Consider the following 144,179-nt stretch of genomic DNA (forward strand, 5'->3'; position numbering starts at 1 on the left):
CTAAAGAGGTAGCAAAAGGGGCAGTTTTCCGCTACCAAAAGCCACTGCATTTGCCCTTGGTTTGCGTTATAGGAAGAGAAATGACATTGCAGCAATTCTAGTTGTGAAGACAGCTAACTCTAGAAGTCTGTTAGCAAGAACTTCACACTCCTTTCCCCCATAAATGGCACTTTCCTTTAAGGGAAAACACATGCCTTCAAGGTCAGAATGGTAAGTGCTACTTTTTAAGTACAGCCGTTAGTCAAAAACAGTTCAGACCTCGAATACTTGTATTTTTCAAATAGACATTATTACTCTTATTTTACAGGTGAGGAAACTGGAGCTTAGAGAGTTATCTATTTTGCTTGAGACCTCAAACCTGTTAACTGTGCAGTAAGTTACCAATAAAACCCTAAACTAACAATAAAACCCTGGGCTTTTGATTCTAAGTTTAGTGGTTTTCCCATCTTTCCAAAACCCCCATTTTTAAGATAAGACTACACAGCACATTGCTCTCGGTGGCGACCAGCCTTAGGAACAGAAGCAGCTAAAGAATGTATTGAAAAGCTCTAGGCAAAATCCCCTTTTCCAAAACATTTCCCCCACTACCTAACCTATTTCCTCGTCCTTGTACTCAGGTGGGAGGGATTTAACTGAGGTGAAAGGAATCACAAATTCTGCCCTCATCAGTTAGCAGGGGATAACATAGTAATATTGGAAGTTTTTCACTGTACTTATGCCTGGATCACTCCATCCCCCTTCTCCCAAATCCAGACTTGGTGTTGAGAGGAACTAGCACATGTACATATTAGAAAAGTTCCCCAGGGGATTCTGGGGTACTGCTCTAATTCAGGAACAACTGCCTTGTGAAGATTTGATGATTGATGGCTAAGAGCAAATTGTATTTTTCCCCAAAATACATTTATTGTCAATTATGTATCAGGCACTCTATCAGCCGCTGCCTTCACGGAGCTTACACCTTATTTTACAAAAGCAGAACAATTCTGTTCTATCCATGGGAGAGTAAAGAATTAAAAGGTAATAGGGAGATAACAGATAGAACAACAAAAATAAATTGCCACCCATGCCTTCTCACGATCCTGAGATCAGTACCTTTACCAACTGAGCCACCCAGGCGTTCCAAATTCCACATATTATTAAAACATAAACCCTGGAGGGGCGCCTGGGTGGCTCAGTGGGTTAAAGCCTCTGCCTTCGACTCAGGTCATGATCTCAGGGTCCTAAGATCGAGCCCCACGTCGGGCTCTCTGCTCAGCGGGGAGCCTGCTTCCCTTCCTCTCTCTCTGCCTGCCTCTCTTCCTACTTGTGATCTCTGTCAAATAAATAAATAAAATCTTTAAACAAACAAAGAAACATAAACCCTGGAGAGAATAAGTCATTGAATCTTGGCATGAAGGGGTAGAGGGAAGAATATTGATATAAAATTCAGTTAAGTATTTAGGTTGTTTGGGGGGGATAAAAATCTTGCGAGAGAAAAGGATCAATGTAGTTCTTAAAATATTTCTCTATCCAGTGGACCTCATTAAATAATAGTTATTAACATGGAAAACTGGATTAGACAGAGCCCTAAGAGTTGTACACCAATGATTAACTTTGATTTGGGGGAGGTAACTACAATATAAGGTCTCTTTTAATACTACTTCCCTTAATTCCATAATGTCTTCATCCCAATTTCCACTATTTAATTTGGCACACAAGCTCTTCTCATAAACTGGCCTCTTCCTGTCTTTCTAACCTTACTCCTCAAAATTCCCCATGTCTCTTCCCCACAGCATGACCAGTAATCTGGTCCTACTGAACTACTTACAGTTTCCCAACTAAGCTATGATCTTTCATTATTAGTTTTTCTGCACATTTTCTTCCCTCTACTTAGAAAGGTCTTAGCTTTATCCTGAAAAAGAAATCAGAATACATGTTTGCTAGGGCTGCCGTAATGACATAATACAGATTGGGTAGATTAGACACCAATTTGTGGCCTTACAGTTCTGGAGGCTGGAAATCCATGATCCAGGTACCAACAGGGTTGATGGCTTGTGGAGTGCTGTCTTCTCCCCATGTCTTCACATCATCTTCCCTCTGTGTCCATCTGTATCCAAATTTCCTCTTCTTACAAGGACACCAGTCATGTTGGATAAGGGCTGACTCAAATGACCATATCTTAATTAGGTTTTTAAAGACCATCTCCAAATACAGTCACATTCTGAAGTACTAGTTGGATTTCAACTTATGCATTTTGGTGGGACACAATTCAGCTCATAACACAGACAAATTCTTAGTGTTTATAATGCATAGCTTGATAGGAATTTCTTCTATAAATCCTTCATCTTGAATCTTTCCCACTCAGGCTGGGTTAAATCTCCTTCTCAAAACTCCCAAAACAGAATATACATTTCTCTCACATTAAAGGGTCTATTTTGGGGCACCTGGGTGGTTCAGTCTGTTAAGTGTCTGCCTTAGGCTCAGGGACCTGGGAAGGAGCCCCACGTGGAGACCGGCAGATGGAGCCTTGCACGTGGAACCTTGCACATGGATCAGAGCAGTTGGGCTTCCTGCTCTGCAGGGAGTCTGCTTCTCCCTCTCCCTCTGCTCCTCCCCCCACTCATGCTCTTTCTCTCTCAAATAAATAAATAAAATTTAAAAAAAATAAAGGATCTATTTACTCACTCTACTCGAAGATGTGTTTTTATTTTCCTTGTGCCAGCCCTAGCCCTGTTCTGGGTACATGCTAAGTGTGCAAGACTCTTTGTACCTTTATACTTTATTGAAGTATACGTCCTTTGGCTTGGCTGTATTGTGACAGCACTTCCTAAGATAAAAAATACCGGATTAACAGATTTTGAAAATAATTCCTTCCACATGTTGAGTTTAAGAGCAATCTCAATGCAAATGGCTAGCAGGGAGTTAGAAATATGAGCATGGACTCCATAGAAAAAAACATGTTAAATGTGTGATTTGATGAATGGATGGGGTCATTTAAGGAGAACATGTAAGTGAAAAGATAGCATGGAAAATCCTTTAAAGAATGACAATGTTTTTAAAGACCAGGAAAAAGAAAAATTAAGTAGAAAGGTCAGAGAAATAAAGGGGACTCAGAGAGGATGGCTTTAGTTTCTTTTTGGTTGTTGTTGCTAAGTTATCATTCCAGTTAGTTTACATACAGTGCTGTATTAGTTTCAGGTGTATGACATCATGATTCAGCACAAGTGCCCTCCTTAATCCCTATCACTTGTTTAACTCATTTCCCCCTTCCCCCACCACCACCTCCTCTCTGGTAACCATCAGTTTGTTCTCTATAATTAAGAGTCTGTTTCTTGATTTCTCTCTCCCCTGCCACTCTCTCTCTGTCGTTTTTTTTCCCTTAGTTTCGTTTCTTAAATTCCACATATGAGTGTAATCATATGGTATTTGTCTCTAACTTATTTAGTTTAGCATTATACTCTCTAGCTCCATCTGCGCTGTTGTAAATGGCAAGATTTCATTCTTTTTTATGGCTGTTTCCATTTACTCTGTTTTACATACTAGGAAGACTGGGAATTTGCAGTGAGCTGTTTTTCATTTATGTTGCCACCAGGGGTCTCAAATATCTTCTGCAATGTCTATCAGGCAGTGCCTTCAACGAGTATCTTGCAGCGGCCATTTTAAGAGTTTTTCCAGCAGATAGAGATATCCAAGGAGCAAGAAGACCAGGTGCTCATGACAGCAGTGGTTTATTGGATGCCTGACACTCTTGACTGTGCTGAAGTTCAGACTGGTCCTTCAAACAATTCCTGGTCTGTGACTTATTGACCTCTGTGTAGTCTCTTGTATTGGCAATACTGTCACAAGAAATGTGAATGACACATATTCCCTATTTCAAGAACTGGGACTGGGTATCTGCCTAGGACACACTAGACCCCAATATACAGATAGTATAAAGTTCAGTGGCCCTCAGGCAGACTGGAAAGAGCTGGATATTCTTTCCATTTTTGAAGATTTTATTTATTTACTAGAGGGAGAGACCCAGAGCAAGAGTGAGAAGGGGAGAGAGAAAGAACGAATAGAGGGGAGCATCACAGGAGAAGGAGAAGCAGGGTCCCGACTGATTAGGGAGCCGGATACGGGGCTGGATCCCAGGACCCCAGGATCATGACCTAAGCCAAAGGCAGATGCTTAACAGACTGAGCCACCCCTGTTGCCCCAAGAACTAAATATTCTTTTTTAAAAATTCCATTATGTTGTTCTAACTCTAGAAACTATCTTTCTTCTAAAAAAAAAGAGAGAGAGAGAGAGAGAGAGAGAGAGAGAGAGAAAATAGCCTGTTCCCTAGAATGAGAAAAGATGAAACTACATAAAGCTGGGGGAAAAAGGTCTGTTTCTTAATTTTCTAATTATTTCTGCAGATTTTCTTTCTGTAACGACTCCATTATCTCCAACAGGTTCTATTGCAATTAAGTTATGTGTATATATAATTTTATATTGGATTTTTAAACTTTTACTACCATGAAAATGTTCATAATACAGAGAAGTAGAGATAGCACAATATCACCCATAGACCCTTCATAATTAATATTTTGCCATATTTGTTTCCTCAACATGTTTTTCCTGACCCATTATAAAATAATAAACATTATTTGCTTCAACCCAGCTACTTTAGCTTGCATTATCAGAAAATAAGAGCATATCCCACCTGTTGACAGTACTGTCAACACGTCCAACAACTTTAGGAAACTTTTTAATGTTTTCTATTTCCCAATCTATATTTAAATATTGTTAATTGTCTCCAAAACATATTTTATAGCTGTTTATATATATACACATATAAAAGATTTTATTTACTTATTTGTGAGAGAGAGCAACACCAACAGGAATAGCGGCAGGAAGAGAAGCGGGTTCCCCACAGAGCAAGGAGCCCAATACAGGACTTGATCCCAAGACCTAAGATCATGATTTGAGCAGAAGGCAGACGTTTAACTGACTGAGCCACCCTGGTATCCCTGTTTTTACACTTTCAAACCAAAGTCTAGTCAAGGGCCATGCACTGTTTTTGGCTGTCATGTCTCCCTTAATCTGAAGCAATTCCCATTCCTTCTTCCTTTTTCCTCTATGACAGAGATGTTGTCAAAGAGACAACTTCGATGGAATGTATTTAGAAAATAACAAAAACAGAAGGAAAGTTGGGAAATTTATAAATAGGTAGAAATTAAAGAACACCCTCCTAAGTAATCAAAAATATGCCTGGCTGGGCAGCTGGAATGAGCAGTGTTGGTCCTGCAGATGATTGTTAATGAGGCATCTCAAGGCTAGAGCCAATGTTTGGCAGGGCCAAAAAAATGCTACTATGTTCAGCTGTCAACTATTTCTTGGATCTGTCTTTGCAAGCAAACACACGTTTGATGGCTTCTAAGATAAACTCCCAATCCCATTATAATCAAACTTTATGAACCTGTTGATCTATTGCTCATTAAGGCCCAATCCCACTCCCCAACTATGTTGATCGCTCAAGGTTTTGTAACACAAAATGTGCCCACTCTGCCTTGGCTATGCTATTTTCCTAATTTTGGATGCCTGCTCTCATCCCTCTCTGCCTATCCAGATTCAGTATGACATTATGTATATACAACATTTTGTAAGCTATAAAACAATACATCAATGTGAACTACATTTACTGGAATCCACACCCTCAAGAATCAATTTAAGTCTCCCTCCTTCCCAGGAAGGCTTACCGAATTCCTTTAGCTTTCACTGATTTCTTTTTTTTCTTTATTTTATTTCTGCCTGCTTGCCTCCCTCCCTCCCAACCTTCCACCCCCTCCCTTCCTTCCTTCTAAAGTTGCACCTACCTTGCTCTATACCTTCATTCCCCACTCCCAATACTGGTAATAACTATTCTGGATTTTGTATTAATCATTTCCTGGTTTGTTTTACAGTATTTATCATCCATGTATATAACCTAAAATAATAAACTAATATATTTTGTCTCTTTCTAAACTTCACATAAAAGCAATCACACTGTACTTGTTCTTCTGTACTTTGTTCCTTCTTATTTTCATGCGTTTGTTAGTTAATTTGAGTAGGTATTATGTACAAGTTCCAAAATCAAAACAATACAAGAGTATAATACAATATACTGAAAAATCTTACTTTTTCCCCTGTTGTAACTATCCTATGTCCCCCTCTACCTTCTTCCCATGGGAAATCATTCAGTATTTTCTTTTGGATCCTTCCAATATAAGCAAACACAACTGTATTATGTGTTCTTATTATTCCCTTCCCACCTTTTCATTTAAAAAAATACCTAATATCGCATATAGATCTTCCTGTATCTGTACAAGACAGCACATTCTCATTCTTTTTGAAAACTGCATAACATTCCATGGTGTGCATCTACCATAGTTTCTATAACCAGTACTCAATTAATGGACAATGAGTTATTCTCTTATCTTTTACAAATACGATGATGCAGATAGTAAGACTCCATTTTTCTGCATGCACATATTCCTGCAGGATAAATTCCTGTGAGTGGCACTTCTGGGTTAAAGGGAAAATATGATTGTAATTTTGATGGGCATTACCAAATTGTCCTTCAGAAAGGACACTTTCTGTCCCTAGAAAAGCACTATTTTATATTCATACCAATGACATATAAATTCTTGTTTCCCCATCTCATTAAACTTAGATTCTTGCTAATCTAATTGGTGAAAAGTGTACATCATGTAGTTTCATCTGAAACTGTCTCACTGAGTGAAGTTGTATGTTTTTCTTATGTTTAAGCTCTCTGTGACCTAGTTTTTTATGCCACAGCATATTTTTTTCATTTAGATTATTGACATTTAAAAAAATCAATTCCTAGCATATTAATACTTATCATTACATGAGTAATAATTTTTCTCTCTTAGTTGTCATTTATCTTTTTGGCTTTGAGTATGGTAGTTTGGCCACAAAGTGTTTATATATATATAAAATTAGTTTTGTCTTTTTAAAAGTAGCTCCAGATTTTTAATCAAAGCTATAAAAGTACTTTCTTAATCTATTTTTTGAAGATTTTATTTATTTATTTGACAGAGAGAGATCACAAATAGGCAGACAGGCAGGTAGAGAGAGGGGGGAAGCAGGCTCCCTCTGGGCAGAGAGCCCAATGAGGGGCTTGATCCCAGGACCCTGAGACTATGACCCAAGCCAAAGGCAGAGGCTCAACCCACTGAGCCACCCAGGCGCCCCTCCTAATCTAATTTTATAAAGAAATTCTTCTATGTTTTCTTCCAGTACTCAAATGATTTCACTTAAATCGTTGAGTTTATAAAAGTATATAGTATGACTAGACCAAACTGTATCTTTTTTTAAATGCAGCTACCTAAGTGTTTCAACCCAACATTATATATAAGATCCATCAGTGTTGATGCATCTAGCTATAGTCCATTCCTCTTAAAAATTGCATTCCATTGTATGAATATAAACAATTTACTTTTCTTCTTCAATGAAAATGAACATTTTTGTTATTTCTAGTTTTTTGCAATTATGAAGAGAACTATTATAAACATGTTTATACACATCTTGCTTTTAAAGTCTATAGCACTTACTGTCTATCATTTATAACTCCCATTAATTGAATAAATAAATAGTTATTTAACTATTTCCTACTACTTACTCTTTTCACACTAGGACCTGAGAGAAAGAAAATAATTTTACATCTTTGGGTATATACAATATTGACTAGGACAGACATGAGCTCTCAGTATGAAATAAATTAAATTGAGTTGAGTTAAATTGAATGGAGTTAGTAGTATGCTGTGGGCAGTGAAATGTAACATGAAATACATAGTTTATTTCCTGTTAATTTACCATAGGAGAAGGAACAGGATAAAATAAAATTAACTGTACACATATTTTGGATATGTTTGGGTCTTTACTTTTTAAGGTTACACAGAAATGACATCTTAAGAAGTATACAAGTCAATTAATTCATTCACCTTTGATATTCTTGGAATTTCTCATATGCATATGAATGCTGTTCCAACTTCTGTGACCTAGCGGAAACAGATGAAATATGATGGAAATTTTATTGCACAATTTACTTTTCACATATCCAAAAGAGCCTGTTGGCCTTATTTGGAGAATCTCTCACATCATTATTTTGACTAATCCATTTGTTTAAATGATAGGTGCCTAGAGTTACTACACCCTCTTATGGTAGAAGCAAATGTCTTTCAGACGAATTCCAGGCTAGGTTTTTATCCACGGATTAAAAGCCTGAGTTTTAAGTGAACAAAATCTGCATCTCTTTCAAAACTATAATTGATTTTCCTCTTTACCCAGCTATTATAGTAAGCATGACACTAAAATAGTTACCAAAAGGCTGGTGCCATCCCTTTTTAGGACTGATTCAACTTATGAAAAATAAATTAGTAACTTTTGACCACACTGAAACTTACCAGAGACTCATATTTATATTACAGTTAAGAGGCAATCTTAAAAGTACAACATTCCCTTTAGCAGTAACATATTGGACTCTCAGGAAATGGTATACCCAAGAAAAAGCAGTTTAAAAAAATGAGGTCTTGTTTAAATTGTTAAAGTAAGAAAGTTTATTAAATGACAACATGATGGATAGAGGAATGTTGTACTATAAAGTAAAATTACAGTTTCACTATTAAGTCGTAATTAAAGCAAGGTGTTCTGTTATAATTAATGTAGAATTAAAATATCTATGAGCTTTGAGTTTGTAGGAATTACACATAACACTGTCTCACATACAAGTCAACTTCTCTTTTTCTGTACTATAGCACTGTACCAACTGTTTACTGGAAAACCATAATTACATTGTTTAGAAAACAAATTGCTACACTAGCTAAAAGAATATAAGACTGTGATATCTGCTTAAACTTTGCAAGATGCTTATCTTGGTCCTTTCTAGCTGCCGTAACAAAAACAGCATAGACTAGGTGACTTAAACAATTTATTTCTCACAGTTCTGGATACTGGGAAGTCTAAGATCAAGGTATTGGCAGATTAGGTGTCTGGTGAGAAGCTGCTTTCATGTTTATAGTTGACAGTTTTTTCCTGTGTCCTCCTCACACCAAGGGAACTCTCTGAGATCGCTTTTGTAAGGACACTAATCCCATTCATGAGGGCTCTGCCCTCAGGACTTCACCTCCCAAAGGCCCTACCCCCCAGTACTATCACACTGGGGTTTAGGTTTCAACATCGGAATTTTAGAGGGACACAAACATTCAGTCCATGACAGTGCCCATGGTTCTTTATCCACAGAATGTTTCCACAGCTGTCTTGATTACTGAGCAAAACCAAAAAAGCCCTAATTGCTTATTCCTAAAAGGTATCGTTCTACCCAGGGAACAACTGCACAGACAATAATTCCAGAAATATCATTCAGCACTCCCTCCATTTGCCCACAGGAAATATTTGTTTTAGAAATGATGTGAAATTCTCCTATTCCAAGACACACAGGGATTCCTAGCCAATTACCTCAATAAACTGCAATGCTATAATGTCTCGTACTTTTATATTACAATCCTATCTTTTACATCACATTTTCCTTGTTTGCCTAGGAAAGTAGTGAGCATTTATCATTATTGTTAACATTTCACAGTGACTTGTGCGGGAAACAGACGATATCTTTCCTTTCTACTGTTTACATCATTTCTAAATTCATTCAGCAATTCAAAAGGGATTATTCAGTACTCTAGGTTTAGGTTAAAAATAAATCTAACTACATTTTGGTGCAATATTATGGAGTTTTCTCAATCAAAATAACAACAAAAAGTTTTGTTCCTAGAATATAAAAATGGGTATTTTGTGACAGCATTTTCCTTAAGATTATAAGGGACAGATATAAATAAGGCTACCTTATATCGCCTCATTTTAGTAAAAAGAGAAAATTAGATTGATCATAGATCACTCCCAGGGTTTTTCAAATTTGAACTTGAAAAGACGAACCTTCATTTATTTGGTTATGAAAGATGTGACCTGGAACTGTCTGTAGGCACATCCTCCGTGATATGGAGAAACTGAGAGAATGAATCTGAAGTTACCAGAAAGAGAGAGAGAGATGAAAGAAGAGGGGAAGAGAAAGAGAAAAGAGAATTTTAATAGCGCCAATAAACCCAACAGGTTTGAACTAATTCAGACTGTGTTTCTGTCATATGCAACTAGATAATGACAAGACACTGAGAAGTTACTATCTTAAAGCATGTATTGCAAAGGAAACACCTTAAAATGTGATTCTGTTCGATGAGGGAGGCTGTGAGGAGATAACAATCCTTTAAAAATGATCTCAGGTGGGGCGCCTGGGTGGCTCAGTGGGTTAAAGCCTCTGCCTTCAGCTCAGGTCATGACCTCAGGGTCCTGGGATCAAGCCCTGCATCGGGCTCTCTGCTCAGCGGGGAGCCTGCTTCCCCCTCTCTCTCTCTCTATGACTGCCTCTCTGCCTACTTGTGATCTCTGTCTGTCAAATAAATAAATAAAATCTTTAAAAAAATTAAAAATTAAAAAAAAAATGATCTTAGGAGACTTGGTGAAATTTCTTTCCAGTTTTCTTTTAGGACACAGCCCATGTACACCAAAATTGTAACTTAGGAAAATTCCACAGCAAATGTCAGGGTACTGGAGGTGTTGATAACTTCTTACAGCCTCCAATAAACTATAAGACAGAAACAAGTTAGGATCCAAGCTGGCTCATCTGAGAGGAAAAGGGTCCATTGGGATCAATCAACAATTTTGTTAAGAGAAGCCCTTTCCATTGGTAGCCAGAAATACAAAGTAGAAAGTCTGCTGATTACCAAGACTGAACACTTTGTCTTTTACTAAATGTAGATGTTGGCTTGGACTGGTGCTTTCAGAAGGAGTCAGAGAAATGGGGAAGGTATAATCTCCCGTGATTCACCAAATTATCTGTTGTGTACTCCCTGCCTGGCTGCCTCTTCAACCCCTCATTACAAAATACAGTAACCTGGGATCAGCCCAATGGCAGGGTGAAGGTTTTACCATCTCTGGCTATTTTAAGACAGTGGCCCACGGCAGACAATTAAATTGAGGATGGATGAGGTAAAGACCCAACTGGTTGCTATGGATTAAAATCTATGCCTATGGGGGTGCCTGGGTGGCTCAGTGGGTTAAAGCCTCTGCCTTCGGCTCAGGTCATGATCCCAGGGGTCCTGGGATCGAGCCCCACATCTGTCTCTCTGCTCAGTGGGGAGCCTGCTTCCTCCTCTCTCTCTGCCTGCCTCTCTGCCTACTTGTGATCTCTGTCAAATAAATACATAAAATCTCAAAAAAAAAAAAATCTATGCCTATGGTAGGTTGTATTTTCCAAAGATGACCACAAAATTATCTTCCATACCACATTCTTACTATGTGATATTGATGTTTTTCCTATTGCATAGTGAGGTCTATGTCCCCTTGGACCTCTGTGACTACCTTAACTGACAGAATTTAGTGATGCCATAAGACTTAGGAGGCTAGTTCAGAAAATGCCTTCAGTTGCACCTTGCTTTCTTGGGATACTTATTCTTGAAACCCAGCTACCGAATGTGAAGCAGTTCAAGCTAACCCATGATGAAAGAACACATGGAGAAACCATTTGTAGATGTTCTTGTTGGTAGTCCTGGTTAACAGTCAGCAACGATACACATGAAGGTAACTTCAGATGATTTTAGCTCCTAAACATTGAGCCACCCCTAGGTTTCTGGTCTTCCAGCAAAAGCTCCAGACATAATTGAGTAGAAGATTTATGAAGCATAATAATCTTAAGACATTGGGGGCCTTCTGTCTGTAAAAGGTTATATATGAGTCACTCCTCTAGATCTTTTTGAACTCTTAAAAAAGGCTCCTATATACCACTCTAGATTTGATCTTTTTCTAGAAGTCCACTCTTAATTTTTTTTATTAACATATACTATAGTATTTGTTTCAAGGATAGAGGTCTGTGATTCATCAGTTTTAACACAATTCACACCACTCACCATAGCACATACCCTACTCAATGTCCATCCCCCAGCCATCCCATCCCTTCCACCCCACTTGCCCTCCAGCAATGCTCAGTTTGTTTCCTGAGATTAAGAGTCGTCTCTTATCGTTTGTGTTCCTCTCTGGTTTCATCTGTTTCATTTTTCCCTCCCTTCCCCTATGATCCTCTGTCTTATTTCTCAAATTCCTCATATCAGTGAGATCATATGATATTTGTCTTTCTCTGATTGACTTACTTTGCTTAGCATAATACCTTCTAGTTCTATCCACGTTGTTGCAGTTGACAAGATTTCATTTTTGATGGCTGCATAGTATTCCATTGTGTATATATACCACATCTTAATTGTTAATTTAAAAGTCATTTGCTTTATGGAAATGCTGAGTATAAGAAACAGTTTTACTTTTCAACCCAGAAAGTACCAGTTCTTTCTAATGTAACAGTGCCAGAATTCTTCAGTTCATCTCTTCTCACATTTTATCATAAGCAGTAAAAAGAAGCCAGGTGGCATTTTTATATTCTGCAGTCATCAAGTTCTAGGGATTTAGTATTTCTGCCTCACTTTAGACAATAGTCTTGGCAAACTATCTGCTACTAATTAGCAATTGCTTCTTCTTCTCTCACTTCTAGTAACATGTGCATATTTTTCTTTGAACCCTTATTGATGTCCTCCTCAAAGTCCTTCAATTTCAGCTGTCTCCTAAAAGTCCCTTAGATTTTCAGCTAGCATCCTCAAGTGCCTTTGAGTTTCTTCTCACTCCTGCCCAAAGCCAATGCCACATTTTAGATTTTTGTTGTTGTTTTTGTTTTGGCAAAACTCAAAATGTGTTGTAGTATTTATTGTTTTATAACAAACCACCCTGAAGTTAGTTGCATAGAACAGTCATCTTAGTAGGCTTAGAAATTGTGTGGACCAGGGATTTGGACAGATTATAGTGGGAGAGTTTCTGGGTTGAAAAGAACTCAGGAAAGTTTTCTTGAATTACAGTTTTTGGTATTTGTTCCTCTGATTTGATTTTCTTCATCAGGGATACTCCCATTCATATGTCCATCATTTTACCTTATTTTCAATATTTGTTACTGTTTCTAGAATATTTTCTCTTTTTCCCTTCATTTCTTTTTGATTTTTTAGAAAAAAAAAACTTTCTTTTTACCTATTTTTCTGAGGCATCATCAGTTTTGCCCTTGTATTCTCTTTCACTTAGTCTTCATTTTTGTAATTTTTTTTTCATTTCTAATTTCATTTCTGAATTCTATCACCTCTCTTCTGAGTTTTTCTAATTCTGCTTTGTGTGGTTTTTTTCCTGACGTGTTAACTTTTTAATGTCTTTTAGCTTGTTTTGAAATAATTGTTTACAGTTTTGTTTTGTTTTGTTTTGTGGACACATCTTTCTGATGTTCTTTCATTATCTGTAGGGAAGTTATTCTGCTCTATTTTCTCTTTTTTTTTTTTAAGATTTTATTTATTCATTTGACAGACAGAGATCACAAGTAGGCAGAGAGGCAGGCAGAGAGAGAGAGAGAGAGAGAGAGAGGAGGAAGCAGGCTCCCTGCTGAGCAGAGAGCCCAATGCGGGGCTCGATCCCAGGACACTGAGATCATGACCTGAGCTGAAGGCAGAGGCTTTAAACCACTGAGCCACCCAGGTGCCCCTCTATTTTCTCTTTTTATGACATTTTTCTTATGATAACTTTGTATTTAGTTTGAGCTTGATAATTTACTGTTGCTCATTTTTGTGATATTAATTTTCCTAAACTTTTATCAACAGGCAGTTTTCAGAAGATTGTGCCCCAATTCAGAGAGCTCCATCTTTCCCTGTTTTTATGACATATTAAAAAATACTGCAGTGCCTTTGGGATTCCCTGATCCTGTTTCCCTCTCTAGCTGTTGAGCACTTAAAATATGGCTAGTGTGATTGAGAAGCTGAATTTTAAATTTTCATTTATGTTAATTAAATTAATTAACATTAAATAACTGCATGTGGTTCCTGGTTAGCATGTTAAAGAGTGCTCCTGTAGCCTTTCACTTTTCAATATCTGTTCTGCCCCATCTTACTCAATTTTTATTTTCTTCAGTGCAGTTTCTTATTGTGGGTCCTTCTACAAGGGAATCCTTGAGGCCCAGTTTTGAAGTATCATGAGGGTGAGATTGCTTCACCCCCTTTAATCATTCTTACTGTGTCAATTGCTGTTATAAAATGCCTGCCACATTTTAAAATGAACTGGAAAAAATAAGATGAATAAGTGGAGAACATCTTGAGTTCTTTTTTCCATCAGACACCACCCTATTCCTTCCTTCCCTCCCACTACAAAATTGTTTATACATACATGTCTTGAGGCTCTTAGTGGTTTGTCTTCACTGCTTGTATTTTGGGGTTTATGCAGATACCTTATCACCTAGTTTCATTACAAAGGTTGCCCATGGGCTTTTGGTTTTGCTAACTAGTTAATTTGTTTTTTCATAGGGGTTTACGGAGAGATTGAAAATTACGCGGTCACTGTCCCGTCTTCCTAAAATGCTCTGAATAACATTTTAAAGAAGGTTTTTCCATTAAGAAATATGTCATGCTCATCGTGCAATATTTTTTAAAGGAAGGAAGGAATCCCCACGGACCCACCAATCAAAGACAAACCACTACTGATATTTTAGTGTATTTTCCTCATGTTCCTTTTCTGTGCAAGGTATTTCTGCATAGTTGTGAGCATAGTCTATATATAATTCTATATTTTATTTTGTTCCCATAACGTAATTGTTCACTATTACAAAAATTCTTAAGCTACTATAATTTGGAATCTCTAATAAATCTATCATATGAATCATCCATTACTAACTTAGCCAATACCTAATGTTTGGTCTACTTAAAAAAAAATCTTAAGGTAATGGTTTGCTCTGAGATATGTTGGTATATCCCTACAGAACAATATGTAATCCTATACAGGCTGCTAATGAGCAATAATAGCTCTACCAGTAGCACAGGAGTTCCTCTAACATGTGTTAATAAACATTTCTAAAGAGGACTTCTGGGACCACATTAACAATTGAGGAGAGAGGTATAATCATCTCTGTCTTGAAATTTTACCTCACTTGTGTAGAAAACTTTCCTTTTCCTAGTGATTATGGTATGTTTACTATGTGTGCTTGTTTATATGTGTATATGTATATGTGTATACGTATGTGTGCATGCTTTGTATTTATAATCAGCCATCTGAATCTCTAACCCACATCTTTCTTTGGATCACCAGACTCAATCCAACTGCCCTAAAAAAAAAACCCATATACAAAATACCAATTATGTTTCTCAATATTCCTTCTCTTCTGTTTCTTACCTTATTGAGTTAGATCTATCAAACCATTCTCCCAAACAGATGCCCAAGAGTCATTCTAGATTCCTTATCTTCCCTCCTTTTCAAATCAATCAATTCCAATATTCTCCACCTCCTTAATAACATTGATTACCCTTTCTAACTCTCCATATCCTTTGCAACTGCCCTACTTTGGCCCTCAACCTGTTTCAAGTGAGATATAGCTAACATTTCCCAAGTGATTTTCTTTTTTTTTAAATCAAATGGGGATTCAACCCTCTTCTACAATTGAACTTGTGGACTAATTCCTTCTTGAATTTCCTCTTTTGGTTGCTGGAACTCTACTTGAATTTTTTCCCTTATATTCTAATTGGCTCTCATGTCCTTTCTGTGCTTCTCTTGTTCAGCTTTGCTCAATTGTAATACTCTCTTATTTTGCCATCTCCCATGCTGATCTTACTCTGTCCATGGCTTTCAATGATTTAACTATGTAGGCTGTTGACTCCTAAATCACCACTTCAGTCCAGCTCTCATCTCTAAGACTTGTATTTAGATACTTTTTCTCATATCCCAACCTCAAACCCAATATATTCAGAACTGAACCTTTTCTTCACCATCCCCCAGAGAAAGCACAATGAAACAAAATTGTGCCCTTCATCATATATTCTATCTTTTCCTGAACCATCTACATAGGTGATCAAACCAGAAACATGTGTGCTGTCTTCTATTTATTTTTCTGTCAATTATGTTTAGTCAAGAGTACAAGTTCTAACTCTTTAATATCTCTTTAGCTTAACCCCTGAATTACTAAATGAAGACTCACAATCTAATCCTCCTAACTTAATGTTTATCCACCTCTATTTTATCTTCTATAATATTAGCACAGTAGATTCCAGATAGAAATCAACTTCCATCCTTGCTAATGATACCAACACAAAATGAGGCTGGGAGAGCTGGGAAGAAAGAGAGGGAGAAGGCAGAATTTCATGGTTTAAAAAAAAAAAAAGTCTCCATTTTCTTAGTGTCATCTCTGAAACCCCACCAAATAAGCCCAAAATTTATGTCATGACATTTTTCTGATGCCTTATTTAGACTGTTTTATTGGACATTATCCATCTCTTAAGCTCCCTGAAAGAGACCAAATTCCCTAGTCATAACTAAGCCTCCCGTTCAGGGAGCTTATACCCGGTAAATGTTGTAGGGGCCCAAATATTTCAAGATGGTTTGGGAAAATGGGAAGGGAAAGTTTTACTTCAACTGAGTTAGAATGAAAAATTCACAATCCATTTTGATCATTCCATTCTTAGTTTATTAATAGGATGAGGAAAACATGCACATTATAAATCAATGCTCTGTTGAACGATGCTAGCAAACAGCCAAGTGAGCAAAAGGCTGAAAGTGTTGACTAATAGGAGTTTTGGCTGCTTTCAGTTACTAAATTTTCAGAGTTAAAGGAAGAGACATCTGTCCCCAGATATCTACATTTGTGGGGGGATTTCTTTTTAAAAATAGATGCCAGATTAGGTCACCCCTGGTCTGTGCATTGTAATTATTTGTCATTATCACAAACTGAAAAAGAATGGGCTCTTCTCTGTCTTCTCTTAGTCAATACACTGTGTCTATGTTCCCAAACATGCTGGAGGCACTGCCTAGACTCATGAGCTTTAGCTCTGCCCCCAACTAAGAAACTGGACAGATCCCTACATGTCTGTGGTTCTCAGTTCCCAGAAATATGAGAAAGTTAGACTCAGTAATCCGTAGGATCCCTTCCAGACCCACCAATCTGATGGTATTCGCTGTAATGACTGTAATGAATGAGGCCATAAATGGATCCTAGCTCTGGTGCACTAGTGCTGCTTGTTATGTCTCTGAAATTTCATCAAGGCAAGAGAACATGAGCAGGAGCCTCACACCATTTCATGTATAAGGGACAAAGGACAAGCCCCTACTTCCAAAGGAATGACACAACCTATCCGAAGTGATTCACATCATCACCCTTTTTGAACAACTGAATGCTCAGAAAACATGTATAATCTTGTTTATAGACATTAAGTCTGTGAATGAGGTTCTTTGCCAGTGTTTGAGATTATGGAGAAAAGCATTTGGGAAATGGCCACCTCTACAACTCAGTGGTGAAACTGGGGTGCAATGACCATCATAGAAATCCCAAACAGTCTCCACAATCTCAAGTCTCTCTTTGCTCTGAAAATAAACCAAGAAGCTAAGCAGTGAGATAAGTACTCCCCAGGACACATATCTAAAGTCCCAGGCAAACACAGGTACGAGCTGCCAGAATGGAAAGGGGTCTTCCTCATCTTCAGCTGGAGGCTGGGTGGGCCTCAATTTTTTCCTTAGAGGATCTGCAGACGCTCAGGGCATCGAAAGAGACCAGGTCAGGGCTACCGGAATGCGACTCCGCCCCTCACCTTGCCCGCGCCCAGCTCGGGCCGCGAAGGTGCGTGCGGCGCTCGGTGATTGGCGGCTGGCCGGCGCTGCCCCGCTGCCATTGGCTGCCTGGGCCTCTTTGTTCCCGGGTCCCCGCGGCAGGCCGGGGGCGGCGGACTGGGCGGCGGAAGTTTGACGGCGCCGGCTAGTGGCTCCGGCAGCGGCGCTGGAGTCCCCGCAGGTCCTCCCCCAGTACCCGCAGCGAAGCCGGAGGCCAGGCGATCCTGGGCTTGAGATCCTGGACGGGAGGAGGAACTCCTCTGACACACAAACATGGATCTGGAGGCCAAAGTGAAAAAGGTAGGAGGGCGCGGGCGGCGGGGAGCAGCCGCCTCACCTGCGCGGGACGCCGCCCCCTGGCTGCGGGCGGCGGGTGGGGCGCACGGGGACAGCCGCGCGAGCCCGCCCCGGGTCTCCGGTACCCCCGGGCCAGGTACCCGCCTCTCCCGGTAGCCGGGATGCCTGGCAGCCCGCCTAACTCCTGAAATCCGGGAGCGACGGAGAGTCGGGCGCGAGAGCGAGAACGGGCGCGGGACATTTCTCCCCGTCTAACCACGTCCAACGGTTGGAGGTGTCTGAAACTTTCCTCAGTATGTTTCAGCGGCGCCTGTGCCTCCCCAGAAGAAAAGGATGAGGGCAGGGCGAGTTCGGGCGAGATCGTGACACCACTTCTTCCTGTCTCAGGAAGTTCAACTTTATTAAGCGTTTGTGGTTTAGGAGCAGTGATGTGACTTTGACAGCTCAGACCTCCCCTCCCACCCTGGCTGCTCTGCCTCTCAAAAGTGAGCGCTGATTTAATGCACTTCCTTCACATTCGCGGCTGGTGACAACGTGAAAATAGTCCCCCCACCCTTTTTTTTTTTTTTTTTTTTTTTTTTTGGCCATTCATTATTGACGTCCCACGCACTGTCTCCCTCTTAGTGCTTTATCTCTCAGAGAAAACGTTCTTCCTCTTCGGCAGCTAGCCCCAAAGGGGCAACAGTCACTAGTGGTTTAACGCCAGGGACGTTTCCCGCCTGGCTGTGCCCCCAGCCCCCGTACTCCCAGCCCCCGTGCTCCCTCTGCCTCCCTTTGGGGCTTCAGGACCCACAGCCCTACCTGAGCTGCTCCCTGACTATGGGAGCCTCAAGTCTCCTGGGAGAAAGCGGTGGGCACAAGACTGTGACTCAGAAAGAATGCTGATGTCACATTCCAGTGTAACATTCTTTGTGAAAGGTCTCATTCCGGGGAATTGCTCCTGTTTACTTTGCGGTAAATTTAAGCTAGCTGTCCCTTATCAAATAGAGAAGGGAGTTTTACAGAGAGAGAGAAAGGAGAAAAAAATAGGACCTAATTTTCTTCTCTTGTCCACTGTGGTTGCCAATGTTGCTATTATTTCATCTGCTAAAGACATAGTTCTTGACTTGAGCATTAATTCTGTTTCATGCCCAGAATTGGATTTTTGAAAATGTAGGCAAATGTAAAATATTAGGTTAGGAAGCTGCTGAAATATAAAAACTTGCAGTAGAAAAGCAGTTTATCACTTATGAGTAGAACTGGCATTCAAAAGGGAATCTAAGGACAGGAAAACATATGTAAATTATAAGAGTAAAGTATTCTTTTCTATTCCCTTTTGGTTTCATATTCTTGACCTTTTAAATGACACAACATTTGTTAATCTTGCTTGCCACTAGGAAAGCATTTTGTTTGCTGCCTAGTTATCCTTCTGTTGCTGAAAACTGCTAATTTTTTTCAAGTGGGTAAGAGCCATTTAATACCTGTCTAAAATTTGGGAGGTCTTGACTGTGCTTATAAATATTGATGCAAAAACTACTTTTTGAGAGTCAGCATCCTTTGGGGGAGGAAAGGATGAATAGGTGAAGCACAGATGATTTTTTAGGGCAGTAAAAATATTCTGTATGCTACCTACGATGGCAGCTACATGTCAGTATATATTTGTAAAAAATGCATAGAATGGACAATACCAAGAATGAGCCCTAAAATAAACTCTGGACTTTGATGTGTCAGTGTGGTCTCATCAGTTGTAACAAAGGTACCACTTTGGTGTGGGATATTGATACTGTGGGAGGATATGTGGGAGATAGGGGGGCAGGGAGTTATATGGGAACTCCATACCTTGTGCTTAATTTTGCTGTGAACATAAAACTGCTCTGAAAAAGGAAATGCACTTAAGGGGAAGGGGTCAACATTTAAAAGTGATTTTGAAATTATTTGAGACAAAAAAGGTAATTCTGAGGGAGGTAGTCCAAAGTTAAGAATTAATGTCCTTACAAGGGAAAAATTGAGACATTATATATAAACAATTTCCTTAGTTTTATAATGTGGATTATGATTTTTAAAATGCCCTTGATATATGGTATAATTTTTCTCTTTCATCTCCTCTTTAGTTTAAAAGGCTATCTTTTCATCCAAGAATCTTACCCTTTTCTCTAATCCCCCTTCTGTCCTTCCTCTACCCCAGAGAAAAAGGATTCTATAAATTTAAAGCTCTTACAATCCCATGACAGTAACAAATGCTTGTTTCACTACCTTGTCATCATTGCTGAGTCTCAGGGCAGAGTCCTCAACCAATAATTTGGAAACTACTAAAGGATCCCAAGAAAATGTCCAATTTGACTGCCAACCATAACCCTTTCTGTGCCTTTGTAGTATCCTCGACAGGCTTGATGTTCTACGGGTTTGACAAAAAGTTTCCCTGTAAAAAAAGTTTGGAGATTCCAAAAGTAGATTTTACAGTTTTAGCCGTGATCTGAAAAAGAAACTTGCATTCCTTTTGGAAAATGTTTTCCAACACATTGGAAGAAGGAAACATTATAAGATTTTTATCGCTGATCTATTAGCAGAGCCTTCTCACCTTATTTTGGTAGACTAATTTTCAAGTCTCCCTTCTTTTTGGCTTGGGTATACAAGTAAAGTAATAGTTTGAATGTACCTTTAAAAAAGCCATGTTGGAAGTTGGAACAGAGACACAACCATTTAAATAAAACTGTTTTGACGTCAGTTTTAAGATATGTGGCATTTTTTTCTTCTAAAACCCTTGTACTCTTGATTTCATGATGAATTTTCCCCCCAGCAAATGAAAAATGTTACTTTTTTTCCCATTAATATTTTGTGTAAAAAGAATTAAAGGTTGTCCTTATTCCATAACAACTTAAGCAGATGATACTATTATAAGATTCTTGGTTTATAAAAGGAGAACTTGGGTGTCTACATCATTTGCACAAATTTGGAGTAATTACCAGTTAAAACCCACCATCATAAAAACAAGGGATTTTTATAATTAAATTTTGTTATATTTTGTTTTGTTTGAAGCAAGCGAGCTGTTGCTAGGATGTGAAGCTAGTTTGGTTATACAGAGTTTTTGTTTTAATATTTTAGAGTGGAATGTGACTTTTATGTCTGTGCCCTGTCTTCTGAGTTATTTGTCTAGATCTCTTCCTTATGTTTTATGTCTCTTCATTACAATTGACTTTGTATAATAGAGGCCATGTCTGCTTGGAAAAAACAATGGCCTTTCAGAAGCAGAAACAGAGTCTCATTTTGTGGTGAATGGTAAATCATGGCCCACAGCCAGCTGTTTTCCTCTTTCCTTTCTGTGTTACTCTCCCATGAGAATCACTTTTTTCCCTTTAAAAACATACCAGAGAGAAGGAGAAGTCCCATAATTTCCCTTAGGCTGCCTGGAATTGCTGCAGAGCTTTTAAGTTTACTTCTTATTCATTTCTTGCCTCCTTTCTAACCTTTGTCTTTTGATCCTTCCTAACGCCTTACATATTTTTCCCAGGACTCTCTTCCTTGTTTCTTTAATTTTATTTTAAAAAGATGAGATGCACTTTTACAATTACAGGTCACAAAAAATCCCCTTTCTCACATCCAAACTTGTTTTAAAAGCTTCTGTCATTAGCCAGGGAAACATAGTGAAACCACGTGACTGCAGTTGGCAAGAGTACTGAACCACAAAGATTATTTCCATTAGGAATTAGAACGAGACTTTTCTCTTAGGTGGCCCTTGATTGAAGCAGAAAAGGCAAGTAAATGGTGACCTGAATGTTCAAATCTACAGTTGGATTCTCGGCTTGAAGCCATTCTTGCTGCGAGAATCATTGGCAAAGCTGGGGGTAATGGGAGGGCAAGGTACTGCCAGGGCTCTGCCTTAGAGGCAGTTACTCTGTCTCTCAGAACAAGTACAGAAGAAAGTGAAGTGGTCCTCAGCTGGGCTTTTATCTCTGCTAACCCATGGGGTGAGTCATTACATTAATTGGATATGAAAAGTCACTTTCTCTAACTTGCCCTGAATATTGGTTTGAATAGAACTGTAGTAGGTTTTCTATTGATTTTGTTCCTTTATGCTCTCCTATGAAGTAGAATTGGGGATTTATCTCTCTGCTGGCTATTAGCGCGTACCATCACCTCACTCCTTGACTTCGCTTTCTCATCTACAATACTAAATATTACTCATCCTTCAAGACACTCCCCTCCTCCCCACCATGCCCTGTCCTCCAGGAAATCTTTCTTCTCCTTCCTAGCTAGAAGCAATATCTCTTTCTTCTGAATTCGCAAAGTGTGTAATCTGTAACTCTTCAGACATTGATTCCTTTCTCCCTCTAGATTATGATTTCTTCTTACCTAGATTTCAAGCTTCTTGAACAGTGAATTCCTTTCCTATTTATACTTGCATAGTTTTGTTTGTTGTCCAAAGCAATCCTATGAAGTAGACCTTAGCCTCATTTTAAGACAAAAGAAGCAGGCTTTAGATAGGTTCTGGCAGTTTCAGATTAACCTAACTTGAGCCATAGTCTTCAGAACCATTCTTCTCCATCCTGTCATCTAGTCCCTGAGTCCTCTTATATCTTTGCCTTGTTTGCTAAATATATGTTAAATGAATTACCCTAGTAAAAAAAAGAAATAAGCAAAAGAGCATTTCAGATTTTTTGTTTTAAGGAATTATTTGGAAGAAGTGGTTTCTATTCCAATAAAATTACCACCCTACTGGTTTTCTGTATTTTATTTATATTTTATCCATGTTGTATATTTACCCTTTAGTGTAAGTTGCCATAGATGTTCTTTGGACAGTCACAAAATCTAAATAAAATAAACATATTGTGAAAAAGTCCTTCTCAGAGACTTTTACAGGCAAAGAAATTTTATAAGCTCCAATAATATTCTGGACCATAGCCTTTAGGATTCTTCCAATGTTCCAGCTTTTGTTGGGAGCAACGGTAATGCTGCCTCCTGGCTACTAAATATGGTCCTTGAACAATAGCGACCCAGCATTTGGCTCTGTGCTTGGGGGTATCAGTGACAACTGGAACTGTATCAAGGCACTTATGGGTTGGGCTGTAGAAGAGTCCATCTACCTGCTGAAGCTGAGTTGATAGAAAGCTTTATCCATACATTGCTTGATAGGCTAAACCTTTCTTTCCCCCAGTAGCAAAGTGCTGAGTACCACTGGACCAGCAGACCAGATAGCAAAGAATAGGGGAGTTAAAAAAAAAAAAAATTAATCAGTGCTGGGAGGAGAACTGTTTTGTTGTTGTTGTTGTTGTTGTTATCATTATTGTTTTAAATTTCCCATTCTTGATACAAGAACATCTATTAAGCAATGGCAAACACCAAAATGATCAACTATTTCACGAGGCTCTCCCTGAGCTCTGGAATTATGCCAGCATTGTGAACATGGCATTAACCTCAAGGGCCATCAGAGAGCAACAAGGGTTACTCTGAAAGGCCTATTTAGTAGGAAGAAAATGATAAATTGACAAAAGAGGACTACTTCCAATGTTCTTTGTTCTGAGAACTATAAGTAGGAATACAGTTTGGCCCCATGCTAATTTGAATATAAGGTTTTTTTTACAAACCATATTATCACAGTGTGCTCCAAAAACAGAAAATGTCAGTAAGCACCCAGTATATGTAAAGACCTGTCATGAATGGAGAGATCTGTAGTATATCAGCTTTCTCACTTCCATTTATCAGTATGATGTCAGTGACATCATTCTGAGCTGAGTTAGTGGATCCTTGTCTACTCTAGTGTCTGTGATGTTGGCCACTTTGGTTCTCAGTTTCCATATCTATAAAAATCAATAGGGGAATCAAGTGATTTCTAAGATTTCTTCAGATCCTGTGACTCTTTTTGACTTTGATAAATTACCAAGTATAATAATGTTCCACAGTGCTTAGAAATCACATAAGGCAAGAATATAGAAATATGTGTAATTTTAATAAAATAGTATAGTGTATAATGATATGCAGTTCTGTGAATTTCATGAGGAAACCTATAAATTAAATAATTTTTAATAAATTTTAACTCTTTGCAACTTGTTTTTATTTAATTCACCTTTATAAGATTTGTAAAGTATTTGAAGACATTAAGTTTAATTATTTTATTTTAAATGTATAGTATGAAGTTTCAAATGCATAAAAAACTGCTCCATTAGGTCAGATAATCCTAGGTGTGATATATCACTTTCCTCGGTATTTAATTACAAGAAAATGAAAAAATAATGGATTTTTTATTGTCTTTAAAAGTTCTTTCCCAAATTAAGATAATTTATTTAAAAATTATGAGTACTTCATGTGTCAAGCACTGTTCTAGACTTTGCGAGTGTAGTATGAGCAGAAAAGGTAAGGTACCTTGTGCCATAGAATTTATACTCTTGATAGACCAAAAAAGTAAATATCAAAATAAATGATCAAAAGCATAACTGGGATTATACCCATTAATATAATATAATATAATATAATATAATACTACTTACTGGTCAGCAATACACTAGAATTCTAACACAGAGAAGGGGCATTTTTGGTAGTAATTCATAGTATTGGTTCCTGGTTTGGAAAACTTTGTAATTAGGAATTCTTATTTATCTTATTGGCAAATGTAAAAAGAATGAGAAAGCAGCTTTTACATATTTGGATGTGAAAAAGCTCATAAATTGATAAGGCTATAATTAGTTACATTATACCTATAAAGTTACAAAAACTAAGTCTTCTTCCTAGTTAGAAATGCCCTACAAGAGTCATTACTGGATTGTGGTTTTGGGTTTGGTTTTGTTTTTTTTTTTTTAGGATTTTATTTATTTATTTGTCAGAGAGAGAGAGCACAAGCAGGGGAAGCAGCAGGCAGAGGGAGAAGCAGGCTCCCAGCTGAGCAAGGAGCCTGATGTGGAACTCCATCCCAGGATTCTGGGATCATGACCTAAACTGAAGGCAGCTGCTTCACCAACTGAGCCACCCAGGCATCTCTGGATTATGTTTTCTGTTTACAGTCATTACAGTCTTTATTTGGTAACTACTGCCATGAAACTATGATTTTTCAAAATCTGCTCATTACATCATTAATATATAGTACCTACAGGAAATTATTTTGCTCTTTACAAGGTGGTGAGATTCAGGGAACATTATATAAATTATGAATTATGAAATCAACTTTTTCAAGGAGAGAAAAACAGACTAACCAAATTGAAAACAGGTATCAAAACTTCATAGATTTTTCAGGATTTTTAAGGAAAAATAACTTGGTAACTGGTAAGTTCACACGTGCTCTTTGGGTAAATGTCCATGTATTAAAATTTGTCTTAAGCATTGTTATTAGAGGATTAAATGTAGAGGTTATGCTTTTCAGTTATCCAGCTCCAGTCTTTGACTTTCCTATAAAAGAGCTCTAGTCATATTTAGAATTGTTTTACCTGCTTTTTTTTTTCCCCTAAGTATCCAATTTACTTAACTCCCTACATAAATAATAGGGAATTAGAGAGATAAGAATATGCATGACTATAATTTTCTAATGTAAATTCATGCTGTGCCCCTAAAATGACTTCTTAATTGCTTCTCTCTTCTTTCCTTCTCAATCAACTACTATAATCACTACCCATTGCCTATGACAAAAATATTAGGAAAGAACAGAAGGTGATAGAAAAAAGAACCACAAGAAATTCATGAGGTATATTTTGAGAACATGCTATGGAAGTACTTTGTTTCTGCCACACTAAGAAGTACATAGCTATAAAAATTAGTTGATTCCAGGTATTGCTGCTTTTATTTTGGTTATATTCTAAAAAGGAGAAGAGCATAGTTTAAGATTCCCAGTTTGTCTGGTCCTTGGGTAGTCTACTAAGAATGCAGGGCTTCTTGGGTTTGAGCAAGGCATGAAGGGAAGCTGTATTTGAGAAGCCAGACACTGAGGACTGCTGACATCTCACCTGCCACATGACAACAAGTCTGCTGCTAACAAATATATTTAATCTCTGAAATGGTGGATCATTCTCAAATCACAAATGATTCAGCCTGTGTTTATTATTTGGACATTCTGACCACTGTGCAAAACTGTAAAAGAGGTTTCAGGTGGTCTGTTGGATAGCTTCTTACCTAAGCAGCAAGCCTAGCAAAAAAAAGGCTGAGAGCCCTCACAGATGCCTTGGTGCTGAGTCCATTAATAAGTCTGCAGCCACAGTGAACTTGCCCTTGCTTTGTTTGAAGATAAAGTAATAGCATGTTTCAGTGAAAAACGATCTTGCATAAGTCAGGTGGATTTTTGTTTTTTTGAGTATAACCTCTGAAAGTCTTCATAGAGTGAGTCACAAAGTAAAGGTAAAGATATTTCTTCCTTCATGAGGTATAAGCCTACAATAAAAGTAATTGGGGGTTAAACAAAACAAAGTTACCCTCTGTTCTTCATAGAGAATATTAAAGGGCAGTTTAAAATGTAAGATTACAAAAGCTCCATTTCTATCAATGTCACTTGTTGAGTGTGTATCTCCAAAACGCTGTGATGTCAGCTTTGGTCGGTAAAAGAAGGCAGACAGACAAACTGAACAGATATGTAGGGCAGATATGTAAGTTAATTGTAGTGTTGGATAGAATGAAGTAAGTGCTGTAACATAGGATTGCTCAAAATAGCTGTGGTGAAGAACCATTTTTTTTTTTAAACTTTGAATCTTTCATGGGCCAGTATTTAAAAAAAACAAAACTAAACTAAAAATGAATTGCTAAAAGAAAAAAGAAAGATGAGGCCAATGAAAAATTATTAACCGCATCGCCATAAAATTACTGTCAAATTGCTAATAATCCCTCATAGCTTACTCTCAGTTTCTTTATATGTCTCACCACAGACTAATAACCAGTAGTTCACAGACTGCCACATTTTTGAGTAGCACTGCAATCACAGGAATACCAACAACTATTATGAAGTCTCCAAAGCAGCAGTAATTAACTTGGATGGATTTGGGAGTGTTCTATAGAGGAAACAACATTTAAACTAACTCCTATTGGGCACCTGGGTGGCTCAGTGGGTTAAGCCACTGCCTTCGGCTCAGGTCATGATCCTGGGGTCCTGGAATCGAGTCCCACATTGGGCTTCCCTTGCTCTGCAGGGAGCCTGCTTTTCCCCTTCCTCTGCCTCTCCCCCTGCTTGTGCTCGCTCTCTCTCTCTCTCTCTCTCAGTGTCAAATAAAATCCTTAAAAACAACAACAACAACAATTAACTCCTATTGGGTAAAGAGGGTTTCATTAGGCAAAGAAGGCACTGCAGGAAGAATAAATAGCATGAACCAAGAGAAAAGTCAGTGAAAAGGGAAAAAGTCAGTAAACCTTTGTTATTTACCCCATCAACATATTCAGTTTGACTCTTCTAAAATAAAGCCAAGGTAGGTGATCTGCAGTAATTTCTGATTTTCCTCAGTTACAGGCTCAAATTGTGGAAGTGTGTCACTGAACTTGCTGTTAAGGATCTGTTTCTCCATCCTAACCCTGATTCTTATTTATTACACTACATCATCTCTTGAAGTAGAGGTGGAAATTTCACACTGGGGTCTAGTTTGTGTAGGCTGGGTTTGGTTCCAGGTTGTGGGTTGGGACCACTTTGACTCCATATATCTTTTATCCTCTTTAGATCATGGGATCCCTGAAGTAAAGGCTGGAGTGGTAGAGGGCATGCCCAACTGTAGGAACACACTTTAAGCCTCTGCTATTCCCCCCCAATAGCCATGTATCCAAACTCAAGTCAAAGAGAGGAGCAGTCCATTCTAGTGACTGTGAGGCTATGGCAAGGGTGTGAATTATTTTTATAATTTTTTATTTTTTTATTAACATATAATGTATTATTAGCCCTAGGGGTATGGGTCTGTGAATCGCCAGGTTTACACACTTCATAGCACGTACCCTCCCCAATGTCCATAACCCCACCACCCTCTCTCTACCCCTCACCCCCCGCAACCCTCAGTTAAACTGTTTTGTGAGATTGAGTCTCTTATGGTTTGTCTCCCTCCTGATCCCATCTTGTTTCATTTATTCTTTTCCTACCCCCAAACCCCCCATGTTGCCTCTCAACTTCCTCATATCAGGGAGATCACATGATAATTGTCTTTCTCTGATTGACTTATTTCACTAAGCATAATAAGGGGTGAGAATGTTTAATACTGCTACCTGACAATGAAGAATTGGGATCATTACTTCAATCCAGCACACATGCCAAAGTGGGACTGTTGAATTTTGTGGGCTGAAGTGTAATTTCCTGAAGATCTCTCATGTATCAGAGTCTATTCTGAGAAGATATTCTACACAACATCACAGACTACTGATATTTCAAAAGCTCTTGAAAAATTATAAACGAAAATTAAACTTGCAGTATCCCTTGGTTGATTTTTAGAGGATCCTTTTCTCATTCTAGGCATTCTTCTGTTAGCCTTTAGACTCAGACCTCTTCAAACTCACTCCACCTAAGTCATGTGATCTCCATGTAAATAAATGTAGGGCTCATTTTTCTGGGGAATGGCAAGTTGCCAAAGATTTCTAAGAGGAGTTACAAATTCTGTTACTGCAACAAATTGAAAGTAGGTTTCACAAATATTCAAATGTTGCTATGTGTTAGATTGTGCCATTGGTAGCAGAACAGAAAATTAACCCAAGAGAAATTGGGAGAAATTAAAGGTAAAGTCAGGCAAGACAGATTTTGATGGCTTAATATCCATATTGCTTTTAAGATGTCACAGGTGAAAACAATAGAGATGTTATTTGTTGGTACTTTCTCATGGACCAGATGAAGTCAACCCAGAGGATAGGATCCTCCTGTGGTCCACTGTTGCCCACTCTGGTGGAGCACAATTAGGGACTTTAGAGGCTGCAGAATAGACTTTGATGGCTCCAGACAGAGGTTTGAATTTCGGTTTGATACACCCCTAGAAATTTGGGCAAGTTTTTTAGCTTTATTAGCTTCAGGGAGCTTATCTATAAAACATGGAAAATACTTCCTTATTGGGTAATTTTGTCATTAAACAAAGCAATGCATGTAAACAGCACAGTTAGCAAGTGCTTAATCAGTGTTAATTATTAATGCTGTTAATGTTCCCTGATCAGTTTTGTTTAGGTAACTAGACTTTGACATCAATAAGTAAATGTTTGGAGAAGCTGAATTGCAGCAGTTATCAGCTTTAGAATTCCAGGTTCATTTCTTTGCCCTGACACTTACAAGCTGGGTGAATTTGGCAAAGTTACTTAACACTCTAAACCTTGGGATCTTGATCAGAAAATGGGTTACAATTATCGATCTCTCAGGGGTATAAGGATAATTGAAATGGACATTTTAAAGCATGAAGTATGGTGCTTGCACATAGACAATAAATAGATGAATCGTGATCACTATCAAGAAATTCAACCTAGAAGGAAGAAAATTCTGCATATAACTTCAAACCCTTTAACAGGCACCTGAATATATCATCAAGAATTTTGTGACAACATGCAGTTTCCAAGACCCCTGTCTATGCTATTGGACTTTTTTTTTTTCTAAATGTCCCTGAATGCCAATTCTGGGCTAAAGTAGAAAATGAGAAGACTGTCTTTTTGTGCTTTTTATCCTCCCCAACCCCTCTTTTTCTATGCCTTCTCTCCATTGGGCTTGACTCTCCAGGCTCCTTTGGACCCTCTTGTTCCCATGGGCAGCCTCCTCGATGGCTCAGCCAGTGCCTCAAGCCTTTCCCTTCATTTTCTGCAAAAGCACACCTGTTCTGCTCTCTTCCTGTATGTGTTCTGATTAGATAAGCAGTTAAGGGCAATAAGTAAAACAAGTATATAGTTACCTTCCCCATACCCTCATTCATCTGTTATAACAAGTTACTCCTAAGAAATAATATTATAGCCCTTAGGCCTGGCAAAAATGATGGCAACACTCAAGTTTTAGGACATACAGAGTATTAATAAGAGCCTCTGAAGATACAGCCATGTGTGGGATACACTTTTTAGAGTCAGCTGTTGAGGTAGTGACACAAGACCAAATTAGGATTGCTTGTTATGATCTAAATTCTTTTAAGGGACTACTAGAGATGCCTTTTGGAATCAGGTTTTAAAAAATCCCTCTTATAGCTAATAATTGGGAGGTTTTGAGGGCTGTGTATAAAAGCACATGCCACTGCAGTGTCCTTCCATGGAGCCAGAGCTCAGCTGATCCTAATTAAGAAATCATTTCAGTAGCAATCATAACCTGTTATTGTGACTTTGTTATAGCCTGGATTGTCCTTCTCAAAGTAACAGATCGAGGATAATGCCTTCTATGAATAGAGTCTGTGAGGAGGTATTCTATTGGTGAACATTTCAAGCAACTTCTTTTAAGCAATAGTATAAAAACAATTTGATAGTAGTCAGTTTGAAAAATGTTTATAAGGAACTAGTATAAACTGAACAAACAATACATTTTTAATCATTTGCTTACCTAAAATAAGTGTAGATTTTTCTAAGTTATTTTTTTCCCTCATAATACTGTAAGGCTACATTAGGCTTTGAATAGGTAAGTGGTACAGTTAGGAACTCCTGACTATAACTACTGCCTTGGAATCAAGTAATTTGCATCCTGACATCACAAAGAAGTGCTATAATTTTTTTTTCCTTAACTCTATCATCAAGTAAATTTATGTAATAGAATAAAGTTTATATAAATCTTTTTTCTATTTTTAATGTATTTATTAAGGAGGACTATGGCATAGTATAAAAATAGTAAAATTTTTCTCTTGAATAGTTTTCTGAAAATTTCTTGCTATTCAAACTTAACATTTTATATTCCAATTTATGATTGTGTTCTAAAACACAAGCAGTATGTATATGTATATATGTATTACCAAAAGTATGTATATGTGCTGAGATCAATGGAAAATAAGACTTAGAGACTAAAAATCATATTCTACCCTATCTTCTGGAAGATTGTTCCCTGCTCCTGACTGAGTGAACCGCTAACAAATTGAGAGGAATAAAAATATTTATAAGGAAGGGGCAAAGTTCTGTTCACTATGCCTGTTTGGATGAAGAGACACTTAAACATTTGAAATGGAAAAAAAATAAAGATGAGTGGTAGATAAGCACACCCTATATCCCCTCCCTTTGTAATATGTCTGTCTCATCACAAATCACTTGTCTTTGGATTTAAAATCAAAACAGAAAAGCGGTTGTAGAAGACAGCTTTTTATTTTCAAGATTTGTTTAGTTGAGAGAGAGCAGGGGGAGGGGTAGAGGAAGCAGGGGGAGGGGGAGAGAGAGAACCTCAAGTAGACTCCACACTGAGCACAGAGCCCATTGTAGGGCTTAATCTCAGGACCCCGAGATCATGACCTGAGCCAAAACCAAGGGTCTGATGCTTAACTGACTCAACTGAGCCATCCAGGTGCCCCAAGGCAGCTTCTAAGATGACCCCCATTTGATTCACAACCACATGAATTCATACCCTGTGCATTTCCCTCCCCTTGAGTGTCAGCTGAACCTGGTCAATTGCTACCAAAAAGTATAACGTGGCAGAAATGATTATATGTCCCTTCCAAGATTAAAGGCCACAGCTTCTGTCTTGGGTGCTCTCATTCTTGGGAGCTTGAAAGTGGGTCTTGGCCCCATTTGGGCCTTGTGATGTGACTGCATCCCTAACTGACCCCTGATTGCAATGTGGCAAGAGGCCCTGAGCCAGTTCACCTCATTAAGCCGCTCCCAGATGGCCTGACCCACAGAAACTGTGAGATCATAATGTTTATTATGGGCCCTGAGTTTTGGGGGTCATTTGTAACCAGTACAGACATTTAACATTATAAATCTAGAAATTTAGTGATCTGAAAAAAATGAAAAGTATTATTTCAATTTTTACCTCATTATATTACCCTTGGCCACTATATGGCATCTTCTATGTAATGTGTATATAGGTTATGTATATATATATACACACATGTATATATGTATATATATATATATTCTATATAATGTATATATAGATTATATATATATAGATAATAGATATATAACATAGCAAATAATTTTCAGTATTAATGTTGAGTCTACTAGTTTGAATAAGCATCTTCCAACTTTGAAATTTAATTTGTTCATCTTTATTTCATTGTTTTATTTATTTTTTCCAGGGGATGACATAAATATATTTTGGATTCATTGTTTCTCTTAAAACATTTTTTCTCTTGATATAACATTGGAAGAGACCGATTTTGTGTCAGGACCCTGGAGATTTTCCTTGACTTGCACCCCATTCTTCTGCAGGCCTTCCTGCATGTGTGAATAATCACCTCAGGGCCTTCAGTGTTAGTGCAGCTGGTGTGCAGACATTCAGGTTCCTTCTAACCAGTTTCACATTTATCCAGGAAGGAGGAGCTCCTGGCTAGTGAGGAATAGACAGTTTTTCAGATCAAAACCTAATGTTCCAGAGAAGGTACAGATGAGAAATATTACTTATTTAAATTATTATTTATCTTCAAACTCTCATTTTGGAGAAGAAAAAATGATGGCTTTGGAGTAAAGAGCTCAGGACTTGGAGTTATAATTGCTAAGATTCAAGTCTCAGTTCTACCACTTGCTAGTTGGGCAGCCTTGGACAAATTACTCAATCTGTCCAAATCCTACTTCCCTTCTTTGTGAAACAGAGAAGAAAACACTTTGCTATAGCTTGTCTGGAGAACTGAATGGGATGGTATATGTGCTGTGCCGGCAGTGCTAACACCTTAACAAATGGTGGTAGAGGTACTTTTAGCTCCACCATCACAATCACCACTGCTCATGAAGAAAAAGCATAGTTAGAAATGTTTCAAGGTATCCTATCAGAACTAGAAAAAAGCAGCAGGATCTACTTCTGATCTTTGTCAAAAAGTTATCATATTTATTGAAATTGTATAGATGTCTTAGGAGATCTGCTGTCACCTGATTACATCTCAGACTGAAGTAGACAAGTTGCCTTGGTGACAGTTGTATTTGCTTACCTGATTCTGGTACTGCCTTAAAAAAAAGTAGGGACAGATTGAGTGGGAGTTATCTACTTAATTTGTTAAAGTTCCAGGAAGAGTGACACAGTACCTCCAGAATATAATTTAGTATAAACTATTTAGGTTGAAAGATCACTTGTTTCCTTTTCTTTCCTAACACAATAATCTATGTGATGGTATACTACTGTGTGTGAATAAAAATGTCGGTCCATTTGACTCACAGTGAATTTTATGATACAGATTCATGTAGGGCTCTGGCTTTGCACTTACAGCACTGAAAAACTGAAGGAATATGGAAATGAATCCTAGAATCTACAGTGAAGAGTTTTATTCCCATATGCTTCTGTATAAGTCGTATCTTATAACTAAAGACCCTTAGTTGATTATTCTATTCTTGAGCTATAATCCGTGGTCTCAAGTTAAATATTCTATTTCTTTCTATTTTTAAAAAATTAACTTACTAAGTAGTTAAAAAACTAACTTGCTAAGTAGTACTAAGTTACTAAGTAGTTATCTCCAGGATCTTTCCATGTTCATGACCTACATTTAGGCACTAATGGTTAAGAATAGGCATTCTGCAATGCAACTTAAGAATTAAGTTAAGTTAATTAACCTGGGGCAAATTAAAAATTCTCTGCTTTGGTTTCTTCATCTGGATGAAAATGCAGATGATAATTAATAGTATCTCAGAGACTTTCATAGAGTTGTTGCAAGGATAAAATGAGATGATCCATCTTAGAACCATGCTGGGCAATAACTAGCCCTACCAGGGCTGCTTTTCTTTTTTTCTCTTTTTTGAAATCCAATGGGATTTCCTGGGGTAAAAGTACTATGTGAACTTGTGAGATAAAAGTACTGTGTTAAAGGTCATTAGATAATTAAGGCAAATATTAAATAAAACTTTCTGGCATTTCTGTCAAGTTTGGGCCCTGTGGCAAGCATGAGGATTCAAATATGAACAAGAAACTTATAATCTAATGGGGTAAACTGAGATTAAACAGTCATAGCACAGTAAAAAAGGACTAAGTAATAGACTGATGGGGATATAGTATTTGGCTAAGAATAGTCCAAGAAGGCCATCGCATAGTAACTCATGTTTGAGTTGAGTATGTACAAAGTAGGATTTTGCCAGAGGGAGGAGAAGGAATGAGATCCAACAAAGGGGAGAAGCTCCTTTGGGAAGCAGAGCTTTGTGAGGAAGAGAGTAGAAGGAACAAGAGAGAGGTGTGGATTGAAAACAACCTTCTCTGCCATGTTAAGACTTGTGGAATTCATTGAACTAAGTAAAAGCATCTAACAAGGGGAATGTTGTGATCATCTTTAGATTTTATTAAAAATAATTTTGAGAGTGGCAGTAAGACACCATCAAAGGGAGTGATCATTGAGAAGAGTGGTCCCAGGTTGACATGGTAGAAGTGTGAAACTGAGCAGTGGAGTGGAGGTGAGGGGAATAAACCATGGAGTCTTTAGAGGAGAGACCAGCAAGACTTGGAGCATAGTAAGCAAGGCTAGCCAGGGACAAGGAGGACTCTGGGCCCCAGCTTGTACAACTAAGTGAGTGGTGACAACTTTTTCTTCCTTCTTCCTTTTAAGTATGTCGAACTTAAATGAGAGATGGAAAGCTTTTGTTCTTGCAAGCAAAAAAAAAATATATATATAGCAATTTTGCTAGAAATGATTAATAGTAGCTCTTAATCATAAATTATTTCTTTGTATTCTCATCTAAGAAATTTACCAAACTACCCAAAAGTTGAAGGATGCCTCTGTTTTTATATTTAAGTCTGGTTTTCTGGGGGTTGGGGGTGGGTACTGCAAATCTTGGTAGAGATTGGGAAGCAGCCAATGAACAAAAATTCTAAAACAATTTAAATTTTTGTGTCACCAATGAATCAAATAGATTCAGGTTGGAGGAACTTCTCAGATCACACCAAGTTTTTAAAAGAGCCATGTGCTGAGAGAAATTATTTTTTTGGAAATGTTGTTCCTTTGTTCAGAATACTCATTTGTTTGAACGAGATCTAAAATGCTTCTTTAAGACTGTAATATGAATATATGTATGTCTGCATATGTGATAAGTAGGTAAATAACATGCACATGTACAGAGAGAAAGAGAAGATATGTGTATTTCCTATAATCTACCTAGGTCTGTTTCATTCCAAAATGATTGAAGAAGTCTTAGTAACACTTGCTTGTTTAGTAATCACATATGAGTCTTTGCTCCAGAGGGAAATTTGGTTATGAAAACAGCATGAATCAGATGATCTCACCCTGAATACTGCATAATATCTTCCAGACTTAAATTATCGCCAAATCAATTCAGACCATGTTTGAAATACCAGATGTTCCCTACCCTTCTTTCTTTTTTCTTTAAAGTATCTGACATACAATACTCTTTCCTGGGTCAGCAGGGTCACTTGAAATGTTGCCAACATATCTGGTTACCTGAAATTATGAATATGGAGAAATTGATTCCATTCCCACTTTTTACCCTAGAATAAGCAGGGGACAAGGGATGTTTTGAGGCATAGATCATGGTAATGTAAGTTCAGGATCTGGAACCTTTAGTTAAGCATATTTTAAAAATCTTATTTGTCTAAGACTAGTATTTCAGGATAAATACTATAGAGTCATTTTTATTTTCTGAAAGAACTTTGATAGGTATTCCCAAAGCCTGACTATAGTTTTTCCAAATATAGTCAACCCAAAGGATTTGCTCTTTTGGATGCTGAAGAGAAATTAATCTGTTATATCCTTGTATTGATACTGGCCAGAAAGTGTTACTAAAATTATATGAAGTAGAGAGCTTTGGGACGTGTGTGCTTATGAAAAACATGTTTTTTTAACGCACCAAGTGTTGACTCTGCAGGGAATACCATATCACATTTGCTGCTAAAATAATTACGTGCAACAGAACTGTGTCTTATCCCTCAGAATTTAAACTTTTTGTTTCCTTTATAAACTACTCTTCCAAACTGAATTCCAAATGATTCTGACCTATAGGAGACAATAATCTATTAGCTTTCTCAAATGACTATTGTCTACTTAGTGTTTAAATGTTGAGCAGAAAACCATGCTGAATAACAAATTCAGATCAAGTTAATCTGAAACCTGATTTGCAGTCATAATTTTAGAATTAAAAGCATGTTAGAATTGATCTCAGTTCCTTCACTGTCTACACGAAGAAGCTCAGAGAAGAAAAATGACTTCTGAAATCATTGGACTTGTCAGGGACACCCTGGGACCAGATCACAGTTCTCCTGACTTGCAGGAGCTCTTTTTGCATTTTCATTCTCTGGTTAGCTATGTAGATCTTGATCATTTCCTTAATACCTGGCATAGCTAATTCTCACAACATGTTATTACATGTGAGCACACATATCTTGGTGTTTGTATTAGTCCAGGGATCTGGACTTCATTTAGCTTCACTTGCCTTAGCTGAGGAGCCAGTACTTTCTGGGTGCCCCCTCCCCTTCACCACTCCCTCCCACATTCCCCTGCACACATCCTGGGGATCATTAAATAACGCCTTCCCTGTTCTTACCCCTCCCCAAGAATTCTCAAGCCCAGATGTCTGGGCAGAATCTAACCTATATGATCTGGATATCTAAGAGTCACAGCCAGGGCCCTTGAGGACACAAGGATGCTAACCAGAAGGTGCAGACTGTGCTGAGGATAAAGGAGATGGAAGAGATATAGGGAGAAGAATCTGGGATCCTGCGCTTCCAGGAATTCTGAACACAAAAGTGAAGGAGGGAGAGAAACCGGCTGAGGATAATGGAGTTTCAGACCGTTGGACTAAGATTAGGAAGAGTTGGGGGAATCCGGCTCCTATGACCTCTTCCCAAAGAAGCCTGGGAATAGGACCCGAGAAACTGTGCCTGGGGCAGCTCTGGTTCGGAAACTCATTTTGTTATTGAGTAGAATGAGCACACTTTCCTTCATCTGAAATATGTTTGACTTGTGAAGGGAAGGATAGCAGATGCCTAAATGCCAAAGTTGTGGTAGAAACAGAAGTTTGCCTCACACCAGTAGAGATACGTCCGTTCTGGTGCAGTTTTCTCATATAAATTGGAATTAACAGGATTAGAAAACACATTGCATTCTAGGTGTGGACCTGGGAAAACACTAGAGTAAGAATGGTGTATCTTTGTTATTAGTGGCATTGTGCCTCTTTATCCTAACAGAGGTTGATAAAGAGAGTCAGAATATGGAAGAAGGTCTCACCCAAGAAGTGGCATAGGTTAGAGATCTTTATTGCTGGGTTTCAAGGAAGTTAAAGTTTTATAGTTAAATACTTAGTAGCTATAAAATAATTTAATGAAATTCCTCTAGGAAAACAACTTGCCAGTCTGAAACTCTCTCTAATCCCTTTAGCTATGAACAATGGTTTTGAACGCTAGGTGTCTTTTTCATTTGTATGTTATTTTTAATTAGAACTGCTTTCATTAAATTAGGGCAGGAGAGTGTATCATATTGCCGTGATCTCATTCCACTCTCTTTCATTTACTCGTTCCTTCTCTGTGATATTTTCAGATTCGCCTCCCTCCTTGTGTCTGAGCATTTGGGGAAAATGAAACTATGTGTTTGGAAAGGTGGGAGGGCCACTCTCTTCAGGTAGTCATAACCTGTACTGGACCAAGGAACCTAGATAGAGATTTCATTGGCCTTTCAGGCTCAACCTGGGGTGTGGGGTGGGTGGCCTGCGGGACCCTGGAGCAGTGCTTCCTGAGCTCTCTGGGGCAGGCTGCAGAGCCCTCTCCTCAAATGGCTGCTTTGCTCAGAGCCAGGTTCCTGGTCTCCGCAGAAGGGGCTCTGTGGCACAGCAAGCCAAGCTTGAGGGGTGCTCTTGCAACGCCAGTCCCCACCCATCCCCTCCACTGCCTGCATGGCTTTCCTCCAGTGCTTGTTCCTTACCAGTCTCATCCTCAGAAGATTATTTCTTCCTTGGGAGAAGGAAAAGAAAAGGAGAAAAAAAAAAAAAAAAAAAAAAGCCCACTCCAGCCTGCTGCAAGTCTGATTCGATCACCTTTCAAGTGCCCTAAGGTGTCCCAGCTCTAACAATGCCCTCTTCTGCCACAGACCTTGACATTAGGTGTCCCCTTTGCTTTAAATGTGCTTTTTCCTCTCTCTACTGAGTCAGGTGCTGTTCATCCTTTCAGCTCAGTTCAAGCATCATTTGTTCCAAAGAGCCTCCCCAGCCTTCCTGACACATTTGTACATTCCCATTCTAAAGCTCTCAGTCATCTGCATTTAGAGTCTTGTAGTCCTTTTCCTTGAAGCAGAAATGGGCCAGGGAATCTTTGGAAAACTGACGGGTTTGCACCTGATGCTCTGCAGAGGTCCACCCGCAGCGCAGTGGAGTACCGGCCTGACGAGGAGTGTTAGGTTAGCAAGCTGTTGACTGGCTGTGCCCTCAACCGCCCTCCTCCTGATTTGAGTTTCCTGGCCTTTTATATGAGGGGGATGCCTAGACCTGTCCAGTAATAAGAATTTGTGGGCCACTTTAGAAGATACATTCATGAAACATCACCAGTTTTAATAATTCTATAGGTAAACCGATCACTATTATAAAAAGATAAAAAGCAGGTAGGAAAGAAACAATTTGCCCCTTTCCAATGCTGACTTTCTAAGTTGGCAATTAACAACACTGGGCCTTAGTGTAAAACCTCTGCTGACTAATTGGGGTTCTAGTTATATTAGCTAAGCTTCCAGGTCCATTCAGAATTAGAGAATGAGGTGCTATTTTTCGAGTATGCTTGCAGGATTTTATTAAGGCCGGCATTGCTCAGTCCGGGTGATTCAGATTTGAAAGCAGGTAGGAATTTGTGGACATTTAATTTAATGTGTGCGTGCATATCTCAGTTATGAAATAAAATGTATTTCTTACTGTGAATTATATACAGGAGAGTTTAGGAGCAGCTGATTTAAGCTAAACTATGTGATTAAGCCTTAGTAATGTCATCTTAATTTTTTTTTAATTTTTTTTTTCAGCATAACAGTATTCCTTGTTTTTGCACCACACCCAGTGCTCCACGCAATCCGTGCCCTCTCCAATACCCACCACCTGGTTCCCCCAACCTCCCACCCCCGCCCCTTCAAACCCCTCAGATTGTTTTTCAGAGTCCATAGTCTCTCATGGTTCACCTCCCCTTCCAATTTCCCCCAACTCCCTTCTCCTCTCCATCTCCCCTTGTCCTCCATGCTATTTGTTAGGCTCCACAAATAAGTGAATCCATATGATAATTTTTATTTGGGATCAGAGTTTGGTAGGAATACATGAAACACCCTCTGAAGGAAATCCATACACCCGGTGAATTCAGGATTGTTAACTTTCCTGTAATGGAAAATTAGAAAGAGCTTAAAAAAGAGTACCCTTTTTTAGATTTGCCATTCATTTTAGTCTGGATATCGTAATGGAGAAAACTCTTTAATCACATTCCTTACAAAGACCGGGAAACTCAGGGTACCTGGGTGGCTCAGTTAAGTGTCTGCTTCAGCTCAGGTCATGATGCCCAGGTGCAGGGATCGAGTCCGGCATCTGGCTACCACCACTTTCATGTTCTCTCTCTTTCAAATAAATAAATAGAATCTTAGAAAAGAAAATTCAAATAATGGGTTTCTCTCTCTTTTGCTTAAACCACTTTATTTCTGTACTGTGAGCTGTGATCATCAGTGACAAGGAAACAATTTGATTCCCTAAAGAAAGGCAAGAAAAGAAGCGAGCAAGCAAGAGAAAGTGTCACCTAGTATTAAAGCATACAACTAAAATCTTTTTAGATTTTGGTAATGGGGACATGGCAAAAGTGATGAAGTTTAGTTAGTACTGGACAGATTTTTATCACCTTTAGAGAGTATGCTTGAGATGACCTGACTTAAAATTAATGTTGTTTCCCCTTAGTAGCTGGGTAGACCTTAGTTATGGTAAGAGGATGTGGTCATTTTCTTCAGAAAAAAAGGAAGGGCTTCATCTAAACTTGAGGGCATGGTCAGACTGATCTTTCAAGGAACAAGTAACAGTGTGGTTTGGGTTGCATAGCAAAAACACAACTTGAACTCTTACTCCAGGCACTAGGTGGTAATGAATTTGTCAGCAGTCACTGATGTGATATTTAAAATACAGAGTGACCTGGTCACTGGTGATTTGCCGATGTGCTGATGTTAAGTGGGCTGGTCTTTTTTACTCTAATATCAATAGTTGGGTAAAAGAGCTTTCATGATCTCCTTGTGTCCTTCCCTCTTCTGCACCTTCTCCTTTGCTGTTTATTAAGTCATGTCTCAGCAAGTTCCCAAGAATTATTGTTTAAATATGATTAAAAAAAATAGTTTGCTATAATAAGGGCAATAGTACATCCCTTCTATTCCCACCCTCAGCATAAAAGCACAGGCTTCAGCGTCAGAAAGACCTGGACCCAGATCACTTCTCTACCATTTATTTACACTTTGAGCTTAAATAAGTTCTTTAACCTCTCTGAATTTCAGTTGTCATCTCTAAAATAGAGAATAATATTGCCTACTTTATAAGTATTTTATGAGATTTTTTAAGATTTAGGTAAGTGCTTACTTCTATTTCTGGCATTCAATATATGCTTGTTGCTATTATTATTATACTTATAATAAATAATATTTTGAATATAATAAATGTGATATTATAAATGATAAAATTGATCATGCATTAATAAAATAAATTAATAGTAAATAATAAAATGAAATAATATTATTTTAATCATAATTCCTAAAATCTTTCTCATATTCCTTGTTTGCTGCAAAATATGTTAATTGGGGGCAGCCTTGCTTTCTAAGCTCTGGCTCTTTGCTCCCTGTTCCTATTGTATACAGGGCATGTAGTAGCCAAAGAGATAAATTTATGACTTTTTTGCAACTTGCAGTATTTATAGTCTTCTACACAGTTGTATTCTGGTGCTTTTCATGAAAAAGCCAATAAGAATTAAAGGTATGGAAAAAAAAAAAAGAATTAAAGGCATGTTGTATAGGTATTTCTAGTCCCCATATCCGTAGCTAGGTGTCATCATTAACCAAATAATGTGATACTCATAAAATATTTGTTTGAAATTATAGCAATAGGAGTGGTAAGTGGAATTTATTGAATTGATAAGATTTTTAAAAACTATTATAATACACATTGTTTTCTCCTTAACAGATGGGCTTAGGTCATGAGCAAGGATTTGGAGCCCCCTGTTTAAAATGCAAAGAAAAATGTGAAGGATTCGAACTACACTTCTGGAGGTAATGTTCTAAAAACTATAAGCACATGAATAATTTCTGCTCTTTGACACTGCTTCCTCAGGCAGTGGAGATCTCTTGCAAATTCTCTAGCATGGTTGCTAAGAGGTAGATCTGTCATAGTCTTTTCTAAGAAATAAATTAAAAGAAAATCTATTTTGTCTTCCTATCATTAAGTGTGACTGGGCTAATTAGATCATAGTAACTATATTTGGAATTGTTTATTTGCTGTCCTTCAGATTTCCTATGAGTTTAGATTACTGAATATGTCTCTTTTCTGAGTGGCAAATAAGTTTATGGTAATCTGTCACTGTTTATTTTAATTATTGTTCTTTTCTTAAAAACTGGTAACTTTGCACATCTTATCTGTATATTTGCAATAAACAATAAATATGGCTAATTAAGCATCCATGTGTTAGTTGCCAGGACGTAGACTTGAACCTAAGGGCTCTTCAAAATTTTCAGCTATAAATTTACTACTGAGAAACTTTGAAACACTTAAATTTAAAAAAATAATTCATTTCCATGGTCTTGGCTTGAATCAAGTACACATACATGGCAGACAAATGTTAGTGGATCAAAAATGTGAATTTTTGAAAACAAAAATGTGAATTTTGTGTAGATCTTATTTACATATTTTAAAGTGATAGTAGGTCATATAAATCTAAAAATTACTATTTTAAACCTGTTCTTATAAAGAATATAAGTGTTGTTCATCAGTGGCTGTCAAGGACTGTAATAGTAGTTTATAAATCTGTTCAAAGTTGGAATATCAGCATGTTATTGTTAGAAGAAAAAAGTCATCAGCTATACATCATTAGGATGAGGATAAAAAGTCATCAACTATACATTATTAGGATGGCAGATGCCTTATTAGAATAAATATCACTTGAGAACCACTTCTGTATTGCATTTCCATAGAAAACTCTAGAATAAAAAATTTAATCTATTGGGACTGTAAACAATGTAAAAAAAGGAGAATGTAAACAAAATTTGAGATATTAGGCTCTTTTTAAAGTTAGTTCATTTAGTAAGTTTTAGGAAACAAAGACAGTATTAGGTAGCAAAGGCAGGGATGCCTGAGTGGCTCAGTGGGTTAAAGCCTCTGTCTTCAGCTCAGTTCATGATCCCAGGGTTCTGGGATCAAGCCCCTCATTGGGCTCTCTGCTCAGCAGGAAGCCTGCCTCTCTCTCTCTCTCTGCCTACTGTGATCTCTGTCTGTCAAATAAGTAAATCTTTTATAAATAAATAGATAGATAGATAGATAGATAGATAGATAGATAAGGCAACAGAAACCTCAGCTTGCCAAGAATAGATGGTACAGGTCTTTATTTGTAGGGAGCTAAAATTTTCCAGGGAGGTTTTTAATTACACGGTTTTTAACTACAAGACTTTCATGGCTCTTCCCTGTGCCCCCTTTTCAAGGGACATAGCAGTTAGGCAGCATGTCTGTTATGGTTTTGAAAGGTAAAGTCACTAGACACAAAATAGATTGCATGGATTAGAATACATTAGCTCCGGGGCGCCTCGGTGGCTCAGTGGGTTAAGCCGCTGCCTTCGGCTCAGGTCATGATCTCAGGTTTCCTGGGATCGAGCCCCGCATCGGGCTCTCTGCTCAGCAGGGAGCCTGCTTCCCTCTCTCTGTCTCTCTCTCTGCCTGCCTCTCTGCCTACTTGTGATCTATCTCTGTCAAATAAATAAATAAAATCTTAAAAAAAAAAAAAAAAAGAATACATTAGCTCCTAAGGTGCACACCATTTACTTGTAGGCTGTGTAGAGAGTCGCACTGCCCTCTGCTGGGCATGATTCTTACTGTACAATCAAAAAAATCTTTTTATGTTGACTACAGTTGCCAAAAACTGCTAATGACATTGTTAAAGCTCATTCCTAAGTGGTAGCATTCCTAAGTGATAGCATCTTTTCTCTAAAGCAGAAGGTTAGTTTAGAGTAATTCTTGTTTGTACTATATGATTTTTATATTGCAGACTGTATTCTCTTCTAGTCTATCCAGACTATAATCTGAGACTTTCAGATAAAAATGTCAGAGAAGAGCTGACTTCTGTAGCATGAAAATCACTTTTTAATTTTAATTTTTCCATTTACTTACCTTCGTATACTCTGAGAATCTGTTAGGAGCCTTAATAGACTAAGGTTCTGCCACAGTCTCCAACCTCACTTGAGTTTTATACGGTTTGTCCAGAAGCTATTACTTAGTAGTTCTGTCTTATTCCTGGCATGAATCCAGACACATTTCTCTCTCAAAATTCTTGATAATTCCCTGACTTTTTCTCCATAACTGGAAGGCTAGAGGGCAGGTGCCTTTGACCTGCAGATGAGCCATTTTTAGTACAGTCATTGAAGTAAAATATGCTAGGCCAGTTGTCCTCAGTGTAATAAACATTCCAGGTCTGGTCCAGGGCCATAGAACTGCTGTGATTAAAGTGGACATAGAGCCCTAGGATCCTGTCCACTGAGCTTCCTCTTCCATCTTCATGGTAACCATTGACTTCTAGGACCTTTAGGGCTTCATGGGACACATTATAAAAATCAGAGCTAAATTATTCGGCACTTTTTAGCAGTCTCACTTCCACATAGCCATAGAATGGTCTTGAAAACGGATACAACTGTGTACTTACCAATAGCTTAAGAACCTTCATTGCTTTCCCACTGGGCTTGATCCTTTAGGCAAAATCTTTGACCTCAAACCTCAACTCCTGCTTTCTTGTGTAGTCTCCTCTCCTGCTTCCCTTCTAAACACTGTGCATCAGCTGCTGAGCTACATGCTGTTCCCTGAAATTCTTATAGGTTTTGTGTGTGTGTGTGTGTGTGTGTATGTTTCTTTTAGCTGGAAAGACCCTACATCTTACCACCATGAAACAAAAAGTCCTTACTATCCTTCAAGTCTCAGATCAAGCATTACCTCTGAGAACTCTTCTTTACTCCCTGTCTAGGTCAGCTCAGGCTCCCGTAGCAAAATCCCATAGACTGGTGGCTGAGACAACAGAGACATAGTGTCTTCTAGTTCTGGAGGTTGGAAGTGCAAGAAGTTCCATACAGAGCACGGCTGGGTGCTGTGAGAAACCTCTTCTGGCTGCAGACAGCCACCTTCTCTCCGTGTCCTCACGTGTCTCTGCATGCACATGGAGAGATTTCTCTCTTCATCTTTCTTCATCTTCTTTTTTTTTTTTTTTTTTTTCTGGCAGTGGTTTTTTTTTTTTAATTTTATTTTTTATAAACATATAATATATTTTTATCCCCAGGGGTACAGGTCTGTGAATCACCAGGTTTACACACTTCACAGCACTCACCATAGCACATACCCTCCCCAGTGTCCATAATCCCACGCCCCTCCCAACCCCCCTCCCCCCATCAACCCTCAGTTTGTTTTGTGAGATTAAGAGTCACTTATGGTTTGTCTCCCTCCCAATTCCATCTTGTTTCATTTACTCTTCTCCTACCCCCTTAACCCCACATGTTGCATCTCCTCTCCCTCATATCAGGGAGATCATATGATAGTTGTCTTTCTCCGATTGACTTATTTCGCTAAGCATGATACCCTCTAGTTCCATCCACGTCGTCGCAAATGGCAAGATTTCATTTCTTTTGATGGCTGCATAGTATTCCATTGTGTATATATACCACATCTTCTTTATCCATTCATCTGTTGATGGACAGGTTCTTTCCATAGTTTGGCTATTGTAGACATTGCTGCTATAAACATTCGGGTGCACGTGCCCCTTTGGATCACTACGTTTGTATCTTTAGGGTAAATACCCAGCAGTGCAACTGCTGGGTCATAGCGTAGTTCTATTTTCAACATTTTGAGGAACCTCCATGCTGTTTTCCAGAGTGGTTGCACCAGCTTGCATTCCCACCAAGAGTGTAGGAGGGTTCCCCTTTCTCCACATCCTCGCCAGCATCTGTCATTTCCTGACTTGTTAATTTTAGCCATTCTGACTGGTGTGAGGTGATATCTCATTGTGGTTTTGATTTGTATTTCCCTGATGCCGAGTGATGTGGAGCACTTTTTCATGTGTCTGTTGGCCATCTGGATGTCTTCTTTGCAGAAATGTCTGTTCATGTCTTCTGACCATTTCTTGATTGGATTATTTGTTCTTTGGGTGTTGAGTTTGCTAAGTTCTTTATAGATTTTGGACACTAGCCCTTTATCTGATATGTCATTTGCAAATATCTTCTCCCATTCTGTCAGTTGTCTTTTGGTTTTGTTAACTGTTTCCTTTGCTGTGCAAAAGCTTTTGATCTTGATGAAATCCCAATAGTTCATTTTTGCCCTTGCTTCCCTTGCCTTTGGCGATGTTCCTAGGAAGATGTTGCTGCGGCTGAGGTCGAAGAGGTTGTTGCCTGTGTTCTCAAGGATTTTGATGGATTCCTTTCTCACATTGAGATCCTTCATCCATTTTGAGTCTATTTTCGTGTGTGGTGTAAGGAAATGATCCAATTTCATTTTTCTGCATGTGGCTGTCTAATTTTCCCAACACCATTTATTGAAGAGGCTGTCTTTTTTCCATTGGACATTCTTTCCTGCTTTGTCAAAGATTAGTTGACCATAGAGTTGAGGGTCTATTTCTGGGCTCTCTATTCTGTTCCATTGATCTATGTGTCTGTTTTTGTGCCAGTACCATGCTATCTTGATGATGACAGCTTTGTAATAGAGCTTGAAGTCCAGAATTGTGATGCCACCAACTTTGGCTTTCTTTTTCAATATTCCTTTGGCTATTCGAGGTCTTTTCTGGTTCCATATACATTTTACGATTATTTGTTCCATTTCTTTGAAAAAAATGGATGGTACTTTGATAGGAATTGCATTAAATGTGTAGATTGTTTTAGGTAGCATAGACATTTTCACAATATTTATTCTTCCAATCCAGGAGCATGGAACATTTTTCCATTTCTTTGTGTCTTCCTCAATTTCTTTCATGAGTACTTTATAGTTTTCTGTGTATAGATTCTTAGTCTCTTTGGTTAGGTTTATTCCTAGGTATCTTATAGTTTTGGGTGCAATTGTAAATGGGATGGACTCCTTAATTTCTCTTTCTTCTGTCTTGTTGTTGGTGTAGAGAAATGCAACTGATTTCTGTGCATTGATTTTATATCCTGACACTTTACTGAATTCCTGTACAAGTTCTAGCAGTTTTGGAGTGGAGTCTTTTGGTTTTTCACATATAGTATCATATCATCTGCGAAGAGTGAGAGTTTGACTTCTTCTTTGCCGATTTGGATGCCTTTAATTTCCTTTTGTTGTCTGATTGCTGAGGCTAGGACTTCTAGGACTATGTTGAATAGCAGTGGTGATAATGGACATCCCTGCCGTGTTCCTGACCTTAGCAGAAAAGCTTTCAGTTTTTCTCCATTGAGAATGATATTTGCGGTGGGTTTTTCATAGATGGCTTTGATAATATTGAGGTATGTGCCATCTATCCCTACACTTTGAAGAGTTTTGATCAGGAAGGGATGCTGTACTTTGTCAAATGCTTTTTCAGCATCTATGGAAAGTATCATATGGTTCTTGTTCTTTCTTTTATTAATGTGTTGTATCACATTGATTGATTTGCGGATGTTGAACCAGCCTTGCAGCCCTGGAATAAATCCCACTTGGTCGTGGTGAATAATCCTTTTAATGTACTGTTGAATCCTATTGGCTAGTATTTTGGCGAGAATTTTTGCATCTGTGTTCATCAAGGATATTGGTCTGTAGTTCTCTTTTTTGATGGGATCCTTGTCTGGTTTTGGGATCAAGGTGATGCTGGCCTCATAAAATGAGTTTGGAAGTTTTCCTTCCATTTCTATTTTTTGGAACAGTTTCAGGAGAATAGGAATTAGTTCTTTAAATGTTTGGTAGAATTCCCCCGGGAAGCCATCTGGCCCTGGGCTTTTGTTTGTTTGGAGATTTTTGATGACTGTTTCAATCTCCTTACTGCTTATGGGTCTGTTCAGGCTTTCTATTTTTTCCTGGTTCAGTTGTGGTAGTTTATATGTCTCTAGGAATGCATCCATTTCTTCCAGATTGTCAAATTTGTTGGCGTAGATTTGCTCATAGTATGTTCTTATAATTGTCTGTATTTCTTTGGTGTTCGTTGTGATCTCTCCTCTTTCATTCATGATTTTATTTATTAGGTCCTCTCTCTTTTCTTTTTGATAAGTCTGGCCAGGGGTTTATCAATCTTATTAATTCTTTCAAAGAACCAGCTCCTAGTTTCGTTGATTTGTTCTATTGTTTTTTTGGTTTCTATTTCATTGATTTCTGCTTTGATCTTTATGATTTCTCTCCTGCTGGGTTTAGGATTTCTTTCTTGTTCTTTCTCCAGCTCCTTTAGGTGTAGGGTTAGGTTGTGTACCTGAGACCTTTCTTGTTTCTTGAGAAAGGCTTGTACCGCTATATATTTTCCTCTCAGGACTGCCTTTGTTTTGTCCCACAGATTTTGAACCGTTGTGTTTTCATTATCATTTGTTTCCATGAATTTTTTTCAATTCTTCTTTAATTTCCTGGTTGACCCATCCATTCTTTAGAAGGATGCTGTTTAGTCTCCATGTATTTGGGTTCTTTCCAAATTTCCTCTTGTGATTGAGTTCTAGCTTCAGAGCATTGTGGTCTGAAAATATGCAGGGAATGATTCCAATCTTTTGATAACGGTTGAGACCTGATTTAGGACCAAGAATGTGATCTATTCTGGAGAATGTTCCATGTGCACTAGAGAAGAATGTGTATTCTGTTGCTTTGGGATGAAAAGTTCTGAATATGGGGCGCCTGGGTGGCTCAGTGGGTTAAGCCGCTGCCTTCGGCTCAGGTCATGATCTCAGGGTCCTGGGATCGAGGCCCGCATCGGGCTCTCTGCTCAGCAGGGAGCCTGCTTCCCTCTCTCTCTCTCTCTGCCTGCCTCTCCGTCTACTTGTGATCTCTCTCTGTCAAATAAATAAATAAAATCTTTAAAAAAAAAAAAAGTTCTGAATATATCTGTGATGTCCATCTGGTCCAGTGTGTCATTTAAGGCCTTTATTTCCTTGTTGATCTTTTGCTTGGATGATCTGTCCATTTCAGTGAGGGGAGTGTTAAAGTCCCCTACTATTATTGTATTATTGTTGATGTGTTTCTTTGATTTTGTTATTAATTGGTTTATATAGTTGTCTGCTCCCACGTTAGGGGCATAGATATTTAAAATTGTTAGATCTTCTTGTTGGACAGTCCTTTGAGTATGATATAGTGTCCTTCCTCATCTCTTATTATAGTCTTTGGCTTAAAATCTAATTGATCTGATATAAGGATTGCCACTCCTGCTTTCTTCTGATGTCCATTAGCATGGTAAATTCTTTTCCACCCCCTCACTTTAAATCTGGAGGTGTCTTCAGGTTTAAGATGAGTTTCTTGTAGGCAACATATAGATGGGTTTTGTTTTTTTATCCATTCTGATACCCTGTGTCTTTTGATTGGGGCATTTAGCCCATTAACATTCAGGGTAAGTATTGAGAGATATGAATTTAGTGCCATTGTATTGCCTGTAAGGTGACTGTTATTGTATATTGTCTCTGTTTCTTTCTGATCTACTACTTTTAGGGTCTCTCTTTGCTTAGAGGACCCCTTTCAATATTTCCTGTAGAGCTGGTTTGGTATTTGCAAATTCTTTCAGTTTTTGTTTGTCCTGGAAGCTTTTAATCTCTCCTTCTATTTTCAATGATAGCCTAGCTGGATATAGTATTCTTGGCTGCATGTTTTTCTCATTTAGTACTCTGAATATATCATGCCAGCTCTTTCTGGCCTGCCAGGTCTCTGTGGATAAGTCTGCTGCCAATCTAATATTTTTACCATTGTACGTTACAGACTTCTTTTCCCGGGCTGCTTTCAGGATCTTCTCTTTGTCACTAAGACTTGTCAATTTTACTATTAGGTGACGGGGTGTGGACCTATTCTTATTGATCTTGAGGGGGGTTCTCTGAACCTCCTGGATTTTGATGCTTGTTCCCTTTGCCATATTGGGGAAATTCTCTCCAATAATTCTCTCCAATATACCTTCTGCTCCCCTCTCTGTTTCCTCCTCTTCGGAATCCCAATTATTCTAATGTTGTTTCGTCTTATGGTGTCACTTATCTCTCGAATTCTCCCCTCATGATCCAGTAGCTGTTTGTCCCTCTTTTGCTCAGCTTCTTTATTCTCTGTCATTTGGTCTTCTATATCGCTAATCCTTTCTTCTGCCTCATTTATCCTAGCAGTCAGAGCCTCCATTTTTGTTTGCACCTCATTAATAGCTTTTTTGATTTCAACTTGGTTAGATTTTAGTTCTTTTATTTCTCCAGAAAGGGCTTTTATATCTCCCGAGAGGGTTTCTCTAATATCTTCCATGCCTTTTTCGAGCCCGGCTAGAACCTTGAGAATCGTCATTCTGAACTCTGGATCTGACACATTACCAATGTCTGTATTGATTAGGTCCCTAGCCTTTGGTACTGCCTCTTGTTCTTTTTTTTGTGGTGAATTTTTCCGCCTTGTCATTTTGTCCAGATAAGAGTATATGAAGGAGCAAGTAAAATACTAAAAGGGTGGCAACAACCCCAGGAAAATATGCTTTAGCCAAATCAGAAGAGATCCCAAATCGTGAGGGGGGAGAAAGGGGATAAAAAGAGGTTCAGAAAGAAAGAAAAAAAAAATTAAAAAAAGAAAACCAATAAAGAAAAAGTATAAAAAGGAAAATATATATATATATATATATATATATATATATATTAGATAAACTAGTTAAAAAATGTTAAAAAAGAAAAGGGTAAAAGTTAAAAAAATTTAGCAGAAGAAGAAAAAAAATTGAAAAAGAAGAAAAAAAAATTAAATTAACTGCAAGCCTAAAGAATCATGGGGAGAAAGCCATGAGTTCCGTGCTTTGCTTTCTCCTCCTCTGGAATTCTGCTGCTCTCCTTGGTATTGAAACTACACTCCTTGGTAGATGAACTTGGTCCTGGCTGGGTTTCTTGCTGATCTTCTGGGGGAGGGGCCTGTTGTAGTGATTCTCAAGTGTCTTTGCCCCAGGTGGAGTTGCACCGCCCTTACCCAGGGCGGGCTGAGTAATCCGCTCAGGTTTGCTTTCCGGGAGCTTTTGTTCCCTAGCGCTTTCCATAGAGTTCCGGAGGGTGGGAATGAAGATGGCGGCCTCCCAGTGTCCGGCCCAGAGGAGCCGAGAGCCCGGGGCCCCACTCCTCAGTGCGCCCCCAGAGAACAGCGCCCAATGACTCCTGCCACCCTGGCCTCCGGCCGCACTCCGAGCTGACCGAGCCTGCGACCAGTTCAAGGTAACCCCAAGCTGAGAGTCACTCCTCAGCTCCGTCTCTGTGGCCGGCTTCCCCGTTCTAATACCTGTGAGCTCTGCGACACTCAGACACCCTGATCCTTCTGTGACTCTGCGGGACCTGAGGCCACACTGACCCCGTGCGGGCTTCACCCCGGTTAAGCCTCTGGAGCGATGTCCCTCAGCGGAACAGACTTTTAAAAGTCCCGATTTTGTGCTCCGTTGCTCCGCCGCTTGCTGGGAGCCCCCCCCCCCCCCCCCGCAGTCTATCTTCCCGTCGCTTCTCCGCCAGTCCTACCTTTCAGAAAGTGGTTGATTTTCTGTTTCTAGAGTTGCTGTTCTTCTTCTCTTCGATCTCCCGTTGGATTTGTAGGTGTTTGTAATCTTTAGATAAGCTATCTAGCTGATCTCCCGCTACCTGAAGTAGTCTCAGCCTGCTACTTCTCCGCCATCTTGACTCCTCTCTCTTCATCTTTTTACACGGCCTCCAGTCCTATCAGATTAGAGCCCTACTCTTATGACCTCATTTGAATTTACCTCCCAAAGGCTGTATCTACAAATACATTACACTAGGGGTTAGGGCCTCAACAAACGCATCAGGGGGTTGGGGTGGCACATTTCAGTCCTTGGCACCTTCTTCCCTGCTTCTATATACCCCCAGGTAAAGTAAGGGGTCATTTTTGGCCTGAGCACCTTGTACACTTGTAGGAAGCCAGGAAATAAATCCTTAGACCTCACTGTTCTTCATCACTCAGATTTCCTACTGGTATCTTCCAATGCTGGGGACAGCCTCCTAGAGCATGGCTCAGGGTACTGTGCAGAAGGGTGCAGAATGGATCTGGAGAGTGAAAGGAAGAGATCCAGCAGGCATGATTGCCTGTTCAAGGTGTGTTGCAACAGTTGTGGAAAATGAATTAATGAGAATTCATCTAAAAATGAATTCTTAGACTTATGGAAGTTTAGAGTGGGAACTTGGAACTTAGCTGGTCAGACCTTATTTTTTAGATCAAAGACCTAAAACCCAAGGAAGTTAAAATGACTTGTCTGAGCCTATTAGATATTAATAAGAAATATAATTTATGAAATTTCCTATGTGTCACACACTAATAAGCACTTGTAATTATTTTTTATTGCTGCATAACAAAATTACTACAAATTTAGCAGGTTAAAACAACAGTTATTAATGGATTCCATTTATGCTTTAGGCAAGAAATCAAGGCAGTCTTAGCTGGATTCTCTGCTTAGGATTTCAAAAGGTTGAAAGCAGGTTTTGGCCAGGTTGGGCTCTAAGTGAAAGTGGGGTCAGAATTTGCTTCGAGACTCATTTGTGATGTTGGTAGAATTCATTTCCTTCATTTCTTGTGGTTGTAGGTTGTCCCGTTTCTTTGCTGGCTGTCAGTTAGGGGCTGTTCCCAGCTTCTAGGAGTGACCCACATTCCTTGGCACAAGGCCACCTCTGTCTTCAAAGTCTCTAACAGCGCTTAGAATCCTTTCTGTGCCTTAAATCTATCGGGCTTCCTCTTCTGTGCCCAGCCAGAGAAAATTTATGTTTTCAAAGGACTCATGTGATTAGATTTGGTACACCTGGGTAATCTCCCTTTGTCATACATAGGGAGATTACCCAGGTGTACCAAATCTAATCACATGAGTCCTTTGACATATAATCATGGGGGTAACACCAGAGGGTACGGGTCAGAGGGGCCATCTTAGAATTCTGCTTACCATGGCATTTTATGTCCCTGATTGTAACTAATCTTCATAATACCCTTTGAGGTAAGTGATAGTATTCCATTTTATATATGAGAAATCAAAGATTTAGGGAAATTAAATGACTTACCAGAGCCATGGCTAATAGACAGCAGAGCTGGAATTTGGACCCAAATTTTTTGCCAAAATCTTTCTCATCACACCACCTTCTACAGGGCAGAACACAAGCTAAAACCCATGTTCCTGTGCTTGTGATCAGTGACCTTTGGGGACTGCATCAGGCTGTCTTCTCTACAGTGTGGTGCTTTTGTGACATATACGTCTTTGTGGACAATGATGCTTTAACTGTGAGCTCTCTCTTTCTTCACTGCATCAGTAATGACAAGACTAGAGAAAAAGAAAAGGTTAAAAGGATGCCTGATATTTACTCAATAAGAACTGCTGTTTTCTGGACACACTTCCAAGTAATATCTAGAGCTAAAAATATTTATGAGATGTTAGGACACAAACCCAAGATTTTGAATTTATAGTCATTAGTTTCATTTTGAAAGTATAGTAATATCATTAGAATAATAGTTATTCATCATGTAAGTAATAGAATGAGTCTTTTATCTTTGATAAATCCTTCTATTGAGATAGTAGCATTTTTAAGAAAAGTGTTACTTGAAGATAGCACACATCTGTCCAGAGAATTTGATTGGTTTAGGGCTGGCTGAAAACTAAAAATTTCCCACCATAAATGGATTAATCCTTGCGTGGAATCCTATAACAGAGGCCCATGTTTAAGTCCATATAAGTATATCCTTGTTATAAAACAGCAGCTTCCAACCCTTTTAAAATATGGTTTGTAGCTGTGCCGTGACCATACCTTTAAATCTCTGTGAATGCTGGCAGCATGTCAAAGCACTCCAGTTGTTACTACTTGCCTTGTAAAAATATTTTTTACAAAGAGTGATACAAAAATAATTTCTCTTTTGGGGGGTGTGGGGGATGAAAAGTAGTATTTTGCCTGCTTTCAGCTTGAAACTGTAAATCTGTATTTTTCTGAGAGAGTACTTTTGCTAAATTTTGGTATAACTCTCCTGGATTTAACTCAAGAAATCCAAAGTTGAAATATAAAAATGTGAGTATACAGTTTCAATTTGTCATGCATATTAACCTTTACATGTGTATGTGTCAACACCCTAAACTTTTTGTACAAATAACTTTTTAGTACAAATAACCCTACTCCCCCATACCTTAGAGCTTCCTGGCCTATCAGATTACATTTGCATCTTTTTTTAAAAGGTTATAAAAAAGACTCTTTTAAATAAACTTAATTCTGAATTCACTTCCCTTCTTTCTTCCCCAATCTAACTTTTATTAACATCCTATGGAGAATCTGAGTAGTGCTCTATAGGAAGGATAGAAGATTTAGAGATTTGGCAACTGTGCTAAGTGTGGTAACTGACTTATAACTCCTTCAAAAATTGTTATCAAATTGGTATAGCTCATTTAAATGTAGTAAAAAACTATTTGTCTGCATAAATCATCAAAAGTTACTGGTGAAGCATCTGAGGAAAGATATTAAACAAACCTTACAAACATTGCCCCAGCACGTGGGTACTACTGTGCTCACCCATGGCATTTTTGTTTTGTTTTAGGTTGGCATAAAATCAATTTTTTTTAATTCTTCATTTTCTTACGAAGAATAAGATCTGTATGATTTTAGGTTGAAGTTAATTCTGTAATAAATGTCCTACTCAGTCTCATACCTTTTCTTGGGTACCAAGATAATGATATCCTTTTCTCCCCTGATTTCTCAACAAAATTTTCATTTAGATAAACTTACTGGATATCTTCCTAATGACTTTAAAAGTTCTTAAAAGAGGGCGCTTGGTGGCTCAGTCGGTTAAGTGTCAGACTCTTGATTTTGGCTCAGGTCATGATCTTGGGGTTGTGAGATCAAGCCCCACATTGGGCTCCATGCTCAGCGCAGTCTGCTGGAGATTCTCTCCCTCTGTCCCTCCCCTGCTGATGTGTGTTCTCTCTCTCTCTCAAATGAATAAATACATTAAAAACAAAACCAAAAAAATAAATAAATAAAAGTTCTTAAGAGAGATTTGTAAAAATAAAAATTTCCAATTTAAATAGTTGATTCACATGTAAAACACTGTAGACTGACCTCCCCCCATATTATTTAAAATAATTTTTTGAACTAGTAAATAGCATAGATTTCTGTAATGGATAGCTCTTGGCACCTGGCCCAGATTTTATAGGTCTCTTTCTTGAACTGTGGTTTGTAGCAATCCCCTTGTATTTTAGAAATGGAGATCTAGAGTAAGGGGTCCCAAAGGGATGTGGTCACTCCAGCTGCTTAGTGATGACAACTCAAACTGAAAGAACCATTCCACCCCTCAGTCCTGTTCCTGCCAAGTGCTCTATTACTGCAGACACCGTGCTGCCACGAGGATGCAGATGAGGCTTATAATGTGTGTGTGACTTTAAAAGCTATCATGAATCAATCATGGGTTTTCCTCACTGAGAAAACTGAAAACCTCTTTTTCCCCTCATCACTGCTGCTATTGGTATATTGTTTTAACTTGATTTCTAGATATTCATAGATAGATATTCTCAGAACGTAAACCTTCCAAGAATAGCCAGAACAAATAATAAGAAAAAGTATAGAGATGGCTCTTACATCATTAGCTAATACACCTTTTTATATATAATGCTTTTATAGTAAATAGAACTTATTTATTCTATAGCTTTTTATAATTCATGCTTTAGAAACCACCAGACTTTATTTCACATATTTTTTTGTCTTTCAAATTCTAAAATCTAACTGCCCTTATTTTACGGTGCACATGTTGTTCTGGAGTAGAACTGGATAATAAACATTTCCAGAGGAAGTCCATATCCTTCATCACATATCCTTGTGACTTTATTACTCCTTTCTTTAGTCAATCACTTTGCTAATTATTAGGATGCATGCCATAGTTCACAGCCATATAAGGATCTATTTATATTAAGAACTAAATTCCCACCCCTAAAGAACTAAAGTCTTCTCAGGAAGGTATGATTTTAAACTTGGACCAAAAGCAATGTGATAGTTTTATGGATGATTATACTGTTTTTGTTAACTAAAGAACAAGAATAAAGAACATACTGTAGTAGAATAAGATGCTCCTTTCCACTGGGTGGGAGTATGAGATAACCAGATTTAAGAGTCTTTTATAGCTGAACTAGAATATGCAAACTCTTCAGCACATTCTTACCAAATAAAGCTTTCTAACCAATGTGTGCACAAGGAAATTAGTTTGCCTCCCCACCCCCTATATCTCTGACACACACTCTCTCTCTCTCTCTCTATGGACTGCACAAGTCAAATCTAATATTTTTAGTTTGATACCTCACTTTAAGAAAGCAAAACAAAAATCTATAATCATTTAATAATTTGTTATTTAGCAAAGAGATTCATTTAAGAATTTTTAGCTGTTTTTTCCTAACTTAAGTGGTATAGAGAAATCCAATTTTATTTTAAATCCAGAAAACTTACTACACTTTTACTGATGTTAATGCATTTCTATATGATCAGTCATAGTGTCTGTGATTAATAGCGGTTTAGTTTCCTCCTTTCTGATGAATCCTTATAACTTCACTTTCTTTGATTTTTCTTACTGCTCTGATTAGTACCCACAGGCCTGTATGAGTGAAGTGATGGCAAGGTTGCTTTCTTGATGAAACAAATGCACTAAATATGATGGATGTTTAGTGTGGGCTTTTTCCCAGAAACCCTTCCTAAAATTCTGTCTGTTTTTCCTTCTGGAGCTAAAACTACTAAGCAAAATGTAGTCAGAAGAGATGTTAAAATGTATGGAATGCTTTTATTTTTTTCCCCTGTATCTTATAAGAAGCAAATACTTGTTTTATAAGTTTCTGCTATTTTCATTACCTTCCATGTTCTTTAGGCTTATTCTTTGTTTTTCCTAACTTCTTGAGTTAAACTTACTAATTTTATTCTTTTGTCCTTCCAGCTTGAGCATGTTAGCTATGACTTTTCTCCTAAGCACCCCCTCAGTTGTGTTCTGCATTTCAAGAAGTAATAGTTTTGTTTTCTTTTTTCCTAAAAATGTTATTTGTTTTAATTTCTATTATGATTGTTTCAATATTGAATTTTTTAGGAGTCTTTCAAAAGTACTTTCTAGTTACTTTTTTTTCAAGTTATGTTCAGTTAGCCAACTTATGGCACATCATTGGTTTTTAATGTAGTATTCAGTGATTCATTAGTTGCATATAATACCCCATGCTCATCATGGACCCTCCTTAATACCCATCACCTGGCTACCCCATCCCCCCACCCTCCTCCCTTCTGTAACCCCCAGTTTGTTTCCTGGAGTCCAGAGTCTCTCGTGGTTTGTCTCCCTCTCTGATTTCTTTTTTTGCTGTTGATTTCTAACATACTTATATTCTGATCAGATCATGTGCTTGATGGTGATTCCTTGGGCATTTCTTGAGACTTGGTCTATCAGTATGTGTTCAGTTTCCTGAAGTGTATCAACTGTTAACAAAAAGAAGTGCTCTCCAGTCACTGGATAGGATATTTTTTATGTATCTGCTTGATCAGGATTATTGCGTTATTCAAATCTTTATTTCTAATTTTTTAGTGTTATTATAATGAGTTTATTTCTTAAAGTTCTGTTATTTTTGCTTATATATTTTGAATAGGTTATTAAACTATATTAATTTTATACTTGTTACATCATAGAGGTGATTTTAAATTTCCATCACTATGTAGTGATTCTCTTTAATACTCATTAAGGAGCATTAAAGTCTAAAGTGTGTGATATTAATATAACTATCTAATTTACTTTTTGTTGGAATTTGCCTGATGTATCTCTTTGCATCCTTATGCTTTCATCCTTTCTTTGTCCTTAAATTTTAAGTGTCTCTTCCAAATAGCATAGAGTCTGATTTTGTTGTATTATTCAGTCTGAAATCCTTTGTCTTTTAACTGGAGCACTGAGTCCCATTTATTGTGACTATTGGTATATTTGGATTATGTTAACCATCTTAATTTGTGCTTTCTACATGTCCTAATCTTCTAAGTTTCTTTTTTCTACTCTTACTGCCTCCTGTTTGATTACTTGCATTTTATATCACCCTTCCATTTTCTAAGTTTAGAAATTATATGTAATATGTCCTTTTTTAGTTATCTAGTTAACTTAATATGTATGCTTAACAACATCAAATGTTAATCTGTATCTTCGATATCTTCCTGAACAATGTAAGGATATTACAAATTTTTTTAAATTCTCAGACTCCTCCCTCTGATTTATATACTACCATTGCCCTATATTTACTTCCAGCTTATGTTTTTAACACCACAAAGTCTCTCAACTTCTCTGTTTTCCTCAGTCACCTTTTCCAGCTTTTGCTTCTCTGCCAGACTCCTTCCTGAGTCCCCACCTTTTCCCTGTACTCTTGCCTAGGAAGTGAAAGTGATCTGTTTACTTTATATGCAAATGTGTCACTCCCTGACTCCCAAACTTATATTTTCTAACAGGCTACAGTTTTTAACACCAGATCTACATATCCTACAATCTACTTGATATCTTTACCCTGTTTTGTAGACATTTCGAACTTTTCAGTAGTTGAATTTTGGAGAGCTTTGATCAGCCTCCTCCCTCCCAACTATCTCAGATCTGTTCTTTCATAGTTATATTCCTTCTACCAGCTTACTCATCCTGGAAACCTGGGTTCATTTTCTGACAGACTGGGCCTTCCCTTTAGCATCACTACATCCAAATCAACCACAAAGTTTAGTCAGTTTTACCTTTGAGGAGATCTGTTCTTTTTTTTTTTCCATCTCCACTGTTAAATACTATAGTCTAAGCTATAATACATCGTACGTAGACCACAACAATAACCATCAAAAATATAAATTCCACTTGTAAAGCAGTAGTAGGATGCAAACTGGATGCACTATTGACATATTGAATTGGTCTCACTCCTTCCAATTATGTCTACCCCTAATCCATTCTCATATAATAGGTGGTAGAGTTTTTGAGAATGATAGATTTAATCATGTTAGTCCATTACCTAAAAGCCTTCAGTGCTTCCTGCTTATTCTTACAGTAAAAGCCAAATCTTTTAATGTGTCCTACAAGTCCCTACATGATCTTATGCCTGCCTACCTCTCCAACCTTGTCACTCCCCATTTATTTACCTCACTGTAACCATGCCAGCCTTCTCTGATTACGGGACCTAAGGGTGCAAGCTCTTTCCTAATTCAGGACCATCACAAATACACTTTCTACCCAATGTTTGGAGGCTTTTCTTCTCTTTTCTTTATCCCATCTCAAGTACACACACACACACACACACACACACATACACACACACAAACATACTCCATACTTGTTTCATTATCCTTCGTCTCAACCTAAATGTTAGTTTCTTATGGAGTAATATTTCTATGGAGCCCTTTCCTCACCAGTTCTAAGTAAAAATTAGACCTCTCAAAGTATCCTGTACTTATCTATCACAAATGCAGTTATAGGGTGTATCAATCTAAGTTCATTGCTATAAGCTTAGCTAAGTGCTATATATAAGCTAAGCACATGGATGTTCATGTAAGTTGCATGAAAGAATGATTACCTGCTAGACCAGATTGGAGAAAGAGAGCAGTAGCTTTCATCTAGTGGTATCTTTCATTTCATTTCTCTGAAACTCCAGAGACTTTCATCTATCTGGTTTTTTATACATATGAGAGCACATAGTAAGTGGTCAGTGAATGTCTGAAGGAATAAAGGGAAAGGAAAGAAAGAGAAAGAAAACAAGACATGAGAAAGAAAAGGAAAGGAAATTAGCAAGGGGACAGGAAAGGAGATGAGGAAAGCTAACGCTGTACATAGCTTTATAGTCCTTGATCAGAAAAGTTATATCAGCCTCCCTCTCACTTAGAAAAAATCCCAAAACAAAAAACTTAGGTAATGGCTATGAAATTTTACCATGCAATAAAATATGAAACTTGCTGTAATAGTGTTTTGGTGATTCTATTTACTTATTGATTTAAGAAAATGAGGAATACCAGATGAGGCTTTGGTCAGATATGCCCCCTTGAGTGTACACTTTTTAATTAAAAACTAACTTTTTGGGCACCTGGGTAGTTCAGTGGGTTAAGCTTCTGCCTGGGATCGAGACCCGCATCTGGCTCTCTGCTCAGTGGGGAGCCTGCCTCCCCCTCTCTCTCTGCCTGCCTCTCTGCCTACTTGTGATCTGTCTCTCTCTCTCTGTCAAATAAATAAATAAAATCTTAAAAAAGAAAAAACAACTAACTTTTTAAAGTCTTATAATGTGAAGGTACATTTTTATGTTTCCTTGCTTAAATTTATGGATAGCTTCTTGGAATCCCCCTACCCAATAGTTTGCCTTTCCATACCATTATGTGGAACGTGTATAAAAGTATTTTATAAACTAAAAATGTATGAGTATGCTTACTTATTTACTAGGTATAATTAGTTATTGCCAACTTATTTCCAAAATTACAGAAAAATATGTCGTAACTGCAAGTGTGGCCAAGAAGAGCATGATGTCCTCTTGAGCAATGAAGAGGATCGAAAAGTGGGAAAACTTTTTGAAGACACCAAATATACCACCCTGATTGCAAAGCTAAAATCAGATGGAATTCCCATGTATAAACGTAATGTTATGATACTGACCAATCCAGTTGCTGCCAAGAAGAATGTCTCCATCAATACAGTTACCTATGAATGGGCTCCTCCTGTCCAGAATCAGGCATTGGTAAATAATTAGGGGAAGGGCAGTCTGTTTGTTAAATTTCAGGGGCTACTTTTTTTAGGGCAGTCCCTTTGGTGACCTAATCAACCTCAAGTCTGTTATTTTTCTGGGGTTCCCATTACTTTGACTTCCAACTCTTATTGGTTTTCGAAATTAAAATTAGATACCGCATAGAATTTTCCTGACTACTCAGGTATGTTAACCTTTTTGAGGGAATGGTCTGACATTTTTTAATAATTAGATGAAAAACATGTTTTGTATATATCTAGTAACTTCGAGCTTATACTTGAGAGGTATCTCTTAAGATAGCAAGGACGATCTGAAAGAATAGAATTTGTCGTTTTTTAACTCAAAAAATGTTTAACAGTATACTTTACTATATAAAGAAAAAAAAGGTAATTTTGTGTCAAACTCCTTTTACTGTTGTAACAACCAAATACAACATTTGGAAGTCTTTTAAGAAGACTAGTTAAATCATTCAAGTGAATCTTATGATATCTTTTTTTATATATAATGATAAAAATGTTCTTGATCCATAGGCAATTCTAAACATTTAACCACGCCTGCTAAAAATTTGTGTTCTCTTACAATTATACATTTGTATATATATCACAAGTAAACATTAATAACCAAAATCTTCTTATATACAGACAACAAAGGTTTAATTTCATGGAGAAAAATGTATTTATTTTTACTGAACTTAACCTATTTACAATACCTTTTTTGATTATGTTAATATCTCAATATATTTATATTATAAAGACTGTTATGAATGGATAAAACCCCCTTCTTTCTTAATTTACTTCTGGTGTGTGTTATAAAATATTGCTTGTCTGATGACCAAGGCATCTCTCAGTTAACACTGGTCTCCTTGTGGTTCAGGCCAGGCAGTACATGCAGATGTTGCCCAAGGAGAAGCAGCCAGTGGCAGGCTCAGAGGGGGCACAGTACCGAAAAAAACAGCTGGCAAAGCAGCTCCCTGCACACGACCAGGACCCTTCAAAGTGTCATGAGTTGTCTCCCAAAGAGGTAAAGGAGATGGAACAGTTTGTGAAGAAATATAAGAGTGAAGCTCTGGGAGTAGGAGATGTCAAACTTCCCCGTGAGATGGATGCTCAAGGCCCCAACCGAATGTACATCCCCAGTGGGGATAGAAGCACCACAGCAGCCGTGGGGGCCATGGAGGACAAATCAGCTGAACACAGAAAAACTCAGTATGTAAGTACAGAGCTCCTGGTGTTGGTCCAACTGGTCTGTTTCTACAGGTTCTTTCCCATTCTTTGAATATTTTTTACAGGGGTGTGGGTGGGGTGGCATTCCTCAGTTTCCAAAAGGAGTAAGTGAAGGAAATAAATTAAAATTCACTTTAGGTTTATTTTAGCAAATCATCACATTTGAAACCTCTATCTAACGCCAATTTTCTGATTCTCTGTTGCCAAGAGTAATTGTGAGTTTTATGTATACATAGTAGTTAGCATTGGTGTCATGCTGGAATACAACATGCTCCTCTAGAATCTGTTTCCAAACATAATTTTGGTGTTAATTGTTTATCTCTTCCCCTAAACAAGAATAATGTATGATTAGGTTAATTCAGTTTTGCTTGTGAGAACATGCCTAAAATTCATAATTCAAATTTATGTGGATATACAGTTGACCCTGAAAAACAGGGGTTTGAACTGTGTAGATCCACTTATACACAGATTTTTTTTATCAATACAGTATAGTCCTATAAATGTATTTTCTCTTCCATTTGATTTTCTTAATAATAAGAATTCAGTATATAATACATAAAACATACAAAATATGTGTTAATCAACTATGTTATTGGTAAGGCTTCAAATCAGTAGTAGACTATTAGTAGTTGAGTTTTGAGGAAGTCAAATTTATATGTAGCTTTCTGATTACGTGTGGGGTCAGCACCCCTAACCCTTGTGTTGTTCGAGGGTCAACTATATAATCAATCTTACTTTTTAAAAATCTCTCTTAGGAGGGAAATTGAAGTCTTTTTCTTATGCCTTGAAATTAAAAGAGAATTGTGATACACATGAACAAAATATAAGAGCTAAATTTAGTGTAATATATTTCTCATAGATAGAATTAGCACATTAACCAATAAGGCTTAGTCCTGTTTAAAAAGAGAGAGAGAGAGAAAAGATACCAAAAAGCTCTAAGTTAATGATTTTGGGGGAACCACTTAAAAATTGGGGTGAAAATTATTGTTGCCCTTTTTCTGTTAGTGATAATTCAGCAAACAGTGCTCCTTTACCAGCAGGGCACAAGAATTAGGTTTGAAGAGCCTGGAGAAAGCCAAGAAATCCCATTTCCCGGAAATGCTGACATCTTACTGTCTCTGTGGACAAATTACTAATTTTAGTAGGAGTTCTTTCTCTTGGAAGTTGTTTCTCTGAATTCCTGTGACACCAATGATGAGAAATGCCAGTCTTATATGACATATTGTTTTGGACGGCTTTCCTTTCAGTCCTGCTACTGCTGCAAACAGAGTATGAAAGAGGGTGACCCAGCCATCTACGCTGAAAGGGCCGGCTATGATAAACTGTGGCACCCAGCTTGTTTCGTCTGCAGTACCTGCCACGAGCTCCTGGTCGACATGATTTATTTCTGGAAGAATGGGAAGCTGTACTGTGGCAGACATTACTGTGACAGTGAGAAACCACGGTGTGCTGGCTGCGATGAGGTGTGTTCCCTGTTGCTCCTATAGATGGGCTCCCTCTGGTGCCCCCATAGAGTCCCCTAACCATCTTCACCAGGCCATCCTTGGCAGAAAGTCCACATGAATTAGCCAAGCAACAGTCTCTTTATTTACACGCAAAGGAGTTGAGTGGGAAAATAGCTTTTAACTCAGTCATTCGGGGTATCTGTTTTAACTGTGTTGACTAATGAAAGACTGTCCAGGAACATAGAAGACTGATTTGGACTGAAGGAAATAATAACCTGAGTTTAAGGATTAAGTTATTTTCAGACTTTGAGGTCAGAAAGTGGGTTGATTTTTTACTTGTGGATCTAAATCCCTTACTGTTCTACAGAACCTAGCTTTGTCATTTGTAGCAAAAAGGAAAATACGTGATTCCTCTTATTTTTGCCCTCTTCCCAGTTGATATTCAGCAATGAGTACACCCAAGCAGAAAACCAAAATTGGCATTTGAAACATTTCTGTTGCTTTGACTGTGACAACATCCTAGCTGGGGAAATATATGTGATGGTCAATGACAAGCCCGTGTGCAAGCCCTGCTATGTGAAGAATCATGCTGTGGTAAGAAGCGTTCTGGGGTATGGGTGCCTTGACCTGCTTTAGGACTTGACACTATGCCTTTATCTAAGCCAATGAGAAACAGAAAGGACTGCGGTTAAGTAAGAAACCTGTGATTCCTGCTATAGGGTCTTAAAATCCAAGTAATTCAAAAACAATAACACGCATTGACTGTGAGCCACCTCAAGATTTCTATCTGTACAGTTTACACTATAGATTATAAGTGCTACTTAGTCATCAAATCCCCACTAAAAAAAGTTCTTTAATGGAAATGAAACTGATTGGTTCTTATCAAACAGATCAGAGTCCATTTACATTAAGATTTTTAGGAGCTTTTTGTGTTCTTTAGCTGTGTTTGAGTGTTTTTGGTTTCTGTTCCATGTTCCTAGGGCCCCTAACTGTGGCTTCATTTTCTCTTTTTAACCTGGACATTGTACAATTCCTGTTTCTTAAACCCTCCTTAAGTTGATTGACTATAACAAAATTTGACCTACGTATTTAGATTTATTTGTATCAGCCAAACATTCAAATAGTTAATGTGAGAGTATATTTTTTTTCTTGGCTCTACCCTGCTTACTCAGAGCTGCTATTAGACGAAGGCCAAGAGATAAGCAATTTAGATAAAGGATAGATAAAGAAAGTTGACCATATATAGTAAAGCTCTTAATCCAAGGGATATTAAAATGATAGACATCTACTTCTTTATAAGCAGGAAAATATGTACTAAAGTTCCTCAGAGCTATCATATAAAGCAGGCTTCTGGCTAAGGAATACAGTGTTGTGTTTATATCATTCTAGGAGTGTGGTACTGTGGGAATAACGTAATGAGTTCTGATGCCAGTGCCAGTTTTCAACCTTTATCCACTCTCTGAGTATAATTCGTCATTTTCTATCAATTCTGCCTCATCCGTAAATCTCAGATCCTCACAGTTACAACTATATGTCAGACCTTTATTTTTTGTCATTTAGATTATTATAGTGACCTCAAGTTTGGTCTCCCCACTTCCATTCTTCATCTTGTCCAAAATCACCTTCCATAATGATGGAAGGTAATCTTTCTGAAATGCAAACCTAATCATTAAACCTTTGCTTACCAGATCCAGCCCCTCCTTGCCTGTTCAGCCTCTTCTACTAGTTACCCAATCCAAATCATATTCAACAAGTTACCCATTTTCTAGTTTTTGGGCCGTTCTGGGTCTTCTACTCACCTTAACTCCTCCATCTGTTGCACTCTCCCCATTCCCCGTTTCACCTGCTCAGACTCAGTGGAGGCTTTTTTTTTTAGAATACCTTTCTTAATTTTTTTGGTCATAAGCTCCAGCCCTTTTTCTCTGGGTAAGATGCCTCTCTGTGCTCCAGCGGAGCACATCTGTGTGTAATTAATACCACCTTTCCGTCTCCTCCCCTAGACTATAAGCAGCTGGTAAGATGTAAAAAGAGCTTGCCTTTTTATTTCCATGCCCTCAATGTCTGCCCTTAGGAAATGTTCAAGTGACTTCTTTGTCCTCTAATATTTCTCATTTGCTTTGGATCAACATGGGCCTCCTTATACCTGGGAAAAGGATTATGAATCACCATGTGACCTGGTACATAATTTAGCTAAAAACTGCTTCCCTGAATATTATTGCTACAGTTTCTTTAAAGGTAAATTGTTATCATAATGTATATTTTACTATAGGGCTGTGTGACCTTGGTCTCAACGACTAGGATGCAAATTCCATGTAGGCAGGGAATTTTGTCTGCTGTGTTTTCTAATTCCAACACAAGAACAGCACAGTAGATACTCAGTAAATACTGAATAAAGCCTTAAACAGATGAAGCTGCTTTATGTAACTGTTACAAGCTTCTCTTTCTTAGGTTGTAACTAACCAACAGAGAGGAATAACCAGAGATATTATCAAAACACAGAGAGAAAATTTGTAAATCATTTAGCTTTATAATGTGGTATGATTTCTTTTAGAAAGCTTACTTTCTCAGTAAGATGTACTATTGCCCTTTGCATAAAATTAAAATGAACAGCTCTTTCCATTGCCTGCACAAATCAGCTAATGATAAAACGAGCTATCCCTTCCACATATTAAATGATGTAAAATTTTGAAGATTGTCTGGTTCAGGGCATCAGTCTGCTTAGATCTTTTAATCTTCAAACAAATTGTCTGTGGACCTGAAGGCAAGAACTCAATTTAAAACAGGGCATTTCTGCGGGGAAAAAAATTAACTTAGAAAGAGGATAGTGGGAAATAGACTTAGTTTGTCTCTGAATGGTCTCTGGAATTCTGGTCTCAAATGGCCATCCCATGAATTCACATCTTTCAGACTTCACAGGAACCTCTTGCCAGAGAGGTCATTACAATAAGTGTTAGTGTTGTTGTTTTTTTTTTTTTCACATTGTGTATACAAATAAACTAAAAGAAGTAGAAGAAATTGAAGGAAATCAAAACAAATTGAAATACTGTAAGTTTAAGAACCCCAAAAAATCAAATGCCAGGCAGAAAGTGGTAAAGCATATCATCTCCCAGACACTCAATGAGGCCTAGGCAACTTTCAGATTTATAAAGAATTAGGGGCAGTGGGTTTTAGCTGGGACTCTATGTCGGAATTTGGGATGAATGACAACTTATTCGAAAAACTAAATTATATGAAACCATAAAGCCTAAATTCCTATACCATTCAGTGTGTTCATTAGTTTTTTTTTTAGCCTAAGCAATTTCCTTAATTTTATATATAATTGAATAGTAGTTATCTCTTTTTTATTATTATTTTTTTTTTTTTAGATTTTATTTATTTATTTGTTAGAGAGTGAGAGAGAGAGAGAATGACAGGGGAGAAGGTCAGAGGGAGAAGCAGACTCCTCATGGAGTTGGGAGCCCGATGCGGGACTTGATCCTGGGATTCCGGGATCATGACCTGAGCCGAAGGCAGTCGCTTAACCAACTGAGCCCCCCAGGTGCCCTAGTTATCTCTTTTTTAAAATCACAAATAAAAATATGAATTTCAAAAGATATGAAAAGATCCACAAGTATTGTTAGAGGGCTGAGATAAAGAAGATAGGTCATGGTCTAAAAGCATGTTCTAAAAACAATTTTTTCTTAAAAAAATTGTGAAATGCTTCTATGTTACACAAACAAGTTTAAAATATTGAAAAATTAATATGAAAGAAAACTGCAAAGGGCAATGTTCTAAATATAAATCTACAAAATATGAATATATGCAAAAGCAATTGCTTGCATGATACAGCTACAAGTTAAGAGCTCACTTGTAATTAAAACACCCATTTTTGTTGTATTCAGGAATAGCCACATATTAATCATGGAAAGAGAATATCTCCCTTGCTTCTCAGGAAACACTAGGTTGACATAATATGGGAATTAAATAGCTATAATCTCTGTAATTAGAGGCCATGTAGCACTAAAAAGTATGGAAAGTCAGGGCGCCTGGGTGGCTTAGTCGGTTGAGTGTCCAACTCTTGATTTCTGCTCAGGTCATGATCTCAGGTTGTGGGATCAAGCCAATGTCAGGCTCCATGCCAGGCTCAAGAATCTCTACCCCCATCTCCTTCTGCCTCTCTCTTTTTTTCTCAAAATAAACAAAACCTTAAAAAAAAAAAAAGCATAGAAAGTATATTGCACGTTTGAAGTGGGTATTTGTAACAAGGCCTCACTTCACAACCTAAACCAGTTTTCCCCACTGAATAGCAGCCATGTTTTAAGGTCTTTTCAAGTAAGGAGCTCAGGCTGAATGACATGCCCTCTTCTCTGAAGGAGTCACATTAAGAAACCAAAGGTGCTGAAGATTAGACACTTCTATGTAATGCAGGACAGTCTGTTGCTTTCTTTACTTGTTATAAAATACTTAAAAACTTTAGATAGTCCCATTCATTCAGAATATACACAAACAAGAAAGCCTATGAACTATCTAGTGCTTTGGAAGTCTCGATAGGGTAGTTTGTTTTCTCTTAAGATATTGAGGGTTATTCATTTATTTTCTTCATATGGATGTTCAGCTAAAGAAGAAAATTATGTGTGTTGTGGATGTGGATGTATGTGCATGCCATGTATTTATTTGTACATAACATACACTGAATTCCACAGAGAATATAAGTATTAATATTTTACAATATTTGATTATACATAAATTATGACTTAGAACAGAAGCCAATTAACTACAATTTTTAGTGCAAACTAATTATTCTCAAACACTGGCAGTATTTTAAGTTGCGTCCTTAATTTTTTGAATATGATTTTCATCTCATACTCTCTAGAAACCAGTGATGTTAATAATCTCATGTGTCAGAGGTAAGACTAGTAAAATTATGCTTCAAAGCTTTAATGAGTGAGGAAAATCTTTTTTTTTTTTAAAGACTATTTTTTAAGAGCAGTGTTAGGTTTACAACAAAAGAGGAAGACACAGTAATTTCCCACATAACCCCTACACTTACACATATATTATCTCACTCACTGTAACATCACTCACCTGAATGCTACATTTTTTACCAAGGATTAATCTACATTCACATTTCATAATCACCCAGAGTCCATAGTTCACCTCAGGGTTCATCCTCGGTGTTTCACATTCTGTGGGTTTGGACAAAAGTACAGCCTGGGCAAATGACATATACCCATCATAATAAAATTGTAGAGAATATTTTCACTGCCCTAAATGTCCTCTGTGCTCTCTACCTGGTCTTCTCTCCAATCCCCCTATCCCACCCCTGGCAACCACTAATCTTTTTATTTTCTCCATAGTTTTGCCTTTGCCAGAATGTCATATGGCTGGAATCATACAGTATGTTGCTTTTTCAAAAGATTGGCTTCTTTCTCTTAACAATGTGCATTTAAAATTCCTCCATGTCTTTTCATGGTTTGATAGCTCTTTTTTAGCACTGGTTAATATCCCATTGTCTCGATTACCACAGTGTATTTATCTCTTTACTTACTGAAGGACATCTTGGTTGCTTCCAGATTTTGGCAATTATAAATAAAGATTCTATAAATATCAATGTGCAAGTTTTTGTGGGCATAAGTTTTCAGCTCCTTTAGGTAAATGCCAAGGAGCATCATTTTGGACTGTATGATGAAAGTATGTTCAGTTTTCTAAGAAACTGCTAAACTGTCTCCCAAAGTGGCTGTACGTTTTGCATTCCCACCGATAATGAATGAGAGTTCCTGTTGTTCCGCATCTTCACCAGCATTTGGATTTATAGGGAAAATCATAAAACTTCTCTATAATTAGTAAAGTAGAATACACTAGAATGAAACTGCTCTGAAACTCACCATCGAGACTTTCTGCCTCAAACACCATGGGGATATCTTACAAGCACCAAATCATCTGTTTGGTCTTTACCTGTTATTTCTCAGAGACACCCATTCTTTATAGACATCCATTAACAGTGGTTGGCTAAAAAGTTAACTAGAAGGTCAATCTTAGTTATATATTTTTGAGGTGGTCATTCTCAGTTTAATTTACCATCTGAAAGAAAGACATTGTTTGTTCTAACATGAAAATGTTACCATCAGTTTGATCTCTCATCCTCTTCTGTTATCTGTGTAATTAACTTAACAGGTATGTCAAGGGTGCCACAATGCCATCGACCCTGAAGTGCAACGGGTGACCTATAACAATTTCAGCTGGCATGCGTCCACAGAGTGCTTTTTGTGTTCGTGCTGCAGCAAGTGTCTCATTGGGCAGAAGTTCATGCCAGTAGAAGGGATGGTTTTCTGTTCAGTGGAGTGTAAGAAGATGATGTCTTAAGAGGAAAGTACCAAGCAGTATTGAGCCATAGCTATCCTAAATGGTCTGCATTTCTACTGTAAAATGCAATTTGGAAAAATAAATGGAAAAAAAGAAACTGTAAAGGAAACCAGGAGATTTTGTTCAATACCTTTCTTTGCTGTTTTTCCTTATCAATTTTTTTTTCATCTCAATTTTTAAAACCTGCCTTTTAAGCAATTGATTTTTAAAACAGTAAGGAATTTTATATTTCCTTAGCTTTCCTCATGTAAAATCTTGGAGGTGGAAGCCTGGGTTTAATTAATCTTCATACACCTATCCCCTTGTGTGCCAAACAAACAGTCTTTATGAACACTTAAAAATTAGTGTGCTGAATGAAAAGATGCACATTACTAGTTCTATATTCTTTTCCCCCTCTAATCTAAAATGAAAGGAAATTAAACTTGCCCTAACGCCAAGGCTCTGTGTTTATTGCCTTATCTTATTCACTGAACTTTGTAGTGATACTCAGTGAATTCTTTTGACAAAGAAAAGAGAAACGCAGCAGAGTACAGAGGGCTGTTATCATTCTAATGCTTTTGCATTTGCTTTTTTCTCATTTAGGCAGAGGTGGCTTTATTGCATTTCTCTATCCCCTTTTTTTTTTTTAACTTGCCCTACCTCGCAGCATTCTCTTTATAAGCTCATGACCTCCATCTGTGGCATTAAATACTTTATTGTCACACGTGGCATCCACTTATTCCTTCTATAGGTGATTTCTGGCTTGGACATAAAAGCCAAGCCATTCACTTACGTTTCCAATCCAAAGAACATGTATACCTTTTGTACCCAAGAAACTATAACTTGTACTGATTGCACTTGCCTACCATGGTTTGGATAGATTTTTTTTTTTTTTTTTGCATGAATTTACTCTTTTCTAATGGATACTGTTGTATGGTGCTTCTAAACCTGTTCAAGGGTATATATCGAATGTCTTCTTTGCCTGTATACTTCCATCTTTAGATATTTCTATGTTTATTTTTCCATATATACTTCCATATATACTATGCACTATAAAGATGAAACTGAATGAATGATATGTATATTCAAAATAAAGTCTCTTTCACCTCAACAATTGTACCTTTATTCTTCATATCCTTTCCCTTAGAGGAAAAAAAAAAAAATCAGTCTGCAGTTTAGCTTTGTCACAGCAGGGGGCGTCATCTCCACAGATAAAGCCTCAAACAAAAATAAAGGCTGTTTCTCACAAGACAGGAAACTAAGCTTTTCTTTATGATGAAGGGATACATTTTATGGAAAAAAAAATTTTTTTTGAGAGAGAGAGCATATGATCAGGGAGGGGTAGGAGAAGAATCTCAAGAAGGCTCCACACTCAATGCAGAGCCCCCCACACAGCTAGATCTTAAGATCCAAAGATCATGATCTGGGTTGAAATAAAGAGTCAGAAGTTTAACCAACTGAGCCATCCAGGTGCCCGTTTTATGACACTTAAATAAATCAAGCAAACAACAAATTTAAGTTTTCAATTCGTGCACAAGTTTCATCTTCCAGAAAAGAAATGTGGGGGCACCTGGGTGGCTCAGTGGGTTAGGCCGCTGCCTTCGGCTCGGGTCATGATCTCAGGGTCCTGGGATTGAGTCCCGCATCAGGCTCTCTGCTCAGCAGGGAGCTGCTTCCCTCTCTCTCTCTCTGCTTGCCTCTCTGCCTACTTGTTATCTCTCACTGTCAAATAAATAAATAAAATCTTTAAAAAAAAGAAAAGAAATGTGTTTTTTTTTTAAGATTTTATTTATTTAATTGACACAGAGAAAGAGATCACAAGTAGGCAGAGAGGCAGGCAGGGGGAGGGGGCGGTGGCGGGGGGGGGGGGGGGGGGACGGGGGGGGGAGGGGGCGGGGGCGGGGGAAGCAGGCTTCCCACCCAGCAGAGAGCCCGATGCGGGACTCCATCCCAGGATCCTGAGATCACGACCTGAGCTGAAGGCTGAGGCTTAACCTACTAAGCCACCTAGGCACCCAGAAATGTGTCTTTTTAACTGAAGTTTGGGTAAGCTCTATCCTTTTGAGGTGAATCTAACAATTATTACTCTTACACTTGAATTGTTTTTTTGGTTTTCTAACAATTTTTTCTGGCTACTTAGTGTGAAAAAGTTGTGGTATAGTAGTAGATTAATTCTTCCTAGTTTAGCAGATCAAGAGATTTCTTTTTCTTCCTTCCTTTCTTTCTTTCTTTCCTTCTTTTCTTTTTTTCAGTCTAAAGTATTTCTGTCATAATGGGAGTAGTGGTTTTTCTATGACACATACTCAGAATAATTTGCTTTGGATTTTTTTTCCCCCAGTTCATGATTGTTTGGCTGATAATGCTTTTCCTAAATTCCATATCCCATCTCACCACTCACATCCTATCACTAACATAAAGGTAGATACATTTATTCCTTCTGCATTATGCCTTCCTCAGCCATGAAAAAGTATCTTGAACACATGTCACTTTATCTGAAGAAGTAATCTAATCCTTCATAGAGTATTAAATGCTTATATCACAAGTATCCATCATTATCTGTAAATATCACTTTATGCTTGCTCTACTTCAGATGGCAACAAATATACTTTCTGTAGCATTTTTTCCACAAAGTTGAACAAGTTAACTTTCCCAGGCATGGCTATGTGTGGATAAACTGAAACAATTCCCCTACATATGAACGTGGCCACTCTTTACATGTCTGCCTGCGCAACCTACATTCCCGGGGCTGAGGTAGAATCAAGCTGTCTGGGGATTGTTAGAGGCCCAAGAAAATTGACCAAATCCATCATTCACTACCCAAGATAACTGACTGCATGTATGTTAGGCATTTCCTAAAAGAATAAAGTACTTTGACCTGGGAAATACAGAGCCACTGGGTTCGACTCTTTACTGTGACTTATTATTAAATGAACTGTAATGAAATTTATGTAATGCAAGAGAATGAGTGATATTTTTAATTTATCTTAATATTTTTAATTAGATTCTTTTTTAAACAAAAAGACTTTTAAATACTTTGTCCTATAACAAGAGAATAAGATGGTTACTAGATTCTCTACAATTTATTTTCCCTCTAGCATTTGAATATGCTCACCCCTCACTCTCCACTATCATTTTATATTCTGCATTGTCGTCAATTCTAAATAATGGTTTACTTGGTACAGGGACCAAAGTTAAATCCTCTCCATGCTATAAGAAAAGATAGGGAAGTAATAAATGTTTTTATCTGAATTCATGCATTCTTTTTCTTTAAAAGTAGATAATGAAGATAGGTTTTTATTTCCTAACTTCTCAAGGGTAAATGGAAATCTCTATCACCCAAATTGCATTTCAGTTCTTATTTTCAGAGATACAGCTTATTCTTTCTGTAGTCAATATAGAAGGCATTAACAACCATGTCTATGCAGTTAGCAGCAGAGATACTCTGGAAACTAGATTGGGAGGAAGAGAATACCAGAATATGAACCATGATAAAGGACTGCAGAGAATAAGAGATGTCTTTTTCCCTTCTGCAGAAGCCACCATTTTGGATATTAAAAGGTGTTGTGGGGACTTCTGATTCTCTTATTCACTACTCTGCTGTAGGTTCTTGAGAATAGAGAGGTTTCTTTCCTGACCCAGGAAGTTCAAAAGATTTTGACACATCAGTTGTTGAAGAATACTGAGGTGAGGTAATACATTTATCATCCTTATTGGAAGAATCTGACAAGTTAGAATGATTAATCATGAATTCATTCACACAAACTGGACACATCCTGTTCATCTCTAAGTAGAATTTTGCTTGTAACCCTTGGATACAGTAATAATTTTGAGAAATCAATGGATTTCAGTTGATCCCACTAAGAAATGTGAGTTGCTTAAAAGACACACCAGCATTTCTATTTGTTGTAAAATATCTTTTTTTTTTCCTCAAATGAGGGCCTTTGAGGGGTTTTCTTCTTTAATCAACCCAAGCTGAGACTTCTTAACTCTGAAATCTTCAAGCATAGATTTCCAAATCTGACTTTGAAGTATTTCAGACCGATTTTACCGGCAAGAGATTCATTATTGACTCATCGTAAGGAATTTCCAACATGCAGCGTTTAAGCTCATCCAGCTTCACCATGGTTACCAAAGAGACACCATAACCCAAGATCAGTATTAAGCCTTTGTCTCAGGATACCCTGGCATATCTGAACTTGTCTTCTGGGCATTCACTTAATTCCTCAGAAAACTTATGACTCCATCAAAGTCTTCATAAAATAGCATTTTACCACAGAGTCTTACTAGATATGCTCTGTCCCTACCTGACCTCTCCTGATTTAAATGCTCAATGACAACTTTAATGATTGCACTGAATACTCGCAAATATGAAAATGACCCACTATGCTGGGGTATACAGGTGTGTTTTGAGCACATAATCTGAAACACATGCTTAATTGAAATTTTTTTCATATAATTAACAGATATTTAAATAGCTTTAGCTAATTATCTCTTCATGGGGAACAACATGTCATTGTAACTTCTATTTAATCTGGTAACATATTTTGAAACACTCAAAACAAGGTATCATGAGCCTTTTATACTTGTTTTGAACAGCATTTTATGCTGACATTTATGAAGGCTACTATTGATTTTTCCTCAATGATACTTCACCCCAGAATATATTGACCTTCAGACAATAACAAAACAACTTGCACCCAGTTACCTTTACTAGAATCTGCTATTATCGAATAGCAGAGACATTCGAGTTGATGCTCCCATAAATACTGACTGTGAAGGCATCATGGTATAGTTTAAAGGAGGGCTGGGTTTAGGAGTCTAGAGACCTTCTGGCCAAACCCCATTGATTGTTTCTCTTCTCCTCATAGTTATAGCTGAGTAGGATGGAGGAAAAGATCATTGGAGGTGAGGAGTCTAGGAAATAATGGGCCCAAGGGTAGGATAGACATCTATAAATATGTTGAAGTCACCAAGAATAACAATAGGGAAAATGTTTGAGAGAAGAATGAGCCAGAGGCCAAAAGTTATCAAAAAATGAAATGAGGTATCCTAGAATTTGACTCAAGATGACAACTAAGGGTAGAAATAGATGGTAAAGTCTGAGGCCATCTATTATACACATTTCAAAGAGCTGTGATTTTGTTAGGGGGAAAAAAAGGAATTAGTGGAAATGCCAACAGAGAACAAGGAAGACACTGACACCACAAGCACTCTGGAATGCCTGTACGAGAGCAAAAATTACTAGTCTCTACTGGAGAATACTACAGAGGAAATAGAGAACTTGAGGGATAACTGGTTCTCGGTTGGAACAAGGAGAGGCAGCAGCTGAGAGTACAGGGAGTTTGCAGTTCACAGAAGTTGGAATTCATAGGACCTAGACGTCAAGTAAGAAGTATGGGAAGGGAAAGGGCCAGATTAAGGGATTTACAAAGCAGAATGATATCAGATTTCCAAATGAGGCCAAAAAATCTAGATGCCTGGAGTAAACAGAGCCGAGAGACATACCAAGGTTAGTTCCGGTAGTTTGCTAGAGAAGAATGAGTAATCAATTAGGAATGTTTTTGGCTGTAAGTACTTAAAGACAAGACATAGGCTAGTCCAAATGGGGCTCAGAACAAGCTCTTTCTAATCTCTCTATTCTGCCATCCCATATGCATTGCCTTCCATTCTCAAGTTTGTCCTCTCATTCAAATGCCAGTCCTTCACATAACAGCACCCAAAGTGTACAGCAGAGGTGGGACAAAAGGTTATTTTACTCTCTCTGCTCAAGGAGAAACATCTTTCCCAGGAACCCCCAACAGACTTTCCTACCCTTCTGTTTCTTAGCTAGAACTTGGTCACCTGCTCAGAGAAAATGGGAAGCTATAGGTATGGTTGACTTATCCCATCATAATTCATACGCTGAGGGTTGGGCACATGGTCACTCAGAACAAAATTGCTGATATAGAAAGAGGGGTAATGACTGTTGAATTGGCAAACAACTCAACACTATGGTGAATAATTAGAGTTCAGAATCTATGGACCACTATGATGAATGATTATTTAGAGTTCAGATCCTTTAGCTGTAGGGTATAGGCTTGATGGACAGCTGTCTAGTTCTGAAGCTTGGGTTTGTGTTGGCTTGTTAGATGAGACAGGGGCATCATTTGGGGTATGTTTCTTGGGAAGAATGCCAGCGAATGGCCAGAGATGACGTGAAGTCACAATAAGAGATACTATGAAGTTCTTGCGATGACTGGTTACTAGACTTTTGCTTGGCTTGCTCCCCCCTCCATCTCATTCTATCTGATCCATTTCAACTCACAGGTCATTGTTACTTCCTCTATCAAAGTTTCTCTCTCTCTCTCTCTCTCCCTCCTTACATCTTATTCCTTGGTTCCCCTACCATGCTGACTTATCTTACCACCTGAAACATTTATTTAAATCTGTCTGTGCCTGCCTCTCTAATACCATAACCAACACTGTAGTTGATGGCCTCACTGTTTCTCACCAGGGATATTTTAAGTTCCTATCAGGTCTTCCTGCTATAGTCTTACCCTCTCACACTCACTCAGTGGTTCTCAAACGTTCGTGTGCAGCAAAATCACCAGGAGGGCTTGTTCAATACAAAATTACTGGACCCCACTCCCCAGAGTTTCTGAATCAGTAGGTCTTGGGTGGGGCCTGATTATCTGCATTCCTAAAAAGTTCCCAGGTGATGCTGATGCTGATACCTGGGTCCACACTTTGAGAAACATTGTTGTGATTCATTCTCTATTTTTCTCCCAGAGTATAAAACAAAGATGGAATTTCTATTCTCCTACTTAAAAATCTAACAGTGATCCAGACTCTTTTTCTAACTGTCCATACATATGCATTGTTATCTAGCCATAGCCAAATGCTTAGTTTGTTGAAGCTAGCAACTTCTTTCATCCATGACTACAAAGGTAGCTACCGCTAAGAAGCTGATCCATGACACTCTCATACCCCCTAAGTTTGTGACCCATCCTCTGTGCTCCCACAAAGGTTTCGATCTATAGTACTAGCTTACCTACATCATTGTCCTAATCGAGTGCAGGAATATAATATTATTTATATATTTTTTTCTGGAACCCAATATAGCACTTAACACATGATATATGCCTTCAAAATAGTGAATAACAAAAGGAATTAAGTGACATGTGAATAAGTCATGAAAACCAGGTAAGAATTTTACTAGTTGATATGGAACTCATTTGGTCATTTTTTTAAAAAAATGGATCAATAGAAGAAATACAGCTCAGAAAGTTAAAAAAATTTTTACTTGAATTTTTTTTAATTTAGAATGAAAAAAATTTTTATTTTTTCAACATATGAGATGGCATTTTTTATTCAGTACGTGCTTTTTTTAAAAAAAGGTTTTTTTAAAGATTTTATTTATTTGACAGACAGAGATCACAAGTAGGCAGAGAGGCAGGCGGGGCGGGGAGAGGTGAGAGGGAGGCAGGCTCCCTGCTGAGCAGAGAGCCTGATGCGGGGCTTGATCCCAGAATCCCAGGATCATGACCTGAGACAAAGGCAGAGGCTTTAACCCACTGAGCCACTCAGGCATATAATATATAATATTATATTTATTAACATATATTATTTGTTTCAGGGGTATAGATCTGTGATTCATCAGTCTTACACAATTCACAGCACTCACCACAGCACTGAACTTTTAAATAAAAGTGGTTACAGGGTTCGTAGTACACTGCCCTCCGCAATATTTATAAAATTGCTCTTCTCTCCTGCTTGCTTGCTTTACACCTCTAGCTGCCCTCTCTCCACAAGTCCCCCAAGCCTCAATCTTACCCAATTTCTCTTCTCTTGCACTCTGCCATGTCCACTTCTTTCCGTTGCTTCATTCATGCATTCAGGCACTCACACACTCACTCACAGTCAGTCAATATTTAATGAACATCTACTGTGTGCCTGGAATGGCTGCACGCACTGGCAACAAAGTAGTGAATGAGACAAAATCCTTGTTCTCATGGTGCTTTATGTTCTAGAGAGAATGGAAGAATTCCAACACATAAAATTAAATGTGGCCAACTGAGGAAAATAAGATTTAAGAGCAGAGAATATATAAAATGTAAGAGGAGATCAAAGCCATTAAAAATATTAGAAAATAAGGGACTGCACAATAGCTATAATGAGGTTCTAATTGCTCTAAGATTCTAAGCATTGACTTTATCGTGACATGTGAGAACTGAGACCTCTTCAATAGTCTGAGTGGATTGAGGGAAGGCTGTGAACTCTCCCAAATGAATCATTTATACCCCACTGCCTAAGAAATTACTATTAGAGCTTAGTGCTGAAGGGATTCAGAATGAGCCTCTCCTTAAATGCCACTTTGGCATGTGGATTGCTTTGAGCTGAAGTTAATCAAGACCCAAAGACTTGGGGGAAAAGCTTTACCTTCCCCTGACCTGCCTAAAAGAATTTAGAACATGGGCCAGGTGTGGTAAACTAGGGGTCAACTCAGCATAATCTGGAAAGCAAATTCCTCGGTGTGTCCCATTGTCTCTGAATGGTATGGCAAACATTTGTTTACCAAAATATTTATTCATCTCATCTTCCTATAATTTGTCTTCCTCCTCTTTGAAGTCTCAGACTCCCTACTCCCTTCTTAGTTCTGGATGGTATATAAACCTCAACTGCCCAGCGGCCCGTGGGGTCTCATAATCTTATGGGGCTCCTGCACATCTGTAATTAAGTTTGTTTTTCCCCTATTAATCTGTCTTATATCAATTTGTCAGCCAAATAACACAGAAAGGTAAAGTAAAATTTTTTCCTCCCTCACAGTGCTACCAAGTTCTGATTCCAAATTCCCCCAAAAGAAGGTCTGACCTCAAATGTTTCTCACTGGGCAAACCAGTTTTATGCCCAGAGGCCAGAGTCATGCAATGTACACAAAAACGTTAAAAATGTTCCCAAATGAGATTTGGCAGAGGAAGGAGGTAGAGAACAGGATGGAAATAAGGAGGTGTAGGACCAGCAGATCTACAAGATGACTATTATAAATAAAAATATAGTTGAAAGAATACTGTGACATTGGCTAGATGATAACCAAACTTATCTCCAGTGGGCCTGTATTTCCCAGCAAAAGCCCTCTAGGTTTGGCCATTAAAACTCAAGATTCCGGGGCACCTGGGTGGCTCAGTGGGTTAAGCCTCTGCCTTCGGCTCAGGTCATGATCTCAGGGTCCTGGGATCGAGCCCCACATCAGGCTCTCTGCTCAGCAGGGAGCCTGCTTCTCCCTCTCTCTCTCTCTGCCTGCCTCTCTGCCTTCTTGTGATCTCTGTCTCTCTGTCAGATAGATAAATAAAAAAAAAAAATCTAAAAAAAAAAACAAACCTCAAGATTCTTTAGAAGATGGTGGAGCCAAGAGATCAAAGAGATAAAGGAGACCCTCTTCTCCACACTATTGTGCACTGGAACATGATGTGAGCAAGAAGTAAGCATTTACTGTTTTAAGCCACTGAAATTAGTGTTGTTTTTCATGGGAGTTTGCCTTTCCTAAATAATACAGATAAATAAAGCAGATTATTTGCTAATTCTACAAACATACCTTGACTAGGTCAAGTGTTATATTGGGGATACTGGGAAACAGGAGGTGAATAAGATTAGACTTCTCTCAATTCTTCATAGTCTCATGGAGGAGACAAACAGGTAAACAGAAAATTAAGGAGACAACAGAATTAATGATTCTGTAATGATTAATCATTAACAAAATTAATGATCCTAAAGTGACTGAGATATTGGAATGTCTTCTCTAATAACAGAGGTTATTTTCATTATTTACCTAGAGTAGTGGATAGATAAATAGAAGCATTGCAAAAACAGAGTCTAAAATACCTGGTCACAGTGGGATTGAAGGACAGGAGGAATCAAGACAACCCCAAAACCCCATTCCTGCCAGTTGGAAGAACGGCAGCGACAAAAATGGAAAAGTCTCCTTGTGGAGGAGCCAGGTTGACAGAAAAATAAATTTGCTTTGGAAAACACTGAGTTTGAGATAGTTATAGGGGTATAGTTTGGAACCTGAAATCTAAACCTCAGGAAACACTGGCTAGAAAGGTAGATAAAGAAGTCAATAAATAAAAGTTATGTTGGCATATCATATTACCTTACAAAAAAAGGTCCTAGTGTCCTTATGAAACATGACTATATGTCAATGATACCTTGAAATGAATTTCATGTTACTATTTTTCTAGGGTAAAATTAAGACAAGCTTAGCATATTTTCTCTTTACTGAAGAATTTAAAAATATATTAGTAGTTTTGGTACTCCTGTTTGGTACAGTAGATATTGAAAGTTCTGAACAACTACGTAACCTGTTTGTGTCTCAATTTGTCATCTATAAAATGCCTATGTGGCAGATTTCATTTTCAAAAATAGCCCTAGTAATATTTGTGGTCTCACATGTTCTCCCAGGACCTTGCCACTTACCATCTGGAATCTATCTCCCCTCCCTTTGTGCCTGAGGAGGACTTTGTGACTACTCGGATGAACAGAATGTGGCAAGCATACCTTCCTAGGCTAGCTCACAAATATGACCTCTCTAGCCTATCTCAAGGAATGGGGCCCAGTTATTATACTGTGAGGAGGCCCAAAGTAGCCCACTTGGAGATTGCATGTGGGGAAGTCCATATGGAGAAGAACTGAGGCTCCCTGCCCAATGCCAGCATCAACTTCCAGACATAAGTGAATGAATCTTCTAATGATTCCATTCCCCAGCCTCAAGTCTTCCAGCAAAAGCCCCCAATGTCAGCAGAGACAGGCTAAACCCACTGTGTCCTGTTCACATTCCCAACCATAGATGCCATGAATATAATGAATGGGTGCTTTATGCCACAAAATTTGGTGGTAATTCATTACTCGGTCCTAGTATCTATAAGTCATGTTGAACAGAATTAGTTGATCCATAAAAGAGAAATCCTGCAAAACATGTAAATTTCCTCCATATACTATAAAATGTTATTTATACAAAAACCCTACTGAAGATATTAACTCATCTTTTTATCTGCCTTTCCTCTCCCTGGCTCAAGGATTTATACAAATGTGCAGTCTTAATAAACATAAGTCTATAAACTCTACCTGTAGAGTTTATAAACATAAGGAACATTCGTAATAATCCTGACTCAGAAAACCTGGGGAGTACTGTTTTCAAGACAGAACATTCTGGAGGTTGGTAAAACAGTCCTGGAGAAAATGGAAGGCCTATATTCCTATTGGTAGACTTTAGTTCTTGAATTCCTGTGCTAGACAAATGGGATCCTCAGCACTCCAGTTGCCAAGATGAGAAATACCTTTAGTGCTGCTAAGAATTCAGTGGGAAAGAGTTTAGAACACAAGGGCTTGTTCATTTTCCAAGTTTTATGAAATAAGCATCATTTATTTAAGGAAGATTGAAAGGGGATTGATTATCATCCACGAGCTCCCAAGTACGATGGGCATAAAACCATGTACAACATAGGCCTTGCCCTCAAGAAGTTCATAATCTTTTATCTTATAAAGGAGATAGGTGTTTAACCCATTGTGATAAATGTAGAGATAAAATCTGGAGATTAACCTGGAAGTTTGTCAATTCTTATAGTTTATCAAAGAACAGTGGTATGTGATACTATTCATAATCATTTATTCACCCAATTTCTTACAGTTCTTTTTTCTCACATTTAAAAATTAGTTACTTCCTTTGAATTGCAATTTATACAATTTAGGGATCATAACTTCAATGTATTTAAGCTTATATAAGAGTGAATTGTGGGGCGCCTGGGCAGCTCAGTTGGTTAAGAGTCTGCCTTTGTCTCAGGTCATGACCCAGCCCTGGTGTTTCTGGCTCCTTGATCAGTGAGAAGTCTGCTTCTCACTCTACCTCTGTCCCTCCCCACCCAGCCCACTTGTGATTTCTCCCTCTCAAATAAATAAAATCATAAAAAGAAAAAAAAGAACCGTAAGGGTACAAGTGAAAGTTTTGGCAGTCCTGCTTAACAAAGGTATATAGGGGCTGGGAAGAGAAGCTGAGGACGGTATAGGACCATAGTGACTTAAAGTACTTTTCATTCAGAATTGATTTTCCATACCCCACCTCATTTTCTACCAAATGGCACTATACCCCTTATTTTCCAATATCAGGAAATTCCTTGTGCTGTTTTGCAAAATCTATGAGGTAACTGTAAGGCACTATTGTGAAATCATCGTCACCATTTAATATTTATTAAGGAGTCCCCTCTGCCCTATGGTGGCATAAGACAGGGTAAGCACATCAGGCTAACCCCAGGGGAGGGTTCAGTATCCTTACTGAAGGCTGAGGACAATTCTTGTTGCTGCTGCTGCTGCTGCTGCTGCTTCTTCTTCTTCTTCTTCTTTCTCCTCCTCTCCTAGTGTCTAACTATGATCAACATTTTTTTTATTTTTATTAACATATAATGTATTATTTGCCCCAGGGGTACAGGTCTCAATTCTTGTTTCTTATAGAATGAACACAGGAATTTTTATTACTTATTTCTAGCCAAAAGGTCTTTGGCGGAATGATCATAGAGCCTTTTTCAGAGTACTTAATCTGCATTTTACCAAGGGAAGAGTTAATAGCTTTAGAAGGACCTTTCCTAAGTGTGGGTGTTGGGGTAAGCGGGAGAGCAAATTTTAGCCAAAACATTGTTTTACAAAGTTCATTCTTAGTCACTTTTAAAGTTGCCTTACTATTCTTTTGAACAGCAGAGCTAGTCATTGTTCTAAATGCTTTATACATATGTACTCACTCCCTTGGAGGTAGGTTTTAGCATATTATTTTACAGATAGGGAAACTGAAGACAGTGAGATTGTGTGATTTGACCAGGGCCACAAAACTAGGAAGCGGAAGAACGGCCATTTGAACTTTGTCCATCCAGCCTCCCCATATTGCCATACTGACTCCATGTCTTTCCTTTTCCATTTAAACTATACCAGGACCACATAAAAAGTTTTCTCTTGCTTGTTTGCCCTTCCGCAGAGGTTTCTTCCATGCACATTTGCTTTAGCCCCCCCTTGTAAAGAAAGTTCTCTCACAAACAGAGTTGCTCCACACTACATTGATTCTGGGTCACGCAACCAGCAGCAGCCCCATGTCAGCCTGTTAAAGACAAAACCCTTTCTGTTTCTGAACCAAATCCCTCATATTTTGAGCCGAAAACAAGAACTGCCCTGCTGAGGTGCCAAGGGAAACATACTTATATTATGCAGTTTTCTAACAAATGTTTTGGAGATTTTAAAGGGGCAACTTTCTAAATATCTGAGGCATGTACAAACAATCCAGACACGCAGGCTAGTTTCGCAGCCCAGTCTTTGTTTCTGGGTTGTATGTCTTCCTGAAAACCAGCACAGCTGTTGCAAGGCCCATTTATCAATTGTCCAATGACACCAATTAATGTTTTCTAGGCTTGAAGTAATCAAAATAGTGATCTAGGTCTTTGGTTTTGAAATGTGCATTGTGAATATAATTTCAGCATTCTTTTACAGATTTCAAAGTGGAATCAGAGGTTTATGTTTATAAAGGTTATAATCATTCCACAAAGTTCAAGACGTTTGGCAGTGCTTGGGAAACTTAAAAAGAGTAATAAAAGGTTACCATGCGGAATCAAAGCTGCCTTGTATGGCAATGCCGATTCAAACCAGGACACACTGCAGCATTATGAGCTTAAGGGCGGATCAGTATGTATCTGCAGACATAGCTCAGGGTAACACAGCAGCTTGCCTGTAACCCAATGAATAGGGGACTTTGGAAATTTTACAGTTAACATCGCAGCTTTAAAAACATATTAGGGAAATAGAGAAAAAAGCAGGGAAGGAAAGTGGAGAGACAGAGAGAAAGAGAGAGCAATTGTGTGCTTTTGGGGCCTCATCTACCGAGTATTTATTAGCCTCCTGGACTGTTTTTCAGCATCAGCGCTCTGCCTTCCCTTGCAATTGTAAACTGTGCTCATCTGCCAACCTGGAATGCACACTGTGTTCCTGCCCAGCCCCGGCTCACGCTGAATCCGTGCTCTCTCAAGCCCTGTTAGCCCAAGCTCTTGATTTGTTGGCAGCCAGTAAAAGGGGTTTCCGTATGAATCATCGTATGTGGGAGGCTGAGTAGTATGCCCTACACTGTGCCATAATCTGCATGGAATGTATCTGAAATAGAAGACAGAAATCTAGAGTTCAGTTCAACATCCTTCTTCAAGCACATTCTCAAGAAATTGGGAGTGCAATACGGAAAAGTCATGATGTCTTTCTGCTATGGAAAAGTTTATTCCCATAAGTTTGTCTCCAAAGGGAGAGAACCCAAGTTGCACACATTCGGGCTCTGAGGTCTCTGATTAGGAAAGAATCTGGTTTTTGACCCTTTTGGATGACTCAGTTTTCCTGTTCAGGTAATAAAAGTAGTCCATTCTTTGGTGAGCTGAAGTGGAAAGATGCATGGTTGAGACACACAGTTGCTGCAAAGACTTGCATCAATTCTGTTGAACAAATGTAAAGTCTGAAAGGTCACATCTTTAAAGCCAAGAAGAAAATTAAAGAATGTTACAAGACAAATGTGTTTTGAAAGTCAGAATAGACATAAGAACACTATTTCCCACCATATTTCTTCACTTGTTTGCACTCAGTTGAAGAAAATAGGCTTACTTTTCAGCAACATACACTTATCTGGCAAAATTAATTAAGACCAGCTATCAAATTCATTTCATTTCAAAAAAAATAGATATGCTAACCAAATCTTTTTTCTGCTTAATCTCTAAAATGCCCAAACAGCTTAAATGAAAAAAAGACTGGTGAATTCAGAACTTATCCATTTTGAATGACTAGAAAACCTGGAAAATTTGTGGCTATAAGCTTAGAATTTGCTCTAAAAGCTAAATGTGTGAAACTCACAAACTATAGAGAATAAATAATGTTTCAGAAATGTAGAATGTGCATGTGACCCAAAGTTTTCTCTGGTTACAAGGCAATAAAATGATTATACCTTCTTACTTCATGAATTTTATAAATGGAAATAAGTCTGATACCTGGTGATTCTGGTTAATATTAAAAGAAATGGCTCAGCTATTTGCTCATATGCCTTGTAATATGTATTTCCAAATATATGTGAATGATGTGAGAAAATGAAAATTAATAATAAATAAACTATGTTAGATACTTATAGTTGTGGCTTGATAAAAAAAAGTCCTCTCACTGTCAATAGTCTGTTATGGTCAACAAGTAGAGCTGATGTCAGCAAATTCACCAGATAATAGTCTCATGAATATTAGAAAACATCAAACTTGTGTTCATTCATTTATTCAACAACCAATCACTCAGAGTTTACAAAAAGACTCCAATGTTTTACAAGGTGTACAAGGAGTCAACAAGCTCAAGAAGCTCACCAGATGGTGGCGGAGAGAGGCAGACATGCAAACAGGTAATTATCATGTAATGTGTTAAGCCCTCAATAGAGGGGATGCATGAAGGGAGTTGAGATGAGAGCAGAACAGATTTCAGAGGGAAAGGCAACACTATAACTGGGTCATTAACAGGAATATAAGTGACCAGGAGAAGAGGTTGGAGGTTGTCATATTGTGATTTATAATAAGAAATACGTATTTGGTCTTCATCCAGTTCATGGCACAGAGCTCCTAAAACCCTTCAGATTTCCTAAGTGATGAAAGAGATAAAGGTGTCTTCAGGTATTCATATGAAACCCTTTCAATCACACCTGAGTTTGCCAGAGGAACCAATCATATGATTAGAAGGTTGGATCTTTCAGCCCTCTGGAAGGGGAGAGGGGCTAGAATTTGAGATCATTCATGAATGGCCAATGATTTAGTCCGTAATACCTAGGTTGGGAGGCCTCCATAAAAATCCAAAATGACAGGGTTTGGGGAGCTTCCAGGTTGACAAATATGGTGTTTTGTTTGGGGTAGGTTTCTTCAAAATGCCAATATCATAGCCGGGTGGTGTGCCTGGCAAAAAATGTGCCTGAATTTCTGAAAAGAGGGGACACTGGAGTCTGAGATTTTGAAAACATCTTTACACAAGACTGTCTCCACCTGCTGTTGCTTTTAATTAAATGGCAGCTTCTCTCTTCAAACAACTTTTGCTGAGCCAGAGCAAACTCAATTTTAGCTTGGACTTAATCTTTAATCTCTAAATAAAATGTATGAAAATTTACCACCTTTTTGATGAGCTAGCCTCTCCCCCAAAAGGATATGGACATAAATCACTTACTTACAATTAAGTTTTGAAGAAAAGTCCAGGTATATTAAATAACTGATTCTGAGAGCGTCTGCATGGCTCACTAGGTTAAGCGTCTGACAGTTGATTTCAGCTCAGGTCATGATCTCAGGGTTCTGGGATCAAGCCCCGCTTCAGGCTCCATGCTCAGTGGGGAATCTGCTTGAGGATTCTCTCTCTTCCTCTCCTCATGCATGTGCATGCACATGCTTTCTATCTCCCCCCACCCTCAAATAAATAAATAAATAGATAAATCGTTAAATAACTGATTCTCAATTTTATATTAGGGATCAAAATCCACAACCTGGCTTCCTAGACATTAATGGCAATGAAGAGCATTTTGCATATGTTCTCAAAAATTGATTAAAAATTTAATATCTGAGCTGAGATTTAAGATTCCTCAAGAATACCCATCAGCCATATGTTTTATCCTTCCTAAACTTCACAATCTACAGAGCTTATGTTCCACGGGCAACTTGGATACCAGTCTGATAAAATTAAACAACATTACAGTAAAAACAACATTTGCTTTAATAAATCCTTCTCTTTAACCTAAAACTCTAATTGTATTAGAAAATGGGGAACACTGGGGCGCCTGGGTGGCTCAGTGGGTTAAGCCGCTGCCTTTGGCTCAGGTCATGATCTCAGGGTCCCGGGATCGAGTCCCACATCGGGCTCTCTGCTCGGCAAGAGGCCTGCTTCCCTCTCTCTCTCTCTCTGCCTGCCTCTCTGTCTACTTGTGATCTCTCTCTGTCAAATAAATAAATAAAAAATCTTTAAAAGAAAAAAAAAAAAAGAAAATGGGGAACACTGATGCTAAAGTAGATTAGAAGAGCTAGGCAAGAGAATGCCAGGTTTTCCAGACCTCAGGGTACAAAAATGAACAGGCTTGAAATATTTTGCTGAAATAAAAATTATCTCAATCTTGTGTACATAAGGCAGTTTCAATTTTTCCAATACTGAATGCAAGATATTCTTGTATGACTTTTGCCTGTTGTGAGACACCAGAGATACTGTCCCATCACACTGTGACACCAACTTACACTAACAAGTAAATACCTTATGCACAATGTCTTTCCATTTCTTGGAGCAATTATTTGAATAACAGTAGAGCAATCCTTCCACGCTCTTTCCTGGACTTAAATGCTAATCAAATCTTATCAAACAGACTGTCTAGCCAGACTGCCTGTGTTTGATTCCTACTGCAACTTATTAACTGTGATGTTGGACAAGTTGTTAAATATCTTTGTGCCCTGTTTTTCTATCTGTAAAATGGAACGCTGTACTTAGAGCTGTGTGTCTTATCAGTGGTCTTATCAGTTGGCCAAAGTAAAATGAATCATGAATGAATACCTGCCAGGGAAACTAGAGGTGCCAGCTTCCTCCAGGGGCATATCCTTCATATTATCAAGAAGCTACAAGAATGCTTACTTATGTCCAAAGGGTCAGTCCTAGTACTTCTCAACTACAATTCAGACAATATTCCTTGGGATGAGAGGACTTCACCAGCAGTGTTCACACAATGGTAATTTTAGAAATGAATGTCCTCTGCACTGCTGTTGTGATTGCTGTCATTTCTCTCACCCCATGAAGCCACTCTTAGCCACTCCTCATGTTCTGCTTGTGTTGGTTTAACATTCCCCTGTTCTGGCCTTGAAGAAGGGAATCTACTTTCCTCTCTACCCCTCTGCCCCAAGAACTGTGGAATCTATAAGATGATCACTGCAGTGCAGGAACCCCAAAAGCTCACCAATCACTAATTTTAAATTACCAAATGGTTATTTTGGTGTTTTCTTTATAAAATTCTTCAATAAGCTTGAACAATTGGCCACTGTGGGAAAATACCCTCCTCCTAGTACGAAGTTCAGAAAGTTGGCACAAAGGCTATTAGAAGAGGCAGGAGGAGTGTTACCTGAGAAGCACATGGTGGGGGCCAGGGGAGGCAGAGACAGAGAGGGTTGATGCAAAGGAACTGCAAAGACCAAACTGTGATGTGAAGTGATCTGAAGAAAATTTCTCAAAACTTTTGTTATGTCTCAAAAAGTAATGTGTCAGAGAACTAATAAAGATGAAGTTCAAATACACTAACGCATGAATTTAGGATAATTCTAAACCCAAATATAGAAGGGTTTCCACCACCATCTACCACCTCTTCAGGGTCTTTATGCTCAAAGAGTGCTTTAATAAAATTCAAAATAAAAGTCAGGGGTATTTTTTGCTGGGTGATTTTCCTGGTACTGATCCACCATAAACCTATATTTTTTCCTACCAAAACTATGGCTATTTTCTAGAAAACAATTGTTCTTTCCAATACAGATTGTCAATAATCCTAGTGAGAAGAAACTGCATCACTACTAGAGGGTGAGTTGAATGCTAGTAGCCCTAATTGGCCACTCCAAAGACAGTGTGTCAAGAGGGCTCACTGGCCATGCTACACTATCCTGTCTGTCTCAGCCCTTGGGCAGCTTGCAAGGCCGGGGGTGGCTGGCATTCTTTGACGGTGGCCTTGTGGCTGCATCACTGCAATTTGTGCCTCTGAAGTCCCATTACTTCCTCATCATGTCAAATCTCTCTCCTGTGTGCTTCTTATAAAGGCATCTGTCATTGGATTTAGTGACCATCCAAACAATCCAGAATGATTACTTCATCTCAAGACCCTTAATTTAATCATGTACGCAAAGACACTTTCTCCAAATAAGGTAACATCTACCTAGGAATTAAGGCATGGACATATCTGCTGGGGAGCCACAAATCAACCCATTATGAGGCCAAGAGGCCGCTGGAGGAGTTGGGGTCAGAGAGGCCAAATAGCTTAAAGTGAATCTGGTAGAAGGTTAGGAGAGAGGAGGAAGGGGGCCAGATGGGATATTAGGAAGATAGATCTGGACAGTGACCCCACATTTATAGCTTCCCATATATTGGATGTTTCTTTCTGTTTTCAGTTGATGTGCTGGCTGTATGATTGCTTCTCTGATGTGTAGGTAGGCGTGTCCCAAAATAGAGCTTTGTCATTATCTCAAATACTTAATATTTTAAAAATTCTATTGGATTAAAAATCTAGACTCATTAGCAAAGGAAATTTCAATGTTACAGTTGTCAGTGAGAAATAGATTGCTAATTTTTCAAATATAATTTAAACTGTTACAATATTTTAATGGTTTTAATACTTCTAACAGTTGCACCAAAAAGGTGTCTCATTGATGGTAATTATCAAGACTTTGCATCATTAATAAGACTTGAATAGGAAATTTATAGACACTTGAGTTACAAAATGTGACACAAAAATACCAGATTCTTTCACCGAAGCAAACTTAAGTTTCTCATTTTAAAAACTACAAATATTTGTCATCTCTATATAGACCATACTTAATTTCTTCATTAACATGTTGTATTTTATTGTAATTAAATAAATAAAAATGTATAATTTTTTTCAACAAGTTCCATATAAATGTCTCCAAATTACCTCCCATTTTGCCCAATATAAAAAAATTAGGAATAACTGGCATATGAGATAAGCATGAAAAAGGTGTGTGTGGGTTACATAAAACATTAGATAGATAAATAGATCATATATATATGTATACATATATATGCATATATATATATGTTTATACATGTATATATGCAGTAGCAGAAGAATTCAGGAAAGAATGAGCAAGGAAAACAAAAAGAGAACTATGATTGGATTTGCCTCAGAGCCAGCAGCGCTCTCATGGAAATACAATGACTGTCAGCCTCAAAAAGAGAGCAGTCATAAGTGATCAGAAGACATCAGGAAACTGATCAAGAGAAGCAGGATATCAATTACATATGAAAATCCTTTCCAACTCTCTAGCCAACAGAGATTGGTGGTCAAAAGATAAATGGAAATCTAACAGTATGGCTATATTCACACAGTGGAATACATTAGCAGTGAGAGTTACAACCTAACAGCATAACATAATAATGTACATTCAGTATAATGCTAAGTGGAAGAAGCATGGTGTCCTGAGCACGCTATGAAGGTGCACACACAAGTTGTGTCTTTCCACAATGTCAGCTTCAAAGGGGCATGTGCACCCAAATGTTTTTTTTTTTAAATGTTGCCAAATAATATTCATTTGAAATGTCTCTGCCTCTTTTTGTCTTTGTTTCTATACCTGTCACTGTCACACATACACAAACACACATACCAACATACTCGTCGCTTTTCTATATTCATGTTGATACTACAAAAAATATATATATTTATATATAATATATTTAAAATATATATATAATATATATAAAATATATATATATTTATATAATATATATATATATATATATAAAACCATGAGGAAATTTGACCAAAATGTCAAAATTTACATCTAAGTATTATTTGTGATAGTTAACTGATAGCAACCCAGCATTAGATAGCAATCCAGCATCAGTATATTTCAGTTTTTTTTTTTTTTTTTTGAGGACTTAAAAAAGGAAATGTGGCAGTGGGAGGGAAGAAGGAAAGGGGATGAGTAGAGGAAAGAAAGGAAGGTTTAAGGGAAGGCTAGAGTGTTAGAAATGAGAAGTGGTTAGGAGAAAAAGGATATTTTGATGGAAGTCGTGCAACAGAAAGTCTGTTATGGAAGCATTCAGTTCACAGTTTAGTGCTTATTTTTCAGTGTACTTATTTATTCAGTTTATTTAGCTAGCTCACAAAATTTCACCATTCTTTTCAGGCTGGTGGATAAAGAACAGGCAGAAAGATAACCAGGAAACAGTCCAAGAGTTTATATTGTTGGTTACAGCAGTGCCCCTTGTAACAGTTTTTTAAAGAACTATAAGTATGTAGGCCAGTGGTTTCTTCATAAGAAAGCAGTCTTCACATTCCAGAAATTCACAGGGAGGTCACTGAAAAGAACAAGCCGTGCACACAGAAATATGCCCCAGAGATTCAGTCATTCCCTGAGATCCCCTACATTATGGAATTATTAGATTTGCTTAAGAATAGCTGAGGTGATACTGATGTCCCTGGTAAAGAGTGAGAGTAAAACCCGACAAGGTCATTCAACTTGGGGGCTGGGCTAAGAGTAGGGCTAGCCAGTTGGTTCATGGCCATATTTTTATTTAATGTAGCTGGCTCCTCAGTGGATGAGATTGAGGACCCCACAGCTAAAGAATCAGCAGATGGAAAAACATGTTAAGAAAGAAAACAACAGGAAAAACAACCTTGAATACCAGAGGCTAATATAGGATTTGGCTATGCTCCAACAGGATGCCAAACAGTTGGCATGGCACTTGGTGGTGAAGTTGACTGGACCTGGAAATCACAGTCCTGGACTCCAGTTTGCACCCAGTGTAAGACACTTTTTATAACGTCTGATCCTAACTTTTCTTATCTGTAAAATGAGCAAATTTTTATGAAATGAGTTATAAGACTTCCTCTCACCTAGTACTCTATTATGGCACCCACAAAGCTGTGCTCCGAGGTATGGCTCAAGGTGACAGCCTTGAAGTCAAGCAGAGGAGCAGAATGGATTCCTTGGCCTCTTAAGCCTCCTATCTCAGTCTCTGTTGATATATGTACATATATAATATATATATATTTTAATTTTATTTATTTAAGATTTTATTTATTTCTTTCTTAGAGACAGAGATGGGGGAGCAGTGACAGGCAGAGAATGAAGCAGACTCCCTGCTAACCAAGGAGCCCAATGTAGGACTCGATCCCAGGACCCTGAGATCATGACCTGAGCCAAAGGCAGACATTTAACTGACTGAGCCACCCAGGCATCCCTGTTGAGATCTATGAAGTCAAGAATCTGTAATAATGGAGGAATAAACTGGAAGCATTCTTTCTTTATAAAAGAGTGGTCCAGGCTATGATATTTGAGGGAGATGAATAAAAAAGGAAAACAAAAATGCAGGGGAAAGAGGAATGATAACACAAATATAGTACTTAAGAAAAATTGCAGATAATATTGCCCGAGAACCATTGTTCCAATGACTGTGTTGTATTTTCCAGATTGTTGTTAGTTTAGCTTGTTTTGTTTTTTGTTTCCTTAGAATCTGTGTGTTTTAGAACTTAGAAGGTAATAGCTGTCCAAATGAAAATCGAGAGATAGTAAGTACTTCCTTTCTCAGTGAACCTCCTTCCCCTCCTTTAAATCTTGGTAGTTTTTCAGAACTTAGTTTCACAAAACTATTCAAGGGGCTCCTGGGTGGCTCAGTCGGTTAAGTGTCTGCCTTCAGCTCAGGTAAGAATCCCAAGGTCTGGGAATCAAGCCCCACATCCAGCTCCCTGCTCAGCAGGAAGTCTGCTTCTCCCTCCCTCTGCTCCTCCCCTCGCTAATGATCTCTCTGTCTCTCTCTCTCTTAAATAAGTAAAATCTTCAAAAAAAAAAAAGGTGCTATCAATAAATAAGATCTGATGATCTAATGTGTAACATAATTACTACAGTTGATAACAATGTATTGTATAATTGAAATATGCTACAAGAGAACTTAAATGGTCTCACCATTTAAAGAAATAGATACGTGAGGTGATAGATACATTAATTAGCTAGGTTAGAGGAATTCTTTCACAATGCATACGTTTATCAAATCACCACAATGTACACTAAATATTTAAGATTTTATTTATATCTCAGTAAAAGTGGAAAAAATTTTGAGATTAAATAGGCTTTTCCAGAACTCATGGACTCTATATTCCCTGCATTCTCCTATGCTGGAAAATTTGCCAATGACTTTTATAAACAAATAATGTTTTGGCAAATTATAATATTTCTGGTTAAAATCTCTGATCTCATAACTCTGCAGTCATTATTCCTCTGTCTCCTGGCATTGGATGCTACTACAGAAGACAAAAGCTACCTCAATCCCAGCTTTTATTGACTTCCTTTGCTTTCTAGGTGCCCAAAGAATTATTTTCTTTTTCCTCAAAGCTTAATTATTTCAATTATATATACCTATGTTGCTATGTATTGATTTCTTTTAATGATCTATATTCTTTATTCTTCCTTAATTTCAGAGGAAGTTTCCCCTACATTTTTAATAAAATTCTATTCCTTTTGTTGGCATTTCTACTTTAGGGACCTCTAGAATCCTCATAGTGAATTTTATTTGCTCACTTTATCATCATTTCTATAATTTTTAAATCCCTATGGGCATTGAGGTTATCTAAATTTTTCCTATGTACAAGAATTTATATTTCCAGCTATATGTATTTTGTATTTTGTTATTTCCACTTTATTAAACAGTAGTGTTGGTATTAATAATTTGCTTACTTACTAATCACCCTCTTGATATCATCCTATTGTTATATTTCACATTTATTTTCAAATTCACAATTTTTCGAGTTTTTTGTCTTTTTTTTTTTAAGATTTATTTATTTATTTATTTATTTATTTATTTGAGAGAGAGAGAGAAAGAGAGCAGCAGGTAGGGGCAGAGGAAGAGAGAAAATCCCAAGCAGATTCCCCGCGGAGCACAGAGCCCTATGCAAGGCTTGATCTCACAACCCGAGGCTCAATCTCATGACCCATGAATGAGATCATGACCCGAGCCAAAATCATGAGTCAGATGCTTAACTGACTGACCCACTCAGGCACCTCCTTTTTTGTTGTTTTAAATAAACTCAGAGCACTCATATTAGGTTGTCTTCTATTCTCTGACATATTCCTCCAGATGTAGTTCATCATTTTGTCTCTTCTAGGCCATGTCCGCATTTACACATAACTCTATCTAGCTACTGATTGATGGATCGTATTTCTACATCTTGTTCCTTCTTTTTTTTTTTTTTTTAAGATTTTGTTTATTTATTTGACAGACAGAGATCACAAGCAGGCAGAGAGGCAGGCTCCCTGTTGAGCAAAGAGCCCGATGAGGGGCTTGACCCCAGCACCCTCGGATCATGACCTGAGCTGAAAGCAGAGGCTTTAACCCACTGAGCCACCCAGATGCCCCCATCTTATTCCTTCCTAACAGGACAATAGATATTGTGTGGTAAATCTATTTGAAAGCCACCCTCCCCATCTCTTGATATGACTTTAAGTCTAATTCTGAGATGTGAAATTCTCTATTTTCTGTATTTTGAGGCTATAGAGGTGGGGAAAGGCAGTGTTCAAACAAAGACACATATTTTATTTCCTTCTGAAATACTTTTAAAGAAACTGTAAGAAAGTTCACTTCATTCAGCCAGGGATCCATTCACTTCTTTAAACTTCCCCTTCTCTCTCCATCTCAGCATCAATCCCTACAAACAAGCAGGTTCTTAGGACCTTTTTTACCTTTGCTGAGATCATACAATGAGAGCTTATATACTCAAAAGTATTTCCTATTATTTTTCTCTTGGCCTTCCAATGATGCCTGGTCAGGCCATTTCTCTTCCTGTGGAAGAAGCTGGTGAAAATGTCATTACATTGTGGATTCACACTATTAACAGAGGATTGCTTCTGCAGAACAGAAGCATGGCTAGAACTCTGTCCACACCAGAATTCACTCATTCAACATATTTTTTTGAGTCAACTCTTTGCCAAATCCATTTTTTGGTTTATAGCTGTGAGCAAAATAGACCAAGCACCTACCCCATGAAGATTACCTTCTAGTGGGAATGAGACAACAATGAATAAATAACAAAACATACATAAGCCAGGTGATATAAGTATGATGATGAAAAATGAAGCAAGCATAATAGAAAGTGACAGGGCTTAGTATATTGGATAGGGTGGTCTGAAAGGACCTCTGGTAAGGTGACATATGACCTACAGACTTGAAAAAAGCAGAGAAATGAGCCATGCTATCCAAGGGAAGAGCTCTCCAGGCCAAGGAACTATAAATGCAAAGGCCCAGCACTGGAAAAGTGATTGGCATGTTTGAAGAAGAATGAGGAGGCCATCAAGTCTCGTAGGCAATGAGGTCAGAAGGGTAGTGGGAGCCAGGACCTAGAGAAGCCAGGAAAACATTTTAAGGACTTGGGCTTTTACACTGAGGAAGATGGGAATCCACTAAAGGGTTTTGCATGGAGGAGTGACATGATGTTTTGAAAGAAGCTTTCTCTCTCTCCCTAGCTTCCTCTAAGGTAGCTACTTTTCAAATTTATGGAGAGAAGGAATAGAAATTTTCTTGTTAAGCTGCTGCTGAATTTTAACTTTTTTTTTTCTTGGTTACATGTTGGGAGGGGAGGCTGTGAACCCACTTCATTCTACCTCTGCAGTCCAGATCAAAGCAGTTTGTTCCCACTGTGCTCTGGTGGCTTGGAGGAAGGGTCTCATTCACACTCACTTGCCACGACACACAGGAAACTGTACCCTGAGGCAATCTGGGAACAGCACAGTAAGCCCATTTGCCCACTCTAGCCTCAAATGAACCTCCTGTGTAATTAGGCAGCATGTGCCTGTGCACTAGTACTTTATAGTTCCTTTTTTATAAATACATGACTCATAACAGTATTGTTCTTTGTTTAGGCTTCATCTTTCTCAGAGTTTGAAGTGTTTGTAAAAAAAAAAAAAAAAAGTTGTAGCTTTATTTTTCCAGATTGCCACTTTAAATTAAGAATTTTCAAAAACATAATGATGGGGTGTGCCTGGGGGCTCAGTTGGTTAAGCATCTGCTTTTGGCTCAGGTCATGATCTGAGGATGGAGCCTGTAATGGAGCCCGGTATAGCGCTCCTCACTTAGCAGGGAATCTGCTTGTCCCTCTGCCACTCCCCCTGCTCATGTGCTCACTCGCATTCTCTCTATCTCTCTCTCCTTCAAATAAGTAAATAAAATCTTTTAGAAAATGAAAAAATAAAGCCATAATTATGACCCCAAATTTCTTAGGAAAAAGGATGCTAACTTATAGGAATAATGTTACATTTGCATGAAGGAAATGTTATTAACCCACTAAGATAATATATCATCTCTGATACCAAATGTAAGACAAGATTTCTTAAATATCTGAAGGAGAGGATTTCTGATAAAAATTCACCATATCTTGTTTTTTTTTTTTTAACTGGAATATCTCAAATTTAGTTGTGTTAAAAGGAGCTCCAATTCTCTTCATGCAAAAGTCTAGGTCTTGGGCCTGATGTTTACTGTCTTTGAGTAAATGGAAATAACTGTTTGAGCACAGTAGAAACAATAGCACTAGATTTATTAAACTTTTGTTCAAGATGTAAATTATGCGAAGTTTTATGGGTTATCTATAGAGTAGTGAGCAAAACCAGTTAAGTGTTAAGGGAGTAAGAAGTTAACTTTGAATCTACACATATTTTAAATAAAACTTTTTTGGCTATGGTAAAGACAACCTGAATTTTTAAAGGACAGACATTGGAAAAAATGCCAGGCTTGATTCTATGACCCTGAGATCATGACCTGAGCCAAAACCGAGTCAGATGCTTAACTGACCATGCTATCCGTACACCCCACACTGTGTCTACATTTAAAAGAAAGTGTCATTATTATTGAAAACATTTTTGTGATGAGTAAATGAAGTCCCCCAAATTAAAATGAATCATTCTATGAAAGACCTCTATTTGAGGTGCTTTCTTCTCTGAGCGAACAAAACCCATCTAGGACCTTTGTTTAAGATTATAAAACAACACGGGACGCCTGGGTGGCTCAGTTGGTTAAGCAGCTGCCTTCGGCTCAGGTCATGATCCCAGCGTCCTGGGATCGAGTCCCACATCGGGCTCCTTGCTCATCAGGGAGCCTGCTTCTCCCTCTGCCTCTGCCTGCCACTCTGTCTGCCTGTGCTTGCTCTCTCTCCCTCTCTCTCTCTGACAAATAAATAAATAAAATCTTTAAAAAAAAAAAAGATTATAAAACAACAAAAAAGCACTAAAAATACATGCAAAACAAAAATAGAAAAACAAAAGATAGTAAATATTTCTGTCTCTATGTAGCCTCTATCCATTTTATTTTATTTTTTAAGATTTCTTTGTTTATTTGAGGGAGAGCATGCCTGCACATGCACCAGTGACGGGAGGGTTAGAGGGCAAGAATCTCAAGCAGCAGCCCGTGGGACTCCAGCTCACAACCCATTAGATCATAACCTCAGCCAAAATCATGAGCCGGTCACTTAACTGACTCCACCACCCAGGTGCCCCAGTCCATTTAAAATAAAAGCTTGGAGAAAAAAGGTGTTATAGCCATAGGAAATTAACCAATATTCTTATAACTTAATATTTCTTGAGGTTTCTACCAAGAACTATTACAAACATTTCCATGAAAAGTTTTATGTCATGTGTCTAAGGGCTCACACATTTCCCTCTGTTACTGTAAACTCCCCAATCCCATATACACTTCAGTATAAAGTAAGCCAAACATAATGAAGTTAGGAACCTATTGTACTAACTACAAATACACAAGCATGTGCCAGGCTCACCAAGTCATGAGCAGGAAATGTCTAATAAAGTAAGTTCAAAATACAAACATTTCACCCTCAGATTCTCCTAACTTTTAGTTCAGTCTTCTTCTGTGAACCAATATCACCACATAAATAGGCTAATGTATGCTTGATTATATTATTCCTTACAAGCCTAGATATCAAAGCTTATGTACGTTTAGAAAAAAAACAAATCCTTGTGAAAGGTAGTCACTACTAATTAATTAGTTAATGGACAATTGATTTTGATTCTCTTTGCTTAATAATAAAAATATTTGATAATTTCAATTTGTCTTCTTTTTAATTATTTTTATTAACATATAATGTATTATTTGCCCCAGGGGTACAGGTCTGTGAATCGTCAGGCTTACACATTTCACAGTACTAAACGTAGCACATACCCTCCCCAATGTCCATAACCCAACCACCCTACCCCTTAACCCCTAGCTCCCGCCCTGCCTCTCAAATTCTTCATATCAGAAAGATCATCAATTTGCCTCTAGTTACAACTCTATCCCATAGATCTTTATATGTAATGATTTCATTAATACTATTTTCTAAGTAACTATAAATTTTTATTTCCTTCATGGTTCAACAGTTACTGAGAAAAACAACTTTAAGTGTATGAGTGGTTGACCTTTTTAATATTTCTGTATAATGACTTTCTAGTTTTATTGCATCATTGTCAGATATTATGACCCATACAATGTCTTATAATTCCCATGGTTTGAAAGGTGGATATTTATTCTCTGGGTCTGTAGGGTACAGTTTGATTCAGTCTTTTAAACTAACATAATCCTCTTATTCAGGTCCCATATATTATTATGTATTACCACTTAAAGTATCTGTTTCAATTGAGGTCCTAAAGGCTAAGAACAATAAATTAGGTGCTGAGAGTTCTAGTATCCCAAATCAAAGGACTGGGTGACCCAGATGATATATTCCAAGAGATTATAAACCAATTCCCCCAACATTAGCAGGTCACAGTAGATTACTGCAAAATCATGAAGATTAAACTTCAAGCCCCCTCACTTGCACAGGTGTCTCCCCAGACAACAAAAACTGTCCATTAAAAGGTATTTAATATTAACTCACTGCACCAGAAAACTGGAAATCTTACAGCTCATATGTGAAACAGTTCATATATGAAAGAAACTTAATAGTGGTTTTCCCACATTTTATAAGAATTCTAAAAATGTATATGGCAGTTCCAAAAAAGAAGCATAAAGGTGGAAGGAACTTCTAAACTAATAATAAAAGAAATTTTAATTAACCATGACAAAGCAGAAATAGAAATTCCTTTCTAATATATCTACTGAAAATGACATTTCTAAATCACTGGCATATGAAGAGGAGATTGAAGAATATGCAGCCAAAAATCATAGGGAAAAAGGTATTTCAGAGGTGCGGGAGTCATAGCATAAAATAGCATTAAAACGCTATTTTTTAATTCTGTGAAGTTTAGGGCGCTTGTAAGCTTTTTAAAATTTGTCATTAGTTCTGATTTCTTTTCACCTTCTTAGCAAATATTCGCGTTCATTCCTAATTTCGCATTTGTTCTTTTGTATTCTTTTTTTAAACATCCCTGAAAAACTGAATCAGCTTCAGACCCCATGAAAGTCAGATCACACACCTTCTGTGATTGTAGACCTTCAGTGATTAAAGAATGAAGAATGAAGTACTGAATAGTTTAAAGAGAAGTTTCAGTTGTATCCCCTCACCTCAAGCCAAATAACCACAAGGCAAGGATGCCTGACAAGAGCCAGGTAGTTCCCTGGGAAGGAGCATACTTGAGAAGTTTTAAAAAGGGCCCTCACATAAGACAACAGCCTGAAGATACGAAAGGACCCCAACATGGAGAGACTATGTACCATGGTCTGCCCTTTGCTCCGCCCCACCTCTCACAGAGAGAGCTTTACCTCAAATGAAATTTGGAGTTCTGATTATTACCTTGGACTGGACATTCTCACTACTGAATTGTGATTGTCCTTATGGCTCAGTGACCCACCTGAGAGATCATTCAACAGTGAGGCAAAGCTTATTAACTGAGCCTGAGCTTGAAGAAACTATGGTAAAAAAAAATAATGTTGTTTAGTATTACACACTAATAAGCCCAATTTACTCAAGAAATGTTACATCCATTTACCTTTAACCATCTTAATCTACCAAGGACTTAGAAATTTGTGTAAAACCCTGCCTTGTTTTTTATCTTTAGAGCTTCTTTTCTATTTTTAACCAATTTAAAAAAAATGTATTTCAAGGCTATGTTACCTAAAACATAAAGGCTTAACCTCAACAAACATGTCAACATAAATCATCCACTGCTTGCTTCCTTTCTTTTTTCTTTTTTTTCCCCTTTTCCTTTTTTTTTTTATTCAAGCATCTAACTAAATTTAGCTTTGAGAGAAGAAGATGCAGCCTGTATAATTCTACTTTTTGGAATTAAAAAGTTTTCTTTGTTACCTTAAAAAGGATCTTAGGCATTTTTTATAAGTGTTACATGGTGTTGAAAGAAATTTATATTCTCTGGTTTAAAAAGTAAATTTTTCTACATACCTACATTTATATCTATAGCCAAATATAAGATAAAAGGATTTTCCCCCACCATTATCCAGCAGAAAAGAGAAAGTACCTTCCTTATATTTGAATCCCCTAGCAAGTTCCAAAAAGAGTAAAAGAAACAGTGTGAAATTCCTTATGTTTGGCATTGGAAGCAGCACATCTGATTTTTTCCAGGTCTTATGAGCCCATCTATGTACACAAAGAAATGGAGATAGCAGATTGATCAAATGACCCTAGGTACCCTCCTGAGATCCCCTGCAACATCTTGGAAAATTCAGATTAGACTAGGAATGTGATCAGCAAGGCAGTCAAGGATTCTGGGAGGAGATCAGACATTATGTCAGCTATACTAGAGAACCAGATGTTGGAGTACAAGAAATAGCATTTTAAAGGCAGGATTATGTGAATTAAAAATGTTTGTATCTTTTGGGCCATCAGCTCCACTTATATATCTATTCTGGAAAAAAATTTTACACGTGCATCAAAATATGGCATTGTGCTCTTCCAAATTTGTTAAGAGGATAGATTTCATGTTGTGTTCTTAAAACAAAAATCCCACAAGGACACATGGGAACTCTGAGAGGTGCTGCATATGTCTCATCATGATTATAGTGATGGTTATCATGACTGAATGTTCTAATTCATTGAATTATATACATTAAACATGTATAGCTTTTTGCATATCAATTATACCTCAATAAAGGTGTTTTTTAAAAAAGACTTGAGGGGTGCCTGGGTGGCTCACTTTGTTAAGCGTCAAACTCTTGGTTTCAGCTCAGGTATTGGTCTCAGGGTCATGAGATCAAGCCCAGCACAGGGCTGCACCCTCAGTGTGGAGGCTGCTTGGGATCTCTCTCTGTGTTCCTCTGCCCCTTTCCCTGCTTGTGCATACTCTCTTTCTGTCTCTCCCTTTCTCTCAAATAAATTAATTAATTTTTTTATAAAAGGGTTTGGGTCCACTTCACTTTTTTGAGACTTGTGGTACATAAAAATTAAATAAATGTCAAAACTGGTTACAAAAAAAAAAACATCAACAGGAATTTTTATGAAACATTATTTTAAAGGCAAAAAAATAGGTAATTATCTGACTACTAATCAATTGAGGATTAAATTATGATACACCTATACCATGATACTATGCAATAATTATACGTAAAATTTATATGCTTACATGTAAGATCCACAAGACATTGTATATTTTTTTAATAAACTTGTAAAAACAATATATAAAGTCTTATCCCATTTGTGAAAGTGTGTGTGACTTTGCACAAATGCCCAGAAAGGGCTTTGGAAGGATATGCAACAAACTATTAATAATATACTTTGGGAAAGCGAGGAGGGTTGGAAAGGGCTGAAGAAATGCTGAAGATATAATTCTCAACTGATTAAATTTTACAATGAGAATACTCTTATGTATTAGTTGCGTAAAAGACTGTAATAAAAATATGGAAATCTTTCCTACAACCTGGAAGTTTGGGTTTTTGCTACCTAAAGAGCCAAAAAATTAAATTGAACACAGAATGGATTATAAAGCTTTAAAATGTTCCATTTCCATTTTATTATATAATGCTAAAAACATTCTCTTTCATTGCTACTATAATTTTATGGTGAAATCTCTTTACCATTAACAAAGGTGCCAGATTATAGATGCTACAGGCAAATGAAGTCATCAGATCAATATTTATAAATCAGCAAGCAGTTATTAAATATAGGCTATACTTCCCATACTGTTTTAGACACAAGTATCACCAAGCATCTTGGAATTTTAAAATGTAAAAATGTAGTAACATTATATGTGAACTACCATATAAATGCCAATAAATTAAACCACATCGCTTCTAGTCACCCAATATATGTGCTTTCAATATTATGATAATTGACTACTTGAATAATGGCAGTTAACTGGTGTGGTATTTGCCAGTCTTTAATAGTAAAATCAGAAAGCATTAATAAAAATACCACAAAGAATATATAATGCTGTCCCTATTTAAACATGAGGAACTGAGGGAAAAAGACTTCAAGTGTCTTCATCATGGCACTTAGGGGGGGCTTAAAAAAGTAGGAGACAACCTATGAGAAGCCAGAAGAGCACAGAGCTGTGATTGGTGGGGAAGGAATTGAAGAGGAGAGAAAACATCACAAGGTCATTTCAATGTAGAATAAAATTCAAAGGAGGAATACTTGGAGGCAAGAAAATGATGCTTATTTATCTTATGCTGGGACTAGGGCAAGAACCGTAGGGAATAAAATGTATCATTACATGGACTAGGTAGGAAATCTGCACCAAGTGACAAAACTAGCCTCAGATTTTGGGTGGAACTGAGAATTCTACAGGTTCTTACAAACTACTGACCGAAATCTAACTGCAGCTAAAATTCTTTTTTAAGTCTTCTGATCCAACTCAGAAACATTCTCATGTGACTTGTCATCTCATCTTATTTATTATTTTTAAGACATGTCTTCTGCTTTTTCTTTATTTCAGTTCATTGCTAAAACTATCATTTAAGCCTTCTAGGTATCAAGGAATTTGTCAAGAGAAAGGAATAGATTGCTGTTTCCACACCACCAGACTGCGGGTAATGCAAGAGGATGGGGAGTTATTTAACTCTGCATCCCTAGCAACCAGCACAGAGTCTGACATCTTGCAGTTGCTCAGTGAATATTTGCTGAATGATTCAGATGTAGAGCAGACCACCCCAGGGAAGCCAGGTGTCACGTTAACAGAAACAGACCAGACCAAGGGCGGAGGTGACTGGACCATCAGAGCAGGTGGTGAGAAAGAATTTCAGAATTATAAAATTCAACTGCAAACATGACTTTAATCCTTCTAAACCCATAATAGCAGGGTCCTAACTGGGACTAGATAGACTTCTATGCTTGGGTGTATTCTAAAGCACCTCGTAGAATAAAGTTGTTTACCTCAATACAACAGAATAGATCAAAACTCAAAAGGTTTTATGGTGCTTGAAATCTCTTTATAAGAGTCTGGAAGCAGGACTGAGGATGGCACAGTTCACTCTTTCCATTTAGACAAGTGCCTCACACCTTCACCCTCTGTTGTTCCCATCATTGAGCATCCAAGATGGGGGGGGTCTTTTTTTTTGATGGGGGATATACTGAGACTGCATGGGCCAGTTAGAGATAAATGATGTTTATCTCTAATTAGAGATCAAATACACCATTCTATAGGAAGCTTTTCCTCCAACCCATAGCACCACGAGGTAAATATCACCCTTTGATTTGTGAAAGAGTCAACATGAATGGTAGAGATAGGTTTTCTTTTCAAAATCTTTACTGGTTGACTAGTCTCATTTAAATGCATGAAAAGGAAGTGAGTCAGGGAAACAAGGGAAACCACGGTTAAGTCACTCAGCCTCAGTCCTCACATATTTTACTTTGACTTAAATTTTCATCTAATGGTCTCCTTAACATTATTTCAAGAACCACCATTTCTCTCCATCTCTGTGCTGACAAGAAAAAAACTGTCCTTCATAAAGATACAGGAAATGAGTACACATTTTTTAAAAGTCTGATATCCACAAGTATTTAAGCATAAAATTTAATTGAAATTTTTTTAAAAATCTCTGATTTTCTGAGTGTCCCTTTGGGGATTTTGATTAATGGCTTACTATGAAGGACACAGGTTGGAGTAACATGTTATCTTTCATTTCATGGAGTCAAGTAATATTTGAATTTATCGGAGCACCAAATTTCATTCTGACAACAAACATGATTTCTTGGGCACCTCACGCTTTTCCTTTTAGAAACCTCTGCTTTTTCTAAGTTACATATTTGGCTCCCATGTTACTCTTATCTCTTCTATCTCCGGATTTGGCTCTAACACAACTATTGCAGCTGGCCCATGGACTGCACCCGCCTGGCAAGAACCTGTGGAATTTTGAATTCACGCTTTAGGAAAATTTCATTTTCTCCTCCTATTAATTGTGAAGTCAGATTCAAAATATTTCCCAGCTCCAGGGTGGGATGTTTTCATTTTCCCTACATTCCCTTTCCTTATCCCACTATTATAGAATTTAAACTACAAATGCTGTGAACTCCCTCAGTATATGCTGGTTTGACATACATTAACATATATCCTGTCAAACTAACATTGACATGGAGTATCTGCCAATGTACTTGAGTAATTTTTAAAATAATAATATAAATACTCTTCACTGAACTTCTATGATCTGTAAAGCAATATTAGAGAGGATACCTATAAAGTTGAATTTGTGCCCATATGAATTTTCTCATAATCTGGTCCAACTTCAGAAATGGATAAAATCTAGCTTCCTTTTCACCTAGTTTTATACTAGTCTTTTGGTTTATAAGATCCTACATTAAGAACACACTGTCAAATAAGAACCCATCTATTTCATGAGAAAATAAAAGACTCATATCTCTATTTTTTGCCTCAAAGTGATGGTTTTAATTCACCTAATTACTTCTAGGGATGCATCTGAGTAAATCACATGCCTCAGTCCTAGGTGCAGAGAAGAATGGTTAATATAATTATTGCTTCCCACAATATTGAAAGGATATTCAAAAACATAAAGTCAGCCACAGATACAAAATGTGCCCATCAACTATGCTTTGCTGCTCAATGTAAAGACCTATACCCTTCTTTTTCATTTAAACTTTCAACACTATTTTCTCACCCAACATTATTCCATTGTTTATCATTTGAATACAATACTCTCAGTCTATGAGATAACCTCAACCTCATTAATTATTACATTTGATTTCAAGTCAGGATGCCTCAGAAATATTCATTCCCCCTCCAGCTCCACCATGATCCTATCTTAACATGTTGTAAACTATACACTAAATCCTGAGGTCACCTACTGCCAACCCTTCTGCATATAAAGAAGTATATGCAATGGAAGTGATGGAAGTGGGGTGGGGGGTGGTGGGAATAAAGAGCAAATAGTTAGAGGTCCATATTGGAAACCTAACTATTGCAATGCAGGCTTATCCCCCACCCCATATTTCTATTTGTACTTCTTTATTCCTATTTAGTAAAATGTACTGGGAAAATATCAGCCTGGGGTGCCTGGGTGGCTCAGTCCATTAAGTGTCTGCCTTCAGCTCAGGTCCCAGGGTCCTGGGATCAAGCCTCTGCATCTGGTTTCTTTCTTGCTCAGTGGGAGCCTGCTTCTCTCTCTTCCTCTGCCTGCCATTTCCCCTGATTGTGTTCTCTCTCTCTGTCAACTAACTAAATAAAAATCTTGAAGGAAGGAAGGAAGGAAGGAAGGGAGGAAGGAAGGAAGGGAAAGGAAGAAAATATCAGCCTGTCTTGGGTTTTCTGAGTGGAAGCAACTGAAAGGGCTTCTGTGTGCCAGGGCCAGGGTGGTTAAAAGTCGGGAGGTAAGAGTGGCAGCAGCAATCCATGGACTAGACTCCAGAGACGGAGACACTGACAAAGAGGAAGAGGCTGCTTATACATCTGGAACCCTTTTCTACTCAAATCTTAGAAATAACTGCTTTGTTTCAATTACAGAGGCCAGCACCTATAAAAGGAGATGAATTTCTTTAATGTTTGTCAGAAATAATTCAGATATGTACAAAAGGTGAATTCAAAAGTCACTGGGGAACAATTTGCAGAAAGGAAAGCAAGACAAAAGGTTTACTTGGGTCAGTATCATGTTCAGATTTGATAAAACATGCTGATTTATTGATGTTTACAAACTTTGTTGAAATGAAATATGCATACAGGAAAGAGCATATGTAACAATGAAGAACTCCATGATTTTTTTCAAAATGAACACACATGAAACTACCTCTCTTTTAATCTAGGCCCTTCAGAATTCATTCCCTAGACTTTTGCCATCACAAATTAATAAAGTGTTATAGTTGTCTGGTATATAAATCTTCCCCTCTCTGATTTATTGGAAAGTGGCCCCTTGAGATATGCTGATGTCGGACTCGAGTTATACAGAAAGCAGTGAGAGGAGGTACAGGTACGCATGAGGAAAAGTGGATTCCCTTAGGCAAGCTTCTTAGAAGTCTCCAAGCAAGGCAGGGAAAGGATTATGACAGAGGGAAGAGACTGATTCTGCTTATAGAGGAGATTCTATGGAACCTGGGAGTCTTTGTACTCTCATGGTCTGATTCCTCTCATTTGGCCCTATTTTAATTCATAGGTTTCCATCTTGCTTAAGAAATACCTAAACTTATCATAAGAATAAGACTGTAAGTTAAACTGACTTCATAATTTAGTGACCCTCAGGATAAAATTTTATATCTTACTGTCAACTACAACTGTTCCATTATTGAAAAATGTAAAAGATAATTTCATATCATCAAAGAAATTATCTACCCTTGAATGCATCAAGATAAGAATTTTGAATATTGAGCATATTTTTTAAGTCTATAAGTTCTCCAGTGCACTTAGAAACAACCAGCCTATGCCACAATCCTTGCATTTCTCACACATATCCTACTATGCCAGATCAGTAAACATTTATTTCCTAAAGCCTGTCTTTAGAGGTAATCACAGGTGAAGAATTAGTTAATTCTTTTGTTTTAACACTGCTTGCTATAGATGTAGAATCCCATTATCTGGTAACATTTTTATTCTCAAAGCCTTCTGATGTAAGTAGGTCATATAATCTCAGTTTTCCATTTCCTTAAGGATGCTGGCTGCCTGCAAATTTTTCCGATGTCATTTATTATTTTGGTCAGAGTACTAAGCACAGCCAACTTGACCTACTTTGAATAGTAAAGAAAATGGTATTGGGTCCTCACAAGATTTGTGAGTGTCGACTCAATGTGAAAAGCCATCCAGCTGAAACAAGATCTAATCATGATACTCTTGCTACATCTGTACTGCAACACCGCAACCTACACAAAAACTGCAACTTTCCATGTTGATAATTAGGGGTCAATAAGGGAACCTCATCACTGCTGTACATAAACTGTCGGATACCACCACCACCACACTCAAGAGGACACTTTCTTGAATGCCTAATGACTCATGTTCCCAGTCAAACTCAGGCCCCTGATGGGTGGAAGCCTTGTCATATACACATGTCCTAACTACAAAGAACGCTGGAGAAAGAGCTTCTGCCTTTGACACTTCGTATTTTGTTGAGAATTTCACCAAATATAAAAAGGGTGTTTAATTAACAATTGTTGGGTGGTATTTTAATCACCTACGACTCACTCTATTGGTAAAGGAGGGATTTCTGCCTGTTAGTTACAGGAATGACTGAACACCAGTACCCAACACTGGACCCATGAGATCAACCGCAATCTACTAATCACATATACTCACAGCTTGGGAGAGGGGAACTCCATGTGCCACACAAGTCTACGTGGGGGGTACACTCAGGAACAGCGTGAATAAGCAAGGACACTGGCAGGCAGGCTTTGTAGTATCAAGAGGGCAGAGTGACTCCTAGTTCCAGCAGAAGGATGGGATTGGCTTATTTGAATGATCCCTGAGCAAAGAAGTGAAGCCCACTATTTAGGGATAAGCAGGAACTGTGCCTAGTGGTAAGAAGGTTTGCTAACCCATGATAAGCCTGGCTAGGGGACCTTATCTACAAAAGCAGAATGGCAAGGGCAACTTGTAGCTACACTGGTCACTCAAGTTCCTTTTCATTTTACCAGATGTTAAGATCTCACATAATACTAAGCCTTAATTTCAAGTCCTAAACCACAGATGGCTACATATAGGACAAATGCCTACCACAATATATATTATTTTAAGCATTGAAAAAATATTGTAAACAAAATTTCATATTGAATATGTAATCCAATAAGCCATTTTTGCTTTTACATTATTATTACTTTTTTAAAAATTTTTATTTAGCAATCTCTGCACCTAACATGGGGCTCAAACTCATGATCCTGAAATCAAGCATTGCAACCTCTTCTGACTGATCCAGCCAGGTGCCCCAAACAATTTCAAATGTCAAAAATAATTCTTAAAATAGTATTTTAAATTCATACATAATCATTTTTTTAAAGATTATTTATTTATTTACTTGACAGAGAGAGAGATCACAAGCAAGCAGAGAGGCAGGCAGAGAGAGGGGAGGAAGCAGGCTCCCTGCGGAGCAGAGAGCCCGACGTGGGGCTCGATCCCAGAACCCTGGGACCATGACCTGAGCCAAAGGCAGAGGCTTTAACCCACTGAGCCACCCAGGTGCCCCATACATAATCATTCTTAAGGCACTGTCTCTTTCATCCTATAGGTAAGGAAAGGTTGTACAAGAATTTTTCTGAAACAAATTATTTCTTATCCTATATGATCTTTTCCCTAGTTTATTTCTAACTTTTCACAGCTTTGAATCATGTTATGATTCTTCTTGGGACAGGTCTTTATTATTAAAATTTTGTTCCAGCTATATTGAGATATAATTGCTATATGACATTGTGGAAGTTTAAGGTATATAATTGATATATGATATTGTGGAAGTTTAAGGTATACAACAAAGTGATATTCATACACTTATATAGTGCAAAATGATTATCGCCATAGTGTTAGCTAACACCTCCATCACAAAACATAATTACCTTTTTTTTTTTTTTTTAATTTGAGAGAGAGAGAGTGCCCATGAGCTGGGGCAAGGGGCTGAGAGAGAGAATCCTAACTGTGGAGCCTGACACGGGACTTGATCTCATAACCCTGAAATCATGACCTGAGCGGAAATCAAGAGTCAGACACTTAACTGACTGAACCATCCAAGCATCCGTTTTCATTTCATTTTTGTAATAAGAACATCTAAGAACGATTCTCCTAGCAACTTTCAAGTACAGATGGTCCCAATTACAATGGGTTGACTTACGATTTTTCCACTTTATAATGGTGCAAAAGTAATACAGATTCAGTAGAAACTGTACTTCAGATTTTGAATTTAAGTCTTTTCCTGGGCTAGTGATTTGCAGTACGATACTTTCTGGTGATGCTGGGCAGTGGTAGTGAGCCACAACTTCTGGTCAGCCATACAGTTAACAAGGTAAACAACAGATACATTTATGACCATTCTGTACTCATGCAACCATTCTGTTTTTCACTTTCAGTGCAGTATTTAATAAATTACATATGTTATTCAACACTTTTTTTACACAATAGGCTTCAGGTTAGCTGATTTTGCTAAATTAATAGGTGAATATAAGTAGGCTAGGCTAAGCTATGATGTTTGGTAGGTTAGTTTTGTTAAATGCATTTTTGACTTATGATAGTTTCAACTTATGATGAGCTTATTGGTTATTCTTACATAAATCCATTGTTAAGTTGAGAAAGATTTCCATATAATATATAGGACATAATATATAGGATATAATATATAGTGTATTAACTATAATCACTGTGCTGTGTATTATATCTCTAGAACTTAACTTATTTTTCTAACTGGATTTGTACCCTTTGCCCAAATCTCTCTGTCTTACCCACCCCCAGCCCAAGGTATCCACCATTCTATTCTCAGTCTGTATGAGTTCAGCCATGTTAGAGTCCACATAGAAGTGATATCACCCAAAATTTGTTGCTCTCTGACTTATTTCATTTAACATAATGTTCTCAAGATTCATCGATGTTGTGGCAAATGGCAAGATTTTTTTTTTCCTCTTGCCCGAATAACACCCCATCGCATACATTTACCACATCTTCTTTATCCACTCACCCATTTAACAGAGATTTAGCTTGTTTCCATGTTGTGGCTATTATGAATAATGCTACAATGAACATGAGAGCGTAGACCTCTCTTTGAGATCCTGGGTATTCATTTCCTATGGATACAAACCCAGGAAAGGGATTACTCGATCATCTGAGAGTTCTAATTTTAATTTTTTGAAGAACTTCCATGACTGTTTTCCATAGTGGATGCACCAATTTACATTTTGGGCCAGATCTTTAGAAATGTAGTGAATGTGTCTAAGGATGAAATAGTTTGAGATTCTTAGTATGTTAAATTCATTAATGTTCAATCCTTTGGATATATGTTTTATAAAAGCAAGAAGAATTAATTAGTATAACTGGCTTAAACTACTAAGACTTCATTCATCAGTATAATATTTTGAAGATCACTATTTCCAAATAAATGTGGCTCTTCCATTTTTAAATGGATGTCCTTTCTTCAGGTGTTAGATGTACCACTTCTTGAAGCTTCATTAAAATTTTCAGTTTTTATGCTTTGTGACTCAGTATTTTTCAGAACACAATTATTAAGAGGCTTGAAGAGAAAAGACTATTTTAAAAGGTTAAAGAAATAGGTTTATTTTAGTAAGAGGAGAAAGAGCCAATGTGAATGTTTACATGTATGACAGGTTATTTTATAGGGAATGAAAGCAGCTGTTTTCTTTTTCCACTGATGTAAAAAATTAAGTGATAAACTTTCCTTTAAAGTGTGTGTTTGACTTAGAGAAACGTTGACCAGAGAACCTTACCAAAGGAGATTAGAGAATTTCTTTTTTTAGGTATTTTGAAAGAGTAGACAATGATATAGCTTGACTTGGACTAGCATGCCCTTTCTGAAATACAACCATAGATATTAGCTTCATTTATGGTAGAGAATCAGATAAGCTTACTCTTTGAATTCATTCAGCAAATTTTTATGGGGTCTCACATTGTACCAGGCACTGGGGATTCAACTTCCAGTTCTCAGTCTGCATGCAAACAGACATGCAACGTGGTAAGTGGTTTGCTAGAGAATGAGAACGACTGGTTAGTAATCACAACCACTTTTAATGGGTTCTTTCAATGTGCCCGGTTTTGTGTGCATTATATTGTTTAGTGTTCACAACCATATGGAATGCATGCTATCATTTGCCAGATTTTATTGATGAAGAAACTAGACTAGGAGAGGTTAAATAACATGCCCAAGATTGTGCAGATAACAAATTGCAGAGATTATTTTCAAATATGATCTCTGTGACTGTACAGCTCCAGTTCTTAAACACTGGGCCAGCCAGTCTGAATCTGAGAGGAGGAAATGTAAGGCTGATCAGTAAGTGGAAATTGAAAGAGTTGAAGAAAGCCTTCTGGAGGAGATGCCATTACACTGAATACTGAATGAGTAGGAGTTATATACCTCCATAGGAGTGGTGGCAGTCAAAGGGCGGAAGATTGAGGTAGTAGGTACGATGGTAGGCGGTAGAGTGGTAACAGGTGGAGAATGGGAAGTGGAGGAAGGTGAGAAGGAGGAGAAGATCTGCTTGTCAAAGCAGCTATGAAAGGACTGGATTTCACTTAATATTTTAAAGACTTTGTCATTCTAAAGCCCTCATCAGGTGCTTTTATAATGAAAGCAGGGTTTCTGATCAGGAGTGCTCAATTTTGAGTAAGAAAAGGTAAGGAGTTACATTTTCTTTCTTTATCCAAATAAAAATATTACTTCAGCAGAGATTTGCATTGCTGTTGCTCTACTTGTCTTTGATCAAGCCATTTTCAGCTCCCATTATTTGTCCCTTTTTCCCTCTGGCCTCTAGCTTTCTTATAACTAAACTTTCAGATCCTCCTCCTTTTTTCTGAAAGGAAGCTCTCTCCATCCCACAGAACATTCTCCACTCTGTCCCACTGGGACACATAGCTTCATGGTATCTCATATACCCTATTGTGATTGATCCTGGTTTATATCCTGAAATCAGTTATCCTTAGTCTGAAATTTGATTTTACTGCATAGCCTCACAGCATCTATGGCCATGTTTTCCTTTCAAATATCTGTAGTTACTCCTTTTTGGAAGGGAGAGGGAGGAGTGAAATGCATAATTCTTTTCTCCTCTCAGTCTTTTTTGATGTTAACTAGTACATCTGTTTAACTAGTACTCATCCAAGTGTAGCCTTATGCTCCCTCTATGCTGTTTTCTTTCATACATCTGCCTATCTGATGTCATACATCACTATAAACAAATAAACACGAAGGGATTTAGTTTGTATTATTTTTCTGGTTTTGCTTCTTCTCAGGAAGATAAATTTTATTTATTTTTTTTCTGAGGTATACTTAGATATACTTCTTACATCTCACATAATTTTGTTTCATAATCAACTATTGGAGCTTTATCAAGATCCAAAAATAACTCTTCCCTTTCCGACCTAAATTCAGAACCAATTAAGAGATAGAGGGTGAGTCAAACCAGCAGCCTCAAAAAAGGTGAATGTAGGGCACCTAGTGGCTCAGTGGGTTAAAGCCTCTGCCTTCAGCTCAGGTATGATCTCAGGGTCCTGGGATGGAGCCTGGCATCGGGCTCTCTGCTTGGCAGGGAGCCTGTTTCCTCCTCTCTCTCTGCCTGCCTTTCTGCCTACTTGTGATCTCTCTCTGTCAAATAAATAAATAAAATATTTAAGAAAAAAAAAAGGTGAATATAAGAACTTGGCTTTAGATCTGTAGTCGTAAAGATCATCCAACATTTAGACCCTGAATGAGCATGCTGGACCCAATGAGTCCAAGGCAGTGCTGGAGAATTGCAGACCTTCACCAGGCCATCCCCACAGGGCTGAGTCGGCCCTGAATTGCTCACCCCTCTGGGAAGGAATGAGTCAGGGTGGCTAGAACTGGGACTAACATATTCAAGGAAATTTCTCCACATGGAAAACAGGAAGCCAAGAGAAAAGGAGATTCCTATATGAGAGGATATGGAAAGAAGCCTGATTTACATTTGTCTCCTTGATAACATTACCTTCCATTCCCTTCATATTGGTCTTTTGTGTTTTATTTTACATGGCGAATTGTCTTTTAAGTAACCACTTAGGTAATACTATTGAATATAATTATTTAAAACTTTCCTTGCTTCACATTTCTCAAATTGAGGTCCTTTCACTCTTCCCTTCAGGATATATCACTGTTCTACTGTAACTGCTATCCAGGAAAAATAATTGGTATTTTTACAGCATAGCCTTTAATAATGCTCATATTTTAATATTTATAAAGTGCATTTCCCTGAGTTGATTTTATCAGTGACTTTACTTCCAAAATAATTTCCTTTAGGAAGATATCAGAATAGTACACATAACTGTCCCCAAAGCATATCTGGAATAAAACAGCTTGGGAACATGAGTCAGAAAAGGTGTGTAACCAGCATAGTTCTGCTACTGAAATGGGTTTCCCAGGGCAAGCAAAAGAACACTGTAGATTGTTTAAAGATCTCAAGACCTGGAACATAGATTTTAAGAATCAAACACATGGCAGGGAAGAGTCCACTGGGATGCTTTTCTGCATTAGAATTTGTATCTCTATCTGGCTTTTGAATGACCTCCTGCATACCCCCACCAAGAGAAAAAAATAAGAGAGAGAAAGAGAGAGACACTCTCTTATAACAGCTTTAATAGGCATTCTTAAAATTGGATGCTTGGACTTCCTCCAACTGGTGTCTTTAAAACAGCCATTGTTTAAGAGGCAAATAGGATGAGTTAATCCACTAGGAGAAAGTGAAAAGTGAATCCTTTGCTTCCGCCAGATTCAGCTTCACTGTCATCAGATCTGTCATTTTATTCAAAGTTCTTGGCCTCATTGTCTATCATCCCTCTCTATCATCTTTGAAATGCCTTCAACATCCCCTCTGTGTGGTCCCATTGCCTTACCTAAATTTGCATTAGGCTGACTCATTCATTCCCCAGCAGGTTATTTGATGTGTTTTTCCCCTAATGGCGTCCATCCCATATAAAGCTGCCTGTTACCAGCTCTTATCACAGTAGGATTCAGAATACTCATTTTGGAAAGACTGCAGGTCTTAACAGATGGTAGAGAATTCAATAATATGCACACAGAGAGAGTTTAAGAATTGTTTTTATAAGACTTGAAGTCCATTTTGCTTATATTAAAATGGTTTTCTGCAGAGGGTGAAAAATCCTGCTGGCAATCAGAGAATTGTGTGACATTCAAGTCTGCCCAGAGTTAAGTGGCCAAGCAGAGCAGTCTCTGGTCTACAGGATTTGCATTGTTCTGCTAAATTTACTATGCCAAAAACACTCAGTTGCTCCCTTTCACCAGCCTTTAAGGTCACAAGACAGACAGTTCTTTCTTGATTACTCAAACAAATACACGTCTGATTCAGAGTGGGAAAAAGAGAGTTGCCAACAGTCAAAGCTTAGGAAGGGCAAGGCTGCTTTCACTTTTTAAGCCAACCTGATGAATCACCACATCCATGACTAATTGTAGTGTTAAAATGTGCCCAGTAATATAGCCTGTTTTTTAGAAAGGAAAATATTAACGGAGACACAAAGAAATATGGAAGAAAACTACATTCTTTTGAATGAACATGTAAATGGCCCAGTAATCATAATTGGCTTGATAAACATCTGTATACAGTCTTTCAATTAAGTCTTGGAAAATACGGAATTGGCTTTGCTCTTAACCTGGCTTTCCTTATAGGAGTTAACCTCACAGACTTAAAAAAAAAAATGTCCAAATGGTTTCTAAATTTCGTAAGGTTAAGCATGAGCAGTGACTTCAATAAATTATGATGCTGAAGTCTTTCATTTTATGGAAATGATAAAAATAGACTGGCTTTTACATATGTATTACAAATATATGTGATATAAATATACACATGTACATAATGCAGATACACATATCTATAAAATATGTACACACATATATATATATGAGTTTTATATGTCTAATATATGGATATATATGTAAATCCTATGTTTTCCTTATATAGACATGAATGATACGGTAATTTTTTAAAAAACACATAGTTTTTGTCCTCAGTTGTCTAGTCTGTTGGGGAAGAAAATACATAAACAGAAAACTTTAACATGGTGATAAAAGATCAATAATAGTTATATACAGATTATTATGGAAACGAAAGAGGAAATCTTAAGGGAGGAGAGCATATCAGGAAAAGATTTAGGAAAGTGAGAAGTGAGCTGATCTTAAATGATTTGCAGCAGTTAATCTCATAAAAATGAAGGGAGGCAAGGAACATTGGATGGATGGCATTCCAGGTAGAGGAGATAACATAAGTCAAAAAAGGCAACTAGGAAAGAAACAGCAGGGAATGTATAGGGAATGAAAATATTTTGACTCAAGTAGACCAGAGAGAGCCAAACTAAAGTCTGTGACCAAGTCCAGCCTGCCATCTGTTTTTATATCGCCCATGATCCAAGAGTGCTTTTTTTCTTTATAAAATGCTTTAAAAATCTAAATGAGAATATTATTTCATATATTTTACATTAAAATTATATGAAATTCAAATTTCAGTTTACACAAATAAAGTTTCATTGAAACACAAACATATTCATTTAGATATGGTCTATAGCTATTTTCTTGCTACAATGCAGAGTTGAATAGTTGTGACAGAGACCGAATGTGTTATTCATTCGGTCTCTGTCACTTGCTTGCTTCGCAGTGTACTGCAAATCACAGTGAAGCATTGTTTTGAGTGCCATGAATATCACCATATTGCAACATGTTATTTCATTATTATTACCAGTGCATACCTATCAAGTTAAAACAAAAAGAGGAAATTGGACTTCAAATACAGGGCCATACTTTTAAGGCACAGTGGAGTGTGGATTACTTTGTTATTGAATTATATGGCAAAACATTGTGTTTATAATACAATGAACTATAGCCGTGCCTATATAATATTTGTTGATATTTCCAAATTAAGAACTTCTCACAATATTCTCAACTCATAGGAAAGTAACAGTCAGAAAAATTAGAAAATGGAATATCTCATCACAGCAGAATTCCTTCACAAAAATGTAAAAATCAAGAATGAAGTTGCAACCAAATTAAACTTCTGAGCAGCTCATTTGTTAGCCAGATATGGAAAGCCATTTACCATATTTGACTGCAGCAACTGAAGAAATGTGTACAGAGGAAAAAAAACTTGTTCAAAAATATTAGCCTTTCCATGATAATGGTTGCTTGTAAAGTTGAGGGTATTAGAAATAATATCAATAGTCAATTGAAAAAAAAAAGACAAATAATTTCAAATGGTTTTCTTTGATTTTTGATGACTCAAGAGTTAATCCTGAATTTGAAGTGACAAAAGAATTAGCCTCCAAAGGGCCCCTGTGTGGTTCAGTCATTAAGCATCTGCCTTCAGCTCAGGTCATGATCCCAGGATCCTAAGATCAATCCCTGCATCAAGCCCCAGGTACAGCTCCACATTGAGCCTACATCATGCTTCCTGCTCAGCAGGAAGCCTCCTTTTCCCTCTCCCACTCCCCCTGCTTGTATTCCCTCTCTTGCTGTCTCTCTAAAAAAAGAATTAGCTTCCATGAGCAGTTTGCATTGGAAAAGGTATAGATGACAATATTTTTTAAGAAGTTGAGAGAACTAATTCAATACAACCCAAAGTGGAATCTGCTAAGATGTGTTACAACTGATAGTACTAAAAATACATGTGAAGCAGAAAAGGCTTATTTGAATACATTTATAAATCTTATGGAACTGTGAAGTATTTACTCATTGTAATAGTCATCAGCAAGTACTTGGCAGAAATTATTTGAATCTACATGTGTCGCTGACCGAGTAGTATCAACAGTGAGCTACAGTGACTCATAGACCATTATTCCAATGAGTTTTTGTCAGAAGTAGAAACTGAATAACCTGATTTGTCCTACCATACCAAAGTTCAATAGCTTAACAGTGGTTAACACTTAATTGAAAATTGAAATATTTTGACCTCAGGGCCAAGACTGAGGTATTTCTTGGTTTAAAAACAAAACAAAACAAAAAAAAAACCACTCTAAGCCATAATTATTGAACACTAAATGTTTTTGAAAATAAGCTTTTGCTGTAGACTTGAGTACATTTCCTAATTAATTTAAATTACAAGGCAAATCAGCACTTATAGGTAAAACTCCATGACAACTATTGTTATTTGAATCATAAAAAATGTTAAGCTTTTTTATATACTTCTATTTGTCAAAAGTTAAAACAAGAAGATATTCAGTCGAATATAGATTCACAACAGATACATGTTTTGACCTCAAACTACATATATTCCAGGTGTGTTTTTCACATCTAAATGAAAGTGAAGAAGAAATTTCTATATTTTAAAATCCATTTAACTGTGCAATTGATGAGCTTCTACCTAACCTTCCATTAGAAGTGATTAATATCCAATATAATGAATGGCATGTTAAAAATTAAATGTGGAGAAGAATTTAGTGGAATTCCATAATTGCTTTCCAGACAATAATGATGTTTAATTAAAATTTTATGCTCATGGATAGATATCAGCATTTGGCAATACCGGTGTAAAAAGACATTTTCAAAGTGAAACACAGGAAGTCTCATTACAGATCAACATTGACAGATAGATGTGCCTTCACAATAAACTTTGATGGATAGAGATTACTAACTTTGAATCCCCATTAAACAAATGTTATTCATAGGAAAAAATGCCATTATCCTCATAAGTGGACCAATAGTTCAAAAATAACTATACTCAATTATTATTATTATATTTTTAGTTCTGCTAAACAAAATTTGTGGATATTTGTTTTCTCTTTTGTTACATACCTATCTTCACAATATCTTCAATTTTGCCTCTTGGCCCACAAAGCCTAAAATATTTACTGTCTTGCTTTTTTCAGAAAAAAATTGCTGATCCTTACATAGAGTACACAACAATAATCAATGCAAGGCAAAACTTCAGTGGAGTGGCATATAAATAATAAATGCAAGATTCAAATACATATCTGCCTGAACCCAGGGATCATATACTTTATACAGTTAAGCTTCATTGTTTTACAAAAAAATACAGATAATCATAACAAATAAAAATTAAATCCATCTCATTCATAATCAACACCACTTAGTGGTATTAAAATTTTCAGCATATCATCCTATACCTGTCATAGTAACCAAAATCAAAAAGATAAAAAATAACAAGTGTTAGCAAGGTTGTACAGAAAAAGCAACCCTCCTTCACTGTTGGTGGGAATGTAAATTGGTACAGCCACTGTCAAAAATAGTATGGAAGTTACTCAAAAAATTAATAATAAAAATACCATATGATGCAGTAATTTCAATCTTTTTCTTTTTAATGCATACTCACACACTAACCCAATCCCAAATATTTACAAACTTTCATCCCAAAGTATAACATCTTTTTATATTATAGTTTTTAATATTATGTCTTCAACATTTTTGTCATTAAATATTATTTGACAGAATTATATATAATTGTTACATAGTATTTTATCATGCAGTAATTCATAGGTATTTAACCAGTATCTTAATGTTAATCATTTAGTATGTTTCCACTTTTTCCTATTACAAATACTATTTATTTTCTTGGTGCACAAATATTCCTACATATTTAAAGTTATTTATCTCACTGATATAAAACCCTAGAAGAACAGAGAATCAAACTATATGATTATTAAAAGTTCTTTTTACTAATGACTAAAAATAGCTCTTTTAATGACACCAAATTTGTGACAGTTTAAAATTCTACTACCAGCACTTAACTATATCCTTTTTACTAATATGTACTATTGTTATAAAGCCTTGCTTAAGAGGCAAAAAAGTCAGATATTACTATTTTGATTTTTATTTCTTATACTCCCTATTATGTTAAGGAATTTTTAACCTATGTGTCTTTCTTTCTAAATTGATAATTAATGCCAGCAACCATTAGGTTATTTATTTATGAAGCTATAATTCTTGATATATATGTTTAAATTTTTTCAGAAGTTTTCAAATTTCCTTCTATTTTTATTTATGTATTTTTGACCTTTAAATTTTAAAATTTCCTATTGTTCATATTCATATTGTTAAACTTATTTAGTCCTATGTTAGTCTAACTTAATTTAGTCTTTTCCTTCATGTATTTGCCTTTGCTTTGGTGCTATACAAACATTCTTTCCCAAAAGACAAGTAGTTATTCCTAATTTCTGTTAGCTTCAATTTTTCCTATTTTCTTATTTTCTATTTTCTAATTTTTCTAATTTTCTTATCTAATTCCTTAATTTATTGAAAGTTTATTTTTATGAAAACTATTAAATGTCTTTTATTATTTTTTCCAAATTACCATTTATTAAATAGTATTATCTTTATTTTATTATTTGAGTTGGTAGCTTTGCTTTATACTAAATTCTTTCACCTATTAAGACTTATTTATGAATTGTTGATCCTACGGCTTTAATCGGCCCATTTCTACACAAGTAATCCACTAAATAATTGAATTTTAGTATATGCAGCAATCCAGAAAAATCAGGAAACACAGAACCACTGCACATTACCATAATAAAAGTAATTTAATATAGGAAGCAGGGCTTGCACAAGTATGGAAGGAACTGGAGGAGGGAAGGTCTAGAGATGGCAACAAAAGGCTCATAGACTCAGTTACTAATGACTGCAGCCCAAAGACCTAGAACACAGTGGAGAAGCTAGAGCTTTGAGATAAGTCTGAGAAGCTACATCTGGCTGTCACAACTACGAAATGGTTGCTCGTAGTATGTTTTATACATCTGCCATATCAGGTCACCATGACTTCAAAGAGAAACTCCTGGGAAGATCTGCAAAGTCACTACATCTGGCCACCACACCTCCTTAGAATAATGACGTTTTCATCCTGCCATCCAAATCTTAAACGAGTATGTCACATGAGAACAGCACATCAGAAAAGGGATTCTGGGAAATACAATTCCTTAGAATTGGGAATAATGCAAAGTTGACAGCAAATAATCTAGCCATCTGTACACCATTGTTGATTCAGCTTCTAGTTCATCTCTTTTACCTACATTAACTTCTGACTAAAAATAATAGTATCATTCTTCCACCTAACCAAAGATATTCTTACTCTCTCACTAAAAGTGAAGACATTAAACCTTCAATTTGTCCATCTCTGGGTGAGGCTTGTTCCTTTGTAATTTTATTCTTTCCTTGATAAATCTGTAACTTAAATACCAAGATACAGAGTTCAGTATTAACTCTTACATAGAGAGGAATATGAAAGGGAAAAAGAAAAAGAATGTAAGAAAATAAGCATAACTGCTTTGGTTCAAAAGTCTGCAATCGGTCATGTGAACCTAGGTGAAAGTATAGCTTCCTTTCTCGACATCCCATTTCATCTTCCCTCTGCCCTTCAGCAAACACCTCTGCCGATTGTATGTCTCTGCCTGAAGGGTGATGATCCAAACCTTTACACCTGAAGTGTCTATGCCATAAACAGGCCTGCCTGTTTTTGATCTCTGTAGTTTACAATATTTACTACAGGACAAGAGAATACAAAGTATGAAGTAAGAACAAGTCAAATTTCAAAGCCTGATGACCAAGGTTGAAGAGTTGATTAGAAAAAGAGAAACTCATCTATGATTAAGAGAATTTGGGAAAAAAAAAAAAAAAGAACAGAACAGTTATGAGCCCAAGGTCATGTATTTTAAAAAAGGAAAAACTACCTACTGTCAGGCAAATTACAGACCCAAACCTAAAAATCTTCTAAGACCTATGTGCTACAGATCTTGCACTAAATTTCACTGGTTTCTTTTGACTTTTAAATTCAGATAAAATGATCCTGTTTTCAATAAATATTTCAGAAGCTTTAGCTTTTACTAGAAACTTATCCTAAAGAAATAATCCTCAATGAACATAAATATAAGATCATCGGGACACCTGGATGGCTCAGCTGGCTGAGTGGCTGACTCTTGATTTTGGCCCAGGTCATGATCTCAGGGTTGTGAGATGGAAAACAGTGTCAGGCTCTGTGCTCGACGGGGAGTCTGCTTGAGATTCTCTCCCCCTCTCTCTGCCCCTCCCTGCTTGTGTTCTCCATAAATAAATACAATCTTTTTTTTTTTAAGACTTTATTTATTTATTTGACAGACAGAGATCACAGGCAGGCAGAGAGGCAGGCAGAGAGAGGAAGGGAAGCAGGCTCCCCGCCGAGCAGAGAACCCGACGCGGGGCTCGATCCCAGGACCCTGGGATCATGACCCGAGCCGAAGGCAGAGGCTTTAACCCACTGAGCCACCCAGGAGCCCCCATAAATACAATCTTTTAAAAAATATGGTCATTGACATATATAGTAGGGATTTTCTTTCGTTGTTGTTAAATAGGAAAAATGTCTAAAATACCCATCAGAGAGAGACTATTATATATATATCATAGTATATCTATACAACAGATAATTATGGATCCATAGAAAACTGTATTTTAAAAAATTATTTAATGGTACAAATGTAATTTATATTTTATTAGTAAAAGTAACAAGTTAAAACTGCACTCAAATCATAATGATATTTTTGTTATGAAGATTTAGATAAATGTTCTATGAATCTTACATGGGAACAAATAAGGTTATGTCTCTTACGTTTTCATTTTAATAACCTGAACCTCAATCACTTCAATCAGAAAGAAGTTCAGGATTACATTTTTGAAAAACCATATCCTCTCGCCCTCCTACAGTTTGGCCTTCCACTTCCTCCTCACCACAAAATGTTTCCAAGAACCCTAGAAGATTATTTACTCCTGAAAGAACTTGCTTCCCAAAGCCAGTATAACAGATCACTAGAAAGCACAATGACTCCACTACTGCCTCAGACTTATTTTTATGCTGTAAAATGTTGCTATTGAAGAATACGTCAGCAAAAGTTTTGGCACTGTCTACTCTTCTGTGGTGCCAGCAAAGGCCTGTGTACAGGGTATGAAAACACCGGCAGACAGACGTTATTGCAAATGATATAAACACGCTAATTAAAAAGAAGAAATTGACAGATTGGATAAAAAATGGTACTCATCTATATGATGCCTATAAGAATTTTAAGTGTAAAGACACAAAAAATTAAAAGGATGAAAAAGATATATATGATTCAAACTATATGACATTGTAGAAAAGGCAAAACTACGGAGGTGGTAAAAAGATCAGTGGCTGTCAGGGATTGGAGGGGGAAAGGAATGAATATAACCAGAAAAATATAACCAGAATAGTCTCACATCTATTAATTAAATTTATAGTTTAACAAAACTTCCCACAAAGAAAACTCCTGGCCCCAAAGTCTTTACCATTAAACTGTACAAACATTTAAGAAAGAAATAATACCAATTCTACACAAACTCTCCCCAAAAAATTTAAGACAAGGGAATACTACTGAACTCCTTCATTACTTGAAACCCAAAATCCAGACCGTATGAGGAAAGATAAGCTCACACCAATATCCCACATAAATACAGCTGCAAAATCTTAAGAAAATTTTATCAAATCAAATTCAATGATATATAAAAAGGATAATAATCATGGATACAATAGAGTTTAACAAGGGTCTGCAAGGCAGGCTAAACATTTGAAAATCAGTCAATGTAATTCATCATATTAAAAAGTCTAAAAAATCAAATAATCCTCTGAGTAGGTGCAGAAAAACCAACTGACAAAAAAAAAAAAATTCAATATCCATTATAATAGAAAGCACATCTCCCAGTAATCTAAGTATAAAAGGGAACTTCCTTAACGTAATAAGTACGTCTATTTAAGAAAAAAAATAGCTAACATCATCACACAATGGTAAAGGACTAGCTCTTTCCCCCTAAGAATGTAACAAAACAAGGATTTCTATCCTTATCACTTCTATTCCATATCATACTGAGGGTTCTAGATTGGCTGCATAGAAAATACCAAAGAATTTACAAAAACACTACTAGAACTAATAAATGAGTTGAACAAGCTGGCAGAATATAAGGTCAATGTACAAATGTATCAATCATATTTTATATTCCATTAATGAAAAATCTGAAGTTGAAATTTTAAAGCAGCACTATTTATACTTAAGGACACTAAATAACATGAATTCTTAGGCATACAACTAACAAAATATGTTTAAGATCAAAGAGATAAAAACTACAAAATACTGATGAAAAAATAAAAGAAGAGCTAAATAACTGAAAAGATACACTGTTTTCATGGATTTTATGACTCAATATTATTAAGAAGTCATTTCTCCCCAGACTGATAAATTTAGTGCAATTCCAATTAAAATACCAGCAGGCTTTTTAGTTTTTAAAATTATATGAAAGGCAAAGGAACTAGAATAGGCAATTTTGAAAAAGAAAAACAAAATTGGAGAACTTATATCATCTGATGGCAAGATCCATAAAACATGACATATCTGATAAAGGGTTAATATCCAAAATCTATAAAGACTTTCTAAAACTCAATACCCTCAAAATGAATAATCCAATTAAAAACAAGAAGACATAAATAGACACTTCTCCAAAGATGACATACAGATGGCCAACAGATACATGAAAAGATGTTCAATATCACTCATCATCAGAGAAATACAAATCAAAACTACAATGAGATACCACCTTATACTTATGAAACTTTAGAATGGCTAAAATCAACAACACAAGAAACAAGTATTGATGAGGATGTGGAGAAAGGGGAACACTTTTGCACTCTTGGTGGGAATGCAAAGTGGCACAACCACTCTGAAAAATAGTATGGAGGCTCCTCAAAAAGTTAAAAATAGAACCACCCTATAAGCCAGCAATTACACTACTAGGTGTTTACCTAAAGAATACAAAAACACTAATTTAAAGGGATACATGTATCTGATATTTATGTTTATGGCAGCATTATCTACAATAGCCAAATTATGGAAACAGCCCAAGCGTCCATAAATTGATGAATGGATGAAAAAGAGATGGCATATATATACAATGGAATATTAGTCATAAAAAAGAATGAAATCTTGCCATTTGCAAGGACATGGATAGAACTAGAGAGTATTATGCTAAGTGAAATAAGTCAGCCAAAGACAAATACCACATGATTTCACTCATATATGGAATTTAAGAAACAAAACAAACAAGCAAGCAAGACAGAGGCAAAGCAAGAAACAAGACTCTTAAATATAGAGAACAAACTGATGGTTACCAGAAGGGAGGTTGGTGGAGGGATGAATGAAATAAGTGATGGAAATTAAGGGGTACACTTGAGATGAGCACTGGTGTTGTATTGAAGTGCTGAATCACTATGTTGTACACCTAAAACTAATATTACATTGTAGGTTAACTGGAATTTATATAAGAACTTAAAAAACACACACACACAAAGGCGCTGACAATAAATGTGAAATGCTGATGATCGTATTGAGCAACCAGGACTTCCATATATGGCTGGTGGGACTGCAAAATGGCATAGCTGCTTTGGAAACTAGTTTAACAGTACTTAGAAAGTTAAGTATTCCCTTATAATACAATCCAGCATTCCCACTTTAAGGATGAAAGTCTTACTTACAGAAAAATATGCAAACAAAAGTTTGTAACAGCTTTGTTTGTAATTTCTCAATACTGGAACTCCCCAAATGTCCTTTCATTGATGACTGGATAAGTAAACAGTGGTATATCTGTACAAGATAATATTGGGGAGTAAAAATGATACACACAACACAGACCAGCCTCAACTGCATTACGTGAAATAAAAAGAAGCCAGACTTTAAAAGCTGCATAGTGGATGATCTAATTTATATGAAATTCTGAAAAAAGTGAAACTATAGGTATAGAGAACAGATCAATGGTTACCATGAGTTTGAGGTAGGGCAAGGAGTTAGTTACAGAGGGACAAGACGAATATTTTGGGGTGATGGAACAATGATATATCTTTATAATGGTGGTGGTCACAGAAGAAAAAACTACACCAAAAAATACAAAACTAATATTTGTCAAAACCCACAAACTATACACCAAAATAGGTAAATTTTTATTGTATGTAAAATGAATCTTAATAAAAAATGAAGAAAGGTTAAAATGCTGTCAATAAGCTGTAACATAATTAACATATAAATTATCACATCTTCTAACTCAAAAGGTAAAATCATAAAATGGTGGATTTTAATCTTGGATTTAATAATGGATTAAAATTTTACTATTTTGCATTTTAATCTGTAATAATATGGCAAACAGTTCAGGAAATTATGTCATTTTTTGAAAAATTCTTCCCAAAATGAAAACACAAGATAAAGGTGGCTTCAGCACTGAATTCTAACTAAACACCGAGGGAACAAATATTTGCAGTATTACATAAATTTTTCCAAAGAATATTAAAATAATAAATACTCTCTAACTCATTTTATGCTGCCAGTATATAATATTGATGTTAAAAATCTGAAGATAGAATGGGAAAGACAATGATGGGACAATTTACTCATGAATTAACATACAAAAATCCCAAACCAAATATTAGCTAAGTAAATCTTGCAATGTATTAAGAACATTACATCATGATCAAGTTGGTTTACGCCAGACATGCAAAGTTGATTTACAATAGAAAATTAGTTCATGTAAGTCACCCAATTACAAAAATATGTACTTGTCTCAATGAATACAGGAAAATAACTTCATAAAATTCATCATGGATTCATTATTAAACAGAACAAAACAAAAACCTCTTAACAATTTGGGGATAAAAGAGAATGTTCTCATTTGGATTAAAAATTCTAACAAACCTCTCCCTCAGAGACCAGGAAAAAACTATGAATATTTTTATTTAACATTATACTGAAGATCGCAGTCAAAGCATTTAAGTATTAGAAGAAATGAAAGATATAAAAAAAAGGGATGAAGAAATAAAACTCTCAGCATATGCCAATGATATGATTATGTTCATATAAAACCCAAAAGAACCTATAGATAAATCGTCATAATTAATAAGAGCTTTTTTATTATTATTTTTATTAACATATACTATATTATTTGCCCCAGGGGTACAGGTCTGTGAATCATCAGGCTTACACACTTCACAGCACTCACCATAGCACATACCCTCTCCAATGTCCATAACCCAACCACCCTCTCCATACCCCCTCCCTCCAGCAACCTTCAGTTTGTTTTGTGAGATTAAGAGTCTCTTATGGTTTGTCTCCCTCCTGATCCTATCTTCTTTCATTTTTTCCTTCCCTACCCGCCAATCCCTCCACTCTGTCTCTCAAACTCCTCATATCAGGGAGATCATACAATAATTATCTTTCTCTGACTGACTTATTTTGCTCAGCATAATACCCTCTAGTTCCATCCACATTGTTGCAAATGACAAGATTTCATTTCTGTTCATGTCCTCTGCCCATTTCTTGATTGGATTATTTGTTCTTTAGGTGTTGAGTTTGGTTAAGTTCTTTATAGATTTTGGATACTAGCCCTTTATTTGATGTATCATTTGAGAATATCTTCTCCCACTCTGTTAGTTGTCTTTTGGTTTTTTTGACTGTTTCCTTTGCTGTGCAAAAACTTTTGATCTTGAGGAAGTCCCAATAGTTCATTTTGGCTCTTGCTTCCCTTGCCTTTGGTGATGCTTCTAGAAAGAAGATGCTGTGGCTGATGTCAAAGAGGCTGCTGCCTGTGTTCTCCTCAAGGATTTTGATGGATTCCTGTCTCACATTGAGGTTTTATCCATTTTGAGTCTATTTGTGTGTGTGGTGTAAGGAAATGGTCCAGTTTCATTTTTCTGCATGTGGCTGTCCAATTTTCCCAACACCATTTGTTGAAGAGACTGTCTTTTTTCCATTGGACGTTCTTTCCTGCTTTGTCAAAAATTGGTTGACCATAGAGTTAAGGGTCTATTTCCGGGCTCTCTATTCTGTTCCATTGATCTATGTGTCTGTTTTTGTGCCAATACCATACTGTCTTGATGATGACAGCTTTGTAATAGAGCTTGAAGTCTGGAATTGTGATGCCACCAACTTTGGCTTTCTTTTTCAACATTCTTCTGGATATTCTGGATCTTTTCTGGTTCCATATAAATTTTAGGATTATATGTTCTATTTCTTTGAAAAAAAGTTGATGGTATTTTGATAGGGATTGCATTAAATGTGTATATTGCTTTAAGTAGCATAGACATTTTCACAATATTTGTTCTTCCAATCCATGAGCATGGAACACTTTTCCATTTCTTTGTGCCTTCCTCAATTTCTTTCAAGAGTACTTTATAGTTTTCTGAGTACAGATTCTTTGCCACTTTGGTTATGTTTACTCCTAGATATTTTATGGTTTTGGGTGCAGTTGTAAATGGGATTGACTCCTTCATTTCGCTTTCTTCTCTCCTGCTGTTGGTGTATAGAAATGCAACTGATTTTTGTGCATTGATTTTATATCCTGACACGTTACTAAATTCCTGTATGAGTTCTAGCAGTTTTGGAGTGGAGTCTTTTGGGTTTTCCACATAAAGTATCATATCATCTGCAAAGAGTGAGAGTTTGACTTCTTTGCTGATTTGGATGCCTTTTATTTCTTTTTGTTGCCTGACTGCTGAGGCTAGGACTTCTACTACTATGTTGAATAGCAGTGGTGATAGTGGACATCCCTGCCGTGTTCCTGATCTTAGTGGAAAAGCTCTCAGTTTTTCCCCATTGAGAATGATATTCGCTGTGGGTTTTTCATAGATGGCTTTGATGATATTGAGGAATGTACCCTCTATCCCAACACTGTGAAGAGTTTTGATCAAGAAAGGATGCTGGACTTTGTCAAATGCTTTTTCAGCATGTACTGAGAGTATCATATGGTTCTTGTTCTTTCTTTTGTTAATGTATTATATCACACTGATTGATTTGCAGATGTTGAACCAAACTTGCAGCCCAGGAATAAATCCCACTTGGTCGTGGTGAATAATCCTTTTAATGTACTGTTGGATCCTATTGGCTAGTATTTTGGTGAGAATTTTCACATCTGTGTTCATCAAGGATATTGGTCTGTAGTTCTCCTTTTTGATGGGGTCTTTGTCTGTTTGGGGGATCAAGGTAATGCTGGCCTCATAAAATGAGTTTGGAAGTTTTCCTTCCATTTCTATTTTTTTGGAACAGTTTCAGAAGAATAGGTATTAATTCTTCTTCAAATGTTTTATAGAATTACCCTGGGAAGATGTCTGGCCCTGGGCTCTTGTTTGTTGGGAGATTTTTGATGACAGCTTCAATCTCCTTACTGGTATGGGTCTGTTCAGGTTTTCTATTTCTTCCTGGTTCAGATTTGGTAGTGTATATGTTCTAGGAGTGCATCCATTTCTTCCAGATTGTCTAATTTGTTGGTGTATAGTGCTCATAATATGCCCTTATAATTGTTTGCATTTCTTTGGTGTTGGTTGTGATCTCTCCTCCATCATTCATGATTTTATTTATTTGGGTCCTTTCTCTTTTCTCTTGATAAGTCTGGCCAGGAGTTTATCAATCTTATTAATTCTTTCAAAGAACCAGCTCCTAGTTTCATTGATTTGGTCTAGTGTTTTTTTGGTTTCTGTTTGATTGATTTCTGCTCTGATCTTTATGATTTCTCTTCTCCTGCTGAGTTTAGGCTTTCTTTGCTGTTCTTTCTCCAGATCCTTTAGGTCTAAGTTAGGTTGTGTACTTGAGACCTTTCTTGTTTCTTGAGAAAGGCTTGTATCACTGTATACTTTCCTCTCAGGACTGCCTTTGCTGTGTCCCAAAGATTTTGAACAGTTGTGTTTTCATTTTCATTTCTTTCCATGGACTTTTTCAATTCTTCTTTAATTTCCTGGTTGACCCATTCATTCTTTAGTGGGATGCTCTTTAGCCTCTATGTATTTGAGTTCTTTCCAACTTTCCTCTTGTGATTGAGTTCTAGCTTCAGATCATTGTGCTCTGAAAATATTCAGGGAATGATCCCAATCTTTTGGTACCAGTTGAGACCTGATTTGTGACCCAGGATGTGATCTGTTCTGGAGAATGTTCTATGTGCACTAGAGAAGAATGTGTATTCTGTTGCTTTGGGATGGAATGTTCTGAATATATCTGTGATGTCCATCTGGCCTAATGTATCATTTAAGGCCTTTATTTTGTTGTTGATCTTTTGCTTGGATGATCTGTCCATTTCAGTGAGGGGAGTGTTAAAGTCCCCTACTATTATTGTATTATTGTCGATGTGTTTCTTTGATTTTGTTATTAATTGGTTTATATAGTTGTCTGCTCCCATGTTAGGGGCATAGATATTTAAAATTGTTAGATCTTCTTGTTGGACAGACCCTTTGAGTATGATGTAGTGTCCTTCCTCATCTTTTATTATAGTCTTTGGCTTAAAATATAATTGATCTGATATAAGGATTGCCACCCCAGCTTTCTTTTGATGTCCATTAGCATGGTAAATTGTTTTCCACCACCTAACTTTAAATCTGGAGGTGTCTTTGGGTCTAAAATGAGTTTCCTGTAGACAGCCTATAGATAGGTTTTGTTTTTTTATCCATTCTGATACCCTCTGTCTTTTGATTGGGGCATTTAGCCCATTTACATTCAGGATAACTATTGAAAGTTATGAGTTTAGTGCCATTTTAATGCCTGCAAGGTGGCTGTTAATGTATATTGTCGCTGTTCCTTTCTGGTCTATTACTTTTAGGCTCTCTCTTTGCTTAGAGGACCCCTTTCAATATTTCCTGTAGGGCTGGTTTGGTGTTTGAAAATTCTTTTAATTTTTGTTTGTTCTGGAAGCTTTTTTATCTCTCCTTCTATTTTCAATGACAGCTTAGGTGGATATAGTATTCTTGGCTGCATATTTTTCTCATTAGTGCTCTGAATATATCACACCAGTTCTTTCTGGCCTGCCAGGTCTCTGTGGATGAGTCTGCTGCCAATCTAATATTTCTACCATTGTATGTTACAGACCTCTTGTCCTGAGCTGCTTTCAGGATTTTCTCTTTGTTGCTAAGACTTGTAAGTTTTACTATTAGAGGATGGGGTGTGGACCTATTTTTTATTGATTTTGAGGGGGAGTCTCTGTGCCTCCTGGATTTTGATGCTTGTTCCCTTTGCCATATTAGGGAAATTCTCTACTATAATTCACACAATATACCTCCTGCCTCTCCCTCTCTTTCTTCTTCTTCTGGGATCCCAATTATTCTAATATTATTTCATCTTATGGTTTCACTTCTCTTTCGAACTCTCCCCTCATGGTCCAGTAGTAGTTTGTTGCTCTTTTGCTTGACTTCTTTATTCTCCATCATTTGGTCTTCTGTATCACTGATTCTCTCTTCTGCCTCATTTATCCTAGCAGTAAGAGCCTCAGTTTTTTATTGCACCTCATTAAATCCAACCAAAAAAAGCTTTTTTTTTTTTAAATTTCAACTTGATTGGATTTAGTTCTTCTATTTCTCCAGAAAGGGATTTTATTTCTCCAGACAGGGTTTCTCTAATATCATCCATGTCTTTTTCAAGCCCAGCTAGCATCTTGAGAATCATCATTCTGAACTCTACTTATGACATATCACCAATGTCTGAATTGATTAGGTCCCTAGCCATCAGTACTGCACCTTGTTCTTTTTTTGTGTGGTGAGTTTTTCCTCCTTGTCATTTTATCCAGATAAGAATATATGAATGAGAGAGTAAGATACTAAAAGTGTGGCAAAGACCCCCAGAAAAATGTATGCTAACCAAATCAGAAAAGACCCAAACCAGGGGGAGAAGAAAGGAGGAAAAAAGAAATTAAAATTAAAAAAAGATAAAATAAAATAAAAAATATATTTTTTAAAATTTCTTTTATATGTATATACACGTATATATAAATATATATATATATATGCACACACACATATATATATATGTATGTATATACACATATATATATTAGACTGGTGAATAGAACAGAGCCACCCACTTGATTTTGGGTGTATTTTTGTCTCTTAGAAGAAACTACCTCCCAAAATTTTAAAGAAAGAAAAACTATATATATACAAAAGAAGGGGAAACATGATGAAGGGATGGAGTATGACAGTAAAGACGAAATTTTTTTATAAATTGTAAAGAAGAAATTGATAAGCTAGTTGGGAAAAGAAAAAAAAAAGGGGGGGGAGAGAATATGCCCAGGCTGGATACTAGAACAAAGCCATGTGCTAGATTTAGGGTATATTTTGATCTATTAGAAGAAATTGTATCCCAGAATTTTTTAGAATAAAAAAAAAACTATATGTATACAAAAAAATAAGGTTAAATACAATGAAGGGACAAAATATGACTATAACAATGAAGGTTTAAAAAAATTTTTTTGGAAAGCTATTGTTAAGATAAAGCTATTTAAGATAAGTTAAAAAATGTTAAAAGAGGAAAGAGGAAAAGTTAAAAAAATAGAATAAGAAGTCAAGTGAAAAATAATTTAGCTTTGCAAGACTAAAGGATCATGGGAAAACATGATTAATAAGAGCTTTAAACAAAGATTACTGGATGCAAAATCAATATACAAAATTAACTCCATTTTTATCCAGAAAAAAAAAAAACATTTAGAAATAAAATTTAACAGATACCACAGTGAATACAAAAGAGTAAGGTCCCAAGGAATAAATATAATAATAATGTATATAAAACTTTTTTGATAGAAATTAAAGAAGACATATACAATAAAAAGATGCCATATATATATACTCTGCTAACAGATTGAAAGATACATTCACACAGAGTCCAGAGCAGTGCTGTTCCTACCAGCCAGACTGGAAAAAGTCATCATTCACAGACCATTTGGTAGAGGGCTCAGGAAAATGAAACCTTAATAGTGGGAAATAATTAGCCCTCACTGATCACTGCCATGTACCCACCTAACCAATCATAAAAGTGAGACCCCAAACTGTTTTATGATCTCATCTTTCATCTAGGCATGAACTTCATCTCCAGCTCCTTCTTTATCCTTTTCCCAAAGTATAGTGATGTAGACCTCCTGTTATTCAGCTACTGATTACTTACATGTGGCCTTTCTCTTTGTGATATAATGAATATTAGGGGCTCACAACCAAGGTAATCAGGGATGATGAGTATGTCATTCAATCTTAGTAATTACTATATACTTAATTCAATCAAAATCATTGAATTCTTAGTGTGTTTTATTTCTACAAGAATATAAATCTTTTGGGGCACCTGGGTGGCTCAGTGGGTTAAAGCCTCTGCCTTCGGCTCAGGTCATGATCCCGGGGTCCTGGGATCGAGCCCCGCATCGGGCTCTCTGCTCAGCAGGGAGCCTGCTTCCCTTCCTCTCTCTGCCTACCTGTGATCTCTGTCTGTCAGATAAATAAATAAAATCTTTAAAAAAAAAAAAAAGAATATAAATCTTTTGCAGTTTCCTCTCCTGTATCTCATCTTTTCTTTCACAATGACTGGGCAAAACTTATACATGTCCACTTAAAATTACTGGATTAACACATTTCATTTCTACTAACTTAACTTGGAGAATTTGCTTTTCTTATCCTACTTGTTGAAGGATTTCACTCCCTGTAGGGTTGTTGGAAGACAAGACTGGCAATATCATAAGAACTGGCTTTTCAGGGTGAAATGCAAAGCCTCTGAAAAGTTTTAGTGTAGGGGTCACCTAACCTGATTTTCATTCTATATAGGTCATTCTGGCAACTGTCTAAACATAAAATAGAGAAGGGTAAGGCAGACTCAGGGAGGACAAATAAGCTATTTTCATAATCCAGGTGAGAGACGGTGGTGGCATAGACTCAGGTGGTAGGTGGATGTGGTAAGAAGTAGTTAATCGTGGGTGTATTTACAAGGTAGAGCCAAAGCAGTCACTCATGAATTAGATATGAAGCATAAGGGAAAAAGTGAAATACAAGGATAACTCCAAAGTTGTTTTTTTAAAGTCATCAGAAGTATAGATGCCATTTTCCTGAGATGGAGACTCTTGGAAGAGGAAATTTGAAGTAAACTAAGAGTCCTATGATGGACAAGATAAGTTTGAAATTCCTAAGTTTCATTTAAGTGGAAACATGAAGTAAATAGGTGAATAGACAAACCTGTGATCAATAGAACTGGAGATCTAAATTTGGGGTCATCTGTATGCAGAAATTTTAAAAGGAGGGAGTTGGATAAAGATACCTTGGGAACAAAGATAGAGAAGAGAGTACATAAAGCCAGAACTTGCTGCATTTCAGTGTTTACAGATCAGAAAGAAGAGACAAGTGGATGCCATGTAATGAACCGAGACAAAGATGAAGAATGTAAAATGGCATTGGATTCAGCAATGTGAAGGTTATTATGCTCTGATAATGGGATAATCCTCAATGGGAGGTTATTAGCTCTGATCAAAGAGTTTTCAGTGGAGTTGTTATGACAAGCTCTAAAGACGAGATTAGCCATAAAAAAACAGAAAAGCAAGGTGACTGTTAGAAGAGTACATAGAATTTAAAAGTTTGTATGTTTAAAACAGGAGATAATACTGCATATTATATAATGATGGAAATGCCCAGAGATTAAAAAATCGATAATCCTTATTTCTTCAATCCTGTTTGGTTCATTTTTCTTAGAATTTTATGCAATTTTTTTTAAAGATTTTATTTATTTATTTGAGAGAGATAGTGAGAGAGAGCATGAGCGAGGAGAAGGTCAGAGGGAGAAGCAGACTCCCCATGGATCTGGGAGCCTGACGTGGGACTCGATCCCGGGACCCGGGGATCATGAGCTGAGCCGAAGGCAGTCGTCCAACCAACTGAGCCACCCAGGCATCCCGAATTTTATGCAATTTTTTTAATGACATCATTGAATTAGTTTGAGGGCTTTTAAAAAATATCAAACATACTTCCCTACAGAGTTTACTTTATTTATGTTTACTTTTTGTCTCAATAAATTGTTAATATATCGAGATAAGTGTTTATATCCACTGTGAGCAACAGGCATCCATTTATTAAAATATTTGCTATTATACCAGTTCTATTTTTGAAATTCTAAAAGTTAATCTTAACATCCACATTAAATTCTAAATTGTTTAGATTGGTTATCTACACACCCTGCATTCACCAGATAATGGCCCCAGGATATGCTGCACATGGTCACAAATTGAGTCTATAATTCTAACTTACACAAGATTTACATTTTATTAAGTCAAAACAGAGTTGGTTTTAGAAAAATATGATGTAGTTACCAAAAATTGGGAAGGTTTTGAATTAATAAGTGAGAAAAATTGCTAACAGTTATAGAGAGTATTCCCCAGTATTCTACAGTTGCAGTCAACTTTACGTTCACCCTTTTCTTTTACTCGTAAAAGCAACTGTATCTGGCGGTGGTCACCATGATCCTGTTCTACAGACCCAGAAGTTAAGTCTTTAAAGTCTAGTATATAAGTGATTTGCTGAAAGTAGCACAGCTGGTGAGTAGTGGAGCTGGAGTTTGAGGTCCCACTTTCAACAGTCATAGTATATGGCCTCTTGAACCAATACATAGCAGGTAGCCTCTCAGGCCTGTATATATACGTACTCATGCCTCCATTTATGAAAAGGGATGTTACAGTAAGTACATCAGGAATCATAGGTCAAGTAATTAATTTATATTTCACCACTTAAGATTATGAATTAAGAGACCGAGTATTTCAATGTAGCAAATTACCTCCTATTGAAAGAATTGGGCAAAAATATGCTATTGATGAAGAGGAATATCTTATTTCTCAAAAACCTGTATTTTGAATTAGAATGTATATCCACTGTGCATTTGGAAGGAAGAAGCCAGAAACTCAAAACTCTAAAAGCAACTTTTGAGGCAGACAGAATTCCTTTGGGACTTCATATCAAGCTATTTTCAGTAAGGAGTACAAATACTTTGTTCAAAATACTAAGATACGAAATTAAAACATCTCCTAATAGGGTCATAAATGGCCTGTTGAGCAGAAACTAATTTTTCTCTATGCCTATGATATTATTTTACATGAAAAATCAGAGTTTGCTATTAGTTTAGTTCTCCCTTCCCTTTTGTGCTTTTTAAAACTGGCTGTTAAACTTTTGTAATTCCTTAGCATTTAATTAAATACTAAACTTAAATATTTATTGATTGATTGCCCTTTTTTCCCCAATGAAGAGAATTCCAACACTTGAAGAGAGAAATAATATAGGCCTCTAACCACTTAGGAGTACTCTCCTATACTTTGTCTTCACTATTAAGTCTAAAGTTGGGGACGGATTGTAATACTTTCCCACCTGAAGGAGGTGAGAGACCGAGCATGTCAATTCTAAAGCAAACAGTAAAGTTCCCCACCCTCTATTCTCTGTGGCCCTTCTCTTTTATGTCCCTCCTCACACTTTTAGGGGTTCAAGTGTCTGCTATCATAATTTGCTCAATAAACAGGCTCTGAAACCAATAATCTTTACCTTAGTGAAAATTAAAACTTCTATATATTCTCTCCTTAAAGGATTTTTATTTTAAACCTTGTTCAACATAACATGACATGGGAAGTATTATCTCCCTTCTCCTTTAAAGACATGTGAACATCAGAGATTATGAAGACATATGAGTAAAGGTTGAAAACAAGCCTTGAGAAGCTTATTTATGCATCCCAAATAACACAAACCTATTCATAGCTAGTCCCAAAATAAACTATAATAAATTGCATGAAATAACAAATTAACATGAGGTGCTTGAATAATAGAATCATAGGACTGGATAGAACATATGAATTTATTATATTCTTCCTTCCACCCAAGGCAGCAATCTTTTCTATAAGAGCACTAGCAGATGGTCAACAACTTATACCACTATTTTGGGGTTTCTTACTAAAACAGCTAGATTTCAGAAATTACTTGGCAAGCTGCTATTCAACTGCAGAAATGCATCTTCTCAGAAACCCAAAAATAAACATGTTTCCCAGAGGAATGAAGTATGTTCTATAAAATCCTGGCCTGTTCATGGAATGCGGTAAGCATGAATTTCATCGCAATTCTACTATGATGGCGGTGAGGTCTTTGTGCCAGAATAAGAGATATTGAATGTAGTTGGTGATAGCTTGAAATTAAAACAGAGAGCTGTGAACTGAGAGATGTATCCTCCAAACCTGGATGTATCTTGGCATGAGATTTCAGATAGTTAAGACATCGTGTTTCATAAGGCAATTTGTCTCATAATTTTAAGCCATAGTATTCATGAAATCTGCCATTATGTTTAAATAGACATAGAATCCAATGAATTTAATCTGGACCAAACATACCCTTTAACTGACAGAGCCATTGGGTGGGAAGACCACACCCTGAGTTCGAGGCACACTGGCATACTAAGTATTTCCAGGCAGGGATGAGACACTGAACTCAGCAAAAAATTGGACAAAAGGGAGTTTTTGAGCACAACTAATCAGTCTGTGTGCATTTCTGTATGGTATTATATACCTTCAATGCTTCTTAAATGTAGAAATGCTTATAAATTTTTATTTGTATACAGCCATAAATTTCAAATTTATTCATTAGATATTACTGCACACATATCAGAATTTGACTTATAATCTTTCAGTCCTTCAGACAGAGAGTGATAATCTTGGTAATCTCTAATTGCTTAACACTCCTGCTCTCTCTGCTTTTGAAAGTTTTCCATGACTCATTTAATGGAGAAAAGATTACATTAATATTCAATGATATATGACCCAACATTTAAAATAATTTCTACTCTACTCTGGAAGAAATTCTGAAATCTAATACTATATAAATTTTAAAAATATATTATATAAATGCTATATTCTTGAAAATATTTGGATATATATTGTAGGCGGAGATTGGTTTCAAAAAATGAGGCAATTATATGGCACCACACACAATATCAATATGAGCAACTTGGACTTGACTAATTTGGTTATTAAGACTAATTTGATTATGTTGTGAATTTTACCATTTTAGGGAGATTTCCTCATGATACTGATTTTAACTCAAAATACTCATTACTCTTCTTTACTATGCCCCTAACACCCTCTTCCCAATACCACCTGCAGAAAAAATAAATAAAAATAAAACTGAAACTTTAGGAAGGTTTTTGTACTTCTAATGGTGGTTAATTCACGTGCACACTAATCGGAAACACATGGGACTGAATTCCCCTTGAGATTTTCATCTGGGTGAAAGGATTGAAAATGATTTAACAACAGTAAAAAAAAAAAAAAAAAATCAAGAGTATTCAGCATCGCAAGTCTCTAAATTTCTTCTTAGTTCACTTATATTTAAGAGAAGCATGTGCTAGAGACCAGAGTTACAGAAACTGACTGGTTATCTGATCTGGGGCACTAGCACCTCATTCACCACCCATCACCTGAATTTATTATCTCAACCATGATGACATTGAATTAAAAGAAGAGCCTAAGCTGGGATGTGATGTATGGTCTATCCACTTCTATCCTCTATCTGTTCTGCATCTCAGATGGGCTCTGAAAACTCTTGTAGAGGGTAGACAATTTATTATACTCCCTCCTGTAACCTGAACCAAGAAAATTATCAGGATTGTATTATTTTTTTTTTAAGATTTTAGTTATTTATTTATTTGACAGACAGAGACCACATGTAGGCAGAGAGGCAGGCAGAGAGAGAGGAAGGGAAGCAGGCTCCCTGCTGAGCAGAGAGCCCAATGCTGGGCTGGATCCCAGGACCCTGGGATCATGACCTGAGCCGAATGCAGAGGTTTTAACCCACTGAGCCACCCAGGTGCCCCCAGGATTGTATTCTTATAATACCCTCAATTTTCTTCCAGAAATGTTCTCATCTGTGTACTCCTTGCCATGTGGCCTTCTCCATAGGTAATTCACAACATGGCCTTTTGTTTCTTCAAGGCCAATGTTAGCATCTATGCTAAGATAGTCTTGATAACATAATTTAATCAAGACAAGACATTCCATCATCTTTGTCATACACTAGAACCTAAGTAAGGGAGTGAAATCCCATCACTTTTGCCATATTTTATTAGTTAAAATATAAGTCACAGATCCTACTCACATTCCAAAGGAGAGGATTATAGGAAAGTAGGACTCAGTGAAGCTCATCTCAGGGTCTGTCTGTCACAGTTTGGATGGTTCCTTCTGGTGAAACAGTCATCAGCGTTATAAAATAGACAGTGTATTTCTGGAAAGTTCTGTCCTTAGTGAACTTTAATAACAACTTGAATTAAACTTCTATATCCTTATACTACTTTATCCAGGTTGTGCTAGATAAGTTTTAAAATCAAGAAGAGTAAACCTTATTGTGACATAAAAAATGAAATGGTATTTGTCAGGTGAGAATGAAAATAAAACATAGAAAGATATATTCAATTGCATCACACGAACAGGACTAGAAAGCATGGAGATGGATGTTTATCTCTTAAAGCCAAAGATAATCTAATTTTCTTATCTGAAAAGTGTCATAGCACATAAATTGGCAGCCTCTCAGCCAAATATCTCTTGGAAAAAGAAGCAATACCTCCCACTACACTTTAGCTTCTGAGCCAATTTCCATCTAACACACAGAAGTTGATTCTAGTCAGCTCTCAACAAAATCTTGACCTTTGAATATCATTTGGAAAATTGAAGGGAGATTCAGAAACAGAGACAATACACTGAAAATTGGTACCACATTATCAGTTACTCCCTTTGTTTTCTTTTTCTCCTATCCCTAAGTGACTAAATAAAATGAGCCTAGATCAATTCTATCTTGGTTTTATGTGACCAAATCTGTTAACAAATCAATAACATTACTTGTGCATAAAGTTTTTTTATTTCTGGTTTTTTTTTTTTTTTTTTTTTTTTTTTTCTGGTGGCTTTAGCCAATGGCCACTCCATCCTCTAAAGTCAGAAAATAGAATGGAAGTGCCTGGGTGGCTCTGTCTGTTAAGCATCTGAGTTTTGATCTCAGCTCAGGTCTTGATCTCAGGGTCATGAGTTCAAGCTCTGCTTTTTGGGCATGGAGCCTACTTAAAAAAATGTTTTAAAGATAGAACAAAAGATCATCCATATTCCACAAAGAAAAAAACCCAATAACTCTGTAAGGAATTTCCTTCTGCCCAAATTTTGAATTCATCGCTTTACATAATCGTGAGTTTAAAAAGGTTACTTCGTAGATACATTTCAAAAAGATAGATATAGGGACATCTGGGTGGCTCAGTTAGTTAAGTGTCTGCCTTCGTCTCTGGTCATGATCCCAGAGTCAAGGGATTGAGCCCTGCATCAGGCTCCCTACTCAGAGGGGAGCCTGCTTCTCCCTCTGCCCCTACCCCTGCTCCTGCTTTCTCTCTCTTTCTGGCTCTCTCAAATAAATAAATAAGTAAATAAAATCTTTAAAAAAAGATAGATATAAAACCTCAAAAGTTACACCGTAACAAGGAGAAATATTTGGGACATATATGGCAAGGACTGCTATCTTTTATATCTGAAGAGTCTTTAAAATAGGAAAACAAAGATTAAAACAAAAATAATAGAAGAAGAAGTAAAAAATATGAAGAAACACAATGGCTAATGTGCTTCTGAAAAAACCCTCATCTGATTTGGAATGAAAGGCATGTAAATTAAAGCATTAACTATTTTAATATATTGAATAACCAAATCAATAACCCAGGTGGGAATACAGGAAAAAAAAAAGTACTTTTAAGTAGCTAGAGATGGCATAAATTGACACAAGATTTCGGGAAGTTAATTTCAATATCCATCAAAAGTTCTAAAATGTGATGTTTCTTTGCACCAGCAATTCTATTTCTAGGATTTAATCTTAAGGAGGAAAAAAAAAAATGTGACTTAATTCCAAGGATTTTTATCACAGTTTGTTTATAGTAGGAGAAAATGGGGATGAAATAATAGAGGATTAGTAAAATAAATTATGATATAGTCACACTTTGAAATACCATTGGCCTGCAATACACTTTTAACCTGTTTTCCCACACTATGCCCCATCCCCTGCTCTCTGGGAACAACCGCCAGCCTCACACCATCCACTGGAGGGCTTGTGTCCCTTAGTCTTTTGCATCCACCCCTTCCCCTTGAATTCATACACCAAGTTAGCCCAATACATTTTCTCTCCTAGCAGTTTAGAGCTGGAATTAAGAGACTGTGGTAAATCTGCACCACACTTGAGGGACCATTTACATAGACAAAGAGAAAATAAAGAATGAAGCAGAGAAGCCCGGGGAGGGGCGGGGGAAGAGCTACTGTGGTATGTGTGCTAGGGCCAAGGTCAAGCTTCAAACACCAGCATTACACATATCCTTGACAGAACTGCAAAGAAGGATCTTATTTTTGGAGACCTCACCTTCTATTTCTTAGCTCTTCTTCCCTACCTCTCCTCGGTTTTCATTTAGGTGTCATATGTATTTATCATTTAGGAGTTCCCTAAGGAAAAAACTCCTAACAATACCCTAATTCTTCCTTCAAAGACTGATTAACCTCCAGAATAGTCATTAATTGTGCTGTGTTGATGACAGGATAATCCAGTTGCATGTAATTCATTACAGAAGCTGAAACTAACAGATGCCACCTCTTCCCACTCCTGGCAAAAGCAGAAGGTAGACTTCCACTTAGCTCACCACCTGGACTTTGAATCTTAAACAGCGGCATCCAATCCACACTGCCTTGCTTTCTTTATCTTGGTATTCTGCCTCATCCTGGGCTCCTGCTCATTCCCATACTTTTCCTTCAGCCTCCCTCCCACTGGTTTTCTGGGAGCCTAGTAGCCTTCTAATATGTTTCCTTTGATTAAGTTAGCCAGATCCAATTTCATAGGAATATTTTAAAATATATTAATAGGTGTTTTTCTTTCTCACATTTCCATGTATATTATGCTGTTCCCCCTTTGGCTAGTGGAACCTTGGCCAATATCTTAAGGAAGCTTTGAATTAAAACAGAAATGCAAGATCGCAAGGTGTACACGTTCAGCTTTTGATTTCCAAAATTAGATTTTCTGAATCTCTAGTGAGATTCTTGAAACTAACGATTTGTTTAAAAGGATAAGGTTTTTTTTTTTTTAAGTAAATCCCCTAAACTCCAATTCCCATATAAGGATAAAGTCCTGATGTACTCTGATCCTAGAGTTTTACTGAGCTCTAGAGAGATGGGGACAGGAGAGGATGCAAGGGAAGAGGGAAGAGCAGAAAAGTCTTTTGCCATGCAAAAAAGGCAAAGGTCTCCAAGGTAATGCAGTTAAAGCTGATGAGGTACCTGGTTCCCTTGCCAGAACTAGAACAATCACACTGCCATCTCTGCGCCTCAGGCAAAGGGAAAGAGAACAAGATCTTTCAAAATGCCCAGAGAAAGCTGAAATAGGTAAAGGGAGAGCTCCATGCTCTGCTGCTCTGTCAATAGGCAAAAAACAAACAAACAAACAAACAAACAACAACAAAAAAAAAACCCCACAACTGTACAGTGGTGTTTAGAGAGGGAGGCATTCAAAGATGTATCCAAAAGGGTGTCCCAATCCTTCCATAGCCTGTGCATGGTGTGCCAGAGATCCAGGAGCTCCTGTGTGACCAGTGGGGGAATATAGAAATGCCACAAGGACCTAGAAGGAACTCTGGATTGGGAAAAAAATTCCACATGCATAGTAAAGGAACCTCACACCTGAAGGCAACAACCAATGAGACCAATCCCTCTCTAGTAAAGAACATCAAGAACATAGAAGACAGTGGCCCCAACTTCTGCCATGTTAAGATGGGTACAACCTCTGCCTGCCTGCTGGGAAGAAGGATGGGGGCAGAGAACTTTTGTTGGCGGGAGATAGAAACAAAACAGGATTCTAAATTGTTTAAAATAATAGTATCTCCTCACAAGAGACTGAGTTATCTTTACTTGAAAAGGCTGTACCATAACTGAATCTTTTCTTGAATTTGAATCTTGCAAGCAAGATGTAATCTGCTAAATAAGTTACAAAATATTTTGCACATACAGGGCATAGAGAATACATTTAATTCCTGCTTTATTAGTCATCAAGTAAACTCAGTAAGATAATTGTGTGTGTGTATGTATGTGTGTGGAGGTATGTAGGTAGAGACTGAAAATATATATATTGAAAAAGAAACTACAGATGCAGTTGGGTTCTTTCCTATTTCCAAGGTGCCTACTACTATGCCTTACTCTCAACTTTGTCTTTTCAATCTGTGCTCAGATCTTTTTCCCTCTACTATAACTTACTCTGATACAAAAGAAACACAAAATGAATACAGACTTAATTATTTAATGAGAAAAAAAGAAATATAGATGCTAATATGCCTCATGTCTTCAACTATCTCAAGTCATACGTACAGAGAGAAGAAAAGCTTGTAAAGTATCAAAACGTTGTGAAGTTCATTGTGTTATATATTCTGTAGAATGAAGACAATAGGAATAAAATAAGAGCAAGAAAAAAATTTGTAGTGAGCCAAGTCACCATGGTTGCTGAAAACAGTGACTTAGGGGACACTGGTAGTGACAACATATAACTTTAAGTAAAATGTTGGAAGGAGGGTGCTGCAAGGAAACTGTAGGGTCCTATAAACATTATCTACTGAAGGGATGAAGCTAAGTTGTGGAGAAGTCCATACATTAGCCAGGTCTCTGAAATCATACCACATTGGCAGTTACCATTTGGGGGAGACAATTCTCCATTGGTCTTCCAATTTTCTGCATGTCTTGTCAGCGGTGGCACTGACTTTTTCTTTTCAAGAATGATTTATAGTGAGCAGCTTTGGAAGAGAGAAATAAGTCTCCCTCTGGGTCACAGGGCATCTTTGCTAATTGTCTATTAAAGTAAAGATGTTGTCTCCCTCCAGAGCAAAAGTTAGGCAGGTTTGCTTACTTTCCATTAAAAGATTCAAATTCATTAAGCTTGGGGTTTTTAATTTGTGATGGAAAACCACTGCATAAATAAATAATATAATAAGGGCACATTCTGACTTTTACAAAATACCATAAATCTCATCCTAGACTTTTTTTTAGTATAGTTGACACACAATGTTAGATTAGTTTCAGATGTACAAGATTCAGATGTACAAGTTTCAGATGTACAACATCTCTATATGTTATAGTAGGCTCACCACAAGTGTAGCTATTGTTTGTCACCATATAACAATTGACTGTACTCCCTATGTTGTACCTTATATTCCTGTGACTTACTTATTCCATAACTGGTAGTCTGTGCCTCTCACTCCCCTTCATCCATTTTACCAATTCCCCTATCCCCTTTCCTCTGACAACCATTCATTTTTCTCTCTGCATTTATAGGTCTGCTTCTGCTTTGTGTTTGTTTAGTCATTTGTTTTGTTTTTTAGATTCCACATACATGTGAAATCACATGGTATTTGTCTTTCTCAGTCTGGCTTATTTCACTTAGCATAATACACTCTAGGTCCATCCATGTTGTTGCAAATGACAAGATCTCATTTTTTATGGCTGTGTAGTATTCCTGTGTGTGTGTGTGTGTGTGTGTGTGTGTGTGTGCGCGCACGCATGTGTGTTATGCCACATCTTCTTTATCCATTTGTCTACCAACAGATGCTTAAGTTGCTTCCATATCTTGGCTACTGTAAATAATGCTGAAATAAACATAGGGATACATATATCTTTTCAAATTAGTGGTTTTTTCTTCGGATTAGTGTATTTTCTTCGGATAAATACCCAGCAGTGGAATTATTGGATCATATGGTATTTCTATTTTAATTTTTTTGAGAAACCTCCATACTGTTTTCCACAGTGGCTGTACCAGTTGACATTCCCATCAATAGTACATGAGAATTCCACTTTCTCCATGTCCTTGTCCTTTGTTATTTCTTATCTTTTTTAGTTTTAGCCATCCTGACAGGTAATCTCACTCTAGACTTTTGAAATAATAGAATCATGCTATTATATCACACCAGCTATGGACTGACCATTTTTCTCAAAGACATTTTTATCTATGGAAGAAATAAGCTTTGTTATTTTCATTTGTATTTGATAAATGTGGATGCAATGAAAGTTATATAATTCTTGATTACACATATCTTATCATGCTAATTAAACAATACCAATATAAATTATTCTCTGATCCAAATGCATTCCTCTGTGTCATTGGGATGAAAACAGTCAGGGAAAGCTTCAAATTAAAATACATTTGAATTGTTTATGGCTAGGTACGACGAAACACTTTATGTTTCTTAAAGGTAATTGTCAAGAAAAGTGTATACTTCAGGGGCACCTGGGTGGCTCAGTGGGTTAAAGCCTCTGCCTTCAGCTCAGAACATGATCCCAGGGTCCTGGGATCGAGTCCCACATCGGACTCTCTGCTTAGCAATCCTCTCTCTCTGCCTGCCTCTCTGCCTACTTGTGATCTCTGTCAAATAAATAAACAAAATCTTTAAAAAAAAAAAAGTGTATACGTCAGTAACAATTTGGCTAAACACCCAAAACCAAAGTAATTCTGAGATTAAGTATCTACACTCAAACTAGCAAGTATACCTTTAAAAGTTTTGTAGATTGTTTCTTTTGGGTGAGAGTTTATGATTGGGGGTGGGTGGGTATAGTAGGAAGGAAGAAGGACTGCCTCACAATAAACTGATAACAGGGTTGTTAAAATCTCTCTTATCAATGGTCTTTGCACTTGTTTAGAAATAAAAGAGAAAACATGTCTGTGAGTCACTGCATTTTGTCCTTTCTATCTTGGCAGGTCACCTTGTTCTAGTGGATAGAAACTGAGTCAATGTGAGAAGAGTCAGAATTTGCATCAAGCTCATCAAACATTCACACCGATGCCAGGTGAGCCAGAGAAAGAGAATGTCCTACAACTGGAAGTGCTAAAACAGTTTTTTAGGTTCCATTTAAATCAAGTGTTCAGTGTTGTGAAGTCAGAACTTCAAATCTCCAATAAAAAACAAAAACATAATTATTCCCTGAACCTCCTGATTGGACTCATGGTTTTCTAATAAAATTTTAACTTTAAAGGAATCAGATAGCATTGTGAAAAATGACTCATTGGTGGTTTGCACTTTCCCACTTACGGTTAAGTCACCTCCCTCCATACATGCATATGTTAAATTCAAATGATATGAAATGATCAGTTATATTTCCTATTCTACACCTCCTACATTTCCTACTCCCCAACCCCTACCCCCATTTTTACGGGTACTGATCTTAGGGGAAAAAAAACTCATAAATGTTGTGATTGGAGGGGGGAGGTAGATTAATCTTACATTTTAAAAATCTCCATTACAACCAGTTTTTAATTTTGAGTCAGAAGAAGCTTCATAGGACATAAACAAGGACTCCAACTAGCACTGCATATTAAATGAAATTATAGATTTTTAAGGAACGCTCTTTATTTTTACAATGTCTGTCAATAGCTTTTCTGCAGGATACATTTTTAACTACTATATTGTTCAATTTGAAAAAGAGTTCAGGGTGAGGGAGATTATAGCTGAGGCATTCAGCAGGATTTCCTGTTTTCGGTGGCTCATTTTTCCTCCTTGGTAATGAGTTTCCTACATTTTAAAAGCTGCCCATGTGTTTTAATATTATTCAATCTTCCTCCACCCCTTAAGAAGCTATGGGGTAGAGGAAGACAGTTCCAGTGCTGGCCCTTTCCTTCCTCAATGACAT

General features: G+C 37.2%; 1 protein-coding gene and 1 long non-coding RNA gene across 3 annotated transcripts; one reads left to right on the plus strand and one right to left on the minus strand.

The window, feature by feature from the left end:
- Positions 1–7,946: 7,946 nt before the first annotated feature.
- LOC125080943 (uncharacterized) lies at positions 7,947–52,431 on the minus strand. Of its 2 annotated transcripts, none has more exons than XR_007121546.1 (3): positions 52,293–52,431; positions 51,149–51,293; positions 7,947–8,003 (listed from the first exon to the last, which is right to left on the minus strand). It is a non-coding gene; the product is annotated as an uncharacterized LOC125080943 (long non-coding RNA). The 2 variants fall into 2 exon arrangements; XR_007121545.1 differs by lacking the exon at positions 7,947–8,003 and adding an exon at positions 25,661–26,325.
- On the plus strand, positions 17,794–70,053 carry TES (testin LIM domain protein). The gene is made up of 7 exons (XM_047695174.1): positions 17,794–18,003; positions 41,089–41,174; positions 59,695–59,947; positions 60,827–61,162; positions 62,424–62,639; positions 63,057–63,215; positions 68,775–70,053. Exons 1-7 carry the CDS (start codon positions 17,977–17,979, stop codon positions 68,961–68,963), a joined length of 1,266 nt encoding a protein of 421 aa, XP_047551130.1. The 5' UTR covers positions 17,794–17,976; the 3' UTR covers positions 68,964–70,053.
- Positions 70,054–144,179: the final 74,126 nt, after the last annotated feature.

The sequence above is a fragment of the Lutra lutra genome, chromosome 11 (genome assembly GCF_902655055.1).
Source record: "Lutra lutra chromosome 11, mLutLut1.2, whole genome shotgun sequence".
Classification (NCBI taxonomy): Eukaryota; Metazoa; Chordata; class Mammalia; order Carnivora; family Mustelidae; genus Lutra; species Lutra lutra.

What these genes read in the sequence shown, in the direction of transcription:
- TES (XM_047695174.1), top strand. Translation starts at nt 17,977, where the DNA reads ATGGATCTGGAGGCCAAAGTGAAAAAG. An exon ending in TGGAGGCCAAAGTGAAAAAG is followed by an intron (nt 18,004 to 41,088) that starts GTAGGAGGGCGC and finishes TCTCCTTAACAG; the next exon opens with ATGGGCTTAGGTCATGAGCA. An exon ending in TTCGAACTACACTTCTGGAG is followed by an intron (nt 41,175 to 59,694) that starts GTAATGTTCTAA and finishes CCAAAATTACAG; the next exon opens with AAAAATATGTCGTAACTGCA.